At 34.1% G+C, this 137,263-nt stretch overlaps 15 protein-coding genes across 20 annotated transcripts; 9 read left to right on the top strand and 6 right to left on the bottom strand.

Annotated features, from left to right (window-relative positions):
* Positions 1-2,840: 2,840 nt before the first annotated feature.
* On the bottom strand, positions 2,841-8,638 carry LOC134247840 (uncharacterized). The gene is made up of 5 exons (XM_062730245.1): positions 8,377-8,638; positions 7,991-8,205; positions 4,614-4,797; positions 3,335-3,568; positions 2,841-3,052 (listed from the first exon to the last, which is right to left on the bottom strand). The coding sequence occupies exons 1-5, from the start codon at positions 8,636-8,638 to the stop codon at positions 2,841-2,843; spliced, it is 1,107 nt and encodes a 368-aa protein (XP_062586229.1).
* Positions 8,639-15,233: 6,595 nt separating this feature from the next.
* Positions 15,234-16,909, bottom strand: LOC134247839 (uncharacterized). The gene is made up of 3 exons (XM_062730244.1): positions 16,684-16,909; positions 16,028-16,264; positions 15,234-15,524 (listed from the first exon to the last, which is right to left on the bottom strand). Exons 1-3 carry the CDS (start codon positions 16,907-16,909, stop codon positions 15,316-15,318), a joined length of 672 nt encoding a protein of 223 aa, XP_062586228.1. The 3' UTR covers positions 15,234-15,315.
* Positions 16,910-40,375: 23,466 nt separating this feature from the next.
* Positions 40,376-51,017, bottom strand: LOC134247838 (uncharacterized). Its single transcript, XM_062730243.1, has 27 exons — positions 50,904-51,017; positions 50,230-50,325; positions 49,887-50,048; positions 49,486-49,765; positions 49,000-49,144; positions 48,427-48,487; positions 48,038-48,143; positions 47,424-47,515; positions 47,202-47,328; positions 46,990-47,121; positions 46,609-46,875; positions 45,079-45,282; positions 44,839-44,982; positions 44,485-44,594; positions 44,247-44,368; positions 44,030-44,151; positions 43,815-43,941; positions 42,995-43,113; positions 42,774-42,908; positions 42,471-42,650; positions 42,212-42,368; positions 41,836-41,942; positions 41,627-41,731; positions 41,390-41,521; positions 41,121-41,303; positions 40,786-40,999; positions 40,376-40,699 (listed from the first exon to the last, which is right to left on the bottom strand). The coding sequence occupies exons 1-27, from the start codon at positions 51,015-51,017 to the stop codon at positions 40,387-40,389; spliced, it is 4,056 nt and encodes a 1,351-aa protein (XP_062586227.1). The 3' UTR covers positions 40,376-40,386.
* A 3,890-nt stretch (positions 51,018-54,907) lies between these two features.
* Positions 54,908-61,531, bottom strand: LOC134247802 (inward rectifier potassium channel 2-like). Of its 5 annotated transcripts, none has more exons than XM_062730189.1 (2): positions 61,052-61,531; positions 54,908-56,277 (listed from the first exon to the last, which is right to left on the bottom strand). In XM_062730189.1, exon 2 carries the CDS (start codon positions 56,256-56,258, stop codon positions 55,080-55,082), a length of 1,179 nt encoding a protein of 392 aa, XP_062586173.1. In that variant the 5' UTR covers positions 56,259-56,277; positions 61,052-61,531; the 3' UTR covers positions 54,908-55,079. The 5 variants fall into 5 exon arrangements, with proteins under 5 accessions (XP_062586173.1, XP_062586175.1, XP_062586174.1 ...); XM_062730191.1 differs by lacking the exon at positions 61,052-61,531 and adding an exon at positions 60,451-60,708; XM_062730190.1 differs by lacking the exon at positions 61,052-61,531 and adding an exon at positions 60,477-60,708.
* A 1,391-nt stretch (positions 61,532-62,922) lies between these two features.
* Positions 62,923-64,697, bottom strand: LOC134247801 (ATP-sensitive inward rectifier potassium channel 11-like). The gene has a single exon (XM_062730188.1). The coding sequence runs from the start codon at positions 64,472-64,474 to the stop codon at positions 63,410-63,412; it is 1,065 nt and encodes a 354-aa protein (XP_062586172.1). The 5' UTR covers positions 64,475-64,697; the 3' UTR covers positions 62,923-63,409.
* Positions 64,698-66,619: 1,922 nt separating this feature from the next.
* Positions 66,620-68,189, top strand: LOC134247799 (ATP-sensitive inward rectifier potassium channel 12-like). The gene has a single exon (XM_062730187.1). The coding sequence runs from the start codon at positions 66,762-66,764 to the stop codon at positions 67,989-67,991; it is 1,230 nt and encodes a 409-aa protein (XP_062586171.1). The 5' UTR covers positions 66,620-66,761; the 3' UTR covers positions 67,992-68,189.
* Positions 68,190-78,244: 10,055 nt separating this feature from the next.
* On the top strand, positions 78,245-80,937 carry LOC134247837 (prostaglandin E2 receptor EP4 subtype-like). The gene is made up of 2 exons (XM_062730242.1): positions 78,245-79,012; positions 80,585-80,937. Exons 1-2 carry the CDS (start codon positions 78,245-78,247, stop codon positions 80,822-80,824), a joined length of 1,008 nt encoding a protein of 335 aa, XP_062586226.1. The 3' UTR covers positions 80,825-80,937.
* Positions 80,938-85,345: 4,408 nt separating this feature from the next.
* On the top strand, positions 85,346-88,139 carry LOC134247810 (prostaglandin E2 receptor EP4 subtype-like). The gene is made up of 2 exons (XM_062730201.1): positions 85,346-86,394; positions 87,539-88,139. The coding sequence occupies exons 1-2, from the start codon at positions 85,609-85,611 to the stop codon at positions 87,830-87,832; spliced, it is 1,080 nt and encodes a 359-aa protein (XP_062586185.1). The 5' UTR covers positions 85,346-85,608; the 3' UTR covers positions 87,833-88,139.
* Positions 88,140-90,451: 2,312 nt separating this feature from the next.
* On the top strand, positions 90,452-91,871 carry LOC134247836 (prostaglandin E2 receptor EP4 subtype-like). The gene is made up of 2 exons (XM_062730240.1): positions 90,452-91,303; positions 91,638-91,871. Exons 1-2 carry the CDS (start codon positions 90,452-90,454, stop codon positions 91,869-91,871), a joined length of 1,086 nt encoding a protein of 361 aa, XP_062586224.1.
* A 2,837-nt stretch (positions 91,872-94,708) lies between these two features.
* Positions 94,709-97,053, top strand: LOC134247798 (prostaglandin E2 receptor EP4 subtype-like). Its single transcript, XM_062730186.1, has 2 exons — positions 94,709-95,470; positions 96,800-97,053. Exons 1-2 carry the CDS (start codon positions 94,724-94,726, stop codon positions 97,031-97,033), a joined length of 981 nt encoding a protein of 326 aa, XP_062586170.1. The 5' UTR covers positions 94,709-94,723; the 3' UTR covers positions 97,034-97,053.
* A 1,385-nt stretch (positions 97,054-98,438) lies between these two features.
* LOC134247797 (thioredoxin-like) lies at positions 98,439-101,752 on the bottom strand. Its single transcript, XM_062730185.1, has 5 exons — positions 101,615-101,752; positions 101,038-101,142; positions 100,831-100,899; positions 99,382-99,447; positions 98,439-99,129 (listed from the first exon to the last, which is right to left on the bottom strand). Exons 1-5 carry the CDS (start codon positions 101,633-101,635, stop codon positions 99,061-99,063), a joined length of 330 nt encoding a protein of 109 aa, XP_062586169.1. The 5' UTR covers positions 101,636-101,752; the 3' UTR covers positions 98,439-99,060.
* Positions 101,753-102,613: 861 nt separating this feature from the next.
* On the top strand, positions 102,614-113,269 carry LOC134247808 (prostaglandin E2 receptor EP4 subtype-like). Of its 2 annotated transcripts, none has more exons than XM_062730199.1 (2): positions 102,614-103,399; positions 112,647-113,269. In XM_062730199.1, the coding sequence occupies exons 1-2, from the start codon at positions 102,629-102,631 to the stop codon at positions 112,935-112,937; spliced, it is 1,062 nt and encodes a 353-aa protein (XP_062586183.1). In that variant the 5' UTR covers positions 102,614-102,628; the 3' UTR covers positions 112,938-113,269. The 2 variants fall into 2 exon arrangements, with proteins under 2 accessions (XP_062586183.1, XP_062586182.1); XM_062730198.1 differs by lacking the exon at positions 102,614-103,399 and adding an exon at positions 111,366-112,236.
* Positions 113,270-113,591: 322 nt separating this feature from the next.
* LOC134247809 (prostaglandin E2 receptor EP4 subtype-like) lies at positions 113,592-115,927 on the top strand. The gene is made up of 2 exons (XM_062730200.1): positions 113,592-114,700; positions 115,510-115,927. The coding sequence occupies exons 1-2, from the start codon at positions 113,909-113,911 to the stop codon at positions 115,780-115,782; spliced, it is 1,065 nt and encodes a 354-aa protein (XP_062586184.1). The 5' UTR covers positions 113,592-113,908; the 3' UTR covers positions 115,783-115,927.
* Positions 115,928-119,683: 3,756 nt separating this feature from the next.
* On the top strand, positions 119,684-121,067 carry LOC134247796 (prostaglandin E2 receptor EP4 subtype-like). Its single transcript, XM_062730184.1, has 2 exons — positions 119,684-120,409; positions 120,762-121,067. Exons 1-2 carry the CDS (start codon positions 119,684-119,686, stop codon positions 121,026-121,028), a joined length of 993 nt encoding a protein of 330 aa, XP_062586168.1. The 3' UTR covers positions 121,029-121,067.
* Positions 121,068-131,793: 10,726 nt separating this feature from the next.
* On the top strand, positions 131,794-133,235 carry LOC134247795 (prostaglandin E2 receptor EP4 subtype-like). Its single transcript, XM_062730183.1, has 2 exons — positions 131,794-132,559; positions 132,722-133,235. Exons 1-2 carry the CDS (start codon positions 131,804-131,806, stop codon positions 132,995-132,997), a joined length of 1,032 nt encoding a protein of 343 aa, XP_062586167.1. The 5' UTR covers positions 131,794-131,803; the 3' UTR covers positions 132,998-133,235.
* The last annotated feature ends 4,028 nt before the right edge of the window (positions 133,236-137,263 follow it).

The raw sequence follows: 137,263 nt of genomic DNA, 5'->3' as shown, positions 1-137,263 counted from the left end.
TCACTAGAACCCCTGACCCTATGGCCATAAAATAAAAATTTTGGTAGAGGTATTCTTGCTCATCATAACTATGTACTTAGTTTATTTAATTCCTAGGAGCAGAAAAGAGTTTTTTTCAAAGAATTCATGTATTTTCATTATATAATCAATAGAGCCCTGCCCTAACACCCGAACCCTGATCCTGGGGCCATAAAATTCACAATTTTGGTAGACGCACTCTTGCACATCATAACTATGCACTTAGTTAGATTATTTAATACCCAGGAGCAGAGAAGAAGATTTTCAAAGAATTCATGTATTTTCACTATATAATCTATAGAGCCCCGCCCTAACACCAGAACCCCTGACCCTGGGCCATAAAATTCACAATTTTGGTAGAAGCACTCTTGCTCATCATAACTATGCACTTAGTTAGTTTATTTAATACCCAGGAGCAGAGAAGAAGATTTCAAAGAATTCATGAATTTTCACTATATAATCTATAGAGCCCCGCCCTAACACCAGAACCCCTGACCCTGGGGCCATAAAATTCACAATTTTGGTAGACGCACTCTTGCTCATCATAACTATGCATTAGTTAGTTTATTTAATACCCAGGAGCAGAGAAGAAGATTTTCAAAGAAATAATGCATTTTCACTATATACTTATTTAGCCCCGCCCTAGCAATAGAACCCCTGACCCTAGGGCCATGAATTTCACAATTTTGGTAAACGCACTCTTGCTCATCATAACTATGCACTTAGTTTATTTAATACCCAGGTGCAGAGAAGAAGATTTTCAAAGAAATAATGCATTTTCACTATATACTTATTTAGCCCCGCCCTAGCAATAGAACCCCTGACCCTAGGGCCATGAATTTCACAGTTTTGATAGAAGACTCTATGCTAATTACAATCATGCAAACAGTTTGACTGCTTGATGTCCAGGAGTAAAGAAGAAGATTTTTAAAGATTGCATTAATTTTAGTGGTTTTTGTCCCACCCCCCAGGCCCCAGGGAAGCAGGGACCACGAAATTCACAATCGTTGATCCCCCTTATCCATAGATTCTTTATGCCAAATTTGGTTGAAATAGGTTGTGTGGTTGCAGAGAAGAAGCTGAAAACGTTAAAATGTTAACGGACAACGCACGACGCACGACGACGGACGAAAACAGATAGCAATAGGTCATCTGAGTTTACTCAGGTGACCTAAAAATGCAATACCCACTGTAAAATTATCATCTTCATAATGATGCGAGCATTTTTAAAATACAATGTACATGAATATTTGGTAACGGTAAGGAGAGTACCAACACATCGGAATACTTTGATAACACTTTTTCTGTTTTTGATCGATGTATTACATCAGTATTGACTAAAAGAAGAAAAAAGCGAAAATCGATTTTAAAACGCCAAAAATCATGTTAGAAGGATGAAATTCTATCCATTAATTACATAATAAACATGATTTTTGTCTAAATACAATATTTGATATATTTGCATAAATAGTAAAAATTTAGAATATTATAAATATAATGTCGTAACTACTATTATGAATTTTAAAAAGCTGATAATATTGTCTCTTTAGCCACTTTAGCCTGTAATACTTATGAATAAATAATCAAGATTCCCTTCTTTTTTCCTTTAATGGATAATTTTAGAGTCAATATTCATAGATTTGTGAGATCTTCCCTAACAGCGCAAATATTCCAAGCTTAATTCTAACAGAAATGGAATCAGTAGGTTTGAATTTCAGTAATGAAATGATCTGGACAAAAAACTCGGTATACCAAAAAAAACCTAACCTATGAAAATGGCCAAATTTTACCATAAGATATTGCCTTCGTTCTATACAGTTTATGTAGGTTCTTTCTTTTTGTCGTCATTGTTAAGTTTGAGTTTTCCAATGATGGTAAAGCTAAACAAAATAATCAGAGTCGTTATATGTAAAAAGAATCCTAGGTCCAAAACCTTCTTGTGCATAGCTATTGGTGAAGAGAGGGATACATGGAATCAGTTTACTTCTTTCAGTTCTACCCTAATATAAATTTTGCAAAGTCAATTTAATGCGACTGTGAAAGATCTGTGAAATAGATTTATCATTGAATTGTAAATTTGCTAAATTTATATAATGTAAAGAATAGATAAGACGAATGGATACGGATTACAAATCTAGAGTCTGGTACATGCATCAGCAAAGACAACTAGAACAAATATTGCATATAAATCAATTTCTTATTATTTACACATCATTTACATGTTGTATAAATGTTATATCACTAAATCTGTAGGGAGACTACGATTGTTATATAGGATTACCAATTTTCACCTTTTAAAAATTTCTATAAAATCATTTCTTTAATCTTAAATTAAATTTATAGGCTTCCAAATAGATAGAGTGTTAAATGATTAAAAATATCATCACACCAGTAAAAAGAAATGATAAGACATCCCTCTAGAATATAAAGTAAGCAATCTATGAAAAGCTCCACAGTGTCCTATGTTTATCTTATCTTACACATACAAAATTAATGTCGTTTATGACACAAGTGATTATTTCTAAAAATTCAACATGAACTGTTGCACCCTTACCAATGCACTTTTACATAACATCCAAATAGTTCCATTTTTTTCTCGTAAGAATATATATTTTTGCATATTCATTTATATTCATAAACGTGCAAAAATAGAATATTTTGCATACAAATCATATGTAAACATTAATGAATATTTTTACAATACAGTTTGCATGTCGTCCACAATTTTTTGCACATCAAAAGTTAAAAAAAAATTATTTTATATTTTGCGAAACTTAGAGAAAGGACACATTTTATCTGTTTGGGGGTAAAATGTTTTGTATTCATGCAGAGATATGGACTTCAACCTCACATAAGGCAAGACTGTTATAAGATCCATACGTTATCTGCAGTCTAACAATGTTTCTAGGCAAGGTATCTTCACATAATATCTCAACCACTTGTTTCGTTAATCCGGGTCCCTTGAAGAATCCACAAGCTGTAAAATTGTAGGCACCTTGAAACACCCAAAATGTTAGGTCGTGAAGGCGCTCTCCTGGAAGGGAATTAAAATGGTGGATTTTTTCTGAAAATTTGATTAATTTTGTACGCATGTTTAAAGTAAGGTAATGAACACAGAAATTTACATGTTTTCATGGTTTAAAGCAATGAGGACTTTTCCCTATCTACATATTTACTTAATGGAGTATTCATCAATGTACGTGCCACTTATTTATTTGTTATTTGTGGCGTTTGTTTGAATTACAATTGTTAACTATTAGAGCTTGAACACTGTTCATTTTCTCCATATTTCATTAACTTTTCTAGTGTTTCATACCGAATCCATCCTGTCGATTGTGTACCCTTATAAATGAAACAAAATAATTTCCTCCTAGGTGAATTTGAATCCAAGGATTTTCCTCGTAGTATGAAATAAAACACTGATGTGAACTTAAGTTGGCAACCTTTCCATCTACGGCCCAACCTGCTCGAAACGAATGACTGTCATAAGGAAATGTGGACGATGAATGTGCAAATTGTCCCAGTGCAGCGTTTCTAACTGACTGTATTTCTGAAAAAGTTTTAACTTCGTTAACATATGATTTTACATAATTCAATTGAAGTGATTAGTTGGTATGAAAACTAGTCATACATTAGATTATTTTTAAAACCAATGCATGTATATTTTTATTGAAAAAAAAGACCTTGGAAAGAGCAAAATTCTAAGCATTTTTTTTCCCACAATATTTCATATGTCTCCCAAATTATTTCTTTTCTCAAAGTAATATGAGCTGCAACTTTGATGTTGGAATTTTTTGTTGCAAAACTGTAGATAACTATTTCAATGACAGAAAAAAATAACGTTAGTAAACTCTTTTTGTTCGTATTGGCGATGGTAGAACTATTTATAAGCTTCGATTGAATCAAAATTACATTATTGTCGTCCTGTACAATAATGATTTCTTATATAAAACTGTATATTGGATTGTTTACAGAAGTCTTTCATCTGCTTTATTTTAGTCTAATTGGCCATAAAGGTTAAGTTACATACAATAACACATTTTAACAGCAAAATATTTTCAAGAATGCAGCTCATATTGCTTCAAGTATTTGCTCTTTTTACCGATAGATTAAGAAAATATTTAATAATTGATTCTTAAATTGATCAAATTTGAGTTTCATCCATTATTTTATTCTTAATATTGTTTTTAAGAAAATGAAGGAAAGACTTCTGCGTAACGATCACTTCCTAACTTGACCATCCTTCTATTCTTTTGATCGATATTCTGCAAAATCGACAGCATTGTCTTATTAAGAATTGTTAAACAGTAAAACTTACAAAGATATAAAAATTCATGATAGCATGATACAATTTGGCATTTTTTTCATTAATTGAATTTCTAAAATCCTGAATTTGATATTTGCATTAATTAACTAAGAAACTTCAAACGACAGGATAAATATATTTACAAGTTACATTTTATTGAAAATACAGTTTTCAATATGTTGGACGATAATATTTCATAGGGAATGTAGTTGAATAAAATGTTGAAAAGTCAAAAAATAAAAAAAAGAAAGAAACTTCCCAATCAACCTACCATAGTGTTTTCATTCGCTGGTAAGTTTTTCTGACCAGAACGGACAGTAGATGATGGTACAATCCCAGTGACAAAACTTTGTAGAAGGAACATGAAAGAAGGTCACACTTTTACTTTCCTTAGAGAGACTTGCACATTGTAACAGACTTTCTACGTGTAGACTCTTACAATCCGTGTAGTTGTATTGCACAGAGGTTTCCTTCTGAACAAACCATTGGAAAGAAAAACTCAATGTCATTAAATAAATGATATTTAATAAACATTTCAAAATCGTAATTTTCATTATTTTGATTCAGACTTCAAACAATGTTAGAAACAAAGAAAATACAGGGCAAGTGTCAATCGAATTAAATAGAGCTCAGATGGTTGAGTTTATCACAAAAGTTAAGGTATAAATCAGAGGAATAATCCTCGACAATAACATACAGACCTTCTTTCTCATGAAAAATTTAAATAAAAGAAAAAAAAACACTTAACAATATACGAAAAATAAGCCTTCTTTGAGGGTAATGTTCTATTCTTTAATCCGATAAAACCGATCGCTGTAATAATATTGATTTTTTACCATTAACGTTAATTTGCATTTACTTCTTTTATTTTCTTGAGTATTTGATGTTATCTTTAACGGTATCTTTTAACGATCTATTTAATCTCACAAAGAATGCAAATTTGTCAAATAAATGTTTTGAGTTTTGAAAACACAAAAAAAGTAAATTTTAATTTTTTTCGATCGGTGATATCTCTCTTTTTGTACCTTCCTGGCTCTACATATTATGACCCTTTAAATAATTTTTATTGATATATATACATTAAAAAGTATCTCGATTAACTTATTGTTAATTATTTACCATATAAAATAAGGTAAATGTAAAATATCGTTGAAACTTTTAAAATCCACTTATGATTGATTGCAACATGAGTTCAATATCCTGTAGTATACTATTTTTTATACCGTAACATCATTTTGTTGATTTACTGCGTCCATGTCCCTTTAAGATTTGGGTCAGCGTTATTATCTAATTATAATTTATTCAACGATTGGTTCGGTTTTATCTTCTCAGAATTAATTATAATCTCAAAATACATGTATCAATTTGAAGTCGTGTAAATGATATGATTTATGCGCCAGGATCGATTGATCCGGGGCGTATATTGTTGTTGTCCTGTCTGTCTGTCTTTCTGTCTATCTGCCTGTTTGTCTGCAAACTTTTTCGACAGATGTATCCAGCGTAAACAATTGTGTGATTGGCCAAATCATATTATCAAAATTGACACGGAAAAAGTCTTTTGCACGAGGTACCAATCAGGGATTAGAAGAAACTTCCAGTCGTAAAGCTTGTGGTTAAGAGGCGTGTACTATTTACCTTGAGCGCAGGTCATCATAGGTTGTGACGTAATGGAAAACTGCATTGATAATAACAGTGCGACATTTAACTCCGGACATGACATAGTCGTATCAGAATCCCATGGGAGAATGGTGGGATTTTCAGTCCCACCAGTTATCCCACCATTCTCCCATGGGAGAAAAAATGTCAGATGGGAGAAAAAATCTCAAATCTCAGGTTGTTTTTTTTTTTGGTTTTTTAGATTTTTTTTTCATAAATACTCTAGTGGGCTTAGCATTTTAAATCAACCGTGCTTCTATTATTAGGAATTTAAACAATGTACTGTTCAATCAACACAAGCAAGGCGGTTTCTTTAATCTGCGACACATGCTAATTATGAAATGCTCCTAATTTGGTCCAATTAAATTTTTTTCATACATATTGTATGAATTTATTATTAAACTTCACCATGGTGGGAGAGTCGTATTTATCCTGCTTTAAAAATCTCCCACCATGGTGAAGTTTAAAAATAAATTCATACAATATGTATGCAGAGCCCTTTGGCTAATCATTGTCAATCATTATACAAAAACTTAAGGGTTGTCATCCTTAAAGAATGGGAGATGATCAAATGATAAATGAACCAAAAGTACCAGGTTGCTAAAAAATCTTCTTCGAAAGATCGATCAGACAGAATTTTACAGTGACCTACTTTTTGAATTTTGCAGACATTTCATTTGATTTAATGTTATTTAAAGGGCATATATATATATATATATATATATTTATAAATAATAATTAATTTCATACAACATGTATTGGTAACAATCCTCTGTTAAAACTAATGTCCAAATAACTGTATCTCATATTCTCAATGATATATATATAAAGCAAGTTTTTTAACTTGCCTATATCTATGTTCCTGCACTGCTATAAGGTAGAGTATATATCCATGTAAAAGTGAATTTCTTTGTGCTTTCTATATATATATATATATATATATATATATATATATATATATATATACGACACGAACAATAAAAGTTCTGGATGCACAGATTGAAGTCATTCCGCCCTAATGGTATTAACAAACTGAATGACTTCACCAGAATGAACGTAAACTAGACCCGATTCCTGATGATACTAAACAAGATTATTCTCTCAATTTAGTGTAAATTGTATATCTGTTATAAATTTTGAAATATTTTAGGACTTATTATCGGAAAAAAATAATTAACAAAGGCGTAAGTAATACATAGTTATGTGGGTTGTTCGAAAGTTGGTGACGCAAATAAACTGTAGAGTTTACACTAAATTGAGAGAATAGTCTTGTTTAGTATCATCAGGAATTGGGTCTAGTTTACGTTTATTCTGGTGAAATCATTCAGTTTGTTAATACCATTAGGGCGAAATGACTTTAATCTGTGCATCCAGAAATTTTCTTTGCTTTTTCTCTGAGTATCTGTCCATCTTGGGTTATGGTCAATCACCACTACTGTCATGTCCTCCCATTTGTGACCCTCAAGGTTGAAATGTTCCCCAACGGGTTCATTGAGTTTTTTGGTCCTAATGGTCGAACGGTGGTTATTGACTCTCCTGATATAAGGTAGGGGACGAACAGATGCGTCGAATTCTGGTGGCTAGACCCTTAGGCACTCCCTTGAAAGTGTGTGGGGGATGACAGCTAGTGGGCATAAGATATAGGTGGGAGTCTGTGGGTTTGGTGTGGAGACTGAATTCGATTTCACTATCAATCAGGGTAGATGTAGTATCTAGGAATACGTTTTTCGAATTAGATACGTCTACTGTAAATTTTATCGACTGATAAAAGGTGTTGGTAAACGTAATGAATGCCTCGAGGCTCTCGCGACATTCCACCCACTTCATCTCTATATCGTCAATGAAACGCAACCAGCTATGGGGCCTAGATGGTGCTTTAAGTAACAAGTTGCGTTCCAATCTGCCCATGAAGACATTGGCATAAGACGGTGGCATTTTCGTACCCATAGCAGTGCCATTAACCTGCAGGTAATGTTCTCCATTAAACATGAAGTTGTTGAACTTGAGGACATGTTCAAGGAGCTTGGCAAGAGACTCGGTAGAAGGAATTTGTATGGATCTACTATCCCAGACTTCTCTACAGGCTTCGATACCCTCATCGTGCGGAATATTGGTGTACAAAGATGTGACGTCCATAGTCATGAGGAGGGTATGATCTGGGAGGCCAGTAGAGGGCGTCTTGTTAATGTAGTCCGTGGTGTCCTTGAGATAGGATGGCAAATTCTCTACGTGTGGACGGAGATGTAAATCAATGAATTCAGAAATTTTCTCCGTGGGGTGTCCAATTGCGCTAACTATGGTGCGACCTGGCATGCCTTCTTTGTGTATTTTAGGAAGCAGATAGAATTGTCCTGGTCTACAGTCAATAGGATTTAAGGTCTCATAGACGTTGATACCAATCTCATTTTTCTCAAACATATCGTCAAGAGTTTTGGTAATGGCGGTGGAGAATTCTTTAGTAGGGTCAGAGTCCAGTTTCTTATAGAAACGTTCGTCTGAGAGTTGTCTTTGGGCCTCCGCCATGTAAGTCTCTTTATCCAGTACTACAACTGTAGAGCCTTTGTCTGCTGTCTTGATTACAATGTCATCCCCATTTTTTAATGATTGTAAGGCGGATCTCTCTTCCTTACTCAAATTGTCGGGAGTCTTGTCTGGCATTGAAAGGAGTGTCGTTGGTCATTTTCAGTGCTTTATATAAATTTCCATCCGTGACCTTGTATCTACTTGGTAGATCCGACATTTAGGATATACAGTGTTGTTGGTTTTTTAGTGCTCTTTATATCCTTTTTCGCCAACTGTATCTTCACAGATCCACCCGTATATCCATCATTTCTTTGTCTATATTTTCTGTTCTTATCATTTATTTTTGGTTATGTCTTTCATCATTTGACGTTTTTTACTATTTATTTTCTTTCCAACCTTTTCAAATTAGTTCTTTCCACTCTTCCCTTTCGAGTTTTACTCATGTACCATTTGTTTTTCAAATTTTTTGAATTCTTGCACGAATTATCTACGAAATACGTTAGAATACAGAACCATCGTTCGTTGAATCTTTCGACTTCATACGACTAAAAACTTAAAAGTAGTCTTATCATTTTGGCAATTTCAATTTCCTTTCAAATATGTCTATTAAAGATAACCCAACATTCAAACTTCTAAAGAAAGAGCACCAAAAATCAATAAAAACTGAACACCGGGTCTCCAATTTACAGACCTACTTAGAGTGTGACATTATACCGAAAGGCTTTCAGATAAATGTTACACGTAACATAGGACCAATCTCCAAACGCTTTCAGGAACGCTGGGACGTTATTACAAGGAGATATTCTAAACAAATGATGTCACTCTGTCTTTCTTGGGATATCCACAAGTTAGGACAATTGAAGAGTGAGATCAAGTCCTTAGAATCATCCCTCAACGATATCATGTCCCAGGCCGATCTTGATGAAGCCCATAATATTATAGACATCTATAATAGGGCCCTAACAAATAAAGTCAACAAGACTCAAAAAAAGAAATTTCTCCGCGACAGTGTTCCACAGTCTAGGAACAACTGGTCAGAGGTCAGAGTTAACAAAATACGTAAACCCCGCTCGAGACGCTTCAAACGCATTAAGACAATCTCGAGGGACGGACCCATACAAAACTCCTGACGTCTGCCCAGTGCTCAATACATCTAGTGCTCCTCTCTCCGAATCGGAGACCTCACTTCTTTCCAAGGGGCTAAATTTCTGCCCCACGCCACATGAGGTCGACGAAAAACAAGTCAGAGAGGACACCCGAGCATTCTTCCGGAGACTTCGTTTGAAGGAGCACTTCTCTAGAAAAGACTCCGAAGTAAATTCATACGACTCTTCCAAGCCAGATTTACACGATCTAGAGGAACACAAACTCTATAAGCCCAAGAGTGACTGGGAACCTGCACCGGGCAAGTGCGGCGCGCTTGAGTCGTATATTGACGCCGTTGAGTCAGACATAGAGAAGCTCCTTTCAATGCCAGACAAGACTCCCGACAATTTGAGTAAGGAAGAGAGATCCGCCTTACAATCATTAAAAAATGGGGATGACATTGTAATCAAGACAGCAGACAAAGGCTCTACAGTTGTAGTACTGGATAAAGAGACTTACATGGCGGAGGCCCAAAGACAACTCTCAGACGAACGTTTCTATAAGAAACTGGACTCTGACCCTACTAAAGAATTCTCCACCGCCATTACCAAAACTCTTGACGATATGTTTGAGAAAAATGAGATTGGTATCAACGTCTATGAGACCTTAAATCCTATTGACTGTAGACCAGGACAATTCTATCTGCTTCCTAAAATACACAAAGAAGGCATGCCAGGTCGCACCATAGTTAGCGCAATTGGACACCCCACGGAGAAAATTTCTGAATTCATTGATTTACATCTCCGTCCACACGTAGAGAATTTGCCATCCTATCTCAAGGACACCACGGACTACATTAACAAGACGCCCTCTACTGGCCTCCCAGATCATACCCTCCTCATGACTATGGACGTCACATCTTTGTACACCAATATTCCGCACGATGAGGGTATCGAAGCCTGTTGAGAAGTCTGGGATAGTAGATCCATACAAATTCCTTCTACCGAGTCCCTTGCCAAGCTCCTTGAACATGTCCTCAAGTTCAACAACTTCATGTTTAATGGAGAACATTACCTGCAGGTTAATGGCACTGCTATGGGTACGAAAATGCCACCGTCTTATGCCAATGTCTTCATGGGCAGATTGGAACGCAACTTGTTACTTCAAGCACCATTTAGGCCTCATAGCTGGTTGCGTTTCATTGACGATATAGAGATGAAGTGGGTGGAATGTCGCGAGAGCCTCGAGGCATTCATTACGTTTACCAACACCTTTTATCAGTCGATAAAATTTACAGTAGACGTATCTAATTCGAAAAACGTATTCCTAGATACTACATCTACCCTGATTGATGGTGAAATCGAATTCAGTCTCCACACCAAACCCACAGACTCCCACCTATATCTTATGCCCACTAGCTGTCATCCCCCACACACTTTCAAGGGAGTGCCTAAGGGTCTAGCCACCAGAATTCGACGCATCTGTTCGTCCCCTACCTTATATCAGGAGCAAAGTGGTCTTCTTAAGTCCCGCTTATGCAAAAGAGGCTACAATGCCCGCACCGTACAAACAGCTATTGAAGAGATGGCGGGACATGACAGGGAAAACCTATTACGCCTACAAGGAGAAAGACAATAGCGGCAGGGTCCCTCTGGTAACCACATACCATCCCGTCTTTAAGAACCTTAGCGGTATCCTTCAAAAGAACCTACCAATTCTCCATTCAAACAAACGAATGGCAGATGTCTTTAAGGAACCCCCATTGGCTGCATACAGACGCCCAAGGAACCTAAAGGACATGGTAGTAAGAACCAGACTGGACAACCCATTACCTAACGGGGGCTTTAAACTTGCTCTGACAGATGTCTTCTTTGTAAGCACAGCACTGACGCAGACAGTTTTAACAGCCCTGTTACAGGCCGCAGCTACAAAATACTAGGGAATTTGTCCTGTCATACTGACAACTGCATTTATCTCAACAGTTGCAAAGTTTGCTCCAAACAGTATATTGGTGAAACAGGAGATCTCCGCAGGGGAGTCAATAACCACCGTTCGACCATTAGGACCAAAAAACTCAATGAACCCGTTGGGGAATATTTCAACCTTGAGGATCACAAATGGGAGGACATGACAGTAGTGGTGATTGACCATAACCCAAGATGGACAGATGCTCAGAGAAAAAGCAAAGAAAAGTTCTGGATGCACAGATTAGAGTCATTCCGCCCTAATGGTATTAACAAACTGAATGACTTCACCAGAATGAACGTAAACTAGACCCAATTCGTGATGATACTAAACAAGATTATTCTCTCAATTTAGTGTAAACTCTACAGTTAATTTGCTTCACCAACTTTCGAACAACCCACATAACTATGTATTGCTTACGCCCTTGTTAATTATTTTTTCCCGATAATAAGTCCTAAAATATTTCAAAATTTATAACAGATCATAATTCATATGTTAAAATATCCCTGCTGTATTATTTTTCTTTGATTATTCTTTATCAAGTACAGTTACGCCATTTTGAGAGAATGAAACAATGTACGATTTACTATTGTCGTAATTAATTAGCATAATTAATTCGTTCAATTATGTAAATCGCACTTCACCCGAGTATACCCGATAGACCGGACGTATTTCATTGCGGGCCGGATTTCTTTCTTTAATAGTGTTCTCAAAATTTTCCAATTCAACATGTAACTAAGTTTGTAAGTATATAGTGTTTAGTAGTAGTGCTAGTTGTTTTTGTTTCTCTTTTTCCTTTGTTCTTATGACTTTTTAACTTTTTTTTGTCCTGAGGAAGGGACGGGGCGTCCCAAAAATTTGACAATTTTTATTGTTCGTGTCGTTGGTCATTTTCAGTGATTTATAATTTCCATCCGTGACCTTGTATCTACTTGGTAGATCCGACATTTAGGATATTACAGTGTTGTTGGTTTTTTAGTGCTCTTATATATATATATTTATTTATTTATTTATTTATTTATTTATTTATTTATTTATTTATTTATTTATTTATTTATTTATTTATTTATTTATTTATTTATTTATACTTTTAGACCTATGATCATGAAACTGTCAGTTGATGCATCTTGGGTCTTCAGAAATTGTCGACCAAAAAGTATGTCACAGTGACCTACTTTTCACAATTTATGGCTCTATTTAAGAATCTTGGGTACTTATTTGCTTAAAGTCCTCAAACGTTGTCAGTTGATGCATCTAGGGTTTTCGGAGAATTTCGACCAATTAGGCTATATTAGGTATTTATTAACTTAGAATCATCAAACTTTGTCAGTTGATGCAACTTAGGTTTTACGAGAATGTCGACCAAAAACTAGGTCACAGTGACCTACTTTTGAATATCTAAGGTACTTATAGGCTTAGAAATATCAAACTTTGTCAGTTGATGCATCTTGGGTTTTCAAAGAATGTCATTCAAAAATTAGATCATGATGACCTACTTCTGACATTTTATAGCTATAATTAAGTATCTTGGGTACTTACTTGTCTGGAATTGTTAAACTTTGTCAGTTGGTGTATTTTGGGTTTTCAAAGGATGTTGACCTAAAAGTAGGTCACAGTGACCTATTTTTAACTATATCAGGTACTTATTGGCTTAGAATCATCAAAACTTTGTCAGTTGATGCATCATGGGTTTTCAGAGAATGTCGTCCAAAAACTAGGTCATAGTGACCTAATTATGACATTTAATGGCTATATCTAAGTATCTCGTATACTTTTTGGCTTAGAATCTTCAAACTTTGTCAGGTGATGCATCTTGGGTTTTCAGAGAATGCCGTTTAAAAACTAGGTCATAGTGACCTACTTGCAACATTTAATGGCTATATTTAAGTATCTCAGGTACTTTTTTTGCTTAGAATCTTCAAACTTTGTCAGTTGATGCATCTTCGGTTTTCAGAGAATATCGACCACAAAGTAGGTCACAGTGACCTACTTTTGAATATGTCAGGTACTTATTGGCTTAGAATTATCAAACTTTGTCAGTTGATGCATCTTGGGTTTTCAAAGAATGTCGTTCAAAAACTAGGTCATGGTGACCTACTTCTGACATTTTATGGCTATAATTAAGTATCTTGGGTACTTCATTGTCTGGAATTGTTAAATTTTGTCAGTTGATGTATTTTTGGTTTTCGAAGAATGTTGACCTAAAAGTAAGTCACAGCAGTGACCTACTTTTTACTATATCAGGAACTTATTGGCTTAGAATCATCAAAACTTTGTCAGTTGATGCATCATGGGTTTTCAGAGAATGTCCAAAAACTAGGTTATAGTGACTTACTTGTGACATTTTATCGCTATATTTAAGTATCTCGGGTACTCTTTGGTTTAGAATCTTCAAACTCTGTCAGTTGATGCATCTTGGGTTTTCGGATAATGTCGACCAAAAAGTAGGTCATGATGACCTACTTTTGAATATCTCAGGTACTTATTGGCTTAGAATTATCAAACTTTGGCCATGATGACCTACTTAACATTTTATGGCTATATTTAAGTATCTCGGGTACTTTTTGGCTTAGAATATTCAAACTCTGTTAGTTGATGCATCTTGGGTCATAGGATACTTAGCGTTAGAGGCTTCAAATAGAAGTGATAGATTGTACAATTTGTCAAAAGCGATTCAAGGCCCTTGGGTCTCTTGTATTTTTTTAAAAACTAATAAGCAATGTTTGAATGAGATGATTGTTAATGAATTTCAAAAAAAGTATTTACTTCAGATAATATACGTATGAATATCAATTACTTAAAAATATTTGGATGCAACATTGATCAGTTACATATAGGATTTATCCCATATTTGAATATCTATGGGAGTAAATGTCCCATATATCATGTTCTATGGGATTTATCCCATATTTGACAATTCATGGGAGAAAATATCCCATTTGTCAGTATTCGTGGGATTTATCTCATTTGAACAATTTTGTGGGAGAAAAAATCCTAATGGGAGGAAAAATCCCATCTGAGATTTTTTCTCCCATCTGACATTTTTTCTCCTATGGGAGAGTGGTGGGATAGTTGGTGGGACTGAAAATCCCACCATTCTCCCATGGGATTCTGATATTTAGGACTTATATCTTTTAAAGTAGAGATGTCTATGAGTTCAACATGAGAATATGTGATACTGCTAAGAAATCCCACCAGGTGCTATAAAATTTTTATGTACATGACAATTAGAAATGGTAGTAAAAAGTCCGGACTATGTCGTGTCCGGAGTTAAATGTCGCACTGTTTAATGTTGATCTTCAATAATACGAAGTCTTCCTATCCAGCTAAGAAATACAACTCTGCGCTGTTCAGTAATAATTCATTTATTTAATTTCTAATTTTAATTGGCCGATCTAAGCTTTCAGATACAGAAAGTCTTGTTTTGTATAATGTCTGAATATTTTCTACCAGTAACTTATACTAGTGCTAAGTCTAAATATTTAGTAAATGTTCAACATGCCAGTATCACCTCACAAAACTCTAGTACTTTGCATTTTAAAAAGCAGTCTCAATAATTTACTTGAATGAAAAAATCTCTTTCTTCGTGTAGCATACAAAAAAAAAAAAATGTCAAAACCAAACCGATAAAGAGTTCTTCACATTCTTAAAAGTTTTTTTTTTTCCATTTTGTGTTTGTCGAGGATTTCTCCATATAAAATATGAATTTTGTATTAAACAATAAATAAAAAATATTGTTGTTTTTGCTGGTATTTTCTTTATTACAAAATATATACTTCCACCTCACACAAGCATAGAATATTATGTGATCCCTCTGTAATCTGTAGTCTAACAATGTTTCTAGGCACAGTATCTTCACATAATATGTCCACCACTTGCTTCGTTAGCCCTGGCCCTTTAAAGAATCCACAAGTTGTGAAATTATGGTCATCCTGGAACACCCACAATGTTACATCGTGAAGGCGATATCCTAAAAGAAAAAAGTGAAAGGAACTGAATTGTTTAATTTAAATATGAGTGAATAGTATAAGTAAACTATTAAATATGTTTCTTTTACTTTTTTGTCAAACGATGATTTAGGCCCCTGAGAAGTACCACGCCCTCCGGGTTCATTTGATTTTCTACTTCGAATATGATTAAATCATCATTTTGATAAAACACGGCCAAAATTGTTACACATTATGAGTTATTCATTGAATGAAACCAACGCGTCCATCAACACGAACATCCACCCAATGATAGATCGCATTTTCTTATTATAGCATTATAATTACCATAGAATTTAATAATTGCTAATTTTTAACACAGTTGTTGAATCCTTATTAAGTCAACTTATCAGTGTGTATAGTGTATCTCGCTAAAAACTTCATAGTACCCAGATCAAGCTCTTGCGTAGCAAAAAATAAAAATACAATAAGCATGTGCTACGATCAAGTTTTGAGTATCATATAAAGATTTTAAAAGATCGCATACCCTCTCCATCCTGCCTATTGTACAACCTTACAAAAGAGATGAGATAATGTCCTCCTAAATGAATCTGAATCCAGGGCCTTGATTCAAAGTTTGTAAGTGTACACTGATAAGCACTTTGTCGGTTTAGAATCTCCCCATCGACAGCATAATGTGCTGCATAAATGCCGCTGTCATAAGGAAATGTGGACGAAGAATATGCCGACTGTCGAAAGGCAGCGTTCCTTCTGGAGTATATCTCTGAAAGTTTTTAAATGAAATTTATTCATCAAAATTGCACAAATTCCACTTTCATTTAAACATATACAAAATTATTTTCTTTATAAATATATCGTTGATATATCTTAATGTCGAATTGGAGGCCGCATCAAATTTTAAGCATCATGATATCTTAAGTCCCTGTTTGGTAGGAATAAAAAAGACAGGTATGTCATGGAGCAGAATATTGGAATGTAGTCAATGAGTACCTCCATCATCTTTGTTTCAACTCAGAGTATTTAAACGTAAAATTAGGATATTGTAAAGTTCAATTTTTCATTAATTGTAATTTATGTGCTTTTTTTTATGACGTTTAGTATGATAGATCAAACTTACCTTAGTTTACTAGAATGTTGCTAGCATTAAACATCAATGGCAATGATATTGTTTTAGCAACCTACCATAGTGTTTCCATTCACTGGTAAGGTTTTCTGAGCAGAGTGGACAGTAGATGATGGTACAATCCCAATGACAAAACTTTGTAGAAGGAACGTAAAAGAAAGTCACACTTTTAGTTTCCTTAGAGAGACTCGCACACTGTAAGAGGCTTTCTACGTGTAGACTTTTGCACTCCTTGTAGTTATTTTGCAAAGATGTTTCTTTTTTAACAAACCATGCAAATGTCATGCTTATGGATAGGATATAAATAAAATGCAATACCCACTGTAAAATCATCATCTTCATAATGAAGTGAGCATTTTTAAAATACAATGTACATGAATATTTGGTAACGGTAAGGAGAGTACCAGAACACATCGGAATACCTTGATAACACTTCTTCTGTTTTTGATCGATATATTACATCAGTATTGACTAAAAGAAGAATAAAGCGAAAATCGATTTTAAAACGCCAAAAATCATGTTAGAAGGATGAAATACTATCCATTAATTACATAATATCAATAAACATGATTTTTGTTTAAATAAGATATTTGATATATTTGCATAAATGGTAAAATTTAGAATATTATGAACATAATGTCACTACTATTATAAATTTTAAGGAGGCTGGGGGGTCAACAAATTAATCACAAATTAACCACCAGATTTAACTTATATTTTAATATATGGTATCTTAAGTCGTCAGCTTTCTTTGCCAAAATTCATACATTTTAGGTTTAAAATTTGATCATTTTGTATATCTTTATATGGAGCTCTTCTTTTAAAGGAGATCGAAATGGTCTGAAAATGGCTGCCACCCCCCAGCCTCGTTAAAAAGCTGATAATATTGTCATTTTAGCCTGTAATACTTATGAATAAATAATCAAAATTCCCTTCTTTTTTCCTTTAATGGATAATTTTAGAGGCAATATTCATAGATTTAGTGAGATCCTCCCTAATATTCCAAGCTTAATCCTAACAGAAATGGAATCAGTAGGTATGAATTTCAGTAATGAACTGATCTGAAGACACATGGAAATATTGGACTAAATACTCGGTATACCAAAAGAAACCTAACCAATGAAAACGACCATATTTCACCATAAGATATTGCCTTCATTCTATACAGTTTATGTAGGTTCTTTCTTTTTGTCGTCATTGTTAAGTTTGAGTTTTCCAATGATGGTAAAGCTAAACAAAATAATCAGAGTCATTATATGTAAAAAGAAACCTAGGTCCAAAACCTTTTTGTGTATAGCTATTGGTGAAGAGAGGGGTACATGGAATCAGCTTACTTCTTTCAGTTCTACCCTAATATAAATTTTGCAAAGTCAATTTAATGCGACTGTGAAAGAAGGTCTGTGAAATAGATTTATCACTGAATTGTAAATTTGCTAAATTTATATAATGTAAAGGATAAATAAGACGAATGGATATGGATTACAAATCTAGAGTCTGGTACATGCATCAGCAAAGACAACTAGAACAAGCATTGCATGTGAATCAATTTCTTATTATTTAAACATCATTTACATGTTGTATTAATGTTATATCACTAAATTTTGCAGTCGGTGCAGTCGTATCTAAATGTGTATTATTCATTTCAAAATTAATAATAATATCAACATATGTTTGTAAATTTAAATCTGTGTAAATAATATGACTTATTTTATTTCATTAAAACATAAAACTGCTAGTTCTTGGTTTTAATATTACGAAGCCATCATATCCAACTGGGTTGCGTATTATATTCTACATAGTTCAGAAATGATACACTAATTTCTCTAGTTTTATTTTCCAATCTAAGCTTTCAACCACAAAAAACATTATTAACAATAATAAAGGACTTTTTTCCTACAACTTATTAAGTCTAGCTAAATTATACACTAAATATATAAATAACTATACAAATGTATTATTTTTTATCTTACTGTTAAGTGCTTTAGAATAATTTTCATTATGATGGGTGCTCTGCTAATGTTTTATCAATTATATCAATATTATATATTTTCTCTATTATTCCAAACTCTGCGATTGGTTATCACAAGATCACATGATCATACAGATATGTAACTACTGTTAGATTTTGAAATCGACCTGATGTCTATCAAAATATATATATTAGACAAGTAGAGCTTTTTAAAAAAGCTTACCGTCTTTAGCAACAACCGTAATCAGTATACTGATCTACATCTATCAGGCCGTATAATTCTTTTGAATTTCTTAATTTTGTATTTCTACATTAGCTTTTTACTGACATTAGCCCCACCACGGTTGTCGTTCGGTCATCTCCGTGAACTTTGTCTGGCCGAGACCTTTTGACAAACCTCGGCTGATTCCCAATCGCATCATCTCGGGTCTTTCCGTCCGAGGTCGGAAAAACAACCTCGAATGTATTAAGATCACCGAGTGTTAAAAATTTATACATCTCCTGTTTATTCAAATATTGGGTACACGGAGTTAGAAGTCCCTTCTATAGTATATTTTAGGTAATATCATTACATTGAATAAAATAAAACTCCATATTCCACAGATTAAAGGTGTCCATGCATTTATTTCAAAGATCGTGAAAAGGGAGGGTTGTCATGGCGTCTACAATATACATTCGATGTCGTTTTTCCGCTAGTCGGAAAGGCCCGAGAAGTTGCGATCGGGCTGATTCCGTCACCTTCTTCAAACAAGAAAAGGGAGAAGAATAATAAAAAATTGTAAAGCCTGCAAGCAATAAAAATAAAATTTATTTACAATGAAATTAAAGAGACCTTTTAAGTTATTGCTATAAAAAAATATGTTTTTAAGAATTTAATTACTGCTAATTTTGTTGTTCGTTTTGCCATTTTTTTAAGATTGAAAATCTTGCAAAATTGTTAAGTCATACGAAAATTAGATCATCAGAAAGTTATCTCCCTTGCCTTGAACAGCATTTCAACCAATGAAATAATTGAAAATTTTCACAAAAGAGAGGAAGTGCATAGTCCGAAGTGAAGTGAAGACTGTAAAAAAAACTTCAACTATATAATACCGTCTTCCAAGGAAGACGGTAATAAACGTTTTATGAAACAATAATATTGTTGGCTTTACATAGCTAAAATACTAAATCGGTACAAGGTTACTCAATGACATCAAACATATAGCTTTTATTTGATTTCTGTATGAACAATTCGTTTTATAGTTTAACAAACACTAAAACTTGATAAAAGCAAGAATCATTTTACAAATATTATATTTTTTTCAATGATAAATGTGACTATAGAAGTACCGTCATGAAAATCAAATATTGATTGTAACACCTACATTCCAACTTCAAGTAAGAGCAACAATAATTCAAACGTCAAAAGGTTTGTTTGTTTTTTTTCACAGGTAAATTGTTTTTATTCTAACAAATAAATCAACAACAACAAAAAGAAATCAAGAAAAAAACACACAGGCTCCGGAATAACATCAATCTTTACTTATTTAATAGCGTTGAGTGGTGGTGCAAAAATTATTTTATTTCTCAAGCAATGAACAATGGCTAACTAATACATTTATGTGACTAAGTACGTTTCACTTTGAAAAGTAATTAAACTTTTTCAACTTTTCAAAATAAGGCAATTTCTTCGTTTGAAATACACAAAATTAAGTGTGTCAAATGTGAACTATTTTTTTTTTTTTTTTCACATATTTATTTAAGAAATGAATTTAATTTTTGAAGATTCATGAGGTTATGAACTACGACGCTTCACGCCGGCATATTTCATGAAGCGCGTTAGCGCTTCATGATAAATATGCCGGCGTGAGGCGTTGTAGTTCATATACCTCATGAATCTTCAAAAAATTAAATTCATTTCTTATATTTACATAAGTTTTTTGATGACTTGCCATAAATTTACGTCGTTCATCTGTCATTTTTAAAACAAACAGTGTGCACTATATTTTTTGACTTTTTGACGTCAAAAGCGGTATTATGACGTAACAATGGAGATATTCATGCTTATTCGTGATACATACCTAATGTAGTTCATGAGAAAATATACTGCATTTTATTTTGTAAAGAATCATAGGGGAAATTTATTGGAAATGTAAATATTTAAATATAAACCAGGATTTTACAATACCCCTACAACCAAACCTGACTAGGGGGTATGGGGTGTTACAACTTAAATCACAGTCACTCAATCACTTAAAAGACAGAAGAAAGGAGGTAGAGTGAAAAAAAAGGTTACTCTGGCTGTTTTATACAAACCATACATACATTAATTAAACTATAGTTACTTTATTTTATTTTTTTAAAATAGACATTTTCTAGTTAAATATGGTTCTATCTACTATAGTATTTATATTTGGGTATTTTTGCTAACACAAAAAAATGAAACTTAAATCGAACAACTTGAACAGAAATTCACTCGACATGCATGCATTGACATAATTATATTTGCATACACACACCTCTTCATGTTATTTGAATCACGAACAAATGCAAATATATAAATATGCTTTATGAACAATATTTCACACCATCCATACACAATCTGAACTAATTTAATTTTCGTCACATTCCTAAAATGAATTTTGTTTTTCTACATTTTGTTTTCTTCGAGAAAAACCACATTAAATCAAATTATGAATAAAACAAAGAATGAATAAAAAAAATCAGACCATTTGAGTCCCCTACCGGTGAAACCAAAGGGGACTTTAGGTTTCCTCTGAATCTGTCCGTCTGTGTGTCTATATGGCGTGTCTATATCTGTCTGTCTGTGCGTAGGTCTGTGTGTCCCTATGTATGTTTTTCAGTCTGCCCCACTTGGTTTTCTGCATATTTTTTTTAAAACGCTTGCCGATATTGAACAAATTTTTGGTGTCTAAGTGTATCTTGATGAGTTACAGATTGAGTATGGATTTCGCTGGCTTCAATGATTTTTACAGCATTGTAACTTTTTCAATTTTTTTAGGTTTTCCGAATTTTTCTTAAAAACCTACATATATTGAGCTGAATTTTGATTGTAAATTTGACGAGTTGTAGATGAAGTTTGCATTTCGTCCCGCTTCATCGATTTTTGACGGAATTACGATATTTTCAATTTCAACGGGAACCAGATTTCACGTGCAGGTAAAAAGTTAGTATTGATAATGCAATGCAATTAGAATGCTTGTTAGATTTATTGTCCCCCGCTTGAAAAGTGGTGGATATTAACTTGGGTTTGTCCGTCCTTCTTTCTGTCTGTCTGTAACGCTTTCGTTTCCACACGATATCTCGAGAACCCTTTGAGCTTTTGCAATGAAATTTAGCATAGCAACTCCCTATGGACTAAAGAAGAACCCAATTGATTTTGAGGTGAAAAAGTCAAAGGTCAAGATCATAAATAAGCAAATTCTGTCTGTTATAACACTTTTGTTTCCACACGATATCTCTAGAACCATTTGAGCTATAGCAATGAAAATTTACATAACAACTCCCTGTGGCCTAATGAAGACCCCTATTGATTTTGAGGTCAAAAGGTCAAAGTTCAAGGTCGTAAATTTATACATTCTGTGTGTGTTTAACACTATCATTTCCGGGCGATATTTCAAAAAGATTTTGAGCTTATGTAATGTAATTTTATACCAAAACTCCCTAAGACCTCTCTCACACCTCTCAAAGTGCCCCGCCTCGTTTGTTTTATTAGTATTTATAGTATTACATGTCGCTATTTTTAGCACAGGGGCATGAGGAGAGTTATTGCGTATAAAACAGGTTCTCGGCGGACTTTATGTTCTTAATACACCTATTAGAACTGTTTAATAAAGGCTAAATAAATCAAACACCATGGATTGTGTAAAATTTTAAGAATACTGAACATGAATATACTAGTATACATGTATGTGACTTCAGTTCTGCATATACTTGACTCTATTTAAAATGAAACCGTGGTTTAGTGGTATGTCTCTCGCTTCACATGCGAGAGGTCTCGGAATCGAATCTCGCACAATCCTTATTTTTAATACTTTTTTTTAACTAAATGATAGTATTCAGCATGTGAAATGAAAATATTATGAGGTTATAAAATCATCATTACAGTGTGATAAATATTCCGTATAAAAAGAATCTTCTATACACATAATAAAGAATAAGCAATCAAATCTTTATAAGCATGTATACATTTAATAATTCTACAAATTCAGTCAGGGAGATCCGACTTTTTCCCTAAGCGGGGGACACGAATTCTCTGAATTAGCTTGTTTTCGTTTTTTTTTTTTTTTTTTTTTTTTTTTGGGGGGGGGGGGGGGGGGAGGGAGGAGGAGGGTGGTGTTGTGTTCATAGGGAAATATTGACTTCTACCTCACACAAGCAGAGAATATTGTGTGATCCCTCTCTAATCTGCAGTCTAACAATGTTTCTAGGCACGGTATCTTCACATAATATCTCCACCACTTGCTTTGTTAGTCCGGGTCCCTTAAAGAATCCACAAGCTGTAAAACTGTAGTCATCCAAAGACACCAGAATTGACAAGTCATGAAGGTGCTCTCCTACAAGAAAATTTGGGAAATGCATTAAATAATCAGGTGTATTATAACATATAAACAATTTTTACCGAACCCAGAGGGCGAGGTAAATATTGTACTTCAAATGTGGCTTAATCATCAAACTTACCGAAAAAATAACAAAAATGGTTTTCTTATTTGAATGAATCATTAAATGAAATCAAAGCATTCAGCAATGCATGTCATATTACTTCTTAACATTTGCTGAAGTTCAGGCCAAACAGAAGAAAAAACGGAGTCACAAAATAACAATTTGATATTTGGAGGGAAAAACTGTAAGTTCAAAACATTGTAGGAAGGGGCAGTCAACTACATTTTAACCAACTTCAAACACAAACATTTAACTAGACTTTTTTATCATAGATTGTATGTACCCGATTGTTATGTACACTAGTAATGTTAACTTAAATTAATCTTTGGTTTAATTTAAAAATAAACATTGCAAAACTGATTGCTTTAGATAGGAATTTACCTATCTATTTGTAGTTTAATACAAAACAAAAAATAAATTCTTTTGCTTACCCCGAAGGTAAAACCTACAGGTAATGATACCTTAATATTTTTTACAAAGGTGGATTTCAGCCAATCAAAGATACCGAAAATAATCCTTCACATAATATATATTAAATGTATATTCTTTTGATTTCTTTAAAGTATTTTATTTAAAGTAATATACGCCGTATGGATGCCGATTTGTATGTGAAACAAAATGATTAAATGATTTGAAACACATAAAGTGTAATGAAAAAATAATATTTCCACAAAATTTAACTATAAAACTCGTTGTAATAACAGAACAATAAAGCAATATCTGCAATCAAGAATTCAGTCTTTTCATGAATATTGATAAAGGAAGTGCGTAAACAGTAGGTCTAAATATAGACACGTATGTCCACGGGAAATTATAGAAACGAGGCACGTTGCATTTTGACAACGATTATTAATAAAAGGTTAATATGCGTCATAACAGAGTATAGATGGTTGATACTGATTACATTTAAAGATAAGTAATATTAATAGTAACACGCCATCCATGTCAAAAGTGAGTTGTATCTCAAAGGGCTTACCTCGTTTTCTTGACGCCGTGTTTGTTTATCAATCTAAAAGTAGCGACGGCGTCACGTGGTGGATTTACTTAAAAATAGACATTATTCTCCTTGCAGGATAATAAATAATTATAATTTGATAACTTTATAACGAATCTTATTTAAATGGTGTAATTTACAGCATTTTCGTAACTTTTATTGGTAAACAAAATATATAAATTTCCAGCCGTATTTTAAAATGGCGCACGTTATAGCGTATATTACTTTAAAATCCACATACCAACCCCATCCTGTCTATTGTACAGTCTTGCAAAAGATATGAGATACTTTCCACCTAAATGAATTTGAATCCAAGGCCTCGATTCATAATTTGTAAGTGTATGTACACTGATAAGCACTTTGAAGGTTTAGAATCTCCCCATCGACAGCATAATGTGCTGCATAAATGCCGCTGTCATAAGGAAATGTGGACGAAGAATATGCCGACTGTCGAAAGGCAGCGTTCCTTCTGGAGTATATCTCTGAAAGTTTTTAAATGAAATTTATTCATCAAAATTGCACAAATTCCACTTTCATTTAAACATATACAACCGTATTTTCTTCATAAGCCTCTTACTCAGTCTCAATAGTGCAAATAATCACATTCCTTTGTCGGAGAAGATTGTACACACAAGTACTCTAAAGTTGACATCAAAAAGATGCTTGAGTTTCTGATTGACAATAGCCATGTTGTTTTTCAAGACCAGGTCTTCCAACAACCTATTTGATTTCCCATGAGTACCAATTACGTTCCGTTATTAGCAGATCTATTTTTATATTCATTTGAAGCAGAATTTGTACAAAATTTTATGCGTGAAAAGAAGAAAACACTTGATGTGGTCCTCAAATCTACAATTAGATATATCGACGAAGTATTGTCTATTAACAATGGCATTTTCCATTCTTATGTCGATACGATTAATCCTGGTTGAGCTTAAATTCAAAGATACCACATAGTTGACACATCTGTTGATATTTGGTTGAGATGTAAAGATACGGACTTGTTAAAGAATTTGCTGGACCTTCGATTTTTATTGTAACACTTTTTAAAGTTGAGGAATCTAGGATAGGTAGGGTAGATCAAACCCACTTTAGTTGACTGGAATGTTTTATCAAACAACAACAATGACAATTAATTTGTTTAAGCCACCTACCATAGTGCTGCCATTCGCTGGTAAGGTTTCTTGAGAAAGGTGTGCAATAGATTATTGTACAATCCCAGTGACAAAACTGTGTAGAAGGAACAAACAAGAGGCCCATGGGCCACATCGCTCACCTGAGCACTGTGGCTAGGAAAAAGTAGAATTTGGTTTATTATTGAAAAGTTTAAATCCAAAAGTAGTCTCATGACCTGTCATGGCTTTGCTATTCTTGAGAAGATGATTTTTAAAAAATTTTCCCATATATTTCTATGTAAAACTTTGGTCGGCCATTTTGGCCCCACCCTCCCCCCGGGGGTCATGATTTGAACAAACTTGAATCTACACTACCTGAGGATGCTTCCATATAAATATGATCAATTATGGCTTTGCTATTCTTGAGAAGATGATTTTTGAAGAATTTTCCTATATATTTCTATGTAAAACTTTGGTCGGCCATTTTGGCCCCACCCTACCCCCCGGGGTCATGATTTGAACAAACTTGAATCTACACTACCTGAGGATGCTTCCATATAAATATGATCAATTATGGCTTTGCTATTCTTGAGAAGAAGATTTTTAAAGAATTTTCCCATATATTTCTATGTAAAACTTTGGTCGGCCATTTTGGCCCCACCCTCCCCCCGGGGGTCATGATTTGAACAAATTTGAATCTACACTACCTGAGGATGCTTCCATATAAATATGATCAATTATGGCTTTGCTATTCTTGAGAAGAAGATTTTTAAAGAATTTTCCTATATATTTCTATGTAAAACTTTGGTCGGCCATTTTGGCCCCGCCCTCCCCCCGGGGGTCATGATTTGAACAAACTTGAATCTACACTACCTGAGGATGCTTCCATATAAATATGATCAATTATGGCTTTGCTATTCTTGAGAAGAAGATTTTTAAAGAATTTTCCCATATATTTCTATGTAAAACTTTGGTCGGCCATTTTGGCGCCGCCCTACCCCCAGGGGTCATGATTTGAACAAACTTGAATCTACACTACCTGAGGATGCTTCCATATAAATATGATCAATAATGGCTTTGCTATTCTTGCGAAGAAGATTTTTAAAGAATTTTCCTATATATTTCTATGTAAAACTTTGGTCGGCCATTTTGGCCCCGCCCTCCCCCTGGGGGTCATGATTTGAACAAACTTGAATCTACACTACCTGAGGATGCTTCCATATAAATATGATCAATTATGGCTTTGCTATTCTTGAGAAGAAGATTTTTAAAGAATTTTCCTATATATTTCTATGTAAAACTTTGGTCGGCCATTTTGGCCCCGCCCTACCCCCGGGGGTCATGATTTGAACAAATTTGAATCTACACTACCTGAGGATGCTTTCACATAAGTTTCATCTTTCCTGGCACAGTAGTTCTTGAGAAGAAGATTTTTAAAACATACCACCAAATTTTCATTAATTCCCAATTATCTCCCCTTGAATGGGGGCGTGGCCCTTCATTTGAACAAACTTGAATCCCCTTCACCCAAGGATGCTTTGTGGCAAGTTCGGTTGAAATTGGCCCAGCTGTTCTTGAGAAGAAGTCGAAAATGTGAAAAGTTTACAGACGGACAGACAGACAGACAGACGGACAGACGGACAGACGGACGACGGACAAAATGTGATCAGAAAAGCTCACTTGAGCTTTCAGCTCAGGTGAGCTAAAAAGGTCACACTTTTACTTTCCTTAGAGAGACTTGCACACTGTAACAGACTTCCTACGTGTAGACCATTACAATCTGTGTAGTTATATTGCACTGAGGTTTCTTTCTTAACAAACCAAGGAGTTGTCATACTTAGGGAAAAAGTAAAAATAATATGCAGTAGACACTGAAAAATTATCATCTTCATAATGAAGTGTGTAAGTCATTAAACACCACCACAACGACCACTTTCTAACTTGATGTTCTTTCTATACCTTTTGTTTGATACATGACAAATGTCAGCATTGTCTAAACAAGAGCTCCTTATTCAAAAAACTAAAATTTTAATGTTAAAAATACAAAAAGCGTGTTAGAGATGAAATTTTATACATTTATTACATTAACAAGATCTGTGTCTGATAAAATCCTTTTTATTATTGCAATGAAGTATGCAGATTATTATCACTGAAACATTTTATTACTACAATAAAAAGTTTAAATTGCTTATAATCATAATTATGCATAAATAATTTTGGAGGAATTGATTTTCTTTTATCCTCGTCCTTAGATAAACCATGTTATAATTATTATCCATATATCTTTTCTTTAAATCCAATATTTCTAAACCCGACAGTGATCAGGATCCAGAGGTATGAAGGTCAGTGATGAACTAATTTGAAGACATGTGGAATTTATGGACAAAGTATTCAGTAGTTGTAAAAGAAATTAATCCTTAAAAACAAGAGGCCCATGGGCAACATCGCTCACCTGAGCACCAAGGGTAGGACTAGTATAAAATGGCTTTTTATTGTAAAGTTTAAATCCAAAAGTAGTCCCATGACCAATCATGGACTTGCTATTTTTTAGAAAATGATTGAGAAGAAGATTTTTAAAGAATTTTCCTATTTAAGGAATGACTCTAATTCTTGACCAAATTATCGAGTATAATCTGGTTTGGGTCAGTTTATGCTTTATAATTCCGCGAAGCGGATTATAAAAAAGCGTAAACTGACCCAAACCAGATTATACTCGATAATTTGGTCAAGAATTAGAGTCATTCCTTATAATTTAATTCTAAAATAATCAAACAACTTTTGATGTAAAATTGTGTTGCTTTTTACGAGTTTAAATTTACCGCGCAATAATACAACCTTAGTAACGGAAGTGAAGTGAAGCAAGGGGAGGTAATAACTGATACATAGATCTAGCAGCCATGATGTGTGTTTACATGAGGTAAGATCGAGTAAGTGTTTGAAGTTAAAGATACAGTTATTAAATCTTGAAATTTCCATGGATTCCGAGGAGTGGAAATGAGGGGATTGCATGGATAAGTGATTAAGCTGGTCGTCAAGGGGGTGTGTCCCCATACCAAACCAGATTATACAAAATGTTTTGCGTTCCATTTTGGAAATCAACCAATGAGAGGCGAGAATATAAACAAAATTAAATTATATATTTCTATGTAAAACTTTGGTCGGCCATTTTGCCCCCCCCCCCCTACCCCCGGGGGTCATGATTTGAACAAAATTGAATCTACACTACCTGAACATGCTTCCATATAAATATGATGAATAATGGCTTTGTCATTCTTGAGAAGAAGATTTTTAAAGAATTTTCCTATATATCTCTATGTAAAACCTTGGTCGGCCATTTTGGCCCCGCCCTACCTCCGGGGGTCATGATTTGATTAAACTTGAATCTACACTACCTGAGCATGCTTCCATATAAATATGATGAATTATGGCTTTGTCATTCTTGAGAAGAAGATTTTTAAAGAATTTTCCTATATATTTCTATGTAAAACATTGGTCGGCCATTTTGGCCCCGCCCTACCCCCAGGGGTCATGATTTGAACAAACTTGAATCTACACTACCTGAGCATGCTTCCAAATAAATATGATGAATTATGGCTTTGTCATTCTTGAGAAGAAGATTTTAAAGAATTTTCCTATATATTTCTATGTAAAACCTTTTTCGGCCATTTTGGCCCTGCCCTACCCCCGGGGGTCATGATTTGAACAAACTTGAATCTACACTACCTGAGCATGCTTCCATATAAATATGATGAATTATGGCTTTGTCATTCTTGAGAAGAAGATTTTTAAAGAATTTTCCTATATATTTCTATGTAAAACTTTGGTCGGCCATTTTGGCCCCGCCCTACCCCCGGGGGTCATGATTTGAACAAACTTGAATCTACACTACCTGAGCATGCTTCCATATATATATGATGAATTATGGCTTTGTCATTCTTGAGAAGAAGATTTTTAAAGAATTTTCCTATATATTTCTATGTAAAACTTTGGTTGGCCATTTTGGCCCCGCTCTACCCCCGGGGGTCATGATTTGAACAAACTTGAATCTACACTACCTGAGCATGCTTCCATATAAATATGATGAATTATGGCTTTGTCATTCTTAGGAAGATTTTTAAAGAATTTTCCTAAATATTTCTATGTAAAACATTGGTCGGCCATTTTGGCCCCGCCCTACCCCCGGGGGTCATGATTTGACCAAACTTGAATCTACACTACCTGAGCATACTTCCATATAAATATGATGAATTATGGCTTTGTCATTCTTGAGAAGATTTTTAAAGAATTTTCCTATATATTTCTATGTAAAACTTTGGTCGGCCATTTTGGCCCCGCCCTACCCCCGGGGGTCATGATTTGATTAAACTTGAATCTACACTACCTGAGCATGTTTCCATATAAATATGATGAATTATGGCTTTGTCATTCTTGAGAAGAAGATTTTTAAAGAATTTTCCTATATATTTCTATGTAAAACTTTGGTCGGCCATTTTGGCCCCGCCCTACCCCTGGGGGTCATGATTTGAACAAACTTGAATCTACACTACCTGAGGATGTATCCCTATAAGTTTCATCTTTCCTGGCACAGTGGATCTTGAGAAGAAGATTTTTAAAATATACCACTAAATTTCCATTAATTCCCAATTATCTCCCCTTGAATAAGGGCCTGGCCCTTAATTTGAACAAACTTGAATCCCCTTCACCCAAGGATACTTTGTGGCAAGTTTGGTTGAAATTGGCCTAGCGGTTCTTGAGAAGAAGTCGAAAATGTTAAAAGTTTACAGAGAGACAGACGGACAGACGGACGCCGGACAAAATGTGATCAGAAAAGCTCACTTGAGCCTTCGGCTCAGGTGAGCTAACAACCAAAGTAGATTATTTTCTTTCGTTTGTTCTTTTTTTTTTTAGGTTTTTAAGCTGAAATCATTTCACTGGGAATGCAGTTTTAGAACTCATTTAACTCTATTATAATTATGTAGAATTATCTCATCGAAATTTATTTTGTCTTTACAGTTATTGATGAAGTGAGAGCAATTTGTACCAGTTTTACCACTTGCATTATATAGCGAGTGGCACAATATGTAGTCCTTAACAACTAAAACTAACGATATATTTTTGTCATCTCTCACGAGAGATGACACATTAAGTTTAATTTCCGGATGTGAAGTCCCAGTGTAAGCTGCCATTTATGGCACGCCAAATCCACAAAAATGAGCAAAACATAGTTTCACAGTCGATAAACTAGGTTTATCGGTTGTAAACTATAGTTTTCGGACTGTAAACTATAGTTAACAACGTTAATCTATATTTTACATCTGTAAACCATAGTTAACGCGATAATCTATGTTTCACAACCGTAAACTATACTTAACATTGAAAACAATCATTTGCGATCGCAAAACATAGATTATCTGATAAATACAGTTTCACGATTTGTAAACTATAGTTTACAAACCGTTAACTATAGTTAACGATCTGTTAAATATAGTTTCACGATTTGTGAAACTATGAATAACAACTCTTAACTACAGTTTACGATTGTAAACTATAGTTTACAAACGTGAATCTATGTTTATCAACAAAATCTATTGTTAACGCTTTATTCAGACAGATAAACTTAGATTAGCATTCGTAAACTATAGTTAACGACCGTTAAATATAGTTTTACAGATGAAAACTATACTTAACGAATCGTTAACTATACTTAACGAATCGTTAACTATAGTTTACGGTTTGTAAACTATAGTTTACAGTCGATAAACCTAGTTTATCAATTGTGAAGCTAGGTTTATCTCATTTTTGTGAATTTGGCGTGCCATAGCCATTTATCACTCGGCAATCCTCGGCTGACTCCACTACACTGCATACAAAACGTGGAAAGCCACCCGAGGATCACCGACTGGTCAGTTTGACGCGATGATGCGATTTTCTAAATATAGAGATGTAAACAACGAGCGATCCGCCTTCTTGTTGATAAAGAAAACAAGCTGCAAAGAAATCATAGAGAGTCCGACACACACAATCGTCTGGGTGATGGGGGTACTTCAAAATATACACTGTATATTCTTATGTATAGTCTTCTTGGCTGTTACTTAAATGATGGTCAGAACTCTATAGAATCTTCTAACTAGGTCAGCGCGTGTGTAAAGATCCTCTGCAGCAGAGGCGTTGGATTCAAGAATTCACAGAAAAACAACATCAAATTTAAAACATTCACATAAGTAATCGCATTACTAATAAATACGAATTGATGGTGAAAACTTTAATTTTTTGGAACATTAATCATTCTATAACGCCCTGTCATTTTTTTTTAATGATACAAGTCTGATTAATCGAATGTATTAAGAGTAAAGAAATTTCAGAAATTAAAAGCACAAGTTATAAGCGCATACATTAATGCCTATAAAAAACTATAGACATTGGAAGAAAGATCCCAAAGAATCATTGTGAGTATTTTCTTGAATGTCTAATCTATTCTTTTTAAGGATTTATCGTGCTTATAATTAAAGAACTTGCAATCGTTTTCTTTATGCAGTTTTAATTGCATTAATGGCAAAAAAGTCATCCATTCCAATTCACTCCTCCTATATTATTAAAATTAAACCAAAATTATAAGACGGAATTCTTTATATGGTTAGTATACAGATAAAGTTTACTAAAACACAAAAATATACGCACTGCACGTGAATTTGGACGGTCACTGTTGGCACAATACTGCACATGTATATTCCTAAAACAGCCGTAAGTTCGGGGATGGCAAATTAGGACTTTTTTCCAGATAATTTCTAAATGCTTTATTTTACCTGATAGCATTTACATGTTATCATACTTACTTATGCTTAAAAGCATGTGGGCGTTGGGTAGGGGCCCACAGTCACACAAGGAAAAAAAATTGATTTAATTGTAAAATCTTATGTATATTTTGGACAGTTGCTTTTGAATAGTAAACTTTTTACTTGAAGTTTAGTTCATTTTCCCCCTTAATAACCCAAGTGGTTGAATGCCCATATCACTTAAAGGAATGGGAAGTTTAAGGGAAATCTTTAGAAAGGGTTTACTCTTATGATTATTCAAAATGTTAAATGCGAAGTAACATTCAAACAATTATAGCATGGCTTGTGGGGCAAAATTGGACAAAAACTCTTCAACTTGACAAATTTATCAAGGGATAATGGACACTTTTGTCATTAAGAGTTATCTCTATTATGGATTAAGTTTTCTTTTGTGAAAGTGCTACGATCTAGGAAATATGTCAATGAAACGTTTCCAAAACTTTGTAGTTTCGATAATTTCCAGATAAAAGAGATTTTTAAACATTATTTTAGAATATTTCAAGCAGTGTAAAATGCTTAAGCAACATATGAATCATGATATTATTCAGACAATTTTAGAAAATCAGATCCACAAATCTGTGTACCAGCCCTTTTTTAACCTTGTATTGTTGTAATTGTTCAATGCCAGCCCCTCCCTTATCCACACTTTTTGTTGGAGTATAGTCATGTACTAACAAAATAAAAAAAAAAAGGTAAAATATTCTTTTCTCATCCACAACATAGGATTTTGGAGTTTGATCACTACCCTTTTTCCTAATCTAAAACCCCTTCCCTAGAAGAATAGAACAATCTGTAATAGCTGAGAAAAAAGTTACACTCCACTGTTTAATCTGTGACATTAATGAAGCCAAAGAGATGACATTTCAGGCTTTCTGGAAAGCCAAACTTGTTTCTTCTACCTTTACTTATACATTTGAGGCTTTTTGTTCAATATGTAGAACATCACAGCATTCTAATTTTTTTTTCTTTAAAGTGGTGGAATGGAGAAATGGTTAATACCGGTCCTGTAATTTAGAATATATTGTCTTAAAATGTTACTTGTGTAAGATGAAGACGATTATAAAGCTAAAAGAAAAGTACTATTCACTATGCCATTTTTATTCTAAAATATCTAAATAGTTGCAATAAACAAAAACGCATTAAAGATTTTAATAAATGCGTCGAATACTAGTATACCATATACCTTAAATGATTTTCTTTGTTTGCAACGTTAAATCAACTAAACATTGAAATTTAGAATGATTTCTATTTTCCTCTATAATAGAGTAATATGTTTTCTCAAATCAATTTTTTTTCACTAATATTAATTCCTCTTAATTGTGCATTATATGCACCTCTCATTTTTTGAGGTCCGTGTTTCCTCCGCTCCTATTTTGCAATATTTAATTGATTTTTGAGCTTGAAAAATGTTCATTATCTCAAACTATGTCATGCAATAAATTCTTGCCTATTTACTAAGAGAGCAATTGTCAAAAAATCTCATCCAAAACATTTGCAATATTCATCTATCACATATTTGTAAACTTGCTAAATTCAGAGAATGAATAATTCGCAATATAGATTGCAAATCTAGAGCCTGGTACATGTACGATGGTTGTCCCAAAAAAGTCGTAGACAATGTTTATAACTTTTTAAACATGCAACCAATACTAACCAAATTTAGCATAGACATAATATATTTAAAGTTCTTAAAAATTGTGAATTTTTAAATATATATCTTTCATATTAATAATATTAGGACGCTTTATATGAAGGCCGATAAGGCCTGTCGGCGCACGAACAAAATTCGGGATAATTTACCAATATAACTATTACATTTGCTTTTATTTCTTTAGTATTAGGTAATACATTCGACTCAAATTTAAATCACTGAAACCAGAATCAAAATCTTGATAATATGTCAAAATTTCATGTAAATAGCATTAGAAACAGACGATTGGTGTCATGATTTTCATAGTATCGTTGGAATTGAGTTTGATGAAAATGACGTTGTCAAACGCGTAACCGGCGCACGGAGATGTGTTGGATATGGTTTTTAAGAGCATGTCTACGAGAAAACCATGCAAGAGGTTATGGGAGCAAGGTTCTCGGATCAACTTCATGTTTTGTGTGTAAATTTCTTCTATAATATGAAATATTTTGCCACAAAATTTTTTTCAGTGTGGTCTCACTTAAGGGGTTAAATCGACACTGTTACTAAAAATAGAATTCTTGGTCCTTACGCAGGGTGAAAACCTGAATTTTATAGGATTTTATATTTAAAAATTCAGCATTTTACTTGATTATGATATAAAATATCCATATATGGTTGAAAGTAACAAGATACACTTGTTTCGGAAAACTTTTCATAATCACAAACTGTGCCCTCGTTTAAGTGCAAAAAGGTCACAAATCTGGCATATTTCCAGATTTTTGAAAACTGGTGAAAATATTCACTTTTCAAAAACCCATAACTCAGAAAGTGACGCTTAGAATCAACTCAATCTCATATCAATTATTAGACAACATGTCTGTCTACATTATATAAAAAATCTGTCTTTGGACTCTCAAATATTTTGCTGTACTTTTTACTTAAAGTTGGACATTTTTTTGTGAATTTTCAAATTTTCTCATCCCTGAACTTCAGCAAGGAGTTATTTTGCTGATTTAAATATTTTCAAAAATTTAAATTTTGCTGTTGAAAAATACCAGTATATTGTACATTTTTGTTTTCAATCAATAATTATTTCTTAGGGAGTTAAATGGGGTTAATTTGAGGGGTGGGGGTGGGTGGGGGGGGGGGGGGGTAGCAGAATTGTATTATTTTACATTTTCTTTGAGCAGGGTGATATTCACATACTGCTTAGTACCTGTTTGTCAATCAGTAGACCAAGTGTGTTCTCTCTAATCTTAAAAAAAACTTGCTTGATAGATAATAAACATAGTACACTGGTATCTACTAATAAGTAGATGGCCCCTTTTAATTTGGAGTTCACAAGGTCAAAGGTCAAGGGTTATAATTCTCGATATACCAGTATGTAGATTTTAATCATTCAAAATCGTGAGGACCCATTGTTTGACAGACATGAAATTTAGTACACTGGTTTCTTGAAAAGTAGAGGACCCCCTTTAGTTTTTGAGGTCACAATGTCAAGGGTCAAACTGAACAAAAAGGAATATCAGAGCCATTTTCTTGACAGACATATTGTCATTGCAACAACCTCAAAATGAATGAACACAAAGTTTTAAAAATCAACAAATTAGAACATTAATTATTTTATAATTTTTAATTTCATTGCATATTAAAATTTGAATATTACTCAATAACTAAGTACATTCAACAACAAAAAAATTACAATGCTTGACTGCTTCCTGATATTTTATTTTCACTTCCAAAATTAAAATGACCTTGAAATTTTGTATGCTTGAAAAAAAAAATCTACTTGCTTCAGTATACATCATAGTTCTAAATTAAGGTAAGATTTAAAAGAAAAAATCACAGTTTCCCCAAATCATATTCTGAATTATTTGCTATACCTGTATACAGGAAATTAGTCTTTATAATACTGTTATATTTGGTAAAACTAAAGCACTGTTGACCTTGAACTTTGATCTTTTCTAAGATAACAAACACTTAAAATTTACTCTGAATTTCTGTTTATTCCTGCAAGTGAACCCTGATACATATTAAATATCATTTGGGTTGATCTTGAGGTCTCAAGCTTTCAAAATATATAAGGTGTATATCCAAACTATTCTGTTCAGTATGACCCCATTTTCTTCCTATGTATCCACCAATAACTTCTGGAGAAAATTTAACAAGCACTGAAATTTCCACTTCTGGTTTAAAGAACAACTGGACTGTCTCCAAATACACAAAAGTAGTACACAAAGCAGGTACCTGTGAAAAAACACAGTTTTCAAATTAATTTGAAATAAACCATACTTTCTAAGATTTTTAAAATAAATGTCATGTTTATGATAATGCTACATTTAAATTTATCAATTGAAGAAAATGTCATCAAATGACTTGGGTAAGATTCTTCACAAATTCTTCTGGCTATTTTTGAAGAAAACAAGAGCTTCATATATCCCTGAAGTAAAGTAACAGAGTAGGGAAAAATGCATGTGGCAAATCGACAGACAGACAAGGCAATTCCTATCCATGTACTATAGTATACAGTTATGAAATGGGTATGAGGGAAATAGCAAATTTATGATTCCCCAAGGGAGGACACTATTTCCCGGAGGATATAGTTTTCTGCCGAGGGGAACTATAAATTTGCTATTTCCCGAGTTCCCATTCCATAACTTTTTTATTATACCGAAACAATGATAGGCGATTTAAATTTTTTTAACCAGATATTCCGACATTTTAAAAAAAAACTGTAGAGGCATAATTACAAATGCATGCGGTTTAACACATTGTATGATAAGTGAAGCATCGTGTCCTTAAACAATTAAATTATTTTTTAAAAAGTATTGTCACTGACATTTCGAAAAATTATCGTTATCTTTATTTTGGTAGAATTCAAGTATGATTTTGACATCGCACGTCGAAATGTTTTGACGTCATAGCTACATTGCTAATAACATGACGTCACAGACTCGAGATTCCTTGAACGCTCCACCCACTGAACACTTTGATTGGTTAAAATTACTAATAAATATTCATGAGGGAGTAGTCTAAGGGAGCCACTCTGATTTTCCAGGGAGTAGTCTTTAGCCCCGTGGGGATCCGGGTTAGAATAGACCCTCAGTACCCCCTTGCTTGTTGTAAAAGGCGACTAAATGGGGTGGTCCTTCGGATGAGACCGTATAAACTGAGGCCCCGTGTCACAGCAGGTGTGGCACGATAAAGATCCCTCCCTGCTCAAAGGCCGTAAGTGCCGAGCATAGGCCTAAATTTGCAGCCCTTCACCGGCAATGGTGATGTTTCCATATCAGTGAAATATTATGGAGAGGGACATTAAACCTTACACAATCAATCAATCAGATGAGGGCAATAGTCACTTATCGGGGAAATAGAGTTTTATGGTATTAATTTATACAGAGTAATTACAGTAGAGGTATAATAATATAACATATCTTTACCATTTCCTCAGCAGTGATAAGTAATTGGTAATGCTAATGCTGCATCTGCATTGTCTTTCCTCTTCTTATTTCTGGATTCTGTTCACAAAACTACATTGGAAATCCTATGTAGTAATTCTTTATAGCTCCACAGCTGAAAATCCCATTGTAAAGCCCAGCCCTAGCCAGGGAAATGAATTTGAATAATCTGAAATTGCACGAGAAATATAAGAATGAAAGGAAATATTCTTTACAAAGTATAATTTCCGAGACTTATATTTATAATATTAGTTATGTTTTAAACACAAACCTGTCAAGGAACACATGGTGACCTTTAATTTGAAAAGTACAAGTATTTGACAACTCTTTTTCCTTTAATCATATATATAAGAAAAGCCAAAAATTATAACTGTAGCCCGATCTTCATAACATTTCATAAATATCTGAAAAAAATATTTTGTTTAATGAGATTCTTTATACTGTATACAGGGTTGTTTTCGCCCCGCGTTATTTTCGCCCTTTCACACTTGCAAACAATTTTGCCTCGTATTAAATTCGCCCAGTCATAGTTTTGTTTAAGAAATTATACTGCATTATTCGAGTTCGCCCCGTTTTAAATTCACCCAAACGAGAGTAGGGCGAAAGGGGCGAAAATAAAACGGGGGCGAAAATTTCCCTGTATACAGTAATCATGCAGCCCACATATAAGGCAATAGTGGTGGTTTAATTGACAGTGAAGACCCACCTATCCAATTCTTAATGTACCCTATTTAGTAAACAGTCTTTGAAAACCCTGGACCTATTCAACTTTTCATTCCCTCTTCATCACCCCACAAAGGCTACTTATGCTATTTATAATTCTGCAGATGTGAATATTTTGCAATATTGTTGAATTTATACAGAGATTTTTATTGCTACATGTACAAGTACCAACCTTGGAATTTCTCTTGACAGGTTTGCTAGGTATATATTCAGGTCCAGTACAATCACTAGATTTAGCTACGTAGGTATTTTTTTATAGAAATAAATTACTTTGGTAGCTAAATAAAGTTACTTCAGATAGGTAAATAAAGCTAACTAAGTAGGTAAATCAAGCTACGTATATAGCTATATCTAGTGATTGTACCAGACCTGATAGTGTCTTGTAAAAAATCTTCTCTTGTCCATAATCAAGTCCCCATCAAAATCGTTTACTTATTTATTTTTTACATATCAATAAGCCTTTTTATAAGGTACATAGTATTATAAACCAAGATCCACCTACCTGTTTCTTTTTCGAATTCAAACATTGTTGATTCGGTATCATCATCAATACATTCGTCTTGCTACCAAATGAATGTTTGCTCTCAGAATCATATTCATCAAAATCAGAGCCATAATCTGAAGACTCGTTGACAATTCACGCACTTGAATCTTTTTCTGGGGACGTACAAAACGGTAACAAAACGTCTCAGGATGCCATAATGTTTACACGTGGTTATAGAACCGTACATCGATCCCGATGGATTTCACAATTTTTTATGTATTTTAGACATAGGCCACTAGTATACAGTATATGAAACAAAATACATTCACAGGAAGGGACAATTTTCTTCAGATCACACGTAATTTATGCCTAAAACAATTCTGTTCGTAAACATAATCATTAGCTACCTTCTTTACAGAAGAGCGCAACAGGGGAGATAATTCTAACAAAATCTAAATAAATAGTAAAATACGTTTTTTTCACAGGAAAAGCAGGAACAAAATTATTTATAGCTTTTTATAAAATTAAGAATAATTTTCATTGTTTATATTTGTAAATATTTTACACAAAATTCATTAAAATTACTGTTAAAAGTAAAACTTATAAAATCATGAATTTTTCCATCATTTGAATTTGAGGTAATTTCATTACGATATAACTTTTCTGTCCTTGAGAGTCCAAAGGTGGATTTTACATATTGTTTGGATAATATCCTAGAGATTCTTAAATGCACAAAATTCTGAAAAAAGAAGCGTCACTTTCTAAGAAACGTATCCCTGAATATTAACAAAGAATGAACCACTATCATTTCTTGGCACCATGCCAATATTTGTGCCCTCGAGACAGCCTTCTATATAGGTGTTTTACAAAAAAAATGATTCACTTAATTTTACGACTTAGTTCTATGAGAATACATAGCCCTTTTATTTATATATTGTTTTTTTCTTTTTTACTTTTAAATATTGAAATTGCCATTTTCACACCAACTTTTTTGCATTTTCCCTTGAATATTGACCAAAATGAATTATTGGCTGTTACTAAAAATAGAAACAACCGATGCAAAAATAAACAACATATTTCTGACTCTCAATGGGTGTCCTTTAAGTTAATAATAAAAATTAGTTTGTTCTTGAGAGTGCCTATCAGAGCATTTTTCTATATATCTGCATGGTTTTCTCGTAGACAGGCTCTTAATACATTGGAGACGGGAAAAGAGTACAGAAGTGACATTACACACCAGATTTTAATTAAAGAAGTTATTTTTATATGGCACGATATTCGGTGAGACTTTTTCCTCTATACCGAAAATAGTTACGGCATGTAAGAAGTAGAGTACTGTTTGTTAAACGCAGACAATTGGGAACAATCTGGACCATGAACGACGTCAAACAATGTGTATTCTCTGCTGCCTACAATGTAAGGCGATCTTTCGACTAAATTTTTACTGAAATTTGAATCTGCTTCAAAAACAAATAAAAAACAAACGGACAGTAGTGAATTTGAATAAGTGCCTAAGGCACTTTAATAAAAATATTGAATGTAATTTTGTTAATAGACGGACAAAGAAATCATGACGTTATAAGAGAATAGACGTAATTTATGTTTGCTTTCGTGCGCCAGTGTGCACTTACATTCTTTCCTTATTTTTGCATAATTTTCTTATTAGATGTGATATCATCATGAAACTTGAAATGCATGATCATAAAATGTTACTTTTTGCTACGACAAGGAAAGAAATTTAATTAAGCAAAGAGAAACTAAACTGTTTTCCCTGTCTATGACTTTTTGGGACAACCCTCGTAAATATAAGCAAAGACAACTTAAACAAGCATTGCATATGATTTAATTTCTTATTATTTACATATCATTTACAGAAAGTGTTGGATAAACTTTATATCACAAAAGCTTTAATGGAGATAATCTTGCAGTCGGTGCTATCGGGTTTGAATGTGTATGACTCTCCAACTGTCCAGTCACTTGGGAGCTTTTTACGACCATCGTAAACCATCTGGTTTCCGTATGTCCGACCTGAATACTTTTTGTTACATTTATCTAAAGTTATGCCACCTTTCAGGTCCTTTGGTAAAAAGAATCCAATAACATCTCCTTTCAGTACATTAATCTGATCCGCGGAAGGGACTTCATATCGTCGAATTCTGTGATTCTTTGAACTTTTAATGATATTTTGACCAACTAACTCAAAACTGAAAACATATATAAGAATATGTATTTGGAATTTATTGCAAAAATGCATAACAATTGTTTTCGCATTTAAAATTATCTTAATTACCTTATCTTCTTTCCAGCAGTCTTTGACTTTCGCCACACTTGAAGAGCCAATACACCATCGTAAATACTGTAAAATTCCCATTTGACAAGACGTCCATCTTTATGAATGCGCATAGCCTCGTTTTGGGCTGTATAAGCGCCACCGTCTGCACCTCCATCGCGACTGCGCTGTCGCAATTCCACATCAAAATTAGCAGTTGGTAAACTGTGCTCCGCTTTTAGTTGAAAAAAGAAATAATTAAATTTTTTTGGAGAAAAAAGCAAACGTGATCTTCATCGATCTTAGAGATAACCAAACTTATGAAAACCAAAAGGAAAGTGACTAAAAATACATACAAGAACATTTAGGCGGTTCGCCGGTAAGTTTCCCTGAAGAAAGACAAGCCCTTCGCAGATTTCCTCCAGTAAGCACATATCCCTTACGACAGTCATACTCGACTACATCCCCAATCCTAAGTACAGAACCCCTGGATAGCTGAGCGGTGTTTTGTGGATTGCTTGGAACCTTGCAATTTTTACCTGGTAAGATAAAATTTTACAAATAATTCATGCTTTCCTTTGTTTGATTCTATGTTTAGAATCCGATTTGAAATTTGAAAAAATACCTTCGTTTTGACAAAGACCACAACTTGCCGGACAAATCTGCCACGCAAAGTCCGGATATTCTTTACATGCTCCCGGTTCTGATTCTATTTTCTCCTCACAATTTGAAGAAGCATCGACACATTTTCTGCGGTCTTTAGATGGTCATTTAATGTTTAAAAAATAATACATAATATATCTTTAATTTATTATTTCAAACTTCATCAATATTTGTCATTGAATTGAGAATAACGCCTAACCTGATGGAATGAATTTGCAGACAACAGCTAAATATTTTGGGACATTGCACCTGATACCAGACCACTGGCCGTCTTTATCCATGTATGCACACTCACTACTTTTACCTTAAAAACGGGATTTTAAAGTAGTTCACGTGCTGTTTAACAATTTGCAAGAAATATGACCAAAATAAATAAAATATTTTAGTTTCACTTTTAAGGGTTTTTACCCTTTTTCCACTTTGTCCACGTGACTTGAGACATGTCTTCCTGCCATCTATGGCGCCCTCTACCGGCAACTTCCTCCAAACCTAACCAAATGGGTCGCATGTCACCCCTGTGTAGATATACATACACCTTTAAGTTCTTTCAAATGGCTGTCAACCAATATGCTGCATATTTATCACATCAATGGTAATAAAATCTATCCAGAATGATATATTACATTTTCAGTAATAGGATTTATATGTCCAGCAGACATTTAGATAACTATTTGTGTTGGTAACAGAAGTGTTTTCAAGCGATAAATTATTTGTTTATTATGATCCTAATCATAACACTTTTCTTTTTTGTAATGTTTGACTCCTTATTCAAGAGAAATCAAACCTCATGTGAACTAGGAATTCATCTTCGTCTGCATCTTTTGATGAAGTAACAGTTGCATCATAAGCATGGCAAAGTCCATTCGCCGCTGTTTTGTTTAATTCGACATCGAAAAACTTATAGCAAGACTTTTTGAAAGGAACCCATTTATTTGGACACCCTATTAAAGAAAAGTTGTTTGAAATATTTCGGCACAATGTATCTCAACTAATGAATTTAAACAATATTTATGATAAAAGGAGAATCTTTGACTTATACTCACGTCCACAAACAAAGTTTCCTCCTGACCAAGAGCCATCAGTGAGACACTGTCGGGATTCTTTCTCCAGTCCGCCATTACAATTGTACGTCACGTTCTCCCCTACGCCATACTTTATCTTTAATGATGACGTAGGTTTAGCGTCATCAATATCGTTTGGAGCCTGACATTTGACATTGCCAACTACCAGTGGAAGAAAGACATGTAGGCATTATATGCTATGGTATTTAAAAGGGAACATTATTGATGTAATACACAAAAATCAAGTTAAAAGAGAGGGCTGGAGTGTGATGGTCTGTTTACTACCTGGTAAATCAGGTTTTTCATCACAATATCCACAGGACTTGCGGCAGCCATATTTGATGTCCATGTCACTTCCACACACTTGTGTTCCATTAGAAAGTAGCTCCTTACAGTCGAAGTACTTATCAAAGCAGTGACCTGTAATCACAGTCTTTTATTAAAAGGATTGATAATTTACATTAAATCATTTAATCTTTGTCTTAATTATTGCAAGAAACATTTACCCAATCCACAGGGATCACAGTAGTTTCTCTCACAATTATCTCGGTGGATGTAACACCAAGGTGAAGTACCGTCTCCAGGGTTACGACAAAAATTACTGTCAAGGTCGTCATCAAGGTCACTGTAAAAAAGTTATGATACTTGTGTATATTTTACGCGATTCCAATTAATTGGAACATTCTAGAAGGATAAACTTACTGTGAGTTGAATGTGCTGTGTGGGCAGTGCTGGACTTACTGTGAGTTGAATGTGCTGTGTGGACAGTGCTGGACTTACTGTGAGTTGAATGTGCTGTGTGGACAGTGCTGGACTTACTGTGAGTTGAATGTGCTGTGTGGACAGTGCTGGACTTACTGTGAGTTGAATGTGCTGTGTGGACAGTGCTGGACTTACTGTGAGTTGAATGTGCTGTGTGGACAGTGCTGGACTTACTGTGAGTTGAATGTGCTGTGTGGACAGTGCTGGACTTACTGTGAGTTGAATGTGCTGTGTGGACAGTGCTGGACTTACTGTGAGTTGAATGTGCTGTGTGGACAGTGCTGGACTTACTGTGAGTTGAATGTGCTGTGTGGACAGTGCTGGACTTACTGTGAGTTGAATGTGCTGTGTGGACAGTGCTGGACTTACTGTGAGTTGAATGTGCTGTGTGGACAGTGCTGGACTTACTGTGAGTTGAATGTGCTGTGTGGACAGTGCTGGACTTACTGTGAGTTGAATGTGCTGTGTGGACAGTGCTGGACTTACTGTGAGTTGAATGTGCTGTGTGGACAGTGCTGGACTTACTGTGAGTTGAATGTGCTGTGTGGACAGTGCTGGACTTACTGTGAGTTGAATGTGCTGTGTGGACAGTGCTGCACTTCACTCCAAGGGAGACAAGGCTCAAAGTCTTTGGTAAAATTTACATTTCCTCTGTAATTCTCTCCCTTTCCAGTATAACAAAGATCATCATCTAGATTAACAAAATACATTCACTGTTCATAAAAATAAAATTCAAAATGTACATACATTATAAAAACACGTTTGGGAAAAAGACCTACCTGTTAAAAGAGATACAGTTGCTTTAAAGCCCGTTTGTACCACGTCAGGGCCGCTAGTAAAAACCAAGCCTAAATAGTTCCTTTCTGTGAGAATTGTGGGTTCAAATGTAGAACCGCAATAGCTGCAACGAGATTGAAAACTAACTTGTACACCTGTTTGTTAATGATGAAACGATTAGCAAACGAATATATTATACGTTTGTAAAGACATGTTTACTTGATTCCAGGATGACCAGGAAGTGTAAACTTGACCTCCAGATAGTCCCCGCATGTATCGTCTTCCCTCAGTTCTACCTCGAACTTCTCAAACGTCATTCTAATTCTGGTGTTTTGTGGACTCTGTCGATATATATAACATAATCATTCACCTCTTTTAGTTTGGTCATTACACGGTTCTCTTATTATCCAGTTATAACGTACTGGTATCTCTTGTACTTATTAAGTTATATTCATACCGTGATCGTCCACTGACAGCGCTGGCGCGGATTATATTTATTTGGGAAGTTTGGAGAAGATATTGTTGTGGTAGGGTTTTCTCTGCTTAGTTCTATCACGCCACCACAGTCTGTGACAATTAAAATAGTTTTTATAACATTTATTTGCATAAATTTAGGTAAAGGTAATAAAGATACCAGGATTTAAATGATAGCACTCTTTATAAATATTTACAGCAATTTATAATAATGAAGTACAGTGTACAATTACATGAAAATATTACAATTTTACCTACGTTTGTCGTGGATATAAAATACTGGTAATACAAAATATTAGTTAATTTACGAACAATGACCGATGCGATTGTTACAGACCGTAGTTTACTGGGGTGTAGTAGCAGACGTTAATAAAGTAATTTCTGTCTCGTCTGATGGTTATATCTGGAGCGGATCCAACTATTTTATTTTCTCCAGACAAATCGTTCTCAATCATCAACCATTGACTTGTCGTCATCATGTCTACAACGGAAGTGGGTCAAAAGGTCAACACTGCATAAATTTACAGTACATTATAAAATAAATGTTATTGTATATCATAGATGTAAAATGTTTTACCTTTGACTTCCTGACATTCGTATCCTCTTTCAAACAAGAAAAATGGCTGACTACTCGGTAAATAAATCTGATCAAACCAGCTACCATCATTGCGACAACAGAAATGGAAACCAGCGTTGTCGTCAACTTTAATATAGGGAATCGGACTTGATTTGACTTGAGGCTTTTTATTGTTGTCAATGACAACAAATCCATCTTCAAATCCTAATGGTATGTAATAAGATCAAGTTACAAGTGAGATGGTGAATATTGCACATATATGATTTTATTAAGGGAATGACATTAAATGTGATTTCTCTAGTATTCCTTTCAGTTCACATCATTACGAACCTAGAACAACTATGAGTTATTATTCAAAGCTAATTCACTCTGAATTAGCTGCTTTTATCGAAGGAAGTGCATAAATGCTTTACCTAAATCATTGTACTTATTCACTAGTGATTATATTCTTGTCAAATATTTTAGTTGATTATTTACCTTTTAACAAAAACACCTGAGGGCGCTTTGGTTGCAACTTCCTTTTTCAATATTCCAGCATCATCTTGGGTCGGTAAAAATTTTCCAGCTTGTGATTGTGTATTATAAATTTGAATCACCCACCCACCTCACCCATTTAGAATAGATACTGCTTTTCTGGGTTTTTTTAATGCTTTCAGACGAAGACGTTTAGTAAATATCAAGCTCAACATGACAGGACTTACGAGATGAAACCAGGACCTTAGGGAACAGCCAAGGGGATTGAACCACAAGTATCTCTATGGACTCGCAGCATTCTGGACTTTGAGGATATTTAATGTGAAAGTGATGTGAGGAACAGCCATTTATATGGAAGTGATTCATTCCAAGAGCAAGTCATGCACCTTTTCCAGGAGTCAATAACTTTCCTCTAACCACAAACATTAAACAATAATGTGGATTTATAGAATCTGGTACGGCTGTCGGTTTCTTTCCAGTTGAGATGTGCGTAAACGAGCGGCACTATGTAACTATCCTTATATGCAGTCATGTAACTCATGAAAGTTGAAAAGTAACCTTTGGATTTAGATATACAAAAGTAAGTGCTTGACCTCTGCACCTCCCAGGGTCAAGGCTTTTACCACTTTCTGATATGGTGTTTGTGAACTTTGACCTTTGAACTTTGAACCTGAGTTTGAATATTTAATATGTAATATTTGCTTTGTTGTGTTGCCAGAGACACCAATATCTTTTCATAATTTGTGTCTCTGGAAAAATGATGCCATGCCCAATTTTGTGTTCCACAATAAAATTTATTAAATTCATACTTGATGTTTTTATATGCACTTATCTGAGATAAATTACGGTCAGATGGGTCAACTTTAAGCTAAAGAAGGGGAAGTTACTCTTAAGAAAACATTGTTCACTTGTTCACTGTCTGTATATTTGAATGAAAAAAAGGTAAGTAATCTGTAAATTACAGTTAGATTGAAATTAAAACGGCCTGATCCTTTCCACACATACGTACATTTTTCATGAAGCGTTAAATAAGTTAATTAACACTGCAAAACATACCGCTTGGACACTTTGGTTTTGAGCTGAGTATACAGTACTGCCCCGGTTCCCACTGTGTGTCCGACTCCGTGCCTTCCTCTTTCGTACAGAACTTGATCGTGAGGTCGGCATCACTCGCCTCTGTATCTATGTTGTAAAGCTCGGAGTGATCCGAGCTGGGGACCCCGAGAGTTAAACTTCCCTCCTTAAATCCCTCGGGGCAGCCATCAATGGGCTTCAGCATTGAAAACCCACTGGACGGCCATGAGGCCCTTCGTAATGAAGCGTCTACAGCAACAACATATTATCATCTATTGCAATCTCAAAGGTGTATGCAATTGATTCAAAACTTAACAGTCTGACGTCTTGTCAACAAAATCTCTGAATCTTGTGGCAACTTACCTCCACGGTACACAGTTGAACATCCAGTTGAAGGATCTAGTCCCTCCGGACATCGACAGGTACAACTGTCCCGGATGTACGATACATATCCTCCATTCTTACATTGAGTGGTGAAATCGGGGCATCGTAGTTCTACAATTTTAATTTAAAGAATCACAGTTTTTTTTTACTCTTATTATCCACGTAGATGTGTTTATCAATATTTTTTTTACCTTGACACCTGTGTGTTTGAGAGATTTCGTAGAACATGTAATAGTTATAGGGGTCAGGGGTCATCATTAGATACTCAAGGTTGGGATCTAATACCGTCATCGTCGGCTCGGAGTTGGCGGAGAACATCTTTGAAACAAAGAGAAAATTTATACACAGTGAAAAATGATGCCATCGCTGATTTTTTGTGTTCCAAGAATACAATTTAAAAACTTCAGACGTACAAATTTATTGTAGTGCATCGAGGTTCCGAGGTCATAATATCCGAACGTCCTTGAACTTGAGGGGTCCTCTTCCTCGTACTCTTTCACGCGATCTATAATTTCAAAAAAATACAGACAGGTCTATTTAGATTAAAAAAGTAAACTGACATTTACATGTTTAGTCAACCATTTTTTAAATCTAGACGCTGTATTTCTTATCTGAAGATATTAGTCTTCAAATGAAAGACGAAGTAAAAATAAAATTATGTTTGTATGCAAAACGAATCTTTTTGTATATTATGAAAAATACGAAAATAGAGGAATGCTTTTTAAATGGTTATCCTGAAAAATACCAGATTAATAGATATGGCTTACGGTGACTATCACCGTGCTTACGGCTCCCGGGCACCTGATCCTATCTCTGGAATATCCAGGGGTCCGTGTTTTATGCTCTCTTTACAGATTTGCTTTGATTATAGAGTTTTTTCGAGATCGATCACTGTTTGGTGTCTTCATCATTTACATTACTGTACAGCGTACCTCAATGTCCTTGAATTTTTTACGTTCTGTTGCATAATTACGAGATAGCTATAACTTTATTCTAAATTCCCAAGTTCAAAACTGTCAGGCATTACCTTTCATTACATTTTGGAAGTTAATTCTGATGTAATCGTGGTGTAGGTAACTCTTCTGTTCGTGATGTAAACCCATTGCATGACCAATCTCATGTACGCAGGATTCCTACAAATATAGAGCATGACCAATCTCATGTACACAGGATTTCTACAAATATAGAGCATGGCCAATCTCATAAACACATGATTTCTACAAATATAGAGCATGGCCAATCTCATGTACACAGGATTTCTACAAATATAGAGCATGGCCAATCTCATAAACACAGGATTTCTACAAATATAGAGCATGGCCAATCACATGTATACATGATTCCTACAAATATAGAACATGGTCAATGTCGTATACAAAGGATTCCTACAAAATCAGTGAGCACATTTCTACTTACGTCCATACAACAGGAGATCTTCTGTCCATTTCTTCTTGTGTTGCCTAGGACTGACCAGCACCTGGTAAAGTTATATGTTTATTGAATACTGAAGTCATGTCAGTATTTTAAGTCTGTGTATAATATACAGCTTTATTCCTGTCTAGGTATTAATAAGAAGAGGGTTTTTCCTCTTTTAGCATAATAACAGCGAGCAAAATAAAGAATACCGACATGAATTCGAACCCTTCAAAATGTAGTTCTTTATGTCTCTCCACCTCAAACAATTGATTGTTTATTTGATATGAGATTTGAAAAACAGTCCTTAAATGATCTTTGATAATTAGTTTGATCTATTGCGGAATAAAAGTGGTTGTTCCTGACAAATAAAGAAATTTCGAGAAAATTATTCGCACACCATGACATAAAAAAGTTCAAAATAAAAACTTAAAATGTCTATTAAAATTAATAACTAAAAAGATGTCTGGAAACAATCTTTCATGAATTTTCAACAAATGAAAAATCCCATCTTGACCACCGACAACAAATCCCAACACCAAAACAAAATCGTTTTTTACGTCACTATGACGTCACCCTTTATTGTCCACGTGTTTGAGATAGTTGTTGTGATCCAGTCCGTACTCTCTAGCGGTGGTCTTTGTCCACGGGACAAATCTTATACAGGTCCAGTATTCATACCGTCTGTGAGCGCGGAGTCGGCCCATGCGCTCCTCCTTTGCTATGAATTGCCAGACACACGATCATATTATCATATTCGTTTTTGGTATTTAACGTTACAGTTTAAATTTAGTTGAAAATATCCAAATATTATAAAAAATACTTTCATTGTTTTGGGATTCAAAATTCATAAATTAGGTCATATATATTTTATTTCTTTCACATATATATCCGACTTTGAATCGCATACCCACCCCCGCTCCCCCTCTTGAATCAACATTCATTTATCATTAGCAAGTATTTCTTCTGTAGTAAACCTAATGTAGGTATATTCATTTTCTAGGATGTTTAGTTGTTCATAAATGAATATAAAACAAATATTCATTTTGAAACAATACTCACTTTTAACTTCGGATGTAAATACGTAAGGAATGATTCCATTGGTCCAGTAACGGTTATCGTCCCTGATCGCCATCCGCTTGCCACGCCCCTTCCTTTCTCGGTTTTCCCGCCTTCGCCGTCTTCCCTTCCGCCTTCGTCTGCCGGGTTTCCCTTTCTTTCTGCCTTTCTTATTCTTGTTCAGTTTCTGAACTAACTGCTCTTTCCTTTGTTTGTTGCTGTTCCTTTGAGCCTGCGAGGCTTTCATTTTGTCTTGTTTGGATACGTCTACTCCATAAGCTTTCTGCAATTAAAAAAAACATATCAAGTAGTATTATTAGAGAATTCTCCAGCAATATTAATTTTGCATTTAGAGCTGTAGAAGATGTGTGTTTGTATGACGCTTCCACAGTTGTCTCTCCTACCATATACTCCTTCGCCTTTTCTGGTATTTCCACCTCGTCGGGATCCGCTCCTAGTTTCTTTGCCAGGTTACGCTGATTTACGTACTGGTAATAAATTATTTCTTGTTCTTGAATTTTCTCTTCAAATGACCCATCATCCGGGCTTTTTACTTCCTCATAATCCTAAAACATGCAATCATAGTAACGAATCATAGTAATCTGTCACTTAGAAAGATAAGATTCAAAATACGATTCGTTCTTAGCAAGGGAAAGGGGTTTATACGGATAACAACTTTTTATACAGTTAACTACTTCGACTTGATGTTCAGCATTGGACCTTTTTCCCGGGAATACTGTTACATACCTCTAGGATTTGGAAGGCCTTCCTGTCTTCACCTTTTGGTCCCATGATCTTGAAAAATTTCCCTTTCGATTTAAATCCCTTTACGCCCTTTGCAACCTATGAATTGAATAAAAACTAGCAAATTAACAAACATTCACATAAATATAGTTTCAATAATTTAATTATATTGTATATTAATACAATAATTATAGCACAAGTATGTGAACATTTCGTATTATGATTACACGCCTATAATAATTACTTTTCAGTTCTACTAAATGTTTAAAATATAAGTACGAGTCAGTATATGGTTAAATATAATGGATAAAACTAAATTACCAAATCATCTTTGCCTTGTGCGTGAAGAAACGAGCAAATTAGCATCAAAATGTTCAATGTGACCATGGCTCCTAATTCAAAAAGATAGGGAATTCACTCAATAAAACAAAGTTAGTTTGATAAAGACTTAATGATTACTAAGAAAACAAAGGGAAAATTCATTCATTCAACGAGCAAAATATCTAAAGAATAAAGAATTTTTGTTTGATAAGGTGCGCATAAAGCAAATAGGAAAATGGCAAAAAATAAAAGGTCGAAATGCTTAAGTTTAGTACAAAATTATGTAATATATTTCAAAAACATATTATTATAAATCCTGGAAGATTAACAAAGTAAAACTAAATATACTTACATACGGTTATGTTTCCCGCTATTTTTCTGCCATTTTCTTCTCCTCTCTGGTGAAGGTCTACAGCAGAGCTCCCTTTATAAGAACTCCTGTTGTAATACCCTAATACGGAGCTGGACATGACCCCCGGGTTTATGGGGACAGGACTCCCGTATACCTGTCATCAACCTATTTTACAATGGAAGAACCTCCATTTTATTGAAACGTATGCTGTATGAATCATTAATATCTTTAATAAACGAAGTTGTATTACTGATTTAATTAGATTTAGTCATATTAAGACATACATTCATTGTGGATAATTTCTACCATATTATCTCTCATGAATGCTTTAATTTGTTTCTATACGGTCAGTCACTCTAAAAGTGATGTAAGCTTAGCTAGTGACGAACTTTGTATTTTAAATCAATTATTCGTATTTACAGCTTTTATTTTAAAAAATCAATGCATGTGAAAGTTTTTGCAATAGATAAAAGCATCTTTTTCCTAGCTCCTCGATCATCTTAAACGACAGGGATTGAATCTAATCCCCCCTTCCCTTTCCAATTTATTCATGCAAAGTATTATTATTGATTCTGTATAAAATAGAACTTCATTCCTTTTTATACCTATTCACCAGGAGCCCTCTTAACCACAGTCACTTATGATGAATTATGTCATAAAAATAGCTTACACTGAAATGGTACCTTTGAGATCATAAGATATATGCACGTTCGTAAGATAATATACTATAAATAAATACAAATTAAAGAACCAGATCTGTCGATCTCGGAATTTGAAATATTTGACGTTATCTGATGCCAGCTCTGAAGGCACGCGTCTCGAGTTGTCTCTATTAACAGTGCTTTCCAGATATCAATGTTAGCTTGTCTTTCAGTTTTCAAAGATATCATTATCAATGTTCTGTAGTTTTGATGAGGGGAATTTTCATTGATTTGACAAGCTACATGTCAAAATTGTATTCGAAATCTTTAGTTTTTTGCGGATTCTTCTAAATTCAAAAAAAATATTAAATAAAACGATTACAGACTCGCTTTTGAAATTAAAATTAACAGATAAAGTGTCTTATGGTTATTATCATTTTTATTTTCTTTTGGAGAGTAGTTTTTAAATGTCAAAATAGGATAGGGGAAGGGACTCTTATTTATTCTGAAAATTTAAAAGATAACTGACACTTGTTTGCAAACCAAGAATTAACAGATTAAGAAACAACAAATTAAAATTTTTCAATTCACAAAAATGTCAAGAAATTTTTATTTGTTTCTAATATTGGAATAAAATCTCAATTATTGTCCTAAGGATTACATGTATATTGAAGTCGGTCTAAAATTCTTAAAAAATACTTGAGTAGTGTTTTGATAGAATATAACCAAAATACTATTTTAAGTAACAATAACATCGTTCAACGATTTTTAAAACAAAAAAAAAAGATATATATTATTTGAAATTTATTACTAGTATCTTAGTTTGGTCTAATTGTGAACCAAGTAATCAAAAAAAAAAAAAAACCTTGAACGAGAAGGTCACGGCATTTTCTATTTTTAGTAACAATGGCACCATTAAAATCAACAACTGGTGTGCAGAATTTCATTGTATGTATCTGAGTGCAGTTTACTCCAGTGAACCAACTTAAGTTTATATTTCTAAACTTATACTGAAAATGGGGGAAAACCTGTAGGAGTAGCATTTTGTTTACAGACAGACGGAGGACGACGGACACTTTACCATCGCATAGGGCCTTCTAATCTGACCAGCTGAGCGATTTAGAATTTCATAACTTTAATTTTTTCTACTTTCTAATGAGCCCAGAGTCCTGGATTTGTCGGATAATTATTTAGATTTTATATCAACATGGGTGAAACATCTATTTCATGAATTTTACCAGGCTTTCTTGTGGTTATTCATGAAAAACACCAAATCGTTTGCCAAAAAATTATATTTACATTTACTCTGTTTGACCCAAATAAAAAGCATGAAAAAATTACAAGTGATAAATAAACATAACACACAAGACCAAATCACCAAAGTCTGTCTGGCGTATGAATACAGGGAGTACGCCTTTACAGTTTAAGCAAAGCGAAAACCTGATGTCTTTTATACTATTCATTTGTTTTTCTTTGTTACAAAATATAGATTATCATTTTAGATTGAAAAATAAAGAAAACTTTGATTACCGTTATCTGTTTTATTGTTCACTATTTTCGTTTGCGGATTTTGGTTTGTGAGCAAACGAATTCTGGCGGGAAACTTGGGTTAAGCTGTTCTAAAAGCTGTTCTATCAATTGCAATTTACATGAAGGATAAGGCGGGGATTTTAATTAAAAAAATCAAATTTGCGGAAAATACATGGGCTAAAAATGTAAATATAAGCATTGATTTATCATTTTTTGAAAGATGCAGTCTCATAACTGCAAATGGTGTGTGCAAACAAATTTTCATAACGCGCTAACGCGTTACTCAATTTGTTTGCACACACCATTGCAGTTATGAGACTGCATCTTTCAAAAAATGATAATTCAATGGTTAAATATTTGTGCTCTCATTCTGTAAATCTTGTCCTTGATGAGGACATACTAAAGGACCTGGACTTCCATCATCTGTATTACGTAGAACGGATCAATGCCTTATTTCCAGAAACTTGAGGGTTATTAATTTGCAAAATCTGAGCCCGCGGATCGCTGTTTTATAAATCAGGGTATGTATAATATAATTGATGAATCAGCCCAAAAGCAATATATGGTCTAAGCCATGCTTAATAATGGCGAAATATTTTATATAAAGAGCACTCAGGCCACTTAATTATTTGATTATTTGCGGTAGGAGTTCGTAACAATAATTCAATTTATTGATGTACAGTGACTAAGTAAGGTAGTGATAATTTATTGACAAACTGCGGGTAACCTATATACATATGCACTTTCAAATCAGTAACGAAAAATAAAACGCCAGAAAGATAAGAAAACTAGAAAAAAAAAAGATATGACAGCTGATATACATGTAACTAAAAAAAAATCCCAGAAAACTAGGGGTTGAAGACAGAAGCAGGCTAACTCTAATGGGTCTGGAAAACAATGTGACTAAATATTGGTTGTGGACATTTTTGTAATACCAGAATATTCTCCTTAAATTCCTTCATTAATTTGGTTCTTTAACAGATAACATTTCCTGTCAGCTAGTCTTATCTTTCTTCAGCAAGATTCGTCTTGATTATTTCCAATTTCAGTGCTTATATACTGTTCTGGTCTGTGTACGGGTTCCTATCATAATTCGAAGACAGAAGGAGGAGGTTAAGTTTCCTCTAAAAATGGATGAAAGCAATTTGCAGTTACAAATACGTGTATATTATTTCCTTTTTACTGTAAATCAATTAAAATTATTTTAAGAATTGATTAACATTGCTATATTTATCTGGAATGCGGGAGAGTTTTGGTATTTTGCTTTATGTGAACTGATCTGATAAGTAACTCTAATGTTTCACTGAGCTAGGAATCGATTGGATATTATGTTGTTTTTCTGAAAGCTTATCACCATTGCGGCGTTACGCCTAGATGTGAAATGTATTAATTTGGACGGAGACTTTGTGACATTAACACAAACATCCGGGGAGATAACTAATCTCAAAGGTTGTGAGGACGTTACAGTAATTCAATACATTGTATCTCAATGGTAGTGAGTATGTCTCGTATACACAGTGTGAGTGGGAGAGGGATTAGGGTGTCGGCTTTTATAGACCCATAGACACCCCGAAACAGAACCTTTCCATTCAAATTACGATCCGCCCACATCAAAGGTAATACCTAACACAAAGTATACATTATATCAAAACAGCCTCTACAATATCGGTGTTGGATCGTTACATAGGCCGTACTGGAGGGAGCTGTGTGAGGACATGAACTTTTACTTTCCAAAGAGGAAAGATTCAAATAGCAGACACGATTTATACATGACTTACCAATTAATTAAAACAAAACCCTTTAAATTGTAACAAAATGTAGTCCGAAGAAACATGTTAAGGCTTGGGTTTATTGTTTAGGCTTCGATTTTTTTTTCAGCTGAACATCGTCTTTAAAAAAAAATGTTGCATCAGAATTATGAATTTCATTCAACAGTTTTCACTATAATATTTGACTATTATGTATCATAATAAAGAATAAATCAAACTATCATTGTTTAAGATATACATTCATATGTGAACTTTATCGTTTGAAGTGCTAAGAGAAGCCTTGTTATATCTGTAATGGAGAATGCGTCCCGGAGACATTTTCTCAGCATGCTGCGAAGTTTTCTTAATTTCAAAATATGAAGGATTGTTGTTTTCCGGATCTCCACGGATAATACTGTAACCCAACTTCCGGAACGCCTCAACCTGGTAAGCACTACAGTCAGACATAGAAACCGGATGTGTTCGATTGAAATTCGAGAAGTCGACAACAAGAGAATCACGTTCGTTGTATTTTTTGGCCATAGTATCGAAACGATGTCCCCATAAAATATCCCAAGCCATGTACGAGGTCTGTGTTTGTAAATTGTTACTGGTAGTGGACACTATTCCGTCCAGTATCACAACTAACTCAAAGTCCTCCCTCTGCAAATCCTCCCGAGACATTTTCCAGAATGGTGACGTGTTGTCAATGGTATGGACAAGCTGTGTAGGCCACGCCATGAAAATCTGCGAACTTCCGTCTTCTCCATTAAATTCCATCGGAAAACACTTAACAGGGTGACTACCTCCGTCCGTCGACCTCATCATCTTGAACAGATGCCCACGCACATGTGCACCTATGATGTGAGAACGACGCATGTCGCCAATTCGGATGACTAGTTTATATTTCCCATCCTCCTCTACAATGCAGGCCACAGAACTAAACATCAAGGTGCCTGATCTCTTTTTACCTCGCCGCACTTTCGCCACCACAAGTCCCGCGAGAGCAGCTTGTAGGCCAGCGCCTATAATGTTCTGTAGTAGTACGCCTATGACGGCGTAAGGACATTCCTCTGTAACATATCGGAAACCGTACCCTATTGTTGTCTGTGTTTCGATAGAAAAAAGGTAAGCTGTAGTAAAAGAATCAACATTCTCAAAGCAAGGCGTTTTGTCTGTTGCTTTCACGTCACTTATATCACCATGGAGTTTAGAAACCAACCAGTAAAACAGTGCAAAAAATAACCACGTGATCACAAATCCACTAACGAAAATTAACATATTCCATCTCCACTTCGTATCCACCATTGTGGTGAAGAAGTCATTCATCAGATGTATTCCCTTACCACGAATTCCGACAGTCTTTATATTGTATGTAGAATGTTTGGAAACTAATCGAGGTCGATGTCTGAAAGGTCGAAATTCCTCTGTTGTCGCCATTTTGAACTAGTTCCCTGAACTGAAAAGTAAAGATAGTACCAAATAAAATTTAAACATGTTAATGCGGGAATGTTTTGAAAATTTGTTGCCTTAGGCAACAATTTTATATTTTAAGTTGTAGTCTTCAGTTAAAATTAGCTAAATTATAGACAGTAAACAGTAATTAACCTTTAAATGGAAAACAAGTACCATCCAAACTGTGGGATTTTTTAAAACAACAAATATGAAGCCATTCAGAAACACCAAACTTTTGTGTGGCAACACTTTTTATGTAGCATGTTTAACTTGTTATGACGGTCTTCTACATCTCTTTAGAATCGATATCTGAAATTTTTGGAGTTAATTGTCGTAAATATGCAATCTAGTGAAGAATGAGCATTTGTTTGACATTTGTTGGTTTAAAAACCGCATTTATCCAAATAGTCTCTCGGCAAGAGTACACGTATCCTTGCTTTCTAACATGATAATACACCCACATTTGTTCATTATTCTTTACTTTCAAATGAATCTTTTTTTATTCAAAATTTCTAATAAGGCCCATTTTACAACTGTACGGAGTAAACAGATTAACAGCCCGGTATAAATATATCTCGTGATAACGTGATTATCGATAGTGTAAGCTATTCTAGATAACTATGAACATGGGAACGTAGAAACACAATATTTACAAAACCGTCCTGATTTCCAGATCGGGTTTAAAGATAATTTTGTTTCCAAAAGTTTCAATAACTGCATGTCCTGGTGCTAAGGTGCTAATCCTAAGGCCGTAATTCAAGAAGAAACATTTTTAAAAAAAAAACGAATCAAGATTGATCTCAAGTTAAATTTCAATAATGATACAACTATATGTAGGTACAACAGATGTTATAAAAGTAAATATTTGCAAATTCTTTGATTAACACAATTTGACTTCGTTTGCAAATAAGATCTGAGTGACATTCTTCATGAAAATGTTTAGGTCATTATTTTCATTGCGACTACAAAATTATATGACCGTTTTTCCGGTCATGACAATGGGTATAGGGCGGGGTGACTGGTCGACAGGGGATTCTTACCCCTTCGTGGCACCTGATCCCACCATTGATTTTTTTTTCAAATGTCCATGTTTGCTTTGCTCACAGTTTGAATTAAGTTAACTTTAAAAGTCATATTACTGCCCCGTATCTTTATATTTCATTTCCTTAAAAAATGGAAACCAAACTGATTTGGATCCTGTTAAACAAGTTTCATTCAATTTTGTTCGTGATATTTAGTACTTTATTTACTTTCTTACCTCACAAACTGTATATTTTAGAACTTACTTTGACCTATTTGAATCAAAACAAATTGAACTTGTATTTGCCTTCTACCCTTAAATACGACTCAAAGACGCAGCAATTTAACTCATATTCCATCTTTTTTCCTCGCATTGAAACTTTGTCAAACTTGTCAAAAGCTTGCGTCTTTTTAGAACTTGTTGGTACGTAGAGCATGCTCCTGCGTATCCATTCAACTGGGAAAGATCAACTCCATTTGCAATTTAAAGTGATGAATGTATACTGCTAGATAACTAAATCAAAATGTCAAGTGCATGTGCACACCAGGTATAACACAGAAATGCACAGTTAGCAGCTACTGGCTTGCGTACATCAGCAACATTACTTATCAACTACAAAAACCACGTGAAAAAGCATCAAAAAGCAAGAATCTATATATGTAGTAGCATATTCACGTATTTCTTCATGAATTTACTACACATTAGCAGCATTACACAAATATCTGCAAACCACATGTACCATCAGGTGTAAACAACCATTCATAGTGTATAATGTTTCCTATAGCACGTAAAACTATCAGTTGCGTATTGCGTACACCAAAAGCATGTACAGGATCAATGTAGTGCATGTACAAAATCATCAACTGTTCAATGTAGCGTATGTACACAACCATTAGTTGTTCAATGCAGTGCAAGTAAAGAACCATTAATTGTTTAATGTATTGCATGTTCACAACCATTCACTGTTCAATGTATTGCATGTATACAACTATTAGTTGTTCAATGTATTGCATGTACACTCCCATTACATTAAATGTTCAATGCAGTGCATAAAAAGAACCATTAATTGTTCAATGTATTGAATGTACACCGCCATTCAGTGTTCAATATGTTGCATGTACACAACCATTACGTATACAATGTAGTATATGCAACCCTTAACTGTTCAATGTAGTACATGAAAATGTACACAACCATTAACTGTTCAACGTAGTGCATGCACGCAACCATTAACTGTTCAACGTAGTGCATGCACACAACCATTAACTGTTCAATGCAGTGTATGTAGACAATCATTAACTGTTCCATGTATTCCATGTACACAACCCTTAACTGTTCAATGTTGTGCAAGTACAGAACCATTAACTGTTCAATGCAGTGCATATGTACACAACCATTGACGTTCAATGTATAGGGCATGTACAAAACCATTAACTGTTCAATGTAGTATATGTACAAAACCATTAATTATTCAATGCAGTGCATGTACACAACCATTAATTGCTCAATGCAGTACATGCACACAACCGTTTACTGTTAATGCAGTACATGTACACAACCATTATTTGTCCAACAGTGCATGTACACGACCATTAACGTTCAATGTATAGTGCATGTACACAGTCATTAACTGTTCAATGCAGTGCATGTACACAACCATCAACTGTTCAATGTAGTGCATGTACACAACCATTAATTGTTTAATGCAGTGCATGTACACAACCATTAACTATTCAATGCAGTGCTTGTTCACAACCATTAACGTTCAATGTATAGTGCATGTACACAGCCATGAACTATTAGCTGTTCAATGCAGTGCATGTACATTTGTACACAATCATTAACTATTCATTGTATAGTGCATGTACACAACCCTTAAGTGTTCAATGTAGTTCATATAAACAACAATAAATTATTCAATGTAGTGCATATATTATGGTGTCCCGATAGGGCCATCTAATGCAAGCGCATTGTCACTGATGACAATGTGCTAGCGCGTTAACGACAACGCGCTAGTGCGTTAATGACAACGAGGTGTGTGTAAGCGCGAAGTCGTGTTGTGAACAACGCGCTAGCGCGTTGTCGTTAACGCGCTAGCACATTGTCTTCTGTGACAATGCGCTTGCGTGTTGTTAGAAACAATACGCGAGCGCACTAATGCTAGCGCGTTCTTAGAAACAACATGCAAGCGACTTAATGACAACGCGCTAGCACGTTGTTCACAACACGACTTCACGCTAACACACAACTCGTTGTCATGAACGCGCTAGCGCGTTGTCATTAACGCGCTAGCGCATTATCATTATCGCGCTTGCGCGTTGTCATTAACGCCCTTGAGTGTTGTTTCTAATGAGCTAATACACTTTTGCAATGGCCCTATCGGGACGCCATAATGTATACATCCATCAACTGTTCAATATACTGCATGCACACTGCATACAGTGAAACTATATTCATTACAGGTGCCTTTAAACGTTCTAAATACAGCAAAGAAATAAAAAAAAAAACAAGATTTCTTTGATTGAGGACAATTTTATCTTTATTCCATCTCTTGAGTTCTAATTGTCTCTGATACTTCACAAGATTGGCAAAGCAAATTGAACGATCATGTGGCGTTCTATTTTCAGCATCACAGGAAATCAATTGGCTTCAACATCTCTATAGATTGATAAGGATAAACGTTTGTTTATAAATTCAGGAAAAGTATTTACACTAAAGCCTCAGATCTAAGAATTCCTCTTTGCTGTATTTGCTGGAGAAACTCAGCAGAAATGACACCTTTTAAAAAAATATTATGGGTTTGTAATCTTAAAACAGGCAAACGCCATTATATAATAAATCTGGGTCTTGCAATATTTTGATTTGTTTAAGAAAGAAGAAAACAAAAGGTCAATAATGAACTGTAGATTTATTACGGCTGGGAATTTGATATCACTCCTGTTTAAATATACATGTTATTAATTTCTCAGCTTAAACAGTTCTCAACTTGTTAGATAGTTACGCGAGGTGATGAACAGGATTCGTATACCGCTAAATATTATGGTTCGATTATTATTTAAGGATCATGCAGTACATCGATTGATATTTTATATCACAAAAAAGTTTATTACAACCTGGATACTTGATATTTAATCTACTGTTCAATGTCGATCTCACCTGTGCCGATGTTTACTGACAGTTACCTGTAGAAGCTAGGGGGAGCTAGCTACTTCCCTCTTAAGTCATTGTCCGCTATGAAGAGACAGAAAACTTACAGAATAACTGATGGTGTTTGAGAGGAGACCATTTCCTCCTCGCGATGAGCGATTGGGACGCTATACAGGGGATAAACTGGTCCCGTACACCGGCCATAAACATCCATATTTTGTGTCAAGGTCAATAAACTTGTCAACAAAGAATTGATTTAAATCTGATTTAAATGACATTCTAGTTCAGTGACGTTTCTGAATTTTATATACCCTCCGGGGATTGCCAATGATTGTTGTTGTTTAGCTTTTCCCTTCTGTTTCATATCAATATAAACAATTAATACTATAATACGTGTATATAAAACATGTAAAAGTTAAAGTCTCCAATTAATTTGATGATTCCAGCTGTGAGACACCCATGTCCATTAAATATCGGCATCAACTTTTATTTTTTGCTACAGGAAACAATTACAATGATCTGCAAATCCGCAAAAGAGAAAAAAGTATGATAAAAGTTATTAAAAACTAACGAATTCTACAAATTTCGCTCTCGATTTCACACTACTTACCTGGTCAGGTGTAATCCTGATTGAGCTGCGTTATACAGGTCAGCGGTATTTACATGACAAATATACAGACCCCATCCGCTTTCATCGCACCTTTTTATTACGGAGTAAATTTCCCTCGGGAGTCTTCTCCCTTTGAAAGTGCGAAGCCAGCTCTCCCCTTTGTCATGCAACTTCGTGTGTCGCTCGGTAATTTTTTTCCCACTGATTTTTCTTATTTGGTGATTCTCTCTCTTATTTAATTCCGTGGCCTTTTATCCGATATCTGGTTTACATAGGAAACAGTTCCCCCACAACATTTCCTAATTCTCTGTAACAGCTGCACACTCAAGAACTCAAAATGTCCTCCACGAGACAATTCCCCCAAAGATGAGAGATGTTGTCCGCATTAATGCCGCCCAAGTGGTGCATCCAGGCTAACTTATCAAATTCGTAAGACTCAAGGAGATAGACCTTCTATCAATCAGCCAATTTCCCCTCTAGTTAGCTAGCCTAATTGAACAGCGTAAGGAGCTATCGAAAGTTGGAGCAAGTTGTGAAAGCTGGCAAATTATCACCAAATGTTCAAAAATGTTATCTTCTCCTGAGCTAAGTAGATTTTTAAAAAATATTCTCCCTTTTGATGATTTATTTATAATTGATGATTTATGAACTTAATGAACTTGTATATTGAAGATTTTATATTATTCCATTGATTATTCTTCACTGTACTTTTCCTCGACGTTATCGATATTTATATTGAATTTTGTTTACTTTATTGTGTATAATTTTACAATTATTTAAGAAATTGCAATTTCAAAAGCGTTATGAAAGTAAGCCATAAAATGAAAATAGCACGGCGTCATAGAACTCCTAGCTTGCAGTGTCATAACCACTTGTTTGTATTTTTCCTGTTTTCAATAGGTACAAATTTTACAAGAGATTCTGGTAAATTCAATTAATTAATATAACCTGACACAAGAACTATGGTAAGTTATATATTCAACATGTTAAGAATGAATGCATAAAACAACCTTGTTTGTATTTAAATTAAAGTATATTTTTTTCCTCTATAGATACCGACATTGTAGCCATTTATGGTGAGACCTCGTTAAGTTTCAAACCCTTCCGTTCCTCTTGTATACTAATTTTTATAATAAATTTTGCTCAAATGACTTGAATAATTCTCTTTTAAACAACACAATGCTTCTACCTTTCTTTCGGGGTTTTTTTTTTCCTCGTAGTGGACCACTTTGTCACTGGGGAAAGTCAAAGGCTTGTTTTGATAATTTCAAGGAGGAATACCAGAGTTATTCCCCTTTGCCAAAGTCTGATATATAAACATAGTATTGGTAAATTTTGGATGATAAAGACATCGATGTCCGGAATTCACGTGTGGGAAATTTCCCCGGACTGTATATTAGTGTCTCTGTCCTTTAAGAATAGCAGTTATGTTCGTATTTGAAACAATTCGGGCTGAGATCTATTTCCAGGAAATAACTGGAGTCCTAAGAAATTTATCAAGTTTGAAAACAGAGAACAGGAATCATATCACAAGATTAATTGCTCATTTATACATATGTAGGTACTGAATATAATAACTGAATTTTTTTTTCATTTATAGCATAAAGTACAATTAATTTCTCATACCCATCGTCATTTATTCACCTTTTCATTTATATATATCTAATTATCCATAAATATTTTAAAGTTAGCTTCTTGGCTTAAATTAATCCTATTTAAAGACGGAGGGTCGAGAGAAATTCAGCAAGAAATATAGAAATAATACCAAACTCTTAGAAATATTGAAGATACCAACATGTTTTAAAATTACAAATCAAAGCCAAGTGCATTCACTCACAAATACATCTTTTTAACTTAATAAATTTTATTTCATATCTTTATCATATCAAATCCATTCTTCACAAACTTTAACAAAAATTGTAACTAGACAGGAATGAAGTGATAATATGCTAGACATATTGCATAAATAAAACACAGTAACACTTGGCTAACAGGAAGACATGTCAGACACTGTTTTGTTGCGACAGCAATACGACGCGATGATTGGTCGTACATCTCGTGCTAGCTCGATACATCATTAGATCTTATTTTGAGGTAATTCTTTAAGTCCAGTCAAAGCTCGATTTCCGTTCCGCTAGAGGAAGGACACACAAAAATCTATTTTTTGACAGAGACGTTCGAAGCGTCCTTCAGTAATCTGTCGACTCTCTGCGGGAATTGCCTTATAAGCACTGAACATGTCAAACCATGGCCGCAAGATAATGTAACGAGTAACGTTAATCCTAACGACCTTAGTACACGTCGGGTTGTGTACTGGGACTTCTTTTCTGTTCAACAAATATAATTACCCTGTCAGATTCACATGTATTGCTCATTAATGTACTCAAACCTTCGTTTCCCTCGTGGGGTGTTCTGCATGATCGGACACAGTGTACTGATGTCAAAATAACTACAGTGGTATTTCCCATCGTCATCTATACCAGGGTTTATACTCAGAAATTTATACCCCATAACGATTTCATCCGGAAGGTACGAGGTTCGAACTTGGATCGCCCTACTGGTAGATTCTATCACGCCCTCTATCGTCACAATTAACTCCGAGAAGTCTCCAAACTGATGGAGATTTTCGGGTGGCCATAGTGGACTGTTCTCGTCAATAGTGTGATACATAACTGCTGGCCATAACAAAGTCATCACATCCCCACCTCCCTCTGCTTTGAAGTCGATAGGTACCTGGTCCATAAATTCCTGATTAGTGTTGGGTATCGGGGTCCTTTTGATCAGTTTTCCTTTACCTATCACGTCCACGAGATGAGAGCGCCGGAAGTCACCCACTCGGACCATAAGCTGCCATTTACCGTCAACAATGCCTATACAGGCCTGCTGACTGAAGATGATAGCATCCCCACGCTTCTTCGACCTCTGAAGCTTTGTGAAAACGAGGGCGGCAGTCAAACACTGTACTCCGATCCCGATGATAAACTGAAGAAATACAAGGAACACGACATGAGGGCAATGAGGGGTTGAGGCTCGAGAACCGTACCCGATTGTATGCTGAGTCTCCACAGAAAACAGGAAGGCCGTGGTAAAGTCGTACACATTAGTAATACAGGGATCGTGGTCGTACGAATCTACAGTGTCACCATTAATGTAACTAAAGAGAAGATAAAAACAGGCGAATATAGTCCAGGTCAGAATAAAACCCATCACAAAAATCAACAAAATCCACCGCCATTTGGCGTCCAGTAACGTCGTAAAGGCGTCCCTGATATAGTTTTTGAGAATTCCCGTGTCCACGTTTTCCAGTCGGACTCGGTAGTTCCCATTTTTGCTGACCAGTCGCCATTTGTCGTCTCCCATTTCCGATTTCGAGTCCGTGCGGGACCGGACACAACTGTCCATTCTGGTCTTCAGTGTTTTCATCACCGGTGTGTGTGTGGGTCGTACTGACAAGATTGTGTCTGGAGGGAAATTCTTCGTGTGTATATATTTATACTCCGGCTATGACATCATTCACTTTTACCTTGTCACCTGAGTGCGTCTCTTGTCGCGCGTTTTAAGCAATATTTCTCGTCTTCTGTGGGTTATATTAACCTCATGCAAGTCAAAAAGTTAAAACATGAATTATAAATGAGTCCTTGCAAAAAAAATGTTGAAATTCTGTTCCAGTTGTTTTAAATGAATTAGCGACCCACCATTCATATTCTTAACCCAGGAACTTAATTTAGTCTTCTTGAAGCAGAATGATGAATGTCAAATGCTTGCCACACCACATTTGAGATTAAGGGCAACTTATAATAATTAGGTTACTGTCACTGTATTAGAGAGAAAATGATGTCCAGATATGTTGTTATTACAGTTTTATGCACTAGTAGATGTCATACACAGTATGCAAGCCTAAAATTATCTGTAATAACTTTGTGTCATTGAATTTTTTACAGATGATATTCTTTGAGTAAATAAAATGGCACTATTTAACTATTCATATAACTCCCATGTGTTATTAGGGCTAAATTCTTTTTATATAAAATTTACTTAAAGTGTATTATTTTGCAAATATTAACTTACATTTCGCCCAAAATAATTTGAAATATATCTACTTACTATATTATATATACATCCATTGAAAAAACACATTAATTTTGAGTAAGAAATATAATTATCGAGTATTTTCAAGCTTTGTTTGAAAATATTGGGTTCTGTCTGATTTATTTGCCATTGTTTGATAACTGAAAACATTTTCAATGTAAAGATGTATTGACGAGATTGAGTAACTATAATTGTCTTTTTGATATTTCTGTGTCCTTCAAGATGGCCGATAATCACGAGCTAATAATGGAAAAGTACGGGGGAAATCCATGCATAATTTATACGGAGTAATAAGGAATTGCGGGGACAATACGTCTTTATAGATTTCACCAAAACTGTTCTCATAAAACGACAGGTAAAATCAAAACATAAAGAGGATTCTGTCCCAGAAGAATTCCTTGGAATAAGGTCCATGAACTTCGTTCTGGTTTACGACTTTGTCATTCTTCACACTTGATTGGGCAAAGGAAGTACCACAGTCAGATTTGTCGACAGGACAAACCAGAAAATGAAATGAATATCATATTGAGTATACTTGTATGTTGCTTTATTTTCAATCCATACCCATCTTTCTCCATACATGTATGTCATATCTTCCTCCATATATCAAAGTAACTTTTTTTCCAAGTTTGCAAATTGTCGTCAATTTTGAATTAAACACGCATGTAATTATTAATTTTTCAGCATTTAATTTTCAAAATGTTCCCGAATTTTTTTTTTATCATATCAAATACAGCTTTTGTGTATGTACACTTATATTGTTCAGAAATTAAAATACATGTAGATAAATTGTAAAGAAAGTTTTATTGACAGACAATTCACATACTTCATGGCCAATCAAATAGTATGTGGTGAGAAAGTAAGTTTACTGAACCATAAACAAATTAGTCATTTTGAATTGCTTAATAGAAAACATGATAAAAAAAGTCTTTTGATGTTTGTTCGACAAAAGTTGAAAACAAGAAACAAAAAGATAAAGTTTCATAAAATTTTGCTATATTTATCTCTCCTCTTTGTTTCATTTGGAAATAGGGCCTACAAATTATACAATAATGCAAAAATGATGAGCATTAATTTCTCCTTGCAAATATTCATCTTTTCTAAAAATAACTGATTTTTTAATAAGCAATCCTTTTAAAATGCAAATTATTTCTGACTTCTTTTTTTTTTAATTGAGTTCACATTCCATGTCACTGTATTAGAATTCTACTCTCTTCATTTTCACAGGTTTACATTTTCAAAAAATGAATTTTAAAGCATCTTTTGGCATCTTGACCGTTCGCGTATTCGATGGCGGAAACAAGACTGAATGGTATGTTTATTGTCACAAAATGAAATAAATGGAGATAAATCCATCATTTTCTACTAAAAGACACATCACTTTATGCAAATGAACTTAAGCACCACCCACTTAATTGCTAGCACGACATGTGCAGTAATGCGTGACCAACAACATTTTACGTGAAAGGTAATATACCGTATTACAACGACACGCGCTGATTTCTCTGTGTTCACCGTGCACTTATCCACGTTACCCCCGGGAATCAGCTGACTGTCTGTTCTCTTACAAACTGTGGACCCAGGAAAAAGGACGGTCAATTTTTCACGGTGGTGAAATAAAATGTCAGAAACAACAGTCACGGGCATAGACACGGAGAAACCTAAAGCCAAAGTCAGATTCGCCAAAACAACAAAAGTTAATTTAACACGGACCCTACCGAGGCTGATTGAAAAGAATGGGACATGTAACATCGAGTCAAGGACAATTCGAGGAAAGAACATTCGATTCATGAGCGACATTTTCACTACACTTCTGGAAACACAATGGAGGTTGTTTTTGTCTCTGTTCGCGCTTTCTGTTGTTTTCAGTTGGGTGTTGTTTGCTACAGTGTATTTTTTGATCGCGTATTCTAATGGTGATTTTGAGGAAAAGAGCTATGAGGAGGACAGACTATACTGTGTAGAAAATACACCGGACTTTATTTCTATGATTTTGTTTTCTATGGAGACGCAGACGACAATCGGATACGGATCCCGTTACGTCACTGACCATTGTCCCGGGGCCGTGTTCATGGTCACAGTTCAGTCTATTCTCGGAGCTCTGTTACAAGCTCTTCTGACGGGAATTGTAATAGCCAAAGTACAGAAGCCCAAGAAGAGAGGAAACACAATTCTTTTCAGTAAGAGTGTCTGTATTTGCCAAGATGGAGAAGACAGGTATATGTACATACGTGTTGGGGACTTACAGAAATCTGATATGATTGACATGCATGCACGTGCTGTGTGTGTGAAAGATAAAATTACAAGTGACGGAGAATATATTTCTCATTTTCGTCATGATCTGGATCTTTGTAATGAGCTGAACTCCAGTAGGATTTCGCTGCGGTGGCCCATTGTTCTACAACACAAGATAACACCGACTAGTCCATTCTGGGCCTTGGACGAAGGAGAAATCAAATCAGCAGATTTTGAGCTTTTGGTATTTTTACAGGGAGTTATTGAAAGTACTGGAATGTCATTTCAGGCGCGGACCTCATATCTCTCGCATGAAATTCTGTGGCAGCATAAATTCAAGCCAATGTCTACAGTGTGTACTACCTCTGGTGTCTTCCAGTTTGACTACAAGCAGTTCAACGAGACGATCAGCTTCCCATCCATGACCCCCAGCCCAGGCAAGAAGTTTTTCCGAGCCAAGTACGTTCGATCCTCCTCCCCCGGGGACCACTCTTTAGGGGAAGAATCTGGGATAGCAGATATGGACGACGGCCTGTCCACAAACTCTGATAGTAGCACAGACATTTCAAATGATAGTACAAAGTACGGGAAGGTGTCGCTCAATATGTATGACTAATTAATTGTACGTTTTATGAAGACATTTTATGTTGTGTTGTGTATAACTGTTCCTTGTGCCTGTATAGATTTGTTATGTGAGGGTATGGACGTAGTAGTGCTGTGACTTTGCTATTAAATGGCGTTATACACATTATTTTTATATAAATTTACCAAGTTTTTGATCTTATATAGTGAAATAAAATATTTCCAATCATTATTATTTGTAACTTTATCTTTCATGCAATGTAATGGACCAGGAAGAATATGACAACTCAGTAGTGATTAGAATGGTTCTAATTCTTTTGGGAATAGGGCGTAGTACTGCATTACCTTAAACAACACGGAATTTGTCGTCAGACTTAGTCATCAATACAGCTTGTTCTTTAACATGTCAACACCTGGTTAACTTGTCCGTGTTATGTAATGCTGACACATTGATGTGTAATCTTCCGCAACTGATCTGCTAATCAGGCGAGGGTTGGTGAGAAACTGTCATTCACCGAGTGGATTACTTACTACATGGTCACATTGCCAGACGTCTGACCAATAGGAGCTAGCTTCTTGTTGTAAAAACGAAATTCTGCTGAATGAAATACCAGAGCTGGAGTAAGAGAATTACGCGTTAAAACTACAATATTGCGTCACGTCGACGTCATTTGGAATTCTTAAACCGGTTATTACTGGCAAAGGGCATGTTTCTGACAGACACAGACTGGTACCATCTTCTTTAGGCAGATTTCTACACTCCAATATATAATCAGTAGTAACCGTTAGCTTCTTGGGGACAGAAATAACTGAGTATTATTCTAGTATGACGTATGATGCACTATTTTGGGTGAGGTATGCTGTGCCCTTTTTATAATAAATCCTCAAACCTTTACACTTAGTAAGGATGATGCAGAGAAATGACAAAACATTCGATTTCTATCCTTAGAATTTTTTTCCATGATATTTAAGGTTCAGATCAATTTTTACTTTTCCCTCTTAAACACATTTACATAACAAAATTTCCCTTGCAACCATTATTGCATATCAGTATAGTTATATCCGAATACAGCCTTTTGGATATATAAGCGATGTCACATGTTTCTTACATATACTCAATAGATTTTACACTGCTTTCACCTCATAATTTTGCAACCTCTAGATTCTTTCTGCCAAGCGAAAAAACCACCCTGAATGTCCATGACAGCCCCATCTCATAAAGATTAAAATAATTGTAGGCAGACCTCTTATCTGCAGAAGCTTATCTTTATTGACTATTAAAAATATGACACGGAAGGGACCGTCTTTTCTGTCTATCCAATACTTCATAAATAGGAAGCGACTCCATTTTTTTTTTTTTTGTTGAAATTTTAACATCCGGCGATGTTAATACATTTTCAATGTTTTCCGAACTTGTCGGAAAAGACCGGGAAGATGCGACTACACTTGACTTAGATTACTTCGTGTACCTGATCGGTACGGTACCGGTTGAGATAAAAGCGGATGTGACGTGTCGACAGGAGGTGCACGTGCTAACTTCTTCTAGCCTCTGATCACAACTATTGGTTTTAGCGTTCCCCTCTGTTGTTTTGTATTGCTTGCGGAATTCAGTTTGTTATCTTTATTTTTCAAGCATACATGTACATGAAATAAATTATGGAGAAAACGAACAGTATTCATGCTCAAAAGACCATAAAACAATACAAAACAGGAGTAGAGCAATCATATGGACATCCAAAATATCAGAGGTGGGGTCAGGTGCAATGAAAACATTAATATTAATTGGGAATCATGATCAACTATTGCATATAGAAAGCTGCACGTTGAAGTCCAGATTAAGCACCACATTTTTCTTTTAAATCTAAAATTGATTTTCATTTCATGATTGTGTCATTAGCTTTAAAAAAACATTCAATGTTCAGGAGAATATATGTTTTAAATGAGGGCAAACAAAACGTCATACAGTTACGATAATTAATGCATTACGTATTCCGTTCTGTTTGTGCGTTGTTTATTTTTTCCCATTATCTATAGCTCCATGTTTGCGTGTTTTGTAATACAACAAACGTAATAAATTTATTTATAATATTTTGGACCAAGAATTGAAACTAAATCCACAAAGATAGAAAAATTATAATTTAAAAAAAACTATGATTTGCATACCCAGTAATTAACATAATTTGTTTTGGTTAGTTTATAAAAAGAACTTATCTAAAACAAGGGTGAGGGGCAATATGAAAATCATCTATCCTTCTATATTCAATAATCCAGAAGTAAAAAAAAAAATTAGATTACATGATCAGAACTGGTCCCTGCTGACAAAGCAGGTAACAACATTGTCCTCGTTTGTAATGCTCATTATACAAATTGTACCAGTATTTTAAAAGAACTTGAATTTAATTCTGCCCGTGGTAATCCAAGTTATACTCATAATTCCATTTCTAAAGAGGAAATTCTTCAAAATCATATGTAAGTTTTGAATATTTTTAATATTCCAAAGAATCAAAATGAATTTGAACTACTTTTTAAGAAATAAAGTCCGCGTTTTCGTGAATGTTGCAGAATAACCTCTGAGGCCGAGCAATGTTGTTTGAAAGATAAAAGCTGAGTCGTTAGCCGAGGCTTTTATATTTGAAAAAACATTTCGAGACCGAGGAGGTTATTTTTGCATCATTCATGACAACAAGGACTTTATTTCTCTTCTACTATAACAGCTGGTAAAATACGACTGATCGTAAATTTGTTTGTTTACCTGTGAATAGAATGCAGACGATTTGTGCTTTCAAATTAGAATTAGCCTTTTATTAATTATAAATCTGTTTGTAACTAATATAGATTAATCTTTTTGAATAAACAATAGCAACATCAGATTCCTATTTTACCGCTTTATTACTAAAATCGATGTGGTCTAAATAAGAATTTCATTCTTAAGTCAAATGTTTATTTCAACTGCACGGTTTTGATACATGTTTCTGATCTGATAATTTTTTGATGACGTATGTGATTTATTGGAGAACAATGTCCGCGGCATTTCTTTGATCTGGGCAATAATCGTAGTAGAAATATTTATATTGGATTCCAAAACTTCATAAGAATCCTTACAAACAAAGATACATCGCAGTTTCCAGTAAATGTTCAACCAAGCCTCTTGGACTTTTGATCTTGAATACTGTTCGTTATCTCCATATGTTTCATTTCAGAAAACATCAGTCGAAAATCACTACCAGATATTCAATAAAGATGCAGCATTAAACTGGCCAAAGAAATGAAACGTATAGAAATAACGATCAATACTCAAGAACAAAAGTCCATAAAACAATACAAAATAGGAGCAGAGCAAACAGGGACCTCCAAAACATCAGAGGTGGGATCAAGTGCCATGGAGGAGTGAGCATCACATCCGCCGTGTGCTCCTTGTCATTATTGGGAAATAATGGAAAAATCCGTCGTCAATTTCGTGTATAAATAATGGAGTACCAATTAGTGTGAAAAACGTTAGTCAGTACATTTATTTGATTCAATGATAAATTGTATTTCTGACAAGGTCATTGTATCTACCATAGAACTTTCGAAATGATGTCCTTAAACGAGACTGTTGATATACTTGTGTCATCAACATGTTTGTCAATAATTTACCTCGTTTCATACTAAAGAGAATTTAACGAGAAAGATTTACCATCACACAAACTGAGTACACCCTTCCGTAAAAACAATAATAAGAATATTGGATTAGAAAAGTAGGGACAGTATTTCCTAATGGATGCAATGACAATATCGATAGTTTGTGAAATCTTTCAAGTCCACAGTGTTACAGTGTAAATGTGATGGGATTTTTTAGCCATATGCAGAGACGTAAACGTAGTTATGGGCATCTGTCTCACAATAAACCTTTAATACAAGATGTCTCTTTTGTTTCATTTATACCTTATGTAAATCAAAGGTTAGGTCTTCATCACATTCGCACCAAACTTTAAGTATTGTCTCTTTGAAACTTTTAAATAGTCTACATGAAAAAAGTCAAAGAAAGCCCATTTTTTGATTCATCGACATCAGAATACAGGCTCGAATCTGTGGTTATAGATATTGCAAATCATAAGCCTTTTAATCTGCTAAATCAACATTTTTTTTCTTAAACTCCAATATGGCAACAAAGGAATTGACTCGGTAAGTAATAATCTTACTCGCAAAAGGGTCCAGTCTTGGTATACCACCATACTTCAAGTTTGACTACACCGTGTATTTCCTATAAATATAAATCAGCTATTGCTTCCGAACTTTTTATTTAACATTTTCCAGTTTTGTATCCACTATATTTCAAGATGAAGACAACACCATGTTTTTCCTACAAATTAATTACTAGTAAAATGCACCAAATATTGCTTCGAAACTTTTTACAAGAAAACTTTACAGAGCCTTGATATCGAATATCTAAAACACAATCGTCCTTCCTGTTCATGTTTTTCTTCACCCTACAACAAAAGTCCTGCTGGACATATCATTACTGGTGACGTACATGATGAGGACCTTAAATCATTAATATTAAAAGAGTCAAACTTTAGGGAACCCTTATCTTTTAACTGGCGTCATAATTTCATAAAAGCAATGGCTTCTGTTGAAGATTACGCGAGGCGATAAGCAAAACATGGAAAAAAGAAGACCTTGACAGAATGGATTAAATGTAATATGTATGTTAAAACCTCTCATTAAGCCATGAAAACCTCTTACCATTCTGTGTTCAGTAAATCAGACGTGAAAAAAGAATGATAACACAATCAGTCTTCACTGGTCCCTGCTGACAAAGCAAGTAACAACATTGTTTGTAAGGCGCATTGTTTGTGTTTTAGAAGAACGGTCATTAAATTCTTCTAGTGATAATCCTACTTATACCCATAGCTCCGTTTCTAAGAAATTATTCAAATTCTTACATCAGTTTTGAATATTTTAAACATTCCTAACAACTAGGATAGATTTGAATTAACATATGCATATCTTTATAGGTTTCCAAAGCTATAAAAATCCTTACAAACAAAGATACAGAGTGGGTTCCAGTAAATGCTCAACTAAGCCTATTTCTTTACTCCTCACTAAGATATTAACAGTAGTGAAGGATAAAACTTTAGAATTACTGTGCAACAATATATTTGAGAAGTGGTGTAAATCAGATGTGGATACTTAAAAATTACACAATTAAAAAGGGAATTTTTGGAACATTTGAAATCAGTAAATTTTACAAACTCAAAAGTATAAAAATTATTATTTTTCAACGGTATAAACTATTCCACACGATAAATGTAAGTCCAGGCTTCTTAATAGCATTGACAGCTGCTTTTTCAATAAGAATGAAACTCTTAACTTAACTTACCTTAATTTGTCATTGGTCATTTGAAAAACTATTTTAAAAACATTCTGATTATACACGACAGTATTCTGAAGTTGATATTAAAAAGATGCTTATGTTTCTGATTGACAATATCTATGTGGTTTTTAGAGAACAGGTCTTCGAATGATCTATTGGAAATCCCATGGGTACTAATTGCACCTTGTTATTAGCAGACCTATTTCTGTATTCATATGAAGACTTTGTAAAAAAAAAAAAAAAACATCTTATGCGAAAAAAGAAGAAAACACTTGCTATGGCCTTCAACACTGTTTCATATTGGATATTTTAATTGAAAAAGACGTTGATGGTAATCTAACAACCAAGCTTTATGATAAACGTGATGGTGATGACGTTTCAATCGTCAACTACAATCATCCCTTACTTCTGCAGCAATATACCTTCATCACCTGCATACGGAGTTTATATCCCTCAGTTGATTCGATACGCAAGAGCATGCTCGACGTATGAATAACTTCTGAAACGAGGTAAATTATTGACAGAAAAATTTCTGAAACAATATTATCAGCTGTCTCGTTTAAGTCATCATTTTGTAAATTTTATCATGGTCGATGCCATAACTTTGTCAGAAAATACAATTTATTATTAAGTCAAATACTCATCAAATATTCATACCGATTACGAGGCCATTACATACAGTCTGAATTGTAAACGGATTTTTTCGTTATTTCCAAATCGTGACAAGGAGCACACGGCGGGTGTGACTGGTTGGCAGGGGATGCTCACTCCACCATGCACCTGATCCCACCTCTGATGTGTTGGAGGTCCATGTTTGCTCTGCTTAAATATGGTTTGTTTAATAGACTGAAAAAGCTTGAATAAAGTTAACCATTAACGCCTACAGTTAAATACATCCTGTATGAAGTAAACACCTCAACATCTGTAATGATGTGTCCAGCTAAATTGGTAAAGGAATTAAGATTTTTCGACATTGTTTTTTTTTTATTCTATCGGAATGTCGAGAGTCCTGTTCAATGTTTGAAATTTCTTGTAAGTTTTAAAATCAACAAATATATCTAAAGAAATCTTACTGACCATTTTCTTCAAAGGGTAATTCAATCTCCATGATAAAGAAAAATTAAAGAGTTGAATGTACAGTTCTTGAAATGAAAGTTGAAGTCACTGCTCAACGACTCTTAGTGTCTAGTAAATATCTAAATTTGAAGTCTTTCTTTTGTACATGGAGACATCTTTACAGGATCGAGTGAAAGAATCATTAGGTTTTTGAATTGAAGTTCCGCCAACCTGATCAATACATAAGGCTCACAGCGCGTTTGGCCGGTCAACAGAAGATGCTTTTTCTTTTTGGTACCGGATCTCTTGAATTTCCAGTTGACGGTGTTTATTACATAAAATATAAAATGTCTGATTATCATTCCTTTTGGGTTTTCCCTTAAAATATTCAACAGCCTTAGCCATTCACACTAAATTTTCAATTGATCTGCATACACTTTCTTGAATTTTTCACATTTTAAAAAATTGTTTGTGTGCGATTCTTGTTGTCTATATTGTTGAATAAAAATATCAAATAAAAATTAATGTCTTACGCAACTTTTTTAAATTCTTAAATACATGATTTAATATTATAATTTGCATTAAGGAGGACATGTTGGTAAAAGCGGTTTCTGTGATCTTACTGATTTTTTATTGAGTTTCAACAATTAAGAAGGCGTGGTCCTTAACTTCTTTAAATTTCGTATTTTTAAATATTTGTATTGAAACAATACCTTCCTTTTTTAAATCATTAAATACCAACAACGCTAACATGACACGTCTTAAAATTCTGTGAATTTCCTGTTAATCGGACAGGCGGCCAGATTGGTTGGCCTGATTTGATTTTTGGTTTGTACTGTTAGCATGTAGCCTGAGTAAAAGGTAAACAAGGAAAACATTCAGATTCTCAAAAAGAATAAGAGCTGCATAGAAAACATAAGATTGGTTTCTTCTCTGTGAAATACCGTTGCTATCTAGACTACAGTGGAATGTATCAGACGTTAGGAACGAAACAACTGTTTAACACGGAAGATTTTTATTGTGTACCTTGTGAAAATTAAGAACGGGTATTTCTACCGATATTTCTAAAATATATGTTGACTGAATGCAGTTTCCTGAACATATAAAAGAATGAGATACGGAGTTAAAATGTAGCAAAAAGATGTCATTTTTCTTTAAATGCTGAAAATAAAGCGTTTAACCATTCAAAAATTAATGCTTTGAAGGAAATTCAGATGCATCCATTCACTGAAGAGTGATAATATTTTTTATTCTATCTGTGAATTCGAATTTTTGTTCAAATTGTTTCTGAAAAGACTACTATATTTTCTAGTACGTTTAAGCCTGATGCACCATCACATAATTTTACTTATTAATTAATTTGCTCATTTTACAAGACGGTACAATTTATACAGCATTTTCAAACATTTTATAGCATTAGTGTATGAACAGATGAAATTCGGATTGAAAGCTGTACATATTTTCTCTGTGCAACATTCCCAGCGGTTAAATTAGTAAAAAAAATTAAAGGAACATTGTAAATTCTTACCGAGAACTTAACGAAATGATTTTGCCTTGCCTTATTCAAAAAAATACCCCCATGCTTATTGCATTAATACCACCGGAAACTTACGGAATTATGTCGGTTGCTTCCGTGATAAAACATGTTGCTGTGCATAGCAACATGGTGGCTGAAACATAGCAACAACTTACTTGAAAAGAACGATTTAATGCAATCTCTTTTCCATAAAACTAGCGTTTGCGTCCTAAGTCAACAGAACTTTTTATCTGACGTCATACTTTCGTCACTTCAACGGTTGATTTCCGATTTTGTCGGAAACTTCCGAGAAGTTTGGAATCATCCCGAATATTTCTTTTTACTTTTTGCTTTCTTTTTCTTGATACATGTGTAGGTTTATGATAATTGCGCACACCGTAAATTTTAAATACGTCAATTAATATGTTAATAAACATGTACGCTTCAAATATGTATATGATTACTCAAATAACTTCATAAAATTGTTTTAAATACGTCTATTTATGTACATGTACAATATATGATCAAAGCAAAATTGTATTGTCATCAGACAGAAAACGTAAATATTCGCCTCTACTTACAACTCAGTTTTATGAAAAACAAGGTAATATCAGCTTCTGCGTCGTCAGCTTTATTTATTTATCCAATAATATTCTGCTATCATCTGTAAATGTTTTTTTACTTTCCCCAACTTATTCGATACTTAAGACCATGTTCTAAGTAGGACAAATTTCTAAACCGAGGCAGGCTACTGACAAATTAAATTATGGAGATAATGAACAGTACTTAAGCTCAAAAGTCCATTCAAACAATATAAATAAGGAAAAGAACAACAGGAACTCTAAATCATCAAAGATTGGATCAGGTGTCATGGAGTAGTGAGTATCCTCTGCCGATTATATTAAACGGATTGTTTTTACTCCAAAAATTGTAGCAGAAATAATTTTCTTAAGTTAGTAAATAACAATTGACAACCCTAATGATGTCATAATTGTTCCTAGCTAGTATCGTGAACAACCCAAAACCTCGGGCCTACGGCCCTCGATTAATTCTTTCTCTCATAGAATGAACAGTTTGGGGCCTTTCTCCTTCTCAAAAGATAATTTCCTTTGTTCTGAGAATTAAATAAAATAATGCACAAAATGGGTACATGCTTAATATATTACGAATTCATGTTGTAAGATACATATAAAACACACACCCACATCCACACACACACACCCTCACAATGGCAAGTCCATTGTTTACAGAATGGACAGTCACAGGTAAACTAGGGGTGAACAGCAATTTGTTTAAAAGCCATGCTCCTTGTCATGAACGGGAAATAACGGAAAAAATCCGCCGTTAATTCAGTGTATAAATAATGGACTACCAATCAGTATGGAAAACGTCGGACAGAATTTGACTCAATAATAAACCGTATTTGCTGACAAGGTCTTTGTATCGACCATAGAACATACGAAATGATGACTTTAAACGAGACTGCTGATAGTCTTGTTTCATCAACTGGCTTGTCAATAATATACCTCGTTTTAGAAATTGTTCATCCGTAGAATAACTTCTTGCGTATCGAATAACCTGAGATATATAAACGTGGTATGCAAGTTATTAGTGATGAAGGTATATTGCTGCATACGTAAGGGAAGTCGACGATAGGAAAGTTAAAGTCATCACAATCTAGAGGTCTATTAACATCAATACAATCACCAAATAGAAGCACGCCTGGGACGGTGGTTAGAGCTTCTGCTCTAGAGTCGCGAAACAAGGAGTTGATCCTTATGTCGCGGGTTCAAATCCGACCGTGTGAGTCCGGTCCTTCGGATGAGACTGTTAAAACCGGAGATCCTGTGCCGCAGTAGGTGTTGCCACGAAAAAGATCCCTCACTGCTCAAGGGCCCTATTGCCTATTGCCGAGCATAGGACAAAATTTGCAGCTCTCCACCAGCAAGTGATGGCGTCTCCATATGAGTGAAAAATTCTCCAGAGGGACGTAAAAGAACAAACAAACAAACAAACACCTTATAAAATACTAGTAATTTGTGGCATTTACGAAATTTGGGGGGATAATATCCCATTAAAGAAGAGAGAACATGAAAGATAAATCATGAACAGCAGTCTCATAAATCTGAGTGAAAAATTCGTAAGTAGATGAAATACTAGTACAAGGATCCTTTGAAACACAATTAACATTATCTGGACCTTACGTTGCAGACCTAGTTCACAGAAGTATTTGAAAACACAGGCTTATCAATTCAAAATTCATCAGGTGATGACATAACTTTCAGAGACAGGGAAGCACAGATATCTCGATATAAGAGGAAGTTCCGTTGACGTTCAGTGAGGGACACTCGTTATGGACATGACAACCATCCCCAACATCTCTGTTGATTGTCACAGACCAGCTGTAAACTTTACAGTTCACAAGAATGCTGCACCTGTCACGCTGCTGTTTTTATTTGGAGTCAGTGGAAATGCTATAGCTCTGACTGCTTTATGCTGTTCTGCGAAAACTCACAAATGGCGCCCGTTTTACCGATTCGTTTGCGGTCTTGCCATCTCTGATGGGGGAGGAATTCTGGTATCCTATCCTTTTGCCTTGTCGCGTTATATATCCAACTTTACTTATGAATTCTCTCCAGATCTGTGTGCTTTCCTAGGATTTGTGTTCATGTTTACTTTAATGTCGTCTGCTATGATTGTGTGTTGTATGTCTTTTGACAGATTTTTTGCAACTTTCTTTCCGTACTTATACAACTCTACAACAAAACAACGCCGGACAAATATCATACTTGGTATTGTGTGGATTCTCTCGGGATTCCTGAGTAGTTTACATCTGTTCGGACTCGGATCAAGCAAAGCGATGTATCCCGGTTCATGGTGTTTTCTGAATTTTATTCACGTGAGACCCGACTGTCCCGAAGAACGACTTAACATGATATATTCCTATATTTACGCCACTACCGGTGTGATAATAGTCCTGTTAACCATTTCAGTAAACACGCTGGTTGTCTTCTTCTTCGTCAGGAATATCTTTGTCAGGACAACACGAAGTCAAAGAGATCTGCACGTGATTGTATTCCTTCTTGTTATTGTAGTTGTGTTCACATCCTGCTGGGCACCTCTCATGGTAAATTTTTGAGAACGCTTTCAATCTGATAAATTTAATAGGAACAACAATTCAGAATTTAGAAATCTGCAAATGAATAGTTTTAGATAGAATGCCTTTACCCTACTTGATAGAGAAATGAAAAAGAACAGTGGTTATTTAAAAAACTAATCAGGGCATAAAACATAGACTATTACAAAAATCCTGAGCTTGATTAGATGCCTAGGAGTACACATCCCCTGTTAACCGGTCCTACCCTCTAACCTCTTTTGAACCCGTGTATTGACGAGGTAGAGGAAGCATGTGATATTTTGTATTCTAAATTCTTCCCTCTAAAACAGGAATTGTATGCAAACATATATTCAGGTATATTATAACAGCAAAAGAGAGTGACTATTTATCATAAAGTATTTTAGTCCGTAATTTGCAGTTCTATGGCGAAAAAAAAGAAAATGTTTTTTTATTTGTTTCAACCCTTTAAAGCATAAATAAAGAATAACAATACTAGTAATAAAATGCATAATGATGTTCGTCTATTTTACTTGAATGAATATTGTTATGAATTATAAATTCCTTCCCTCTCCAATTGTTACATTTTTATCAAGTGATAACAATTCTAAAGTTTCTATTTACATTGCATTTTTTCTTCAAAAAATAAATCCTCGAATTCCAACAGCACCACGAAAACATCTTCATACCTCTCATCAGTTACCAAGGTAGACAGGTAGAAATTTTGTGTGTTTAGATTCATAGTCAAGTTGGTTACACCCAAGGGGAATTTAAATTCTAAAAGAGAAAAAGGAAGGGTGTAACAATCTTCTTAAAATAAGAAGGATATGGAGATAACAAACGGTATTCAATATCAAAGCCCATAAAGCAATACAAAAATAGGAGCAGAGCAAATACGGACATCCAAAACATCAGAGGTGGGACCTGGAGCCATGAAGGAGTGAGTATACCCTTCCGACCGGTCACACCCGCCGTGTGCTCCATGTCATGGTCGGGAAATAATGGAAATCAGTGTATAAATAATGAAGTAAAAATTAGTATGAAAAACGTCAGTCAGTATTCGGCTCAATGATAAATTGTATTTGCTGACAAGGTCAGTGTATCGACCATAAAACGTACGAAATGATAAATTTAAATTCTTTAACTCGTTTTAGAAATTGTTCATGCTCTTGTGCATCGAATCAACTGAGAAATATAAATTCCATATGCAGGTGTTTAAGGTATATTGCTGCATAAGTAAGGGAAGTTGACGATAGATAAGTCATCGCGTTTATCATTGAACTTGGTTGTTAGATTACCATTAACGTCTTTTTCAAGTAAAATATTTAAGTATGAAACAGATGTATCAGACTCTGTGGTACCTTTTATTTCAAACTCACCAGGTTGTATCAATTTATTTTATTGTTGATAAATATCACATCCTTCAACATGTTTTATTTCAAATACAGTAGTTCTGAGTTTAAAAAAGGATTGTTAGATAAAAAATTATTACAATGTTTTCATTAAATATATACTTGTATTAATTAAATTTGGGATTTTGAAATAAAGATTTGTTATTTTGTAATTTTATTTTTATTTTATCAGGTAAAAATCCTTCAGCATGCCTCTGGTGCAGTCACAGGAGAGGGCGATACTGAACTCAACTTACTGCGCATGGGCGTATTTAACTCTGTCCTAGATCCCTGGGTGTACATTTTGTTTCGAAAAGAGTTTCTTTTGTTTGTGCTTCGTGCTCTGGAGACTGTTACTAGAAGAAAATTCAAGCTTACAAAGAAGTTGTCTGGAGATTGTGCAGCCCGTGTCGCCTCTTTAAATCGAAATTAATAAGTACTCAATCGGCCGAAACATTCAAATTTAAATATTGTCATAATAGTTATATTTGCATAACGATATTGATATAGAGCATAGATATGATTAAAATATAAATAAAAGAGTTTAACAGCATCGCATTGTTTTGAACAAAAAAGGGATTGCCACTGTCGACAAGTATATTTCGGTGCTTCTGTTCTTGACCAAGATTAGATTATTCAGGCTCTCTTTAATGGACACTTAATTCTTAGGGTTTTTTATTATGTTTTTTGCCAAGAAGTTTTGAAAACCTATTTCTGCTAACAAGAATTTTATAATTATATTTATCACATGATTCGTGATTATCATTGATGCAATCTTTCTTTGTTTTGACGTTGATAATATGATCAATATTTATATTTTAATCGAGGTAAAAACTTGTACAACGAAAAATAATAAGTTCTCTTTAAAGACAAGCTAAAAGCATGAAAAAATGCTTTTAAAAAGCAATCAATTTTAACATAAAGTGTTTTCTTCTGAATGAAAAAGGTGAACATCGATAAATCCCATAAATCCTGAAGCAACCCAAATTGATTGGTATAAAATACTGACCATTGAAAACAAAGAGATGGGATTAGGTACATGTACTTAGGAGGAGTAAGCTTTCCGCTTTGCTTTTACTGGTCACGCCTGACGTAGGTGCATTTTGTATTGATCAGGTTAACAGAGTTAAATATAGCCAAAATGGGTACAAAACAAAGGCCTTGCAATTAATTAGAATGATGTATTTCTAAATCAGTCAATACCAGACCAACAATAGGCTGCAAAAAAGACCATTGAAATTACCACATAATTTGCAAAATACAAGATTGTTGTAAATTGTAAACCATGTTACACTCTTTTTTAAGTTGCGTTTCAAACTCAGAGCATTCATTTGTTCACCAAATCAAATTTGAGAAATACGGATCAAAATTAAAGCAAATGATAGCAAATTGATGATATATAAGACTGCATGATGACTGAGGCTTGCATTGTCTCGTTTGTCATGAAACCTTATACATGTACATATATTTCATTGCTTCGAGGGCAGCTGCCCGAGAATTCAGCCATGTAATATATGATATATAACATCTTAAAACATGGAACCCAAATTGATCGTCGAATATATCAATTGAAGAGTACTATGTGCATGTACATGTCTGAAAAAAAAGCATTTTTAATTGTTAAATAAAAATGTGATTCGTGGTACTAGTACTGTTAGTTCAATAATAATGGACGAGTATAATTCCGAAATATCCTGTCCTGCTTCATTGCAGAATGTTTTCAGTATACTGACATATGTGTTAATAACTTTTGTTGTATTTAAGGAGTTTTTCGCCTCAATTAGATTATCTAATTCCTCAGAATTCAAATTAACAATTTGCTTAGCAACTGCCTCTGTGAATTTCGAATTCCAACTTCATTAAGGACAGATGATACAAACTTTTGTTAAAAAATTTGAAACTAACAACTTGAATCATGTTTAAATGAGTAAAATGAATAAGTTTAACTGCGTAGTTTTTCAATTTTTATTCAAATTCTCACAAAAATGGGATTTGAAGTGAAAAATATTTGTATAGATTAATAGGGATGGTTTCAGAGAGGTAGAATTTTGAACATCATAGAAGGTTTACAATTTCTTTATAGCGAGCGTCGCGAGCTCAATAGACTAACGTGTAAGAACAGAGGAAATTCGAAATTGTACATACGTCAAGCAAATTTTGCACTCGGATTTCCTCGGATGACTCGTACCTTGCACATAACCTCGGACGTCAACGGTGATCTTCCATCTTGCTGTTTCAGTCATGTGATCTTATTTGAATTTCATTCAAGTGTCATACATTTGAGATCGGAGTTATTGTGTGGCGCTCTCAACAGTTTGTTCTAGCTTTCAAAGCCTACGTACATGAGGTTGTAATCAAAACCTGTTTACGATAAAGAATTGCACAAATTAAGAAACATTTTCAAAGAACGTTATGCAGAGCGAACTATGAAATGCGTGATAAGGCAGTTTCCGGCGAAGAAATGTAAGGATTTGATGCGTATTCCTCCACTAATCACATCCGAGGTTTGAATGGAGCGTAGCGGAGTCAGCCGAGGATTGCCGATTGCAAATTTTGTTGTGAAACATTCCCAGAATTCCTGCACTACCCAATGTCCTTTGCGCGAATAAATAAATAAATAATAACGTAAAGCATATATAACAGGCTTTCAGTTTGTAGAAATCTTTCAAAGAAACAAAAAATAACTCTGCAATGTTTTTCGACAAAAATTGCACTAGTTCTATAGTTTCAAACAGACGCTCGGCTGTCTCCGTAAGCTCCGACGAGCTTTGTGACGTCGTATGACGTCACAGGTAGTCGAGATGTCTCGTACGGCTTGACGTTCAAAGTGGCTGATCAATTTTTTCAAGTGTTTTGATGGTACAACTGCGCTCGCCCCACCGGTCGCATCCTAAAACATATTCTAGAAAAATATTTTTTACATCATTTTCAATGAAATAAGACCAAAAAATATACCAATCCAGGCATCCGTTTTTTGTCTGTATCATCTGTCCTTAATATACAGAATGATTACACGCGAGGGAATATAACTGTGTTCAGTGAAATATAACCATATCCGGCGTGATTCAGCAGTTTTTCAATACATATGGATAAAAAATTTATATTTGTGATAAAATATGAAAATTTTCTTCAAAAATGTTACATATGAAGATAACGAACAGTATTCAATATAGGAGCAAAGCAAACAAGGACCTCCAAAACTTCATAGATGGGATCAGGTGCCATGAAGGAGCGAACAGCCCCTGCGGACCGTCATATTATTCTGTTGTTAGTTGGATATTAATATCTTAGTTGATAAAACATGCAAATATTAAGCTGATGTGGTAGACTTTGTAGTAGCTTTACGTCAAGTTTACCACGATTTATCGAATCAACATACAAATGAATGATGCTATTCGTTTTGAAAAAAAAAAATACCATACGATTAATATTTTTAAAATTGTTGGAATTTTACAGGATCTACAATTGATAACCATTATTTCGGAAATTTGTAACAGCAAAATACTAGTACGTTTTGTAAATCTTTATAAAAGTCTTTGCGTATTATATAATAATTACTCAATGTCTGTAAGTAAACAAAACACTACGCAACGGAGTTGATAATTAGTATTTTACTGACTTAGAAAATCTCCAAAACAAGTCGCATTTCTCCTCTGTCCATGTAGGATGCTTTAACATTTTCTTTGTATAATTTTTATGTAGTTAAATCTTCCTTAAAGCTGAACAGGATTCGTAAAAGGAATCTGTCCACCATTTTTGTTCCCGAGATTCGCTACTCTGCAGACCCCTATGAATAGGACAGGACTTAGTCACTGTTCAGTGTAATCAGTCGACACCGGTGTAGACGGACGTATGCTATACAGAATAATAACGAAATACTTCGTCTAATGCAGGAAAATAAGATACCAAATAAATGTACCATTATAGTTGTATAAGTCAGTGCAGTATATAAACAACACAGATAAACGTAACTGCAATAAAATATAAACAAAGGTAATGCAAGATAACCAGCACGAACACGGGTCGCCATTCCACGCCGATACCCGTGACAATAAAGCGGTCAGGTGTAACGAATGCGATGAGTATACCCTAGTGTTGATGTATCGTAGATAATGCCATCGAAAATGGCGTATGCCTATTTATGAGTCGTGTTCAGCCTTAAGCCATCTTACTCTTATTCTCTTCTGCTTATACACATTTCTTCGATGCTGTGCTAAGCAGTAAAGAGTTTTAAAAACTCTATCCAGATGGAATAACATTCCACACAAGTTTAACTTCCTACTTGAAACGGACTCAGTAAAGTTGGAATGTTCAGCTTAATGTACCAAAACAATGCAGATAAAGAACCATATAGAAAAACAAAACACATCATCAAGTGCCCAAAGTAGGATTAAACACTTCATTTACGAAAAAAATGTCTCTAACCACCAAGCTTTGTCATCTTAGTGGTCCGCTTAACTATACAAAAATATTGCTATGAAAGTAAAATTGACATGTATATTTTTATCAACTTAATCTTATTCTAAATTTAATTTACCACTACCAGAAAAAACAAAAAAAAACATCTTTCCCCCAAATTGTATACATCTTTTCATATTGAAAATTAAAACTATAAAGCTACATCTGAAAAATGCCTCAGCTGATTTCACCATCCTTTAAAGCAAACTTTAAGGTAATTAATATAAATAAAAGAAATCACACTTGAAGATGTAGTTCATCGCAAATTATAATGAGAAAAACGGGAGGTGTCAAGTAAGCGTTTATAAAGTTTCCTCATTTTGGCTTATCATTACGTATTGTCCCTGTCCTAGATACATAAGTTAACATTCGCAAAACTTCCTACTAAAATCAACACTAAAGGGCAGTTAAAATAAGGAAAACTTACAAAATGACATAATGTTGAAAGCTTTCATCTTACTACTTTCGATTTCAAAGTAACAATATATATTTTGGGGTTGTGTCATCTTTCTAATCATCCGATACTATGCTAACATTGGTATGATTTTAGATTAAGCCCAAACAAAGGAAATTATTTGAATCTCCACAAAGTCAACTGTAAACACCTTGTGAACCGGTATCACATATCATTCGCTGTTTCAATACCCGCTATTTCCTTTTATACCTCGTTATCATTTCAAAAAGAGCTGATAATACTTTTACCGGGACAAGTGAATGTGTATCCCGTATTGTTAGTAGATCCCCGTCTAGAGAAACATCATGAAAAGCGAAAATATGACCACTTTTGAATTTTCAAAGAACATTACCACAATGCCGACAATTACGACAACACATGTTTATGAAAATGCAGCCCCTGTGACTCTTCTGTTTATATTTGGAGTAGTTGGAAACGCAATTGCTCTTACAGTTTTGTGCTGCTCAGCTAAAACTCACAAGTGGCGTCCATTTTACAGATTTGTCTGTGGGCTTGCTATCTCCGATGGTGGAGGGATTCTAGCTTCCTACCCCTTTGCAGAGTACCGTTACATATCTAAATTTAACTATACTTTTCCGAAGCCATTGTGTGATTACCTAGGCTTTGTGTTCATGTTCACTCTGATGTCGTCTGCCATGATCGTGTGTTGTATGTCGTTTGACCGCTTCTTTGCAACTTTCTATCCATTCCTTTACAATTCTCCGCAGAAGGAACTCCGAACTAACATCACACTCGGGGTTGTATGGTGTTTATCCGGAATTCTATGCAGTCTTCACCTGTATGGCTTTGGATCAAGCAAAAATGTTTACCCAGGGTCTTGGTGTTTTCTGAACTTTATTGAGTTAAAAAATAATCCAAAGGCAAGAGAGAACATAATATATTCTTACATATATGCCATAACCGGTGTTATAGTTGTTTTTCTAACTATCATTATCAACATGTTAGTTGTGTTCTTCTTCGTCAGAAACAGAATCGTCCAAAGGAAAAGAAGCAGAAAACGAGATCTGCACGTGATTGTATTCCTCCTAACCATCGTCACAGTGTTCACGTCTTGCTGGGCACCTCTTATGGTAAGAAATTCTGCTTCTTTTTCTAGCGATATATTAAAGATAGTGCATATATATAGCTAGAAATAAAAGATACTAAAATTATTTTTGAAATGTCCCGTCTACTTGATCAATACATAGGGCTAACAACATGTGTGACGGTCAACAGGTGATGCTTACTCCTCCTAGACAATTAATCTCAGCTCTGGAATTTCCGAGGGCCTGTGTTTTATGTTCTGTTTAAAGATTTGCATTCTTTGCAAATTTTTTTCGATCTATCACTTTTCTTTTTTTTTCTCTTTCATCGGTTTTTATATACTGTACAAATGAAATCATTATAATTCAATTCTTAAGTTTCAGAAGAATATGAAATTTTTTTCTAACATGCATAATTGAAATTCTGATAATTAAATCAATTCTGTGAATCTCCCCCATTTACCATGGCACAGCATACATTTTTAAAAATAATTACATGAAGAGCGTTTCTTCACGCCTTTTTCTTTAATTTAACGAGGCTAGGGGGTGGCAGCCATTTTTACGCCTTTCCATATAAAGATATACAAAAAGACCAAATTTTAAAATTAAGATATATAAATTTTTTCTTTGCCAAATGATTGTTGACAGCTAAAGATACCGTATCTAAAAAAAATTAATTAAATCTGGTGGTTAATTTGGGATTAATTTGTTGACCCACCAGCCTCCTTAAAGTTAAAGAAGAAATTCATTAAAATAGAATAAGATAGCAAGCAGTAATGGATCTAAAAATAAACTTTAAAGAGGACAAATAAGGCATAAAACACAGAGCATAGGAAAATACTAGGGATGGGATCGGGTGACCAGAAAGAGTAAGCATCTCCATCAAATGAGTTCCATGTATCGATCAATTAGACGAGGTCAGAATTAGTATAAACACTAATATCTAAATATTGGCATAGAATACGACCTGATGAATAGTTAAACTAAGATTAACGAAATAATACATTTTAGCTATTAACTGCAAATCAGGTTTTCACATCATCAAAACGTGTAATGTTTATAATTATTCATCTTCGCTAACCAAGGGTTTCTGATACGCTACTCTCCTCAGAGTAGCGTATCAGAAACCCTTGGCTAGCGAAGATGAATAATTATTAGGTACTAAAACTTAAAGTATTCTTTGATAATTCAGGTAAACATACTTCAGCATGCTTCCGGTGCCACTGATGGCGAGGGTAAAACGGAACTGAATCTGCTGCGCATGGGCGTCACAAATTCTGTGGTAGATCCATGGATATATATTCTTTTCCGGAAAGAGGTTCTCCTTCTTTTATTGGGTGGCATGGAACGTTTGGTCGGGAAGAAATTCGAAATCCGCCACGAATTATCGGGAATGTCAGGAACCGCCGATACAAGCAAAACGTCAGCATCAAACCGTACTCCTAGCACTAAATTATCAGATGACGGCGGGGTATACAAAGGATGATGTGTGCATAATAAATAAACCTTTTCAACATTGTATGATTTTATGGAAGTGGCTTTTCATTTTGATTAATGTTATCACGTTCGCATGATAAAATTAAATTTGAAAGCTAATTTTTTTTCCCCAATGACAAGCGTTTTTATGATTTCAGTTTTTACCTTACTGTGTTCATTTTTGAAAATCATTAGATAAAAAATCAAACATTTGTAGATAACTTCTTGTTGCTTTTCTTTTGTGTATCAGTATAAATATGATACCAATTTTGAAATTATAAAAACAAAATACTGCTAAGAGTATACGTTATACATTGAATTCTTGATTATATAATGAGGATACTTGTCTCAGCACTTAAGACCGAGGACCAGGCCCTGTAAGGCGAACAGCTCAAATTTGATGATTTCCTTTGTTGAACTGAAAAACTATAAGACAAGAAGGAAGACAAATACACTGTGCACAATTAGAATATCTAGAGCGTTACGACAGGATTATCCTTTGAATGTTGTGCAGTAAACTGACATAGATAAGCTATTAATTCATGTCTTGGGTTCCATCCTGCATAGTTTTTAATAAATTGAAAAATATTTGAGTACTGAGCGTATCGATTACAAACTATAAAAATCTTCTTTACAGCATACATGCGGTTTTTGGAACGGATCAAAAGATTAAACTGAATTTGTTCTTGCTATATCTCTGAGCTTGGATTACCTTCGTTATCTCCATATTCAATCTTCCTGGTTTTATTGATAATACTGTACAGTTATCTTGTGAACACCTACTACTTGAACACTTAGTTAAGCTTAACACGTTAATTCAGCTTTTAACAATCGTTTTAATTAATTTGCAACAAAAGGAAAGTTTTCACTTTTATAGCTAAAATTTCATTATGTACGTATTCTTTAAGAAATTTAAAAGAAAGGAAATAGTATATTATCCCAAGATACATAATTCATTCTAATAAGAGTTATAACAAAAGTTGCTATAATCACTCTGGACCAACTTTTGTGATAAGAATAAATCATTCCTAGACATAAACAATTTCTTTGTATCATATGAAATATATGGAGAAATGGAAATATATAACAGTTTTCGAGCTTCTATAAATAAATACAAAATAGGAGCAAAATAAACAGGGACCTAAGAAACATCAGAGGTGAGATCAGGTCCCAATGAAAAGTGAGCATCCCCTGCCGAACGGTCACACTCACCGTGTGCTCATAGTCATGAATGGGAAATAACGGAAAAATCATCATTTCGCAAGTTTTATGGTTGATACAATGTTCTTGTCAGCAAATATCATTAAGTCAAATGCTGACTGACGTTTTTATACTAATTATGAGGCCATTATTTACACAAAGAATTGTCGACCGATTCTTACTTTATTTTTAGATCATGACAATGAGAACATAGTGGGTGTTACCGGTCGGCAGGGGATGCTCACTCCTCCATGGCACCAGTTCCCACCTCTGATGTTTTGGAGGTCCGTGTTTGCTCTGCTCCAATTTTGTATTGTTTAATGGATTTTTTGATCTTGAAAACTGTTCGTTATCTCAATATATTTTATGTTGGAAAATTAAGATGATATTGTAAGTCGACGAAGCAAACATCTTTTAAATATCAACTTTGGAGTTCTTGTATGCAGAATCAGAATGCTTTGGAACAAAATAATTGGAAATGATCAATAACAAGGTAATTAAATACACGAGTTCTACTTGCACTTATAAAGCATTTGTATGTGTTGTCTAAAAGCTTTCATGGAGAGGAATGATGGTGTACAATTGTTGAAAAGAGGTACGTTTTGATATACAAGTGTATTGCTTTTGGTAAAATATCTTGATATTGTATTTTTCTAAAAGTTTCTTGAAGCTGTCCTTTGATCCTCATATATGAGTCAGTCTGTATTAATGTTTTGAGTACTGTTACCGACAGTTTTAGTGAAAATTTTATGAAAACGCGTGTTTTTGGAAAAGAAAATCTATCAGATTATTCGTATTTAGTTTGTAAAGTTCTGGTTTTTGATTTTCCAATCACCTTGTGTCAACCTGCTCATATCAGAAGGGAGTTTCTTCGGGATGTACAATGCATTAAAATCAATTACTATCTGTTTAGATTGGATCTGCAAGGAAATGACGATGCAGGAACTTTTCTAATTTGTTGATACTGTCGAGACTTAATGTATTGCTTGGGATACAAGAAAAGCTTGAACCAGAAGCTAACCAGCTGTTAGTATTTATATAGTTTATTAAAATGTTGAACTCTTGTTAAATCACTAAATATCAAGATGACAATTAAAAAATTTTGAATTATAATTTACTAATCACATTGGAAAATAAAATCCCAACGTCATTGAATTGTATTCAAAAGTTAATTAAGGGATTATTGTTAGCAAACTTCCGCATTTTTGTACAAAATTGTAAAATCGTATATATTGACGAAAATTAAGTTTTGAGATCGATAGGGTACTCAAGACACCAAGGACCAAGGTTCACATTGCACAATGTATATAAAAGGACCACCTAAAAAGGATGGCTTCATCTGTCCTTTCAATTACCCTGACACAAAGAGCTAACAGTGAGTTGTTGTTGCTTTTAAGTTCAAAGTACCGTGAGGGAAAGCCTTGTTTCTATGGGTAATATAAGTATACGGGATGCTCAAGGTAAAAACAAAACTGTGGAATCATTTTTAAAATTTGATGGAACTACCACTTCATATCCTTTTCTCTCTACCACACAAAATCTGACTTCCACCATACAAAATCTTACTACCGCCAAACATGTCTATGAAAACATCGCACCTGTTACTCTTCTGTTCAGTTTTGGAGTTGTTGGAAACGCCATAGCTCTATTTGTTTTGTACTATTCTGCGAAGAATCACAAATGGCGCCCGTTCTACAGACTTGTGTGTGGACTAGCTATATCTGATGGCGGAGGGATACTAGCATCATATCCGTTTGCGGAGTACCGCTATATTTCGAATTTCGAGTACACGTTTCCTAAACCTCTGTGTGATTACCTGGGCTTTGTGTTCATGTTCACATTAATGTCGTCAGCTATGATCGTCTGTTGCATGTCGTTTGACCGCTTCTTTGCAATATTCTTTCCCTTTCTTTACAACACGCCAACAAAGGAGCGTCGAGCTATGGTTATGCTGGGATGTGTGTGGCTACTCTCCGGAATCATCAGTTCACTACATTTGTATGGATTAGGCGCCAGTAAGAACTATTATCCGGGTTCTTGGTGTTTCCTGGATTTTATTGACATGTCGTCAAAAGCAAAGGTGATTTACTCCTACGTCTATGCCACAACTGGGGCAGTGGTTGTTATTTTGACTGTGCTAATTAACTTTCTTGTGATCGTCTTCTTCATTAAAAATAAATTTAAGAAAGCTGTTGCCAAGAGCAACAGGAATGACCTTCCGATTCTCCTCTTTCTTTTGATGATTGTGACAGTCTTTACTTCCTGTTGGGCTCCGCTCATGGTGAGAATAATTTCCTTTGACAATCTTAGCCAGTGCTAGTAAAATGTTAACTGTATCTGAAATGTATTATCACATCTGTTAAAGTTCTGATTGAAATTTCTTTTACACGTACAAAAAAATCGTAATGTTCCTATTGCATCCTATGACTAATTTCTTGAGATTTTCAATTGTTTAAAGACGATATAGAAACAATTATAAGGTTGATAACTGTTTATCATTTTGAGCTTCTTTTTTCTAGTAAAATAGCGTGTTCCTCTTTTCATATTTTAAACTTAGTTAGTTGTTGTATTAATTAATAAGCTGATATGAAGTATTATTATATTGATTTATACAGGTGAACGTATTCCAGCATGCTACATTTTATACCGCCGGACAGGGTAAAACAGAACTTATTTTTCTGAGGATGGGTGTGACAAACTCCGTGATAGACCCGTGGATCTACATTTTATTTCGGAAGGAAGTGTTTGTCATGCTAATGAACATAGTAAACCGTGTGTTTGGTAGACAGAAGGACACAAAGAACAAAAACAGTATTACACAAAAGACAACAAAAACAACAGTTGCCTGAATTTGGCAAGAACAATCTCAGAATTAGCAATCCGATCATGTGCAGATGAAATCGTCCGAGGTAAATGTCAAAAAACAATCTGCTTCTATTAGTGCATCATATATTAAATTTCCAAATAGAGATTGAGGTCAAAAAGGTTTAGACAATAGAATTATTTCCTGATGGTAATTTTTTAACAAAAATACATCGCATGATTCACCGAAAATGATTAATCATTCAATGTTAAGATGTAACTACTGAATAAAACAAGTATTATATGTGATTGTTTTTTCATGCCAGACATTGCAACTGTCCTCATTTTTTGTATCAAAAAATCATCTAATAATTGGAAAAAGAAAACAAATTTACTGAACGCAAACTAATGATCAACAATTCGGTGTATTCCATTGAAGGTCAAAAATAGAATATTCTTAATTAACTATCCCTTGCAAGGAAAGCAACTATAAGAATCATTGAATATGAAGTCGACAAAAAAGCATATCATTAAAAATTAAAATATCAATTAATTCCATTAACTTTTCATAAGTACAATTTTATAAAATAATCAATCTGTTACAAGAATAACCAAGCTTATACATGTGGGGAAAAATCCAAATGTGATCTTTTCGATATTCAGACATAACATTTTAAACTCAATATACATGTAAATGTATTCCAATAAACGTGTAAAAATGGGGGGAAAAATAAAGTTTGCCACATTTACTTCATATTTTGGATGTTTTACTGACTATGTATGAGAAGGGTCAACTAACAACTAACCTGCAAGACAAATAAGATGATTACCTTTTTTCATCGTCAACTTTATGTATCTATATTCCGCTTCGTATGGTGTTTGTCTCTCCCTATTATTCGATGCTGAAAATTATATTCTGAGTACGATAAATAAGTTTTAAACCACTACATACCACTAGCGGAAAGTTGTAGTAAAAAAATTGCAATATTTTTTTAATCCGGCCACATGATCAATATGCAGTGTTGTGTGGTGGGTGTTGATCTCACCTCTGATGTTTTAGAGGTCCTTGTTTGCTATGTTCCCCGTTTGTAAAGTGTTAACGGACTTTTAGACGTGAATGAAAAAAATATGAAGATAACAAACAGTATTCGAGCTCAAAAGTCTATTAAACATTACAAAATAGGAGCAGAGCAAATGTTTAAGGATGTCACTCGTCAGCTTTTCGGAAAAGTTCACGCAGAACCTCTTAATTCAAAACTATTTATTATAATTCAATTTTTATAACATATTAGAATTCAACAGTGTAAATTATTCAACATTCAATGAAAAAACTGCTCAAAAAATTCTCAAGGAAGCAAAATTTATGAGGGACTATTTCTTAAGATGGAAGGATATTTAGCAGAAAATTCTGCAAATCTACACATTTATTAAATTTAATATCTTGGAACTTTAGCCTCACATACTTTTAAATTACTCGTGAAATATTTTCCGTTATGATATGCTACGAATATTGCATAAAGGTCTCAATTTATATTTTTAGAACAAATTTTACACCTTACCCCCAACAAACTTTGCTGAGAAAAGAAGATATGTTAAAGAAGTCAAGATAAAATTTAAACCGTTTTTTTGCCTGAAAATCACATGTTTTGACTAATGTATTTCAAAATTAACATCACTGACCCTTACTTTTTCTTTAGTTATTTTAAACTACTCGGTACTTTTGACTGATCAGCACTTAAGTCATATAACGTTTGATACAAGAAAATATCTTATTGCCTATGTATATTTCTAATACTCCAAATGCATGTATGTTACATTTTTGTGCAAAAAGGTGCACATTAATTTACGCGCATTAATTGGCATGATTTATTCAATGATAAATATTATTCAATAGTATTTCAAACTATTTTACGTAAAATAAGGTTATATTTTTTGCCATCGTTACATCTGATAAAATATTATAAAGGTTATAGTAATTAACCAAAGAGTTAAAATTTAAGTGAAAAAAGGTCAACTAAATCGTATCGTAGCTCAGTAAGATGCACACTGAGCCCCTATTTCCTCTGCGATTTTGAGTCACACTATATGAGTACTCATCCAAAATACGCTTCTCAAAAAATCCTTGATTTCACGAGTGACATACCTTAACGATGTACTTGATTTAGCGAATTCTACTTTCCGACAATATCGATAAATAGAATATACCTCCAAATGTAGTACGTTTACAGTAGTTTAAGTTGATATATTGTACGAACAAGTATAAAAGATTACAAAAGATTGCTGGTCTGTAAAGAATGTATATTTTACAATGCCTATAGATACACTGTACCTTTTAATGTGTTTTTTACCTAATAACCTTTGTACCTATTTTTATATCAACAAAAACACATGACAATGTTTTTGTGACCTACTTTTTCATTCAAAATATTCTTGAATTGACCTCTTTTGAACGAGATACTTTTGAGAGTTTGTTAATGTGGGATTAGGGATGATTGAAAAACTAAGCCAGAACCATTACCATCTAATCACAAAGAGTGAATAATGTCATCAAATTCAAGTACTTTTTGCTAAAGTAAGTAAATCATTACATTAATGTTAGAATTCAATCGTGTTGATATCAAAATTGTTAATACCATTACAGCTGAAATCTAATCGCTCATTTCTCAGACAAAGTCAGTAAATCAGTATATAAAGTATCAATATAATTACTGTCGGATAGACGTTTTTGTTTTGACACTGATAAAATAACAATGACACCGAAGATATCTCTGTAGAGAGAAAGTGCAGCAATTACGACAATGCTCAGGATTTACGACAATGCCTAGGAATTTCAACAATGACAACGAATAATGACATCAACTCGGACATTATTTCAAACTCTAATGTAACAACCGTCTCAATGGTCGGTTCCCCAAGCACACAGAATCTAACCACAACAACTCGTGTGTACGAACACATCGCACCTGTTACTCTTCTGTTCTTTTTTGGAGTTGTTGGAAACGCCATAGCTCTATTTGTTTTGTGCTATTCTGCAAAGGATCACAAATGGCGCCCGTTCTACAGACTTGTGTGCGGACTAGCTATTTCTGATGGCGGAGGAATACTAGCGTCATATCCGTTCGCCGAGTACCGCTATATTTCAAATTTCGAGTACACTTTTCCAAAACCCCTCTGTGATTATCTGGGCTTTGTTTTCATGTTTACTCTAATGTCGTCTGCAATGATCGTCTGTTGTATGTCGTTTGACCGCTTCTTTGCCATATTCTTTCCCTTTCTTTACAACACGCCAACAAAGGAGCGTCGAGCTTTGGTTATGCTAGCCTGTGCCTGGACTTTATCAGGGGTCATCAGCTCCTTACATCTGTACGGATTAGGCGCCAGTAAGAACTATTATCCGGGTTCCTGGTGTTTTCTGGATTTTATTGACATGTCATCTAAAGCAAAAGTGATTTATTCCTACATCTATGCCGCAACTGGGGCGGTGGTCCTCATCTTGACTATGCTTATAAACGTGTTGGTTATTGTGTTCTTCTTAAAAAATAAATTTAGTAAGACAGTAAACAAGACCAACAGGAACGAACTTTCGGTTGTTCTCTTTCTGTTGATGATTGTGACAGTCTTTACTTCCTGTTGGGCGCCTCTTGTGGTAAGCTTTACACCTTTACAATATTATATTTCTTATGAATATGCTTTAACCTTTTGCATTGGCTAAAATTTTTAAGCTAGCTTTACAAAAATAGTATTTTCTTTTAAAAGGTTACTTCAAAGTGGTTCGTCCTTTTTAATTAACTTTTTCCCTTTATAATTTGAAATCGATACGTGTAAAATTGCAGTAAAATAACACCACAAAATCTTAAATCATCATAGAATAGAAGAAAAAATGTTGAATTTCTACCTTTAGATTTTGTAAATGACCGAAGGGGAATCTCCCATCAGTATTTTTAATTTAAAAGAATAACTGCTTTTAAGTTATTTTATCATGAAGCAGTTTTTTCACTTACGATAAGCTTAAGGTGAATTTTTAATACCTGACACTATATTTTATAAAAAGGCAAAATTAAAACTTGTCTTTTATAAGAACGGGGAGAGGTTGGAGCACATAGGTTAATAATTTTAAAAATAAGAATAAACTAGAAAACGAAAAGTATTTAAGCTCAAAAGTCCATTTAAACTATACAAATCGGGAGCAGAGAAAACACTTACCTCAGAAACTCCAGCAGTAGGATCAGGTGCCATGGAGGAGTAAGCATCCCCTGCTGAATGGTCGTAATAAGTAGCTGCTAACAAATTCATTGCATCGACCACAGGCCTTACGTAATAATGACTTTGAACGAGACTATTGATATCTCGTTTCATCAATTTGTTTGTTAATAATTTACCTCGTTTTAGAAATTGTTCATTCGCAGAGCATGCTCTTGAATCAACCACATGAGAAAATAAAATCCCTTGGGCAGGTTATTGAGGTTTATTATCGCCTCAAAGTAACAAAAGGGAAGTTGAGGATTGGAACGTTAGTCCTCCCTTTTATTCTAAAGCTTTGTTCTTAGATAACTTTTTCTCGTACAATATCCAAAAATGAAACATACGGGCAGAATTTGTGGTATCTTTAATTTCAAGCTAACTGAAATTTATCATGTCGACATATATAAAGTAAAATAACTGTCAAATGATGTCCACGATATATTAAAATGTCGAATTCGAGATCTATGTCAGAGAATTAAAAACTATATAAAAGTAAAGATAACTCCTATGGATATGCCCTATGCATCTTCAATGTTTATCACCGTGCAATTGTCGCTTTATAGAAATCAAAATATTATTATCCATGCAAGATATTTAAATTCAGTAAATTACATCTACAAATAAGTTTGAAATAACTTAAACTTAAAACACGAACTTTCGTGTACTCTTCACGTTATGTGTCAATAAAGGACACTGTTATGTACTGTATTTACACTCATAATTTGTTTAACAGGTCAACATATTCCAGCATGCTACTTTCTCTATTGTCGGACAAGGTAGAACAGAGTTGATTGTTCTGCGCATGGGCGTGACTAACTCTGTCATAGACCCATGGATCTACATCCTGTTCCGAAAAGAAGCATGTGGTATGGTAATGAATTGTTTTAATAAGATTTTGAATCGTAAGAAGGAATCACACAACAAGAGTGACGTACCAAAAGTGGCATCAAAAATAACAATTCTTTAGTAAGCTAGAAGTACTTTGAATGCAAGGCGTCATATTTGAAAATGAAAAACTGGGTTGATAATAGACAATTATTTTTTATGTATCCATTTTTTATTCTTGGGCAAACTTTATTTTTTGTTTCCTTTGTTATGATTACTAGTATGTACATTGCATAGACAATCTTCTTTACTTTGGTCAGAATATGAAAATCAGCCATGAATAGTTTGTACAATATTTGATATCTTTAGACTATATTTATCTGATTGTTATGAAAGTATCAAATTATATATAAAAGTGGTGTTTTTAATAAATTATGCTGTTATGTCTACTCAAAATATTATGTTTAAAAAAAATTTCTACTCAAACTTATTCAAGTTGAATCAATTTAGGATTTACAGCCAAAGTTTTCTTTAGTCAAGCACGTATAATTGTTAAATCTGTGTCTTGTGAGCACCTTTTACGTTTTCTTTTCAAACAGGAGCATATCTGTCGAAACAAGCATATTTTTGTACAAAAAAATTAACAACAAAGACAATTGCAAAGTTCGAAAAAATTCTTCAATATCGCATAGAAACATATATACATAATGAACATCTCTAGACCATAAGAAAATGAAAATACTAGAAAGAGGTCAATCTCAATTACATCCTTTATTGAAATACAGTTTTGAGAATAAGGCCCTAAAAAGTTAAAATGCGGAAACTTCATAGACTGGATCAGGTGCCATACAGGAGTAAATACATGCACTCTCTGTCGGACTCTTTTTCACCGTGTGCCCTCTGTGTTTATCAAAAAAAAAAAAAACAGTCGAATCCAGAGACGAGCAAAGTGTCAGAAATATGTTAGGAGGAAAAAAAAATCTTAAATCAAACTTCAAATTATTCAAGGAGAATATTATCTGCTTAAAATCTCATTTCAAAAATATTTACGATTAATTTTCAGACATTTAAAAAAAGTACCAAGATATTCTTATTACTAAAAAAATTATCTAGTAATACTTTACGATTTTGTATGAAGTACCAATATTTTTTTTTTAGATTTTATTCCATTTTCGATGTCTGATAAATTGGTTTTGATACTGGGAACTGTGAGTAGTAATCTAATATGCATTACATATTGTAAAAAAAAATTTGTTTAAGTTCTTTTTCAATAAACATACATACTGTATTATATGTTTTCATTGTGTTATCATCATATGGTCTTAATCCAAGACAAACCGGCAGACATTCTTCACGTGTAGAGAAGGCGGGTAAAATAGGTCACATTTATCTGATAGGCTCTAGATGGGACAACCAGAAATGTAAACTTATTCAGTCTTTTCAATTTATTTCACACCCTGGAAGCTATAACTCCAGTATTTATTGGAAATTTTTTAAATGCAGTTCTTTTTTATCAACAATGAAGAAAGCCTTGTCTTTTTCACATATCTTTTCAACAGTTTTATTCTAATTTGTATTTTATTTCATTTACAGATGCAATGTTTGCTGTTTAAAACGTCAAAAGCAAACAAAACCTATTTAATAGTCCTGAGCCTTTGTATAGTTTAAAATCTTATTGATTAACACTGCAAGATTAAGGAATTCATGTAACTGCCAAATATAATAGCTCAGTAGCACTATTTCTTTACTAAGTCATGTACTTCGTTATAATCTTCTCATCTTTTAAACTTTTATATATAACTCCTTTAATTTAGGGAGAGGGCGTTATAAATTTTTAGAACTTGTGCCCAATCCCTTTTCAATTAGAATATACAATAAAATATGTTCAAACCAATTTAGAAATGTTGTTTTTGTCTAAAGTACAATCATTTAAACTTCATAATAACAAATTATTTTCTATATTTTCATCAGTAACTTGTACAACAGTTTTACAATACAGGACATCTTGAGGGGAAGGATGTTTAATGGGGGTCATTCGCCCTGTCCTCACACAAGGTAATCATTAATTACTCACAACCGGACTGACATAAAGGAATTTTTATCTAACGTCATACTGTCTCACAAACACAGGGTGGGGGTTCCCTAATTTCTCTATCATTCGGCACTTCCTCATTTCTTCCGGAGCTCCTCGATCTTTTCCACTAGTTTGGCTTTGTTAGCGCCTGACATTTCATCGACCTAAAGAAATACATACAATTATATAATTAACAGTACATCAGGCTGCATTGATCGCTTTATACATTGATATGAATACTTTAAATGTGTTAAGGTCGTATTATAGTTTCAATTTACCTCCGCTCATTAGAAGTTACAATTGGCGTTGATTCATGAGATATTCTTTTGCTTACACTGTATGTACATAATGTGTGCTAATTACAGTTTCTATCAAATTTACCAGTCAACCTCTGTTTTATTGGACCTTAGTTTTACCTTTTCTCCGTCCTTAAAGAACATAATGGTCGGCATACACTCTATTCCTATTTCCTCAGCAAGTTCCTATTAAAGAACAAAAGAACTTCTAGATAATATATAGAATTTATAACCGCAAAATCTGATCATGAGATCGGAAAATCAAACTGTTTACACAATAAGATAAAATAGACAACGAATTGAAATATGAAGATAAGAACAGCTTTCAAGCTTAAAAGTTCCTCTGGCATATATTGGTGTCTTGGGCTGATATAGGATGTGATATGGAAAAAGGTATGTATTATTCACTATATATTGAATTTGTTGACAATGTCATAGTCATAGTATCAATAATAGAAATTGCAAATATTGACATTAAACGAGACTATTAATAATATTGTATCATTTTTTTAATAAAAGTTTTCCTCTTTTACAAATTCTTACGTAGAAAATTCTTGTATATCTAATTAACCGAGAGACATTATTCTCCATGATGTTGATAGTTGTGTTTTGCTACAGTTCATATATTAGGGAAGTTGAAGTCATCATATCATTAAGTTTTGTTTATATTTTGCTAATGACTTCTTTTCCAAGTAAACATCCAGTTATGAAACAGAGGAAGTTTTTCATTCAAATTGTTAGATCATTGTTAAAACCCTGGATTGTGATGATTTGTATTGTTGAAATGGCCTAAGTTTTGTTCGGTATCTCCATATTTGACCAAACTCTGTTTTGCCTTTTATTTCGATTTCAAATGAATATATCGAATCCATGAATCAATAAATCAATATGTTGTTTCAAAATGAATAATGCTAATTGGTAAAAACTATAAGGATATTTAAATGCCGAGTTGAAGATAACGACAAGAGACTTCTTTCGTCTAGAAGTTTTGAATAAATTCTGTTTAATGTATATAAATAAATTGAAAGAACGGCTTATAAAAGGGCACAAGTAGTACATTTGGAAATTCAAAAAAAAAACAACTATTACCAATCTCAAAATTCCTGATAATAACAAATTATAAATAAATAGGTACCCTATCAATGCAAAATGTACTTGACTTTAACAATATCTGTGTGTGTAGATTTTGGAAATTTACTATTCCTACAATTTTTTGGAATTTATTGGGCACTATTTCTGTCAAAGGAGCGAATCTTACACATGTTTCAAAGAAAACATTCGTTGAATTAAAATCGGAGAAGGCACAAAAGAAGGAGAGGTACTTGACCTTGTTTGATGTGAATTAAACAACTAAATACTATAAGGCGTGTATGGCTTGACACGTGACATTCAGTTTTTGGATTTGGGATATCCCAATTTCATGTAAAAATGTACTTGGCAATTCAAAAATAGAGACTTCGGGGATTTTTTTTAAATTGGGGAATAGCGATCGCATCATCGTCTCCCTTCCCCTATTTGTTTCACAAGTAAAATCAGAATCGATATGGAAATGCTCAGGTCCATACTTACATTAGCTTCATCGACATCCACAGAGGCAAATATGACGTCCTTTTCGTACTCAGGGTCGTGGGCCAGTTTCTGACAAATAAGAAAGCAATTCTTATCTTATTCACATTTTTTTAGCCTGATATTCATTGTTAACCGAGGTATTTTTGCTCAAACGTTTTTGTTTTGAAAAAATATTTAGTTGAACTATTTTTTAATGGATAGTATTACTTTAAACATGGGTCCTATCACTTTGCATGGTCCGCACCACGTGGCCCAGAAGTCGATAATGACCAGCTTCTGTCCAGCTTTCCGTAACAGTTCCTCAAGTTCATCCTGTGAAATCAACAACCTTTTGAAGGGTCTTTAGCTTTAGGATGCATGGTATCACACATTTCTTACTGAACTAGCTATTATCTCAGATCATTTACCTCGTTTGTAATAACCAATATCAGTGTATAATATCAGTTCTTGGTATCGTTGTTTTTATTCAATTGATTATTATTTACCACTTAACCAAGTATTATCAAAAAGGGCAAAGAAGTTTGTTATAAACCTGTTCATGAAAGCTGACTTAATAAATTCATTTGCTTCTGGTTGAAATAAGTTAGAATGAGAAATACAACATAATTGAGTGACTTCCAGTTTATGAAAGAATTGGAAACCATCGACAGTGACAAAATCAATATATTCACAGCAAAAACGATAAGCGTTAAATCAAGAATACATGTATTTAGTTTTTTCAAATATGACTTTAAAAGCTACTAAAATTACACAAAGTCGAAATAAAGAAAATCGTATGTTTTACCTGAGTGAAAATCTCCTTCATTTTGTAGCGTTTTGAATCCTGATGAGGAGTTCAGAGGCAGACGATAGCGACCAGTTGCTTGGTGACTTCGTTAACTGGAAATAATCAATATCTTTACCTGTCACAATTCCCAGAATGGAAGATTTCAATATCTACCTTTATCATTATGTCACAAAGGCATGATTGTGAGCTTACAAGTTTAATTAATCGTGTATTGATTTTTTTTTACCCTTTTGCTTTTGATTAATAGAGATCTCAAAAACTGCATTATCGATCAAGTTACAGCATCCTCTCCAAGCCTTCCGTAAATATAATATACAAAAGAGAAAGGAAGGTATATCAAATGCTTTGTCATCTTTAGAAGCTGATGTCATAAGTTCCAAAACATTGGTAAATATTAAAATAACATATACTGAAAATCTTCTAAGAGTTAACTTTAAAATATTTGGACTTCGATATTCTTTGATTAGTTAGACGACTTAAAAATACCCAATCAACTTTTCAAAAGTGGTCTTGTCGTTAATACAAATAATGCAGATATAAGGTATAAAAGTACGCGGTAATTTGGTGATTCCCCCTTTATTGGAAATGTGTTAGATAATTTATTCGAATTCACCATTACTGTCCATAAAAAGGCTCTTCATTTAATGATGGCAATAAATATTGTTTAAAGATTAAAGTACTACGTGTTTATAATTTTGGTTTTTCTGTTTTGTCCTGTGATTTACTTCCTGGTAGTAATTATAAAGACATCCAAGGTAGCGAGGAGGTGAGGTCGCTCAGGTTTGTTGATATAAAACTTCTATGTCAATAAACCGAGCAGGGATTGACCACAATAAATCAAAACATAATCTCTAAATACACTAAATACTCTAAAGATACTCAAATGGTCATCACGACTTGGAATACTTTAGTTTCAGATAAAATGTTTGTGGTAGCTAAGAATTTTTGACATCTTATTATTTCGTCTAGTTTATTGAAGTAGATAAAGGCCTCGGTGCTTTTAAAAAAACGATGCTTCCAGTTTCTCCAAATCAAACCACAACCGAGAACCCCGGAAGCACAGAGATCCCGAGTATCCAGGATTCGGTCCCCGTAATTTTGTTGTTTATATTCGGAGTTTTTGGAAATCTGGCAGCGCTTCTTACTCTCTGTTCCAGATCCAAATGTCACGAATGGCGACCTTTCTACAGATTTGTTTGTGGTTTAGCAGTAACCGATGGTGGAGGGATTCTGATCTCTATTCCGATTTCGGAGTATCAGTATCTCTCTCGATTCAAGGATACGTTATCTACGCCAGTCTGTGACTACCTCGCCTTTATTTACATGTTCACCTTGATGTCCTCCGCCATGATTGTCTGCTGCATGTCTGCTGACAGATTTGCCGCCACATACTTTCCTATCCTATACAATACCCCGGCCAAAGGACGAAGGGCCAACATTACATTGGCCTTATTGTGGATAACATCAGCCATACTTTGCAGTTTACATGTTTTCGGGTTAGGATCCGCCAAGATATTCTATCCTGGATCATGGTGCTTTTTGAATTTCATTGATACAGATATCACTAAGAATGAGGTGTATGCGTACATTTATGCTGTTGTTGGTGTTCTAGTCGTGATAATGACAATTCTTTTGAACTTTGCTGTAATCGCATATTTTGTTTTTAAACGATTTCGAAGACAGTCTCCAACACGTTCTTATCAAGGCTGGCGAGAGTTTCACGTGATAATATTCCTCCTCACCATAGTGACCGTTCTGACTTCCTGTTGGTTCCCTCTTATGGTATTCCTTCATATATCTTTCATAAAAATGGACTGTTCTAAAATATTCTTTCAGATGTTAAATGTCTTTTTTAAAAATTTTCGAATTAATATTAAATTTGATGTAAAGAAGGACTCTTTTTATTGTACTTCATAACACATGAAGATTTTAAAGTTTATAGAGGACAACATTACAGAGTTTTCGAAGATGCGGGGTTTTTTATTGAAAGCCCATTTAGGATCTATGAAAATATTTTTTTTTATTCGATATAACGAATTGCCTAATAATTTTAAACAATTTAAATTTGTTCCAACAGCTTCTTTGAACTCGTTATAATGAATTTAATCTGTTAAATTCGTTATAACTAAAAATTCAAACAAATTTTAATACCAATTAAACTCGTTTTTATAAAAATGTACTGTGAGCATTGAGCTCACTAAATGATACCCCCGCCTCCCATAATGTCCATGTGTTGCTATATATTGTTTTACGGTAATGTGTAAAGAGGAATAACTCGTCCTATCAAATATTATCCAGAAGCTTCTATATGTGACGTCATAGGTAAACATATAATGGCAATGTCCATGTTTTGCTATGGGAAACCTAAAATACGTGTCGAATAAAAAAGTAAAATAGGAGGTGCACAATGACAATATGTAATAAAGATTCTGTGAAAGTTTCATTAAATTCACACAGTAGTATAAGAAGAGTTTCGGATAAGAGATAAAGCGTAACAGACGGACGGACGGATGTACAGACGGACGGACGGAAATCCCAATTCCTATATACCCTCCCACTTTTCAAGCAGGGGGTATAATAAAATATGCTAAAAAGTATTAATATAAACAAAATCTTTAATTTATTATAATGAATTAAATTCGGTAAAACAAATTCGACATATTTATTATACGCCCCGCTTGAAAAGTGGGAGGGTATATAGTAATCGGTATGTCCGTCCGTCCGTCTGTACGTCCGTCTGTCTGTTACGCTTTGGGGTACCCATCTCTTATCCGCAACTCCTCTTAAATCACTGAGTGAAATTTAATGAAACTTTCACAGAAACTTTATTACATATTGCCATTGTGCACCTCCTATTTTATTTTTTAATCCGACACAAATTTTGGGTTTTCCGGCCACAGCAAAACATGGACTTCTTCCATTATAATCATATGAGAGACGGGGGATATAATTTAGTGAGCTCATTGCTCACAGCACCTCTAGTTTCAGTTCTATTGGTCCTGATTGTTGTAATAGATTATGCGAATTTAATTCATTATTTTAAAAAATTGGAAACATTGTTTGAACAAATTCAACAAATTTGTTATAAATTATCAAAATCGTTATAAAGAATTATAACGAATTAAATTTGTTATAACAACTTCTTTGAGGTCGTTATTTCGAATTCAAAAATATTTTTGATAGTTCCTTATTGGGCTTTCGTAGAAACCTGATAAAAATCTCTTCTTTCAAACATTTCACAAAATCAACAGCAAAAAATATTTGTTATAAATATATTTTTCCATCATGGGTTAGACATTCACAGCCATTTCAATTTGTTTTGGGATAATTTGATTTTTTTCCCCTCTGCAGGTAAACATGCTTCAGCACGCTTCTGACGTCATTAGTGGAGAGGGTGAGACGGAACTCCTCTTGATTCGCCTTAGTCTCACAAACTCCGTCATTGACCCCTGGATTTATATTCTATTTCGGCGGGAAATGGCGGTTTTGGTGGAACACATATACGTAAACTGCACCACAAAAGTCTGTAAAACGACTAGAGAGACAGGAAAACAATACACAGAGACGGCAGTTTGTAGCCGAACAGAGAGAGGGACTGTGGGAAGTGTTTAAGCCAATCCTCTAGGGCAGGAACAGTGACCTCTATAATCATATAAAATTAACGGAAGTGTTCCAAAAAAAGAATGGCAGCTGTGTTAGATTTCTCAGTCTGTGTATTATTTCATGTATTCATTTCACTCATTTAACATTTATTAACATATAAGAAACAATTTTACAAAGTGCAAGTAAAAAAATACTGTAGATTTCCATTCTGTGCGATTTATGATTTTCCCCCCACTTTATAGCATTTTTTCATTTTTTTTATAATTCAATATACCTATGGTACACTTGTATACAAAATTCAATCCTCTGCTTAACGACGTTCGATCCTGATATTTAAAGTCTTAAACTTTTTTTGCCAAGTATATTTTTAGTTTCTACATACATAGCTTAATTAAATTTCAAATCAAAAAATAGGGGTCAATACGCTTCTTTTGGCGCTACAGTACATTTAATATGACCTTCTTGCACTGAAATTTGTGTCTTAATTAAAAATTAAATTTTTGACGTTTTCCCTCCAATATTTTATCCAGTTAGAGCATGAACAAAATGAACTCTAAGTTTGTTTTAAAAAAAGACACTTAAAAATTGTGACTAAGAAAAAGTTTCAAATTGCTTCGCATAATCAATTATTTGACCTTTCTGCACTAATAAAAAGTGATTTTTCTGGCATTGAAAATTTAATACGCAAGAAATTTATTTTAAAGTCTTAAACTTTTTCTGATTTTAAGCAAACAGGTCAAATTTATCTTGAATATTTAGAAAAGAATATCAAAAGTGGGGGTATATGATGAAAATCTTCAGATATTGCTAAAAAAGTGTCAATTTTACGTTAAAATTGGCTCAATTTTTTCCCGGATTTTCAGAATATATTGACTATATTTGTCACACTTTGTTGATAGAGTTCATAAGAAATAATTTAATAGATATTTCAGAACCAGCATAACACATTTCACTGCAAAAAACAGCTTTGTGTGCAACCAGGATGGAAAAATAGGAATCCAAATTTAACAGTACTGTTATAGTTCAAAATGGAAAAACTGATCATTTTCGTCTAAAAAACCTTCCGCCACAAAATATAGTCCCTAGCTTAATTCTATTTGAATGCAATTTAATCGCGGTTTTTTCATTGGATCTAGTTAAACTTGCACTGTAGAATTCAGATTTAATGTTAGAACTTAAAAATAATGCAGAATTTTATAAATAAAGGACCTGACCAAAATATGCTCAAAATCTCAGGATCGAACGTCCTTAATTGCAGTTTACTGTTCTGTTCAATTTGCAGTAAATTAAATCAAAGAGTTAAAGAGAATAGGATACTACTCATTTCCTGATCAGAGATAACATCTAGAAATTAACTTTTTCACAATCAATACATGAAATAAAAAAAATCGCATACAATGGATGAAACCTATGGAGATAACGAACAGTATTCAAGATCAAAAGTTCATAAAACAATACAAAATAGGAGCAGAGCAAACAAGGACCTCCAAAACATCAGAGGTGGGGTCAGGTGCCATGGAGGAGTGAATATCCCCTGCCGACCAGTCACATCCGTCGTGTACTCCTTGTCATGTTCGGGAATAACGGAAAAATCCGTCGGCAATGAAGTGTATAAATAATGGACTAACAATTATCATGAAAAACGTCAGTCAGCATTTGACACAATGATAAATTGTATTCGCTGACAAGGTCATTGTATCGACCATAGAACTTGCGAAATTATGACATTAAATGAGACTGCTGATATTCTTGTTTCATCGATTTGTTTGTCACAAATTTACCTCGATTTAGAAATTGTTCATACATAGAGCATGCTCTTGCGTATTGAATCAACTGATATACGTAAACTCCGTATGCAGGGGATGAAAATATGTTGCTGCATTAGTAAGGGAGGTTGACCTTAGGAAAGTTAAATTCATCACGTTTATAATAGAATTTGGTTGTTAGATTAGCATTAACGTCTTTTTCAAGTAAAATATTCAAATATGAAACAGATGTGTCAGACTCTGTAGTATCTTTTATCTCAAGCTCACCAGGATACATCGTATCGACATAAGAATGGAAATTAAAATTGTTAATTGACAATACGTCGTATTGACTTTATTTATACATTTATACGATGAGGAGAAAAGCACACGGTAAATAATATGATTGTCTTTCTGTAAACTTTTAAGGATACGAAGGGTGATCAAAACGTCTGCGAGCTATATACCCCGGTATTTACAAATCTGCAATTCAGATCAGAATGACATTTGGCACACACATTCATACACATGTTCTATAAATAGCATATGTGAAACATTTTGCTCCATGTTTGTGAGGTCACAATGTGAAAATGACGTCAATATGCAATATGTGGATCAATTGTGACATAAAGTGGTTAGTCGTACTTGAGAAATGAGAGGCCGTAAAGTTAATTCCTTTGCAGTAGTATATGATGATTTGTACATGGATTATAGAGACTAAAAACTTTCCAGAAGTTTAGTCAATAATTGATTGTTGTATGAGGCGCCGCTCTGCCAAAAAGTGATATCACCTGTTCAATTGGTGATAACTTATTCGAATAAATGGTATCACCTATTCAGATTTTGAAAAGGTGATATCACCTATTTGATTTGATCATCTATTCGAAAAGGTGATATCACTTTTTCGAATAGGTGATATCACTTATAAATTCGAATAGGTGATTCCTTTTGAATAGGTGAATTCACTTATTCGAATACGTGATATCACATATTCAAATTAAATAGGTGATATCACTTATTCAAATAGGTCATAATATCTTAGCATTTTGAATAGTTCATATCACTTATTTGAATAGATGGTATCATTTATATGAATAGGTGATATCAATTATTCAAATTATTCAGGAAATAACCACATCTCCCAAAGCTTAAGCTCCTTAAATCTCATTTACTTTCACTTTAGTTTTATAACTCATCGATCGTTCTTAGAAACAATGAATTAAAGCTTCGTATTTAGTTTTAAGCACCCCAGTAGAACTTGAAAGAGTGAAAGGCATGCCACTCTATTGTACCACAGCTGGGGTTTTTAAAAATTATATAACTCAAGAGGGATCCATAACATAAGGTATTTAAAAAGTTTTGGTGACAACTGGGCAGTCGGAACTTTCTTGGTTTCAGTGGAAATCTAGATAGTCTAGGGAGCATTATTTCTTGTAAGAAATATTAAAAGGTGATATGACCTATTCGAATTGGTGATATCACCATTTCAAATTAAATAGGTGATATGACCTATTCGAATAGGTGATATCATTTATTCGAATAGGTGATATCACCTCTTCAGCACGAATAGGTGATATCACCTATTCATTTCTGATACGCGAAATCACAAATTCGAAAACGTGAATCGAATAGGCGATATGAACTGTTCGAATAGGTGATATCACCTACTCAGTTTGATTAATTGATATTACCTATTCGAATAGGTCATATCACTTCTTGGCAGTAAATACCAAGACAATGCCTCTTATGTTTTAGTGAAGGAAGGGAGGTGTTTAAATATGATGTTTGTTCCGTTGTCCAAGCTGGAGAAGAGGTGTGTCCTTTGTTAAGCAATTTGATATAAAAGATCGCCAACTTCAGTTAGAAATATAGTTGAATTTTTTAACAATATGATTATTAATTTTTTAAAATATCATTAAATTCAGACTTTATCCGCCGATACTATTGTCAAGATTTTGACTATTTCTGTTAAATGGGTTGTTTTTATGATCGATACGTACAGGTCCCTTCTGAGAAAGCAGGTAACAACATTGTCTTCGTTTGTAAGGCTCGTTACATAAATTGTTTTAGAAGAACTTCGATTTACTTCTACAAATTGGTAATCCAACGAATACGCATAGTTCTCTTTCTTAGGAAGAAAATGTTTAAAATCATATGTTAGTTTTGAATATTTTTGATATCCAAAACAACCAAAATGAATTTGAACTAGCATTGGATTCCGAAACTTAAAAATCCTTACAAACAAAGATACAGAGTAATTTCAAGTAAATGGTAAATAATTGTTCAATCAAGCCGTAGCGAAAGAGAATCTTCAAGAGTACTGTACAACAAAAAATGTATATATTCGAGAAATGGTGTAAATAAGGTGTGGATACTTAAAAATTCAAGGGAACTTTTGTGCTATTAGATATCACAAGATTTTACCAAATCAACAGCTTAAAACATACGACTTTTCTACTTTATATACAATTATTCCCCACTATAAACTGAAGTCCAGGCTTTTAGACATCATTGACAGCTGCTTTTTCCATAAAAATGGAACTCGTAAATTTACTTATCTTAAGCTTGTCACTGGTCATTTGCAAATTTATTTTGTTAAAAACATTTTGATTGTATACATAACTTAAGTACTCTGGAATGACATAAAAAGATGCTTGAATTTCTGATTTGCATTATCTATGTGGTTTTTGGAAACCAGGTCCTCCAACAATCTATTGGAATTCCCATGGGAACTAATTGTTCCCTGTTATTAGAAAACCATCTTTTGTATTCATGTGAAGAAGAATTTGTCCGAAATCTCGTGAAAAGAAGGAAACACTTGTTGCCTTCAACTTGATCAACATTTCGATATCTCGATGATCGACGTATTGTCAATAACAATGGTAATTTAAATTCTTATGTCGTTACGATATATCCCGGTGTGCTTGAGATAAAAGATACCAGAGTCTGACTCACCTGTTTCATATTTCATTATTGGATATTTTACTTGAAAAGACGTCAATAGCAACCTAACAACCAAGCTCTATGATAAACATGATGGCTTTAACTTTTCAATCGTAAACTTCCCTTAGTTATGCAGCAATATCCTTTCATCACCTGCATACGGAGTTTATATCTCTCATTTGATTCGATACGCGAGAGCGTTCCCTAGGTATGTACGATTTCTCAAACGAGGTTAAATATTGACAAACACGTTGGTGAAACAAGAATATCAGCAGTCTCGTTTAAAGTTGATTTCTTAAGTTCTATGATCGATACAATGACATTGTCAGCAAACATAATTTATCAATGAGTCAAATGATGACCGACTTTTTCACACAAATTGTAAGTCCATTATTTACACACTGAATTGTCGACCGATTTTTTGTTATTATTCGATCATGCTAAGGAGCACACTTCGGGTGTGACCGGTCGACAGGGGATGCTCATTTCTCCATGACACTTGATCCAACCTCTGATTTTTTGAAGGTCCATGTTTGCTCTCCTCCCATTGTGTTTTGTTTTATGAGCCTGAATACTATTCTTTATCTCCATATATTTCATTTACACAATAATAGTATTTGTCAAGTCGATATACGAGCGTTTTTTTTTTTGGATATTATTTAGACGTTTATATTTACTCTATAAAAGAGAGATACATATTCATGAAAATTTGTCAGCATTTTATAAAGAATGATTAAAAGAGATTCTAACTTATAGGATAATTAGACAACTATACAGAATGTCCCAATACTTTCCAAGCAGCCCTCGTACCCCTCTGAATTCGATTTTTTTTTTTACCAATGCCTGGTAGTTCGGCTTAATGCTTAGGAAATCTACTGACATTGCATGTTAATTTCCAACTTTCATCTAAACAAGGAAAAAAAGATGACCAGCATTTCCATCGTCAGTTTTCCAAATTTATTTTGTAATATTACCCAATGAACTGTGTATGATGTTGATGTCTCCATGTTTATTCAATACGCAAGAGTATATGTATATTCTGAGTATGATTATTCTTAACATAAGCAGATCACTGAAAAGCATTTTAATGCATGGTTCTCAGCTTCCTCGTTTAAGTGAGTATTTTGCAAATTTTATGGTCGTTATTAAGAACTAAATTGCAAATTCTGCCTACTATTGTGTCGTTTTTTAGTCTTCATATATCTTGTAAATATACTATGCATTAGATCTGCTTACCCCGTTTAAACAGGTCAGTTTGATGTAAATAACTGTAGACGTGTATTTCAGTAGTAAGATTTATCTACATTGCATGATTGTTTTCACGACCTGTTTACTTTTAAAATTTACCCTTGAAAGAAACGGAAAGGGAGAGATCATAAGGTATAGTTTTATATATTGTTTTATAAATAAATAGAAATAAGTAGTCTGTATAGGCTCAGTACGAACCTGTGTTCACTGTGTCAAGCACCGTGAATAAATTAAAAAAATGTTTAATGTGTCAAGCATTGAAAAATTATTTTAATACCAATCATGGATAACAATATGTTTAGTATGTCTACCATGGAGGCTTCTTCTCAAATAATGACAGAAAGTTTAAATACGGTTACAGCAGGGACAAATGAATCTCTCGTAACCAACGCTATTCCAGCCTATCTGGTTTTTGTCTTCGGAGTCGGAGGAAATGTTGTTGCCCTGGTAGTATTACTTGTGACTGCCAAAACTCACAAATGGAAGCCATTTTACAGATACGTCTGTGGACTTGCGATCACGGATGGAGGAGGACTACTTATATCGGTTCCCGTGTCTCTCTCCATGTACGCCTCCGAGCTACAGAGAGAGTTGTCTCCAGTTCTGTGTAACTTTCAGATGTTTTGGTACATGTTTACTCTGATGTCGTCCGCCATGATAGTTTGCGGCATGTCATTCGACAGATTCTTTGCCACATATTATCCATTTCACTACAACAAACCACACAAAAAAATCCGAACAAACATAGTTGTTTTAGTGATTTGGGTAACTTCTGCTCTTATCAGCAGTTTACCTTTTTTCGGCCTTGGTTCCAGTCGTAAATTCTATCCCGGCACATGGTGTTTTCTGAATTTTATTGAAACATCCATAGAAGGCAACAGAATTAACTCCATTATTTACGCTGCTATCGGTATCATAATTGTCCTGGCTACCTGGACCTTCAATATCGCAGTCATTGTCTTCTTTATCTACAAAAGATACAAGAACGAGTCCACGTGGAGCGGATGGAAGGATGTGCATGTCATTATTTTTCTGATGACAGTGGTGGTTCTGTTTACTTCATGTTGGTTTCCTTTGATGGTAAGATGGTTGTAATGGCGACACATGACATTTTGAGAGTTGTTAGTTTGTCTATCTGATTATAAGTTTTCTGTTCTTATGACTAGAGCGCTGGAATTTTAAAAAGTGAGAGAGAGAGAGAGGGGGGAAATCATATACAGTATACGGGTACAAATGATTAACGATGAGAATACTGTGATTTTTATAGGAAATATAACGTTTCTCTTCTTTCTAAATTCTGTTTCAAATATCAAAACAGAGATTTGTTTTTTGTTTGTTTGTTTTTTTTTTTTTGTTTTTTTTTTGTCGAGTCTTATTGTAATCTGTATATATAGTTATTATGGTTGAACAGGCCTGCTCATATGTTAAAATGTTTATGTTTTTAAGGTCCATTTACATAGCTGTATATATAATTATTATTTACTGATCAGGTCAATATTCTGGAACATGCCTCGTTCGCTCTCACGGAAACCGCGGGTAAGACAGAGCTTTTGCTGACCAGACTGAGTATAACTAACTCTATAGTGGACCCCTGGCTGTACCTCATCTTCCGGAGGGAGAATTACTCTGTACTCGTGACCTGTGTCAGACGTCTGTCCGGCAAAGAGAGGGCTAGCGACTCAGAGGGGGTTCCGAATGCTGAAACAGTTATATCTCTTGACACTCGGAACAAAACAGATAGCGCATCGAAAGATTCAACTGATTGTTGTAATACTTATTAACCAGGCTTCTTTTGATGACAATGGGACAGAAAATACAATGAAAAATAATCTGTTATGTATAAAATACATGTTATGAATTTACAGTTAGCAAAAATTTAAATCTAAAATGGCTATTATTATACATTTTTCACAAATGCACGGGATTTTAAAGTTTCTTTTTGATTTTTTTTCTCCCTTGATAAAAACTGCTGAATATTCAGTTTTATCTTAGCAGATGTTTGATTAAATAGTAAAGCTTTTAACATAAATTATTTCTAATTGATAAACAAATGAGTAGTTCTTACGTTGTATATATTTTTTATAAATGGCCAATAAAACCTCTTAAAACTTGATTAAGACTTATCTTCAAAGTTACTGTCTGTCACTATGGCCGACATCCTATCATCTCTAAATTGGAATCGTTCTTGTGCATATGTCTTTCAATTTGTATTTACTGCCACCCGGTAAATTCAAAATTTACAATATGACATGTCTTTCAGATTACTCTCCTGTAGAAAAATAAATATTTGCTTTATGTCATAAGCAATTAACAATAGGATATATTTTAACCTGTAACAATCTTGATAAGTATAAATAAAATAGAATTTATAGATATAGGATGACAAAGCTGTCACCAATGGTTTTTCCAATTCTCAAAGAGTCTTGAAATAGCCAATCAAAAATTTGAATAACGAGTGGGATTCATGAAAAAGAGATGGTCTGTTGTCCAACCAAGGCACACCAGGATACTAGTTTATGCTGTATCATGATATACACTTAGCTTCTAAGTACCTACACATCTACTTCTGTAGGCGTATCTCATTCATGACGAGGTAAATCATGACAAGTACTTGTTGTGCATGACTGAATAGAATTAAAAGAATAAAGGTATTCAAACGAGGAAGAGTAAATATATATAAGAATTGATTGTTTGAAAGTAAATAGAGCATTGGTTAATTAAATGTGAAAATATTCACTTCAATTTCTGAACCATGAACACTAATACAGCTGGGAACAATATCAGCAAAGCAACAACAGATGCATTTACCAATATAATAACAACAGACGGGGAGGCTGAACCTCTAATTATCAATGCTGTCCCGGCGTATCTTCTTTTTGCGTTCGGAGTTGGTGGAAATGTAATTGCCCTGGTGGTATTACTTGTGACTGCCAAAACTCACAAATGGAAGCCATTTTACAGGTACGTCTGTGGACTTGCGATCACGGATGGAGGAGGACTACTTATATCGGTACCCGTGTCTCTCTCTATGTACGCCTCCGAGCTACAGAGAGAACTGTCTCCAGTTCTGTGTAACTTTCAGATGTTTTGGTACATGTTTACGCTGATGTCGTCCGCCATGATAGTTTGCGGCATGTCATTCGACAGATTCTTTGCTACATATTATCCATTTCACTACAACAAACCACACAAAGAAATCCGAACAAACATAATTGTGGTTCTCATATGGGGCCTTTCGGCACTCATCAGCAGTTTACCTTTTTTCGGCCTTGGTTCCAGTCGTAAATTCTATCCCGGTACTTGGTGTTTTCTGAATTTTATTGAAACAACCACAGAAGTTAACAGAATTAATGCCATTATTTATGCGTCGATTGGAGTACTCATTGTCCTTGCTACCTGGACCTTCAATATTGCAGTCATTGTCTACTTTGTCTACAAAAGATACAAGAATGAGTCCACGTGGAGCGGATGGAAGGATGCGCATGTCATTATTTTTCTGATGACAGTGGTTATTCTTTTCACTTCCTGTTGGTTCCCGTTAATGGTAAGATGCCTTAATTAGGAAAAAAGTGTGTTTGTAATTTTTTAAGTTCACTTCTCGATAAAGTTTATTAAATATATATATTTATTTTCCTTGTATGCATGACACATGTTTACATTTTACAGGAAGTCATTTTACCTGGAATATTATTACTGAATGCATGATAAAAATGTTATTTTTAATACAAATTAAATAAATATCTTAGAACAAACTCTCATTTCCTATGAAAGTTTCTTATTCTGTCCCTCATATAACTTTATTCAATTATTTACACACTGAGCTAATTGTAAGGCCATTATTTACACACTTAATTGTCAACAAATTACCCGTTTTTTCTGATCATGACAAGGAGCACACGGCGGGTATGACCGGTCGACAGTAGATGATCACTCCTTGTTTTGAAAGGTCCGTGTTTTCAAAATTTTTAATCTTTATTGGAATTTTTGGGCTTGAATACAGTTGGTTATCTTCATTAATTTCATTTCCAGTGTTTTGTATTGAAATAAGATACTTTATTTTTTAAGTGGCTATTGATTTTAAAGAAAATACTTTACATGCTGACGTTTTATTCTTGAGTATAGGGAATTCAGTTTTACTTTGATATACACAAAACATAAATTTAAAAAAAATAAAATGCATATATGTTTTAAGAGAAAATTCTTTTTTTAATTCATTTTCTCCAGTAATCTAATGCAACTAACGTGGGTCAAAGCAACACACTTTGTTACACCATTTTCTCAGTAGTATTAGTGGATAGATAAAATAATAAAAATACATTGTTTAACAAAAAGTTTTGATTTGAATTTCTCTAGGTGAATATTCTGGGACATGCCTCGTTAGCTCTTCCGGAAACAGCAGGTAAAACTGAACTTTTGTTTACCAGGCTGAGCATCACTAACTCTGTGGTGGACCCGTGGCTCTACATCATCTTCAGGAAGGAGATCTATTACGCCATTATATCAGGCCTCAGACGCTTATGTCCTAAAGAAAAAGAATTTCAATCGGACTCCGCTACAAACCCGCGGGCACCACAATCACTGAGTTCTGGGAACAAAACAGAGAATGTCTCCATAGACACCAAATAGTGTAGGGAATTTCGGGATATCATAAAATTGATTAATTCTTTAAAGATACACGATTGGGCTGAATAGACGAAAGTATTGCCTCTCGCATCCAATAAAAAAATATTTAGGTATAATGTTTACGGGAAAAGAATTGAAGCAGGCCTCCGCCCAGTTTCTATTTTTATTTTTTATCTTAACTTCATGTTCCATATTGATTTGTTTTTGTAAATATATTAAAATATATTTTATTAAGGCTATCCTTAAAAACTTTTGCTTGCCCTCTCCCGGCTCGGGGAAAATTATTTGGTCGGTACGTAGGAAGAAAAATCTCTTTTCCTGAAAATTTGGACAATTTGCTTAAGGCCTTTTCACAATTGGCGCACGAGCAGAAGCGACAAAATATTCGTGCGACCGAAAAATTTTGTCTAGGATCGTAAACTGTTGCCAAAATAATCGCATATGAAAAAAGTGTTCGTACGAAATGCGCACGATTTAAAGCGACTGTTGTGCATTAAATCTTGCGATATATCTTGCGTCTATATGCGACTGTTGTAGAATGAAAGCCAGTGTTGTAAGATAATGCGATAGGATTGCACGACTGATCAGGTAATCGGACGATTGAACGTGCGACAATACGATTGGACGTGCGGTGCTCGTGCACTCATGCATTCCATAGTACGAATGTTCATGCGAGTCAGAGGGCCGGGTATATATACCACCCCTTTCCGACGCTCTTCAGTTGACATAGTTAAGATGCTTATAATTATACATGCTATATATACCTGTTGCAAAGAATGGCAATTGAAGGTGATAAATCAACCAATGATAGTAAAACGTAGCAAGATTACATGAGACATGTTGAGCAACAGTCTCATGGTCGCAAAACACACGCAAAGACAGCTGCGATTCATCTTACGATCTTTAGAAATCGTACATCACTCTTACGAGTTCATAAAACGTTGTAAGACGTTAGCACTAACTTTCGTGCGTTGAATTGCAATAATTTGGATCGCATTTGGTCGGGTCTGAATAGTGTGCATGTTGACTATTTTGAAGAGACTTGATGCGACCACTAAAACACATGCAGTGAATGCGAGACATCGTGCAACGTATGCGAGAGCTCGTGCGAAGCTAAAATTTTCCGATCGCAAAGTGTTGTAAAGTGCTCGTGCGCCAATTGTGAAAGGGCCTTTACGGAATTCAAGGAATAAAAAGAGAAAACATAGAGTGTTCTGGGAATTTAAAAGTTTTGAGTCGGGGCATTTAAAGTCAGTCAGTCAAGAAGGGGCAATCAAACAATTTTTTTAAAGATTGCCTAATAAAATTGTTTAAGACATATTTAATTTATTTCAATCAAAATCAGAATTTTTTGCTATGAAAATGTCAACAGTTCCCAGTCTGAATGTTTGGATTCATTGGTGTCCATACCCAAAGCCACTAAAAGCTCTAAGATACAACAATCTGAGTTTAAAACAAAAAAATGGCTATTAAGTAATAAAGTTTATTTCATTAATGTTCTTAGTTTGGGGTTATTTTAAGCTGTTTTAATTGCGGAAATACATATTTAATCCAATGAACTAGCAAAACAAACAACACGATAGTATACTTTATTTTATGCCAGTCATCGTTTTTTTTTTTAAATGAGTCACCGATGCATGACTGAATTAATGGCCGATAAATCCAGATTATATACGTACCTTGTTATTGGTCATTTGCAAAATTATTTGGTGAAAAACAGTCTGATTGTACACACAAGTACTCTACAGTTGATATAAAATATATGCTCGACTTTCTGGTTGACAATATCTATGTGGTTTTTGTAGACCAGTATTGAAGTATCATTGTAGAAAATATCATTTTTGACAAGATTCTTTTTCATAAGTATCAGTGTATTAAATATCATCTTTTTTTTTAGATTTTGCTTATTTATAAATATCAATTTGTAAAGTATCTTTTTTTGACAAGTCTATTTTTTTTAAAGTATCAAGGTATTAAACATCTTCATTTTTTGCAAGATTGTTTTATATAAGTATCAATTATTTAATATTATCATTTTTCGTAAAAATAAGATTTTTAAGTATCAATGTATTATTTATCTTCACTTTTTGCAAGTTTTGTTTTCTTTACAAGTATAAATGTATTAAATATCATCATTTTTGGGCAAGGATATTTGCTTTTTAAGTATCAATGTATAAGATAATCAACTTTTGGGGGAAAAAAAGATTTTTGTCTTTTAAATATGAATGTTTGAAATATCAAATCTTGAAAAAAGTAGGAATGTTATACGATAAATGGTGATATTTGACCCAATGATAGGTTATATTTACTAACAAGTTTATTACAACGACTGTACAATTTACTACAAAATGCTAATTTTCTACAAATATTCCAAAACTGTTGCTGCCAAACTTTTTCATTTATATAATAATAAACCTTACATTCGATAGATATTGAACGTCTAAACCAAACTCCTCTCATGCGTTCCTGCTCATCACTCTTTCAATCCTGCTAAATACGTCTTTACAGGTGATGTTCAGTATAGTTGAAAACAAAGACCTGAGAGCAACCATCTCAAACGTTTAGCTAAATATGAAAAAGGAAAATAATTTCATAATTCATCTGAGTTTAGAAATATATTAAAGAATACAAAATTCAAAAGGTAATATGTGAACCACCTATCCTTTCCTTTCACTAAATCAAAGGATTTCAAATAATTAGAAAGTCTACATATTTGTTTTGGTTCCAACTGACAAGGCATGTAACAAGATTGTTTTGGTTTGTAAGGCTCATTATTGGAGTTTTATAAAGAGACTTACTTTTTACAATCGACGACTGACTTCTACAATTTAAAGAGATACAAACTCCAATTACTAAAATGTAAAAGTCAGCTGTCGATTGAAAATGTAAGCATCTTTATAAATATCCATTATTATTGTATTTATGAGGAACTCAGTGGTTTAGTTTAAATACTACTCCTGGAAATCCAACTTATATTCCCGCTTCACTCTCTGAAGATTAAATTCATTAAAATCACGTTCCCATTTATAAAACTATTTACATTCAAGAAGGTGCGTTTGATCTAACCAACTAATATTGGATTCCTAAACTTCATGAAATGTCTTACAAAAAAAGTACATTGCATAGTCTAGCAAATGCTCTACTATGCCCGTATCTTTACTCTCTACAAAAATATTAACTGCTAATAAGGAAAAACTTTAGATACTATGCTACAGCATTTTCTAGAAGTAGTGTAAATCAGATGTGGATTCTCAAAAATTCACAAGAGCATCTTTTTGATGTCAACTTCAGAGTATTTGGGTGTGCCGTTAGAATGTGTTTTAACAAAATAACAAAATAATTTTGCAAATGACCAGGTAAGTAAATTTACGAGTTCGATTTTTATTGAAAAAGCAGCTGTCAATGATATCAAAAAGCCTGGCCTTTAATTTATCGTGGGGAATGGTTGTGTATATAAAGTTAAAAAGTTTTGCAATGTATCTTTGTTTGTAAGGATTCTTATGAAGTTTCGGAATCCAGTATATATATGGTAGTTCAAAATCATTTTGATTCTTTGGGATACTAAAAATATTCAAAACTGACATTTGAATACAGTTCGTTATATCCATAGGTTTCAGTTTATGGACGTTTGAGCTAGATTGCTATTCGTTCTCTCCATTTGGCTAATTTCCAATAAATACACAGCTAGATAGTTTACAGGGGAAAAAAATCAGTATTAAAGTGTGCATCTATCTTATCAGAACTGTGTTAATTGCATTTCACTTTCATATATAAATCAATCTTAAAAGCTCAAAAAGGAAGTAAACTTCGATCATGGGATCTTCATACAAAACATACCAGTACATCCACTATTTAAATAACAATTAACTACAACGGTGAACGAACTTATAACACCAGGTTTCACATGGCTTCAAATCAGACAACCTCAAATCCGGATTGGCCTTCCCCGGCGCCAGTCTCACTTTTATTTATTGTTGGAGTTGTGGGGAATGCTTTGGCTCTCTTTATCCTCTTTTCTTCCTACAAGACTCACAAATGGCGCCCGTTCTATCGCTATGTTGCTGGGCTGGCAGTGACGGACAGCTGTGGAGTATTTCTGACTTGTCCCTTTGTTATTCTTCGATACGCGTCTGGTTTTCAGTATGATTTTCCTGATCCCCTTTGTGATTTTATTGCCTTTATTTTGATGTTCATGATCCTTGGTTCGGCGTTCATTGTTTGTGCCATGTCCCTGGACCGTTTTCTAGCCATTCTTTATCCACACATCTACAATACTGCAACCAAAAACAGGAGAGCTACTCTCACGTTACTGGGGATTTGGACTTTTTCTGGCTTCATATCAAGTCTACATATAATAACCAAAAGTGAAAGTGTGAGGTTTTTTCCAGGTACATGGTGTTTTCATGACTTTTTGGATGTTGCCACAAAGGGTAGGGTGCTGACAATGTTATATTCTCTCATAGGAATCTTGATTCTAGTCACCACAGCAGTTCTGAACGCGTTAGTTATCTGTAGCTTCTGTCGAAACATCCGCCAGAAGAGAAAGAAAACGATGAAGAGGGATATCTTTATTATCATTTTCCTCATTCTCACAGTCATTGTGTTTAGTATCTGCATATCACCTCTTTTAGTAAGTATAGAAATTAACTGGAAAAACATTCTATAAAAATTATCTTTTTAATGGTTCACAATTTTTAATAAATCCTCTGGTGGAAAATTACGCGGATTTCTTTGATTGACATTGTATAACTTGCATGTAATTAATTAAAGTTTCCACTGACAATTTTTTCTTTCACGTAGCTTTAAATTCATGCCATGCAGAAAAAAGAAATTCTACAAAATTATAGTTCTTCCCAGATAAAAAATAATGTACATGAAAAATGGCAACTACGATGAAAACATTAAAACTAAGTTTGCTTTAGATTTAAGATCAGATAATGTAAAAATCGTTGAGCTACTGATATCTCAAATAATTTTAACAGATAGTCATGTTTTGTCATGCCATTGGAACCATTTCTGGAGACGGAAAATTAGAGCGCATAGCATTACGCATTTCTTTCACGAATGCAATAATTGACCCTTGGATCTATATTGTGTTTCGGAAGGAGACAGTGGAATTTTTGCTGCGTAGGGTTTGTAAGTGTTGTCTTGTTTTATACCCTGACACAGAGGACAGCACTCGATCTTCTACTAAACAACCTGAGATGTCTGTTACAAAAACTTCACAAGACGGAGAGAACGTTAGATAAGTGATTCTATTTAATAAAATGTAAATACTCAGTATTCTAATAAAGGAAGTCAACATTTGATGTGTTTCTTTTATGTCAAAACTCTCTTTTGACTTATGTCAACATTGGATAATATTCTTTCTACGGATGTCAACATATTGCCTAACAAATTGTATCTAAATATCAGTCAACAATCAACTTTATGATTCAATTTTATTCGTTTCAATAACGAAAAACAGAGCAATTAATGTCCTGGAGCATTGAGTACCTTACATTTGTATAAAGGTAATTTGCACGTCGCTTTTCGTGCATGTCTTTTAATGAAATTTTTTTTTTCACCCAATACATTCATATTTAAAAAAAAAAAAAATAGCAATCACCACTGGATAAAACTGCATTTTTTTTTAAAATATATGGAGATAACGAACAGTATTCAAGCTCAAATTTCAATTTGAATAATACAAATCAGTAGCAGATTAAATACGGACCTGGAATCAGGTGCTATGGAGAAGTTAGCACATCTGCCGACCGTTCATAGCGCCATGTGCTCCTTAGTCATATCGGGGAAAAGGGAAAACCTAGAAAACGCAAGAGTGCAAATAATGACCATACAATTAGTTTGAAAAATGTCAGTCAGAATTTGACTTTCATTTGCTGACAGGGTCATAGTATCGACCATAAAACTTGCGGAATGATCTGTCTATACTAGTATCCTTGAGTCCCCCTTGTTTATTGATAGCTTGTATTGTTTCATAAATTGTTCATACTATATTTTATATTCTATATGTGCGTTTATATATACTTGTATATTCTATTTTGTTATTTACTATTTAATGACACGGTGCATACAAATAGAACACCTACCTTTGTACAGTTTTCTTGATTTAGGTTGGAAGGTTCACCTGCGACTCTCTTGAAATGAAATAGAAATTGTATTTATATAATCTATTATAGGCTATAATAGCCGACCTCAGTGAATCATGGTACTTATTTAATATAGATACGTCGTGAAAAAGGGAATATAATGAATAATGTGGAAGGACGACGGGAGACGGCTAGGATGAGGAAACTCTTTATCTGGAAAAAAAACAATCAAAGCATTACCCCCCTTCACTTGATTTAACTCCTCTGTTGTATAGAGACATTGAACGAAGGTCATAATAAATATACGGACAATATTCATTCACTCACTGTTATTCAACATATTATTATATTATTTTAAAACATTGTGACGTAAACCTCTTGATTGTGTTATCCATTCTATAGCTTAGTGTTGAGCTAACTGCCTTAACAATCCTTTAAGTCACCTGTTAGTGTCCATTCTTTTTGGAAAACTGTCCATTCTTTTTTAAGAATGGACAGTTTTTTTTCAAAAAGAATGGACAGTTAAAACAAACAGAATGGAGAGATACAGGTAAACCTTGGCATGTGCACAAGAGGGAAACAAAAACAAATTATGTACATTAAATACGATTTAATGTGTACATGTGTATAACAAAAAGAACACATTTAAAACTATGAATAATGCACATTATTTCAATTCACGAAACTTGAATTTAAATGACAATTTAAATGATTCCCTCGAGAAGAGTCCATTTTAAGCTTGAAGTATGCTTTTATTAAATGTATTATCCAGAAAACAGTTTGCACTATGAAAACTACACTGCTGCAGTGAATATTTCGGTAGAAAATAATTAAAATTGAAACATTTCCAGATTTGATTTGATATACATTTTCAGGTCGAAGTGTTGTTCATGGCTATCCAACACTCGGAACACAATTTGCATTTAACCATTACACTGCTGTAATTAATATATCCTCAAAAACTGAATTCAAATTAAATAACATTTCCGGTTTGAATTGGAAATGTCTGTATTTGTCGTCGAAGTTTTAAAGGGGATCAAAGTTTGGATAATATTTTCTTTTACGCTTACTATTCTCTGTTTCCAGGTCAAAGTATCACTAGTTGTGTGCATCTTTTGGTTTCAATTCGATTTCGATTCTATCAGATATTCTCTCCATCGGAGGGAAACATGTTTGCTTTTACAAAGCAAAATATAAACTGATTATGAGGAGTTGCATTCTTATATAAAAACTAGCATACCCCGAAATCCACATAACCGTCCATTCTTTAGACAAAGACCTTTTGATATTTGCATCTGGAAACACAATGGCCATTCAAAAATCGCTGTGCACCCCAAGCTAACCTGTAACTGTCCATTCTGTAAACAATGAATTTTTGTATGTGTGCTACCTGTTTTGCACATTTTTTTTTATTTTCAGAACAAAGAGAATCATGTTTTAAGTAGGTGAAAGGCCTCAAACTAACCATTCTGTGAGAGAAAGAACTAATCGAGGGCCTACTGTAAGAGAAAGAAGTTCTTTCTCTCACAGAATGGCCAGCTTGATGCCTTTCTCCTTTACATTTTAATTTAAAAAAACATTTAAAATGTTCAAGTGTACACTATTTTCCATTTGATCTTATGGAACTTGCGAAGCTAAAATTTATTCGATTAGTGTGTTTCATTCAGTGGTTAAAACTCTGAAAGTTTTCTCCTTCCAATCCCCATGTTTGAATTTCATAGGTTCTTTATAGATATAATGTGTGTTTCACAATCAGTGAAATGAAAGTTAAATGCAATGAAAAAAAAATTAATTTAAAAAAGGAAAAATCCTTTAATGCAGCTATTTCTCCCTCTATTGTCTTACTTGGGTTTTTTCTTTCTCTTTTATTTTCTGTTCGTTTTTTAAATATATGTACAGAGTATATAAATATATTTCTTAGGAAAACACCGCTTTGTAATATCGATTAATTAAAACTTGTCGTGAGCAACACCTTATACAGGAAGCTATGTTAAAAGATGACCCTATTTACGACTTCCTATTGGTTTATACCGGTTTCTTGACAATTGTAATTGTATTTATGTAAGTTTCGGAGATTACAAACAATAACATCAAATTCCAAAAACACTTGTACTTTTTTTAATTTCATTATCAAAGTACAAGTGAGATTGTTTCAGAAGAAATATCACAATAAAAAAGGAGTATTTACTTTATTTGTGAAAAACTGTGAACGCTCTAAACAAAATCTGGCAACAAAACAAATCTGGCTATATAAATAATTAAACACAAAATCGGAGAAATTCTACAATTTGTATTATTATACTTTCAAGTTAAATACTAAAATCTGATTGGTTTAGACGCAGTTAACAGTCCGTTCTATTACCCTCAGCCTTAGCAACACACGTGGCAACGGGTAACACAACGGTAATGCGCGTACGGTTCACCGTAGAATTCTACAAGCGTTAGTTGCGCGTTTGAAAGAACAGGAATAAACCTAACGTCAATAAAAGCTTGCGTCCGATGTAGCTTACTTGAAAACAACAAACGACAGACGAAACATGATTGCAAGTGCAGAAATAACGAAACTTTAGATGATAAAGGACTTTCAGGGTATCAAACAAACAATAAAGAGGTCAGTAAATCTTTTTCGAAGTAGCAGGGAGTTTGAAAGCTTTCTAAACGTGAACGTAAAGACGATCGACGATTTTTTTTTATTGACATCCTAAATCAACAAGACATTCAGTATAATAAAATAAATGGTGCCTGTTTTGGAGGGTAACAGTTGAAATTGACACCCCAAGGAAAACCATTGTCAACCGACGCGACAGCGGAGGTTGACAATGGTTTTCCGAGGGGTGTCAATTTCAACTGTTACCCTCCAAAACAGGCACCATTTATATAATATGTATCTAGGAGGAGCATTGCCTGTCAGACCGGTCACTCCCTCCCATGGTCCTCAGATGTTGGTAAGCTAGACCGAATATTTGTTAGTCAAGTTAGTTCAACAAAATCAAGGCCTAAACCTCGGTATAAAACACATCAGCCAAACTACGAGCCAATGACAAATAATATTTGTTAACATGGTTGTTTTAACCTCCATTAGTACATGTTTCACACCTCGAACAAAGGATTTTTGCTGCTACCAAATCACTTGGTACACCCCAAGCCCAAGCTTCATGGTTGGGTGACTCTACCATTGTGTACATAATTATTGAGCAAATCGTTACCAATGATAGGTTACAATCATGGACACGGGGCAAGGTCAGCAGACAATGAATTATGGACCTCAGGCGCGTAGCCAGGCGTACGTTTGTACGCAAAAACGTCCACATCATTTTAAGGAAAAAAGGAGAGAGGGAGAGGCAGGCGAAATTTTTATGCTCTTAAATCATTTTGCAATAATAAATAATTTTAAAAATAAAAGAAATGTTTAGAAACAATTTAATAAATGATAAATAATAACTAAAATTAACAGAATCAGTTTTAGAGGATAATATGATACTGTACATATAGTCAGCATCTCTCTTTCTGAAATCATTAGATTTTCATTGAATCTGGTTTACGTATTGCTGATTTTTTTTCTTTAAGTGCATTACATTCTCATATACATGTACCACTCCAACCGATTAATTTTGTCTCTTCAAAATTCTAAAATTGTTTTAAGTGGGCTCTTCATATTACATAAACAACGATACAATGCATTGGGCATATCCTTTCTCATTTTAGAGTGTTTGTCCATATTTCCTACAAAAAAACAGACCTCGAAAACATGGGTGCATAGCAAACTTAAAAGTTTAAGAAAATTGCGATCAGGGGGGTGGAATATGCTCATTTAAATTCAATAGCCGTCGGGGGATCCTATTGCAACTTATAAAATACTAGTGGATCCTCACCAGGGTTTAACCACGGATTTATAATTTGACATTGAGGAGTTTTAGTATGTACCCCCTGTATAAAAACACTTGGTCCACATCATTAGTGGAAAGCTACCCCTGGACCTGATGTGCTTTCATTCTAATTTTTCTTAGCATAATACATACAAAAAAAAAATTTTTTATCTACAAAATAAATTACATAAATTAGTTACAAAAAATGCAGGAAAAAAGATCTCTTATCTCTTCCCCTGTCTTTGAATAATTCAACTTTAGCCGAAATCAAAACGTGTACAATTATAACTTAATTAAAATCAAAAGTAAAAGAGAAATTTAAGAAATGTACACATAGTAATTAAACGTTTGGGTTTTTTTTTTCATATAGCTATATAGCTTTATTAAGCTATTTAAAATAGCTTAATAAAGCTATTTATATGCATGTCTTTTTTTCAACAAAAACGTTTTTAGTGAGAAATAAACAAAAAGTCGCAAGTATTTGACTATCCATATATGTATATATACTTTGGGCTATCAAAAAAACAACCTAAATCATAGAAAGTTCTTTTTTTAACATTGCTGTTGTTGAATACTCTTATAGCAAAAGATGATTTTCCATTGTTTGAGATAACTGTACTAGGGGAAAGTGTCCTATTGAGTGCGGTGAGGCGTGGATAAGTATGATTGCTTCTCATTGTGTTGAACTGTTACCAATCAATTATCCTGTTGGATTGCCAAAACTGACCTCCTTTATAATTTCATTCAAGAAATAACTGTGTGGTCACTCATCAATAGCCCCCAAACTTTGAAAAATTTGAGTACAAATTAAAGTCTCTCAAGGAGACACAATTTGGTGAGTGATTTTTACATGCATTGTATTCAGAAGAGTTCAAAAAATGTTTAATATTTTATTTCAAATCAATTCTGGATAAACAAATTCGTCTGCAATTTAAAAGTTAATGATATTTTTTAAATCAAAACCTTGCGACTTTTTCCATATAATTCATAGCTGAAAAAATAACACATTTGAAATTTTTTTATAAAATTTTCAGAGAATGGAAAATAGAGAAATTATATTGGTAATTTTCATGGTATGTTTTCGATTAAAAGCTATTCCGAATAGCTTTCATAAAGCTATATAGCTAAATCAAGCTATATAATTGCTTAATCAAGACATCCAGGGTACTGTGACGTGCCTGAGACCTGCTTAAAACGTCAGAATTATCGCATTGAGAAGTGATATAGAGAACAATAACATTTGACTTACTATATTCAATTTCTTCTTCAATTCCAATTAAGCAGTTAAACAGATATGGACTGATTCGGAAACAGCAAAAAGTCTAATAATGATATTTTTTAAGAAATTCAAATACGTTGGAACCATTCTATATTGCTCAAGTAGTGTACATGTATATCCAACCGTAAACCTTTCTTTTCCTGCTTTTCGTTTTCTGTGGAATTCTTTGCTTTCAGGAGAAATTTATCAATTTTACCACCAAAAACAAATGTTTAATAATGTCCACAAAAATAAAATGCCCCTGACTTAAATCCATCAAAATGACATGACTATCTTCATACAGAGATTTATCTATTGAAATGAACCTGTATTGTGTTTGAAAACTACTCACTGTAAACCGTCACCTGACAGGTAGATTTTACCTCGAGGGTATAATTATCACATCTGGGCCTGTACAAAATGACAATAGTCAGGGTCAAACTATCCTTATCTTGATTGGATAATAAGAAACACACAAAGATTTGTAATAAAATAGACAGAGACACAAATGGCTTAATTTCTCGTGTGAAGCATGTACTAAGTATGTTGTTAAACTTTTCCCTCGCCATTCGATTTGGTCCCTCGCTTCGCTCGGCACCAAATCTCATGGTACTCGGGAAAAGTTTACCAACATATACTTGGCTTCACGGAATGCTTACTTAAAACAATATCGTTGAAATCCATGTATCAGCTAATATCTCAGTAGCCTGCCATGGCTTATAACTTATTCAGAGTACTGAGTTAGTTGGAACACATATATATACCGTTAGTATGCGATAGAGTAATGTCACTACATAAATAAGAAAACGTTGATGATGACAAAGCTGAAGACATCTTGTTTGTCATACAGTTTAGATTTAACTTTCATCACGGTCCCACTACAACCTTCATATTTTGTTAAAATCTCGCAATTTTTTCGATACTCAAAAGCAGACTCAATTTTAAATCACAATGCAGGCTTATGACAGATAAGATGATGTTCATTGATTATTCTAAGTTTTTTTTCAATCAATGTTAGAATTCTAGAAAAGTTACCATCATACAAACGGTCCATCACTGAGTACATCTTTCCGTAGACAACGAGAGGAATATTGGATTGGAAAACTTCGAACAGCTTTTCCATATGGATGTAATGACAATATCGGTATTGTCGGAAATCTTTCCAATCTACAGTGTAACAATAAAAACCATATGTAAATCAACAGTAAGGTTTTCATCGCATTCGCACCAAACTTTTTCTCTGTCCTTTTAAAACTTTTAAATAGTATACTTGTGTCAAGAAATTTCTTTTTTTATTCCTTGATCCAGAATACAGGCTGGGGTCTGTGGTGATGGATATTGCAAATCTAGGTTTTTTATCCTCCACGTTTTATTGACAAAAATGCGGCTTAAACAACCCGTTCTTTCCTTAAACTTCAATATGGCGACAAAGTAATTTTCTTAGTTGGTTTGGTTTGGTTTGGTATGAACAAATTTTATTGTAATTTCTAATTACAAAGGATTGGGCTGAAGTTCTAAAAACTTATGACGCCCTCTCCCTACATATAAAAAACAATTCAATTAGGTCACAATTGAATATGTACATTCAAAGTATTCAATATTTACGAAAATTACAAAACAATGCATTTTAAAGAATCATACATATAATTTTGTATATACATGCATGTAGAAATAAATAAAATATTTCAATAAAATATAATAACAGTAATACTAACAAGTGAAGCTGCCAGACTGTTTGGCAGAAAAGACGTTCGTTCTCCACAGCACTCAATCTACCCCCCCCCCCCCCCCCCATAATAAGACATCTATATCTAAAATATGAATTTTATCAAATAGTAAAAAAATTATCAAAAAATTCCTTTCTGGCTTCGTTATACTTTGGACATACAAAAAAATAGTGGTACGCATCTTCTGTCTTGCCACATGAGCAAAAAGGGCTTGAAATTAAATTGCATCTATACAGGTCACTATTCAATGCACAATTATGTCAAAGTCTGGTCTGGGGAACATTTAGTCGTCTGTTACCATAATCAAAATATGCTGGCGGGGCAGATTTTTTAGTACTTAATTTAGAATTAAAATTTGAAATCAATTGTACATTTCTTTTTTTCTTAGTCACAAAAGGGCCCAGTCTTGTATTCCACCATATTTCAAGTTGAAGACTATATGATTCATTTCCTACAAATATGCATTGACTATTGCTTCCAAACATTTTAATTATTAAAAAAAACTTTACAGAGCCTAGATACCGATTATCTGAAACATAATCCTGCTTCCTGTTTATGTTCTTCTTCACCCAATAGGTAAAGTCCTTCTGGACACACTATTACTGATGACGTAAATATACTTAATACTCAGTAATGAGAACCTTAAATTATTAATTTCAAATGGGCTAAAATTTTGGGAACCCGATCTCTTAATTGGCGTCATAATTTCATAAAAATATAGGCCCAATGAATTCTGTGAAAGATTTCGCCAGGCGATGGAACAAACATGAAAAAGAAGACAGAGTGGACTAAATGTATCAGATCTATGTTAAAATCTTGCATCAAGTGATTTAGGAGAAAAATAAAAACCATCTATCCTTCTGTGTTTAGTAATTCAGAAGTGAAAAAATAATTAAATTACACGGTCAGTATGTACTGGTTCTTGCTGTCAAAACAGAAAACAAAATTGTCTTTGTTTGTAAGACTCATTATCAAAAGAGTATTTTGGAGGAACTGGGATTTAATTCTACCAATGGTTTATCAACTGATACCCATAGCTCCCTCTCTATATCGTCTGTCAGTTTTGAATATTTTTGATATTCCTTACATCCAACATGAGTTTGAATTATCAGATCTAAACTGGGTTCCAAAACTTCATAAAAACCCTTGCAAACAAAGATACATAGCGGGTTCTAGCACTATATATAGTAAATGTTCTACCAAGCTTCTTCTTTACGCCTCTCTAAAATTTTAACAGTAGTGAAGGAGAAACTTCAGGAGTGTTGTTCAAGTAAAAAATTAGAGAAGTTATGTAAATCACATGTGAATATGTAAAAATTCCAAAGAAATTTTGAAAAATTTGAAATCACAAACTTTTACCAAAATCAGCAGCTTAAAAGCTTTGAACTTTTCAACTTTATATACAACCATTTCCCACGATAAATTAAAGTCCAGAGTCTTTTTATATCTTGATGGCTGTTTTTTCCAATGAAAATGGAACTCGTAAATTTACTTACCTTGTCTACGATCATTTGCAAACTTATTTTATTTTTTTAAAAATCGGATTGAACATTCAAGTACTCTGATGTTGATATTAAAAAGATGCTTGAATTACGGATTGACAATATCTATTTGGAATTTGAAGACCAGTTCGATCTTCCAACAATATATTGGAATTCCCATGGGTTCAAATTGTGCCCCGTTATTTGTATTCATATGAAGCAGAGTTTGTCCGAAATATTTTTACGTGAAAAGAAGAAAACACTCGTTGTGGCCTACAATACGACACTGAAATATGTCGACGACGTAATGTCAATTAACAATATATGAAAATGAAAAACAAGTTGGTGAAACAAGAATATCAGCAGTCTCGTTTAAAGTCATCATTTTGTACGTTCTATGGTCGATACAATGACCTTGTCAGCAAATACAATTTATCATTGAGTAAAGGTTTTTCATACTAATTGTTAGTCCATTATTTATACACTGAATTGAAGACGGATTTTTCCGTTATTTCCCGATCATGAAAAGGAGCAGACGGCGGGTATGACCGGTCTGCAGGGAACGCACTTCTCCATGGCACCTGATCCCACCTCTGATGTTTTTGAGATCCATGTTTGCGCTGCTACTATTTTGTATTGTTTAATGGACTTTTTGAGTTTGAATACTGTTTTTTATTTCTGAACGTTGAATTAAACCAAGTTCCTTTAAAATACAGTTGCAATCAAGAATCTTAAAAGTAAAGATGATGTTGCTACAATTCCTATCTGGTGGAACTATAACATTGTGTTTATGTGGTCTTTGAATTTTTTTTTACAACCCTCCGATTTAGTGAAAAACGAAAAGATAGATGGTACACATACTGTTTTTCGACTTTCGAACCAGATTTCTTGATACATTTTTAAACCACTTTTATATAATGATCCATTCTGAGAAAGTTTTTATATCTCATTCTTCATATTTAGTCCCATGTCTTGCTTAATCTTCGACAGCATTTATAATAAAAATACGTTTTGTCACTAATTAAAAGATCGGGCTATGATTGCTTTAAGATCTGTATTCTCCAATAAGAATTCCAATAAAAAGTCACTTCCATCAAGTGTCCCTTGTCATGACCGGCTTTGTTACTGGGTTACCATTACCTTATTCTTTTTCTAGTATAATATCTAAATATGAAACAAATGTGTCAGACTCTGTGGTATCAATGCGTCATCACATGAGGAGATTTCTGTATTTATTCTTCGTTGTGATGAATCCCGTACAAATTGAATGCATTCATTCTTCTCTACTTTGCTTTGTTTATACATTAAACAAAGTGTAATATATTTGTTTCGATGAAATTGATTCATTGCACAGAGAATGTGTTTCCGATATTTCTTTTTTTTGTGGTGGAAAATCCCGGTTAGTGTATATTTATTTTTTAAGCTCTTCTTTGTTAAGAAATACTAGTTTATGTATAATATCATCTCATTATATAAAATTCCTGTTGCAGTAAAATAAGAATTAGAGCAGGAAGAAAAAATCAAGCATTGTTTTAATGTATACGTATATAAAGATCCATCCAGTCCACAAAAAGTAAGAAAACTAGGTAACGAAACAGCGATGACTGAATTATCAACAATAATAAATTACAACCAGACGACACCCAAACAGGAACAAGAATGGCCCTCGATGGTCCCCGCGACTCTATTACTAGTCTTTGGGATATCGGGAAACGTATTAGCCTTGGTCATTCTCTGCTGTTCTACCAAAACGCACAAATGGCGACCGTTCTACCACTTCGTTTGTGGACTTGCCATCACAGATGGAGGCGGGGTGCTACTGTCCTACCCAATCATCATGGTTCGATATGGCTCCTATTTCGAATTTACCTATCCGCAGCGTTTGTGTGACTACATGGCATTCGTATTCATGTTTACTATCCTGGCCTCGGCTCTTATTGTATGTGCCATGTCTTTTGACCGTTTTATTGCAATCCTGTATCCTCACTTTTATAACTGCCCCACCAAAAACAGGAGGGCTGTTTTAACTCTGGCAGGAATTTGGATTTTCTCTGCCTTTATGTCCAGCCTCCATTTGATGGTCGGTCAGAAAAGCAAGAATTTTTTCCCGGGTTCTTGGTGTTTTATGGATTTTTCAGATGCCGCCACATCGAGTAGGATCCTGGCAATGTTGTATTCCCTGACAGGCATTCTGATCCTCACCACTACAGCCGTACTGAACACCGTGGTGATTGTCCGAGTCTGTTACGATAGCCAAAAGAAGAAGAAAAACATAACAAAGAAGAAGAATATCCACATCATTGTCTTCCTCTTCCTAATCGTGGTCTTGTTTTCTTCATGCATTTCATCGCTTTTAGTAAGTATTGAATTATCCTTTTGTTGATGATAGACATTTTATATTATTTTAGAATGCTAATAATTAATTGAAAGGCTGAACAACTATGGGAGTACAAGCAATAAATAGTATCTCTGAACCAAATGTATTAAACTTATTTGCTTATTTTTATGTTCTTAACAGATTAACATATTTGGCCATGCAGTTGGAACCATTTCGGGAAATGGAGAGTTTGAACTTAATTCTGTTCGTCTTTCCATTTTGAATTCAATTATTGATCCCTGGATCTACATTTTATTTCGGAAGGATACATTCGATTTTTTCAAGCGAAGAGTCGGAAGATTGGGATTTATTTCGGTATCAAGCTCTACCTCTGGGACTCAATCCTCCAAAAATGAAAGCCCCTCTAGCGATCCGTATGTTGATGAGACGTCAAAGGAAATGGTCAATCCAGCCTAACTGGAACAACGCATTAGAGAATGTACAATTCTGACGGGACGTAAAAACGGTGGCTGGTTAAGGTGAAAAACACAAATCTAGACAAAGAAGAACCAAAAAACAATGTATTTCTTCTGTTGTAAAGATGATTTTGGTATACGAATGCATGGAATTTTAAATTTATCATAAAACTACGCTATATATGTCTGTATAAAATATCATAGTTTTCTTATTTAAAGTATGAAATAAACTCATTCTTAAATACTATGGGTTGTCCAATATTTGCATCGTGTCTGACACAAATGTTGATGTTTATTGGCTATAGACGACAAAGACCAACTAACATCTAAATTAGAAGATAAACGAGACGTTCCTATTTATGTAGTTATATTCTAACAACACCTGCAAATGATTTTGTGTCAACCCACTTATTTGCTACTCAAAACCATGCTCTGAATACGTTCAATTTTAAAGGTACTTGAACACAGATTTGAAGTTAATATTTTCTCATTTTTTCTGTATAATATCACGAATTATATATTTTGATAGCATTTCACACAGAAATTAATTAAAAATCTTATTTCGTTTAAAAGTTATTAAAACTTTAAATTTTTTGGCGGGTTTGATTGACACATCCTTGCACTTTCACAAATTTTAACTTTATTCTTAATCCTTAGGAAAAGTGGCAATTTTGATGTGTTTAAATGAGAAATATTAAAACTTTTATCAAGAAAAATAATTTTATTCAGAGTAGAAATGTTAGAAAGCAAAACACCTTCACAAGTATCGTCATTCCGAACTAAGAGATGCGTGCAGAGTTTAGCAAATCGAGCACACTCGTGTTATGTACACAGTTTTTGTAAACAGGGCACGAGTTCTGTTATTGTTTATATTTAGAATTCACAGGATGCGTTCAATCGTCACAGTCTGCTTACCACAAGTGCACGGACTGACAATATATTGTGTGTTTGTTTTGCTTTCGAACGTGTCTACTCTGAATTTTCTGGATTATAGTATTAATATTTTTCATTTATACAAAACGAGATTGCCACTTGTCCTAAGGATTAAGAATAAAATTAAATTTGTGAGAGTGCAACGATATGTCAATCAAACCCGCCGAAAAATTTGAAATTTCAATATCTTTTAAACGAAATAAGATTTTTAATTAATTTTTGTGTGAAATGCTATCAAAATATATAAGTTGTAATATTATAGAGAAAATAATAACTTCAAATCTGTGTCCAAGTACCTTTAAATCGAGTCAGGCTTCTCACACGTGAGCTGCTGTTACAGGGATTTCAACAACCTCCTTTAAACTGTAAAAGTCAGCATGTCGTTAATTCTATATGGTTGTTATAAGGATCTTTTAAGCAAATATAAATTATCACCGGTTTGTATTTTGACTGAATTATTTTACATATCAATCGTAAGGTCTTTGTTATTATACTGAAATTGACTAAGGAATGACCCATCTACTTGATCAAAATGAAGAGTACCCGGTGAATGAGAACTGCCAACAGGGGATGCTTACTCATGCGAGGCACCTGGTCTGTCCTCGAGCATTTCCAAGGGCCAATGTTTTATGCCCTCTCCACAGATTTTATTGTTTATAGATTTTTGTGATTGATTACTTTTACTCATCTTCACCATTTCATTTACCATATTTGTAACTTACTTTATATGATAGTGCATTATGTCCATCAATCTCCTAGACGACGGAACGAAATCAAGCCTCTCTGTGATGTTCAACAGAAATTGCTTAACCCAATATATTTTGTGAACATTATTAAGAATTTTTTTCAAGGATCATAGTATGAGAGACAAAGATACAAGAAGTATATATCAAAACCATTCAACTCAATATATATACATGTAACATGACTTTCTGTTCAGTGCTTTAAAACCTAAACATGAAGTCTCGTCCAGTTTAACACAGTAACCATTTCAAAATTATCGATTTCTAAATATACTGAAGAGTAATTTTAAAAAGAAAAATCTTAAAGCACCTTTGTTTACTTCTCGTTTTATTTGGTGATCGGTCGCTCAGTGTTTTGAAAGCTTGTTGAACGAAATTTAATTTTTTTTCTTATTTTTCTGTCAAGTCTTAATTTAATAGTCTGTCAAGTCTTAATTTAATAGTCATTCATAAAAGTTTGATTTTTTTTACTGCGGATTTTTCTTTTCTTTTCTTTTTATGCCCCCGTAAACGAAGTAACGGAGGTATACAGTTTTTGTCATGTCCGTCTGTCTGTATGTCCGTTCGTCTGTCTCTCTGTCTGTTTGTCCGCAAAAATTTTAACCTTGACCCTAACTTTTGATTTGAAGAAGTTATGACATTCATATTTCACATTTGTATTCCTTGTGACAAGACCTATCTTTGGGTACCGCCAGATTTGACCTTTTGACCTTGAACTTGGTGTTTGAACCACTTTTACACAAAAAATTTGAACTTTTACTTTCCATTTCTTTTGAACATTAGATATCAGGACATTTATACTTCATATATTTATTTTTTGTGACAAGACTTTTCATTGAATACCAACAACCTTGACCTTTTGACTTTGACCTTAGAGATTTTTGCACTTATGAAAAAACTTTAACCTTGGCCATTACTTTTGAATGGTAAGTGCTAGGGCTTTCATACTTCACGTATGTAATCCATGTGAGAAGTCAATTTGATCGATACCAAGAACCTTGACTCTTTGACCTTGACCATGGAGTTTGATCTACTTTAAAAATACAACATTGACCATAATTTCTGAAGAGTTAAGACTAGGGCTTTCATACTTCAAATATTTAATCATTGTGACAAGACCTTTCATTTGATATCAAGAACTTTGACCCTTTGACCTTGGAGTTGGAGTTTGACCTACTTTTTACAAACTTTAACCTTGGCCGTATATTTTGAATAAGGGCAGTGCTTTTTATAAATCCATATGTAATCTCTGAGACAAGGCCTTTCTTTAGAAATCAACAACCTTGACCCTTTGACCTTACCCCGGAGTTCGTCCTACCTTTAAAAATGTTAACCTTGGTCATAAACCTTGAACAGGTTGTGCTAGTGTTTTATACTTCACATTTGTAATTCTTGTTAAAAGACCTTATTTTAGGTACCAACATATTTGATAATGCATTTGAGAAAGCTTAAAATTCGCTATGTTGCCATACGGGGGCATCAGTGTTTCACAAACACATCTTGTTTCATATCTGTAATTCTTAAACTTTCTCTCATCATATCCCCCACCATACTTTTTTACGATTCTGTGTAGATTAGATATTAAAGATATTTCGTAGCATTTAACTATTTTGATATTTTTCTTCCGTTCAAAGCTATTTATGTTTAATCTTTATTTTCCAGAGATTATGTTTCATCCATTTAGATATTTTCTCTAAGACGGACGAAAGCCAGATTAAAAAGCATAGATTAAGACTTTCTTTAAAAGAATATTTTCTTCCTTTTTCTAAGTTTTTATGCCCCCGTAAACGAAGTTTCAGGGGTATATAGTTTTGTCGTGTCCGTCTGTCTGTCTCTCTGTCTCTCTGTTTGTCCGCAAAAATTTGAACCTTGCCCATATCGTTTGATTTGACTTTCATATTTCACTTGTGTATTCCTGGTGACAAGACCTTTCTTTGGGTACCACCCAATTTGACCTTTTGACTTTGACCTTGGAGTTTGACTCACTTTTACACAAAAATTCCAAATGTTTACTTTGGCCATAACTTTTGAAGAGTAGATACCAGATCATTTATACTTCACATATATATTCTTTGTGGTAAGACCTTCCATTGGATACCACCAACTTTGACCTTTTGATCTTGACCTTCGAGATTACTAATGAAAAAACTTTAACCTTGGCAATTACTTTTGAACTGTAAGGGTTAGAGCTTTCATACTTCAAATATGTAATCCTTTTAAGAAGACGCTTCAAGATACCAAGAGCTTTGACCTTGGAGTTTGGCCTATTTTGTAAAAAGTTTAACAAAAAACAAACCTTGATCATATCTTCTAAAGGGTTAGAGCTAGTGCCTTTATACTTTATTTTTTTAATCCTTGTGACAAGACCTTTCATTTGAAAGCAAGACCTTTGATTCTTTGACCTTGACCTTAGAGTTTGACCTACTTATAAAAAAATTAACCTTGGCCATAACTTTGAACGGTTAGGTCTAGAGCTTCCATACTTTACATATGTATTCTTTGTGACAGGAGCATTTATTGGATACCAATAACCTTGACCTTGACTTTGTAGATTTCCGAACTTATGAAAAAACATTAACCTTGGCAATAAC

Source organism: Saccostrea cucullata, unplaced genomic scaffold (assembly GCF_032062105.1).
Source record: "Saccostrea cucullata isolate Sc308-1 unplaced genomic scaffold, CSIRO_AGI_Scuc_v1 ctg295, whole genome shotgun sequence".
NCBI classification, from domain to species: Eukaryota; Metazoa; Mollusca; class Bivalvia; order Ostreida; family Ostreidae; genus Saccostrea; species Saccostrea cuccullata.
The sequence above is the reverse complement of the archived record's forward strand: the minus strand, read 5'-3'. Positions and strand labels throughout refer to the sequence as shown.

Bases quoted from the DNA above. Each gene is read 5' to 3' on its own strand.
- LOC134247840 (XM_062730245.1), bottom strand. From the start codon at position 8,638: ATGCCAGACAAGACTCCCGACAATTTGAGTAAGGAAGAGAGATCCGCC. The intron at 4,798-7,990 runs GTCCTCAAGTTC...TGGTTTGTTCAG, and splicing joins TTGCCAAGCTCCTTGAACAT to AAGGAAACCTCTGTGCAATA. The intron at 3,569-4,613 runs GCGAATGAAAAC...AAACTTTTTCAG, and splicing joins CTGGTCAGAAAAACTTACCA to AAATACAGTCAGTTAGAAAC.
- LOC134247839 (XM_062730244.1), bottom strand. From the start codon at position 16,909: ATGACATTTGCATGGTTTGTTAAAAAAGAAACATCTTTGCAAAATAAC. The intron at 16,265-16,683 runs GTAGGTTGCTAA...AAAAACTTTCAG, and splicing joins CAGTGAATGGAAACACTATG to AGATATACTCCAGAAGGAAC. The intron at 15,525-16,027 runs GTATGCGATCTT...TTTTTCTTTTAG, and splicing joins CAATAGGCAGGATGGAGAGG to GATATCGCCTTCACGATGTA.
- LOC134247838 (XM_062730243.1), bottom strand. From the start codon at position 51,017: ATGTCCAGCTCCGTATTAGGGTATTACAACAGGAGTTCTTATAAAGGG. The intron at 50,326-50,903 runs GTATGTAAGTAT...TTCAATTCATAG, and splicing joins AAATAGCGGGAAACATAACC to GTTGCAAAGGGCGTAAAGGG. The intron at 48,488-48,999 runs GTGACGTCATAG...TAACTTTACCAG, and splicing joins AAACACGTGGACAATAAAGG to GTGCTGGTCAGTCCTAGGCA.
- LOC134247802 (XM_062730189.1), bottom strand. From the start codon at position 56,258: ATGGCGACAACAGAGGAATTTCGACCTTTCAGACATCGACCTCGATTA.
- LOC134247801 (XM_062730188.1), bottom strand. From the start codon at position 64,474: ATGAAAACACTGAAGACCAGAATGGACAGTTGTGTCCGGTCCCGCACG.
- LOC134247799 (XM_062730187.1), top strand. From the start codon at position 66,762: ATGTCAGAAACAACAGTCACGGGCATAGACACGGAGAAACCTAAAGCC.
- LOC134247837 (XM_062730242.1), top strand. From the start codon at position 78,245: ATGACAACCATCCCCAACATCTCTGTTGATTGTCACAGACCAGCTGTA. The intron at 79,013-80,584 runs GTAAATTTTTGA...TTATTTTATCAG, and splicing joins CCTGCTGGGCACCTCTCATG to GTAAAAATCCTTCAGCATGC.
- LOC134247810 (XM_062730201.1), top strand. From the start codon at position 85,609: ATGAAAAGCGAAAATATGACCACTTTTGAATTTTCAAAGAACATTACC. The intron at 86,395-87,538 runs GTAAGAAATTCT...TTGATAATTCAG, and splicing joins CTTGCTGGGCACCTCTTATG to GTAAACATACTTCAGCATGC.
- LOC134247836 (XM_062730240.1), top strand. From the start codon at position 90,452: ATGGGTAATATAAGTATACGGGATGCTCAAGGTAAAAACAAAACTGTG. The intron at 91,304-91,637 runs GTGAGAATAATT...TGATTTATACAG, and splicing joins CCTGTTGGGCTCCGCTCATG to GTGAACGTATTCCAGCATGC.
- LOC134247798 (XM_062730186.1), top strand. From the start codon at position 94,724: ATGGTCGGTTCCCCAAGCACACAGAATCTAACCACAACAACTCGTGTG. The intron at 95,471-96,799 runs GTAAGCTTTACA...TTTGTTTAACAG, and splicing joins CCTGTTGGGCGCCTCTTGTG to GTCAACATATTCCAGCATGC.
- LOC134247797 (XM_062730185.1), bottom strand. From the start codon at position 101,635: ATGAAGGAGATTTTCACTCAG. The intron at 101,143-101,614 runs GTAAAACATACG...TTGATTTCACAG, and splicing joins TGAAGGAGATTTTCACTCAG to GATGAACTTGAGGAACTGTT. The intron at 100,900-101,037 runs GTAATACTATCC...CTTATTTGTCAG, and splicing joins TGATAGGACCCATGTTTAAA to AAACTGGCCCACGACCCTGA.
- LOC134247808 (XM_062730198.1), top strand. From the start codon at position 111,439: ATGGATAACAATATGTTTAGTATGTCTACCATGGAGGCTTCTTCTCAA. The intron at 112,237-112,646 runs GTAAGATGGTTG...TTTACTGATCAG, and splicing joins CATGTTGGTTTCCTTTGATG to GTCAATATTCTGGAACATGC.
- LOC134247809 (XM_062730200.1), top strand. From the start codon at position 113,909: ATGAACACTAATACAGCTGGGAACAATATCAGCAAAGCAACAACAGAT. The intron at 114,701-115,509 runs GTAAGATGCCTT...GAATTTCTCTAG, and splicing joins CCTGTTGGTTCCCGTTAATG to GTGAATATTCTGGGACATGC.
- LOC134247796 (XM_062730184.1), top strand. From the start codon at position 119,684: ATGGCTTCAAATCAGACAACCTCAAATCCGGATTGGCCTTCCCCGGCG. The intron at 120,410-120,761 runs GTAAGTATAGAA...TAATTTTAACAG, and splicing joins TCTGCATATCACCTCTTTTA to ATAGTCATGTTTTGTCATGC.
- LOC134247795 (XM_062730183.1), top strand. From the start codon at position 131,804: ATGACTGAATTATCAACAATAATAAATTACAACCAGACGACACCCAAA. The intron at 132,560-132,721 runs GTAAGTATTGAA...TGTTCTTAACAG, and splicing joins CATGCATTTCATCGCTTTTA to ATTAACATATTTGGCCATGC.